Here is a 144,179-nt window from a genome sequence, read left to right on the forward strand (position 1 = left end):
CCACTGAGTCTGTGGTCCTTTGTTACAACAGCAATAGGAAAGGAACTCAGGAACCAACATGAACATGAACCACAGGCTGCCTGCTGTGCTGGCAGGAAGTCCTTTGACTCTGATCCTGGGGGAGTGTCCTGTCTTCTGGCAGCATCCACAAACTACCTCATGCTAACTTGGCAGCTTGCAGAGGGTTAAATCTTAACCCTGCAGAGTTCTTGATATTTAGTTAATAAAAATGATGCTGTCATCATGGGTATTTTTCCATCTTTTAAATACCCTTCAGTCTTCTAATAAAGCTACTTCTAATTAAGAGACCGTGTAAATAGTTTTCAATCTTCATAATAAATAACTGTGGATTTTATCTGGTTACTTAAATTATGAATAACAATATTCACATTTGTAAAAGTTATTAAAATCAACATTATTTAATGAAAATATCATTTCTTTTCGCACGAACATATATTAACTACAAGAAATGTTCCATGCTTTGTTCTACGATTTACTGTTAGAGCCTTAAAGAATAATATTTTCCTCAAAAGATATTACGGCGAAGGGATTTCTTTTGGTGGAACAGTTCCGGAATCAAAACTGGTGCATGGCTCAGGCCACTGGGAACATAGAGATGATAGAAATTAGGAGGCATTATAAACACAGAATCATTTTTAAAGGAATTAAAAAAACTGGATGTGTGAAAACAAAGAATCAGAGAATATTCTGGTGAAATAAATGTATTTATCAGCTTAAGCAAGACACGGGGTGAATAAATCTAAAATGAAAAAACCACCCACAGATTAGCAGCGAGTCATGCATGCAGTGTCAATGATCAAAACCAAGTTGTTTCCAAACCAGTGTGCAGGCTTGATGCCTTCATGAATCAAATCTGTGTGGCACCAGGCCACCTCGAATACATGTTGATGAGGTATACATAAGCCCTTCACCATCCCAAATCAAAGCCCACACACAAGCCACAAGACCATCACCTACACATTTGCAAAACACACAGCATGGTGAATAGCACTTTTCTTGTTAAGTAGCCGATGGCAGGGAACTGTGAGCAGACAGAGATACAGGGACACAGAGGCACCTCCCCTCACTCAGCTGATAAACTCCCGTGCATTCCTGGGGACAGGATTGTCATAAAATGCACCATGGATTGATCCTCCTCCTAGGAAAGGAACCGTAGGGCTGTCCTTAGGTGTGAGCAAGGTTGGGTGGAGGATCTCAGAAGAGTTGTTTCACCACAACCAATAGAATTGTAGGCCACCGTGACCACGAAAGACAAGTCCCCTGCCATCCCGGTAGGCACTTGGGCTCCTGACAAAAGCTGGGCTCAGTGAAGGGTTGAGTAGAAGGCACAGACCTGAGGGGTGCCCCAGCAATAGGCAGGAGGTAGGGCCTGGTTTATACTGCTCTGGGTGTATCCCAGCCTCATCTGAATACGAAATCAGAAATTTGCAAAACAGCAGAGCTGGGGTGTATCATCTACTCTAGACTCCTCACCTTACAGTTAAAATGGTAACAACCCTGACAGGCAAAGCAACGTGCTAAAGGCAGAGCGTGGAAGTGGCAGCGCCAGATGAAACGCAGCTTGCAACCCCCGTTCAAGGCCGCTGACACTGAGGACGGGGCCAAGGTTTCCAACGAGGAGAATAAGACAGTGTAAATACTTTGTTCCCCTCAAAACCCCAAATGTTTATAAAAGGCACAAAAACTCACCTTAACTAGCTCTCTTCTGAGGGGGCTCTCTTCTGCTTCTTCGTTTTTCTGTCTGTCTCCATTTCCCTCTCTCAGACACAGACACATACAGTTTTGTGAAAGGGGACTTCCTGCCATACAAAGACAGACTTCACATCTTCAGAAAGATACCTGACAAAGCACGTTTCTCAGTTCAAGTCTTTGTGTGAGTTCTGGGCAACTGGTTTATTTTCTAGAACAATCGGTAGTTACAAAAACAGGAGATCATCTTCCCCAAAGGAAGAGTTCTGGTCCGTGTTGATGAAGTTGGGGATGTCACATTTCATGAGTCTGTTCGGCTCCTCCTCTGGCCACCTGCTGCATCTGATGACTTCCTGTAGCCGAATATCACTGTAAAGGGCTATGGTAGGGATACCATGTTTGGCCTTGTCCAAGTGGTCCACTTCATTGATGTAGCAGTGACAGAGGGGCCTAGATTCGTCATTGCGCTGCCAGAGAACACCTTGGGCAGCAGCAGTCTTCCAAGGTCTGACACAAAGCTGTTCAGTCTGAATCTCTTCTCGGGAGACTCTGCATTGCTATAAAGAAAACCAAAATAAAATATCGTTCACACTGTAGATCGGTGACCTGAAGAGTCGTAGTTTTTGCCATCTACTGAGAGCAAATCCCTGCACAGAGCATGCTGACAAGCACTGGAAGTGAAAGACATCTCTTCTGAACACATACAATTAAACCCAAGGCAAAAGTCTCAAGTGAGGGCCCTTGGACCATCCTGAGAAGACATCGCTCCCTGAGAATCCTCAATATTGGTGCCTCGGACACCAGTGTTTCTCAGTGGGACACTCAGATCTCATCATCAGAATTAGTTAAAGTGCTTCTTAAAGTGCAGTATTCTGGGGTGCACACCCTCAGAGTCTCCAGAGGTAGCGACTGGTAGTCTGTATTTTCATAGCCACCAGGATCATTAAACATGCTCACGTTTAGCACCGCGGTCTACATCGGGTCACCTGAGCATTGACAATGCTGTCTCACGGGGTGGGGGGGTGCCATGTGTGTCAGGGTGCTGTCCTACCCACGTGTCTACCCTGATTCTCAGAACTGACAGTGCTGCCCCATTGGGCACGAAATACCACCATTTCACAATGCATACGCAGGGCGCCCGACTGACAGATACAATCAGTGATGGGAGAGGGGACAAAACTCAGGTTCCTGATCCCTTGTTTCACTTACTGTGGGACGAGTGATCAATTCAAGCGTAATAAATCAGTGAAAGAGTGAATAACATGACTCTCGTTAGTCCCACGAGTGCCTGGAAGAGCAAGCCTGGGCACTCTGAGGACCATAACAGCCCATCTACTTAATTGTCATCCTCCACAGATCTATGTAAAGGTTACTTCCACCCAGGCAGTGACTCCAGAAGGGCAAGAATCATGTATGAACACACTCTCAAATCCAGAACAGAACCTGACAACAATTAGGCTCTGGAGTCTGTGTTTAGCGAGTGTGGAATCTCAGTGATTCCAGCTCTTACACCTTGCCTTCCCATCCCACCACACACGATATGGCCCTTATGTCCAGTTCTCCCGGGGCTGGGGCCACGGAACCCATTTATAGGACTGGAAGAATCTGATCATTTAAACCATCCCCCAGATTATCATCAAGAGTCACCTGCATTTCAGGGATCAGTAATCCCAGAAGCTTTGCAGTTCAGGCAGCTGAGGGATTTTTATATCAGCTCTGTCTTCTACTGTGACTGCCTGGGTGATATCAGACAAGGAATTCTGAAAAGCCAGAACTTTTCCTTTCAGGAATAATCAAATTAACAAATCTCGTTGACCACTCAACAAATGTGATGTGAAGATCAATGATTTACACAGGAGTACAACATTCACTAGGTCGTGGATTTAGAATCAGAGAAAAATCATTTGAGAAAGATTGACAGAATGTAGCTTTAATGCGAATTTAAGTATTCTTACCTTTCAGTAAATCATCTTCCCCTACTTATCACTTCACCCATATTTAAAAGATGTTTGAGAACAGGGATGAGTGTGCCAGCAATCTGTGACCCAATAACTTAAAATGTCACCTAGGAAAAAGAGGGGAGTAACACATTTTTAAAAAGCATGGTGAGGATTGCGGGGCCACCGCCAACTCCAGACTAAGAAGCTCTGAGTAATAGCTTTCCTGCCTGCCTGGGGCATCAGCTGATGTGAAAATCCACCCAGAAAACTCACTGTCCAGCAGCTCTTCCGTAACACAGGCTACACATTCTCAGAATTAAGAATTGCGTCCAGTAACCACTTCGCTGAAGAATAAAGACAAAGGAGAACAAGAGAGTTCTGCCCCTCCCCAGGGGAAAGCCCAGACCTTGGGCTGCATGCACTGAGCCCACCTCCCAGGAGAAGAATAAACTGGAGAAGGGAGTTCTGTGAAACTGGGGCAGCAAAGGTTGAGATGGGAACAAATTGACCAGCTGGCCAGGGACAGCCCCCTCCGTCGCTGCCTTGGCGGCTGCCTCAACCCTGTCAGCCCATCCTGACCACCTCCGGTGGCTAAGCTGTCAGGGAAACTGCTTTGCGACCTGGGGCAACAGAGGCTGCCCTCAGGCCAAGCTGCGGAAGAGATGGGTGCTAAACCACCAGCTCCCAAGCGGCAGGCTCCATACCTCCGCCAACACCCTGATGACCCCGCACCCTACAGCAACCCCGGGGAAATATGACCCGGAGAAGTGTGACCTGGGAATGAGGGGCAGCAGAGGCCGCCCCCACGTCAGGCCTCCAGAGAGATGGGAGCTTATCCTCCAGCTCGCCAGGGGCAGCCCCCTGTCCTCTCCACCCCCTGATCTCACCGCGCCCACCTCCCAGGAGCAACCAGACCGGGTGTGGGGTGTCAGGCGAATCTTGCGCGGGAGAGGCCGTCCCCAGGTCAGGTCATGGGAGAGGAGAAGAAGTGGCCCCATTAGGCGGGGCAGCCGGCCATCGCAACTGCCTCTGCCCCTTGACCGCATCGGGCCCGTCTCCCAGGAGCAAGCTGACCTGGAGACGGGCATCCGGCTTCTTGGGTAGCAGAGGACGCCCCCAGGATTGGCCGCGGGGAAGAGGAGAGCAAATTGATAGGCTCCGCGCTGCAGGTTTTCTACCCCCGCCGTCGCCACCCACGCACCTTAAAGGCACCGCCCAGGGCGCCCCTCCCCCAGCAGTCTGAGTAGGACAGGTGTGTCTGGTGATCTGGGGCAGGAGAGGCCACTCCCACACCAGGCCATCAGGGAGAAGGGAGCCAATCCACCAGCTCCCCAAGGCAGCCCCTACCCCCGCAGCAGCCACCACTCTTGCCCCTGACTTCAAAGTGGCCTCCTCTAGGGAGCAGGCTGACCTGGAGATGGACGTCCGGCGAACTTGGGACAACAGGGACCGACCCCAGGGCAAACCATGGGGGGAAGTGGGAGCAAATGGACAAGCTCCATGGGAAAACCTGCCGCTGCTGCCAACCCCCCAACCTACCAAGTCCAACTCCCGGGGTCAAGCTGACTAGGATACACGCGTCTCGTAACCCAGGGCAACAGCGACCGCCCCCAGGACAAGCCGCGGGGAAGATGGGAACAAATGGGCCCACTCCCCCGCTGCAGGCCCCCGACAACCGCCACCCCTGCACCCTGACTACCCTGCCTCCCGCCCCCAGCAGGCAAAGTGGGACAGGGGTGTCCCGGGACCTGGCGCAGCAGAGGCCGCCTTCAGGCCACGCAGTGCAGACAGGGAGCTAATCCACAAGCTCCTCCGGGGCAGCCTCCCTATGCCCTCAGCCACCACCTTACCGGCCCCCTGACCGCACTGCACCCATCTCCCTGGAGCAAGCTCACCTGGAGTCGGACCTCAGGCAAATCTCCGGCGGCAGAGGTCGCCCCCAGGCCAGGCCGCGGGGGAGAGAAGAAATGGAGCAGCTCCCTGGAACACATCCCCTCCCCCTGCCGCCGTCGCCCCCGCCTCCCAGGAGCAAGCTCACCTGGAGACCCGCGTCCGTCCTCTAGGGCAGCAGAAGCCGCCCCTGGCTCCGCCGCCGGGGAGAGCGGAGCGAACTGACCGGCTTCCCCGCGGCAGCCTCCCTCCCCCCGTGGGCCCCGCAGCTTAACGACACCGCCTCCGCTCCCCACTCAGCAAGCTGAGTGGGAAAGGCGTGTCCGGCGACCTGGGGCAGCAGACGCCGTTCCCAGGCCCGGCAGCCGGGACAAGGCAGCTATTCCACCAGTTCGCCAGGGGCAGCCCCGCTCCGCCCCTCTGCCGCTGCCGCCGCCCCCTGACCTAACCGCCCCACCTCCCAGGAGCAAGCTTACCTGGAGTCCAAAATCTGGCGAATCTCTGGCGGCCAAGCCCCACCCCAGGACAGGGTGCAGGGAAGAGAAGAAATCGACCGGCTTGCCCGGGCAGCCTCCCAACCGCCACTGCCGCCGCCGCCGCCGCTGCCGCCCCAAAGCATTGTACTAGCCTCCCAGGGTCAGGCTGACTGCAAGGATGTGCACTTGCCTTCTAATCCTGGCCACGTTCCTGAGCACCTCCCTGCATCCCTACACTCCCTGCACCTCTGCACCCCTGCTACTCTCTGCAATTCTGCATCCCTCCACTCCCGCATCCCCTGAACTGCCTGCGCCCTCCACAGCCCCTGCACGACTGTCATCAGTTACCTTTGCACTGCCTACACTCCTGCACACCTGCATGTCCCACACACCACCTCTTGGGCCTTTGGCAGCTGTTAGACCAATGCACAGGGACTCACTCTTTGTCAGTATATGATTCATCAGTGGACGTCAGGGGTTGCCTGCAGGAAGGTACATGTTCCCGGTCACTAGCCTGGGCCACTTGGGTGATCTCTGTGAGGTCACCAAGGTCGGCCTCAGACACGCTGTTTTCTGGGAAGAGAGGAGTTGAAACCGGTCTTGAGGGCAGAGCTGTGCTCACCAGGCCGTCCACGATTCATGTTTTACACAGGGCTTCGGAGAAGTGAAATGGATCCGGCCAAGTAAGACCGGCCTGCTGTGCGCCCACCTCAGTCCTGGGCTCTGAGTCAGACCGACTGGCTCCCACCCTCAGGGCCCAGTTTGGGCACCTGAATGGTCCCTTTGAGGCATCCCATCAGTTCTCAGGAAGATGTCTGTCTGCTTCCACCCCATGGCCCTCCCTCCTACTGTGCTGGCCTCAGGAAGGTTCCTTATTTGGGGAAGAAGGCAGCCCACCCCCTACCCCACCCCTCACCGTGCTCTCACCCAGGCTGGTGCTCTCTCTGCCCATCAGAGTCTGGGAAGCCATCCCTCTTCAGTTATGTCCCTTCTGAGATGGACTTGCTTCCACTCAATTCTAGGCGAGAATGCACCATGGAATGAACTGGGTAAGAGAACCAAAATAAAAAACTTCTTCTGTGAGGTTGTCTGTTTATCTACTGGAGATGGGCTGTGTGTAGTTTGCTACAGCTATTGGTGTGAGAGGCTAAAACAGCCTGCGTGTCCTTGTTTACATCTCCCCGCTGTCTTTGGATTTTCCCTAGACACTCCTGAGACATTTACTTCTTTTAGTTTTATTCCTGTTATTACACAGGGGCCCTACTGTCATGGAGGTAAGATGTTGGAGGAGTGGGACAGAGCAGGGTGTCTGCAGTCCTGTGATTAGTTCTCATTGAGCCTGTGCCCTGAGCTGTGACCTCCACAAGTGTGTCTCTTTCCCCCACCTCAATTTGGGTGAGACAGAAGGGATTTCCCTTCTCCCAGGTTGGTTAGGCTCTGGTAAAATAATTTTTCATTAAAAAAACAAACAAAAAACAACTACCCCCAATGAAACAGAATGTTCTGTGTGTATTTCAATAGAGTTATTTTCTCCTTTCCAGGCAGGAAGCATGAGGAATTTTCCTCTGACCTTCATTCTGAGAACAGGACACGTTCTTGGAGGTAAAATGCATGGAAAAGAGCAGGGGGCCCATCTGACTGGCCCCCTGGAGTTGTCACACTCAGATTTCCCCACGCTGAGCCTCCCGCTGGCCTCAGGGACCTATTAAATCTGACTGCCCCCAGGGTACTTACAAAAGACGGTTCTGCCCTGGGAGCTGTGACTTTCTAAGTCTGCCCGGCTGCCTCTCTGGGTTGGGAGAAGCTTTCCCCTCAGTTTTCTTGTGGATCTAAGAAGAGCAGTGGGTTTTCAGCTCCCTCAGCTCTGGTATTTTAAGGACAGAAGGAGCAACTTCTGAGCTCCTCACAAGCTGGACTAGAGTCTGCGAGCCTCCAATCCTCTGCCTCCATGCAGACAATCAGTGGCTGTGGTTCTAGCCGAATTTCTGAAGATGTGGATTTAAACACACACATCCCTGCCCCCACAGGAGCACACAGTCCCATAAATCCCTACAACATCCACTGGTAACTACGGAGCTGATGAGGACATGGGTTTCGGGGCTGCAGGGGCCTGACTGCACGACTTGCTCCGTGGCCTATTAACGTGGTTGCTCTGGGCCTTGTCCCAAGTGGCTTGCTTACTATACCTGGTACATGGGAAATATAAAATAAGTACTAGAACCTCCAATTTTTCTCCCTCTTGGGCCTTCCAACCTAAAAATTAATAAGTGAACTCAGACGGCATAGTCACCACAATGAGGTCAGACCACCCTGGCTCCCCTGAGTGACCGGCACTGACTTGCACCTTAACTCGGAACAGTAGGGGACCCGCCTTCCTCTAACTGGGCCTCTCCCCACACCAGGCACGCCCTTAGCTGAGCCGGGGCCAACTCCCCCACTGAGGTGTGTGCTGGTGGCTTCAGTGTGACCTGGCCCTGCAGGGACATGAACCTGCATTGAGGTGGAGGGTCAGGAGGAGGGGGTCCCTGCTGGGGCAGCAGGGGGCCCGGTGACACCCTGCCCAGCCTGCTGCCTAGGGCTCCCCAACATCTCCTACGGCCCCCGGGTCGGCTCTGGTCTAGGCAACTACATGCAACCTCCCAGTATCTTTTCATTAAGTCCCTTTTTGCTTTTATCAGACAGAGGTTGCTTCTGTTGCTTGTTAAGTGAAAAAGTGCATCAGGAAACCAGACTATTTCTAAGATCAGTAAAATACCAACTTCGGTCAGCTCGCTGGGCAGACCATGCAGCACAAATTCCCGCACAGGGCTGTGTAAATGCCTTATGTGAAGGGTCCTCATCATCTGTCTTCAGAGATACAGAAGTTGGTGCTTCAGGTAAAACCTCATGGAGGGATTGAGGAATCCAAAGCTGGTTGGTTTCAGAGACTAACTAGTCGGACCAGACCCCTGAGCTGTGGTCAGAAGCCTGGCTCAATGTCACGCAGACTCAGCGCCCTAAGTGTCTGGTGGGGCTGGTGCTGTTCCCTTCACAAGCTCTCATTGGGGAGTCACTGCAGCCCCTTACACTCAGCAGGGAATCCAGCCCTCTTAGCCCCCACCCTGAGTGTTCCATGACACAAATCTCAGGAATGTTTAATTTTCATCTTTGTTTAGGAGGATGAAGGTGGGGCAAGGGGAGACATAAATTCACACTTAGTGACACCAAGTCACAGCCAGTACCTCCTCCTCGGAGAGCTATGTGCTCCCACAGTGGTGGCTGGGTGGCTGGGCAGAGCCCCTGCACTGGTCACAGAGGGACACTCTCCTCTGGCTGCAACTGATTGGATGGACAACAAATCCAGAGGGGACAGAGCATCTTTCCCGGGAATTTGGAACTGACACACAGAAATTAATTTCACTCATCTGGGGATTGGGAAGAGGGTGGGAATCAAATGAAACCAGAGCAGGAGAGAATGTTACAAGTGAAAGAGAGAGAGACAGAGAGACTGAGCTTGTGAGAGTAAATAGTGGGAAGGAAGGAAAACAATCCGGACAGAGGAATTCTAGCTCCTGGTTGTCTAGTGTGTCGCAGCCCATCAACGAACCTGGGGGATGGTTAACATCATTCCAGTTTTGCAGATTAGGAAACACATTAGGTGCCACTGACCCCCCACTTCCCACTGCCTGAAGGCACCATGATCCTCACAGGGACCCTGCTGTGCTGACAGCCCAGCACCCTGATCAAAGGGCCCTGGCGGGAGTGGGAACCCCTCTGAGTGTGGAGAGTTCCCTACATCGAGATGCCATGCATCAGCAGGTTCCCGCTCACTCCAGGTTAACATCACCCCAGCTGTACAGTCTCCCAAACCGCTTCCCTCCCTGCCAGGCACCTCCGTTCTTACCACTGAGTGTACTGCAGGAATTCAGGCACAGGGATGCCCAAAGCAACACAAGCCCACGGGCTGTACAAACAGCACACTCCCAGCCCCACCAGGGCTCCATGGGGATAGTAGGTGTCCTCACCTTTCATGTATCTAAGGCAATCTTTTTCTTCAGCTGAAGGCTATAGAGAAAAATAAAAGGTCCAAAACATCATTCAGTGAGGAATTCCTCCAAGGACCTGACTCCAGGGTCTATAATCAGTTGTGCTGGTCGCTCCTACCCCCGGACTTTGGGTGAGGTGGATTAGTGATCAGCACAATCGCCGGTAGCCCAGCTCCTGGCCTTGGCTGCCCAGAGGGGTCTGGGGGAATGGGTAAGGCCAGGGCACTCAGGAAGAGCACAGAGGCCCTGCCCTCACACCTCCGCACTTGTTAACCTTTCCCCAAATCTCAAGGCATCGGACAGAGTGCAGCCACCACAATAATGAGATGCTCTCATCTCTTCACTCACTCCTGTCGGTTCACTTATGTGCTGAGCATCCACTGGGTCACAGGACATGACACACAGGATGTCCGATGGAACAGGCTTGGTAATTGCCCCTGGATCCTGTTCAATGTGATGGAAGAATGATCACTCATAAACGGTTTCTCAAAAGAATACATAGACAGAAGACAAACTACAGAGTGAATCAAATTTTAAAATATAAATGAAGATCCCCCAGTCTCCCCGCCTAAGGTTAACAGCATAAAGAAAATAGACCTTGCCTTTGATCACCAAGGAAGTGGTCACCCCCTCTCAGGGGGAAAGGAGAGTTATTCTTTGAGCAGGATACAGAAGTGCTCCATCAGATTGGACCAGGACCTCTGCATTCATTCAGCAAATCTGTGTAAGCTCCTAATACATTTGGGAATCTAGTAACTAGACCCGTTCTCAAGGCTCTTGGGCTTTATTATTCAACAAAATAGACACGACTCCCCATCACTGGGGGCTCAGAGTTTTAGCAGAGGAAACAGGCAGCATGTTGGGGGTAGCAAGAGCTTGGGGAAAAATACGAGTGATATGAGCAAACTCAGGTGATGGCGGTGGGGTGCGAGGCAGACAGGAGGGAACAAGGCAATCCTGGCAGATCTCACGGAGTAATGAACTTGAAGCAGCATAGATCTGGAGGAAGAAGGAAGAGCCGGAGCCAGAGGCCCCCAGACTGAGGGGGAGAGTGTGGGCGGAGAGGCAGAGCACGCCGGGTCCTGGAAGACTTTGGGACGACTTTGGATCCTAATGAAATGGTGACCCTTTTAGTGAATTTTGATGGGATGGGTGATGTCCAATTTATGCTTTTGTTTTGGTTTTTTTTGGTGGGGAGGGTAATTTATTTATTTTCGTGAAGGTGCTGTGGTTTGAACCCAGGATCTCATGCATGCTAAGCATGCGCTCTATCACTGAGCTACACCCACCCCCTCAATGTATGCTTTTATAGGCTCCCTCTGACTCTGTGTGGATGAGATTGTAGAAAAGCAAAGATGGAAGAAGGAGGCTATTTGGTGTCCAAGAAGTGGCTGAAGGTGGCTCCTAGGAGGGTGGAGAACAGGGAGTAGGTTGTTAATGAAGACAAAGTAGCCATAATTTTCTAACAAGATGGATTTGCTGTGTGTGTGTGTGTGTGTGTTTAAGAGAAAGAGAGAGAAAGAACATGGTTCCAACATCTGGACCTGGAAAATGGGATGGATGTCCTCTCCATCCACAGGGGATAGGACAAGATGGGGTTGAGCAGGTGGAAAGGGGCTAGAATCAGCTCAGTTCTTCAATGTCATGGTTAAGGAGCCTATAAGATATTGCTACCAAAATTCCTAATAGGTAGAGGAGTCTGGGTTTTTTTTTTCTTTCTTTTTAACTTTAAAAAATATAATTTAAATGTATTAATTTTATTATGTGAATGAATTTGGAATTTTATTTCATGCCAAGTTATATGTTAAAATAGCCAAATGGAAAATATATCAGAAAAGGGGAGAAATGAGGGTTTTCACATAAACTGACTGTCCATAACATAGGTAAAATTTCAATAAAACCAGTCTTCAATGCAAAAACCTCATCTTGGTGCTATATAAAATTAAATGAAAAAGGACTATGTTGATGTATCATTATTTCATGTTACATAATAGCTCCAAACAAACACACTGTTTAACTATGGGGCTTGTAGAAATACTATTCACTTTATTAATATAAATACAGAAATGCAGAAAGGTTCTAAGGTAGAATGAGCGTCTTAGTGGAAATAATAGAGATCTGAGCATTTTACATGATATGTATGGACTGATTCAAAATTTGGAAAAGTAATTTACACAGTAGAACACATGTATGAATGTGAAAGCAAGATGAATGAAAGAAAAAGATTATGAGTATCAGGGAGAGAGTTCCAAATGGAAAAGACCAATCAGGGAGTTTTGGACATATCGAGAAATTGAGGGCATGTCAATTTCCAATTCTGGTTACTTCCACCAAAGGTATCGCAGGACCTAACTCCGGGACACATTCGCATTAAATGTTTGGAAAAAAGAGGAGACTTTGGCAAAAGACCAGCCAGTGGGTCGAAAGCAGAGTGATGGGCTGGAGGCCAAGTAAGGCAGAAATACGGGGGAGGAGTGATGGAAGAGCTGGGTCAAATGCTGCCAAAGGGCCACGCATGATGAAGACTAACAACTGACCACTATATTTAGCAACGTGGGGTCACTGATGGCATTGACAAAGCAGTTTCCATAGAGCAAGGGATCAGGGGAACAGCCAGAGTGGGTGCAAAATTGGATGGCTCAAGAGAATATGCAGACATTGAATTTAAACTACTCATTAAAGATTTGCTGCAAAGACATGGGGTGGCAATTGGTGGGGGCGAATTAGGGTCAAGGAGTGCTGTTCGTTTCTTTTAAGAGGATGGACTTTTATATACTGATAGGAGACAACTAGCAGAAGAACAAAATAGACGAGGTAGTGACAGAGAGGATGGATGTGGGAGTGACAGCCCGGAGAAGATTGGATGGGTGGCCCCCATGGCGACTTTTGGATGATCTGGCTTTCGATGTCACCTGTAATAAGAGGTGGGGCAGCGAGAGTGTGGTCACAGACATCAGAAGGCGAGAGGATGTGCTGGGAGTTGCTGGTGAAAGTTCTCTTCTGTTGGCTTCAGTTTGCTTGGTCAAAGTAGAAAAGTAAACTTACCAGCTGAGGAACGAGGAGGAAGAGCTACTAGAGTCAGGAGCAGGAGTTACGAAAGAGCCTTCAGGGACAATGGGACAGTGAAAAGAGCAGGGGGAGACGGGGGGAGTGTGCTCTCAGAAAGTTACATTTTATCTTTGAGGTCCCCAAGTGTTGGATGTGTGATTGCCCTTCCTGCTGTCTACAAAATAAAAATTGAATATGGTTCAGGGAAAATGCTATTTCATTCTAAGAGGCTGCCTGTTTCTCAGGAATGGTCATCTTAAACTGTAAACATTACAAAAATGTTGAAAAGAAGAACTTGTGTACCCAATGACCCACTATTTTCTATAAATTTGGTTGCTATTTAGTTCCCCTATCAATAACCGCAGAACCGATACTGCCTAGGATGGAGATACATCAATGCTTATGTGGAAATTAAATCTGTAACTTTTTCCTAAATTCCATGGCTTCCTTAACATCCCATTCCCCTTGGAATTTAGGGGTGTCTGGTATAAGAAACGAGAAACAGTTTAAGAAAATCCCGGCTAAGAATTACACAGCACAACCTCAGCTCAGAAGTATACAGCAGTAAAAAATGTTTAGAAGCAAAACTCCGTAACTACTCTTAAAGAATTTTGTAAACCTGGGTCTGCCCAGATGTTTGCAAACTGGAAAGGTACTCCAATCACTTGACCGGTATGGGAACCAGAGGCTGGTCAGCCTTTTCTGTAAAAACCAGAGAGTAAATATTTTCAGTTTTGCAGATCATTTTGTTGTAACCATGCAGGTCTGTAATAAGAAAATGAAGAGCACTGGGAGACAGGAAACAAATGGGCATGCCCACACTCTCCCTTCCACTCAGGGCAGCTTCTCTGTGGTGGGGAGCTTTGCCACAATGACTTGTTTCTTTGTTTCCATTGGTTTCTTTGTTTCCAACTTACTGCTCAAGCTCAGAACTTCAAGTGAGCCTGGTCCTTCAGCATCCATGCAGAGAGAAGGCTGAGCGGGAGTGGGGACCCCACCTGACAGAGAAGAGAGATGGCTTGTCACCATGACATGAGACAATCACACCTTCCGGGGAGAAAGGGAACAAAGATAAGGGAGGGGAAGAGCAGTGGGACCCCTGGGTCACCTGCCAGGCTTGCTCTCCCTCCACGGCCACCCTGGGGGCCTGGGTGGTGTTGGAACTCAGCTACAGTGATTAGGCTGAGGGGACTCAGGATAATGGACCCTCTGTCTCCACACCGGGTTCCAAGCTCAGCCCCTCTAACTCTACGCTCTAAGTTTCTGGAACTCACCTGGAATAATACATGATCAGGCCAGACCCAGAGCCCAAACACGACAAGGGTCACGTGGGGTTGTAACCCCGTGCTCAGTGGTTGGGCTGTCTTTGCAAATCTGCAGAAATCCCTGTTCTGCCTCATTCCTGGGAGAAACCCCACATCTCCTCCTACTCTGTCTGCTCTACTCTTGAGGCTATTGTCCGGGAGGGATGCAGAGTCCTTGAACCCGGCCCTCCAAACGTACATAAGCAGCCTGTTCAATAAAACAAATTATGCACTTTTCCACATTTGCTAGTTTTTTGATTCCAGAAAGGCTGCGGGACTCTTTCTCACTGTCTCCTGTGCCCCCACCACTTGGTGGTCCTCTCCTCATGGAAACACGATTTCCCACAACTGCACCCTGCCTACAAGCTTGTCAGAGGGGAGTGACCCACAAAGACACAGGTGTTTGTGAGGATCCTGTTCCCCAGCAGAAAGCCTACTCTTGGAGCCACGGACAGGGTTCTGGCCTCCTGAGCCGCTCAACTCTAATTGAAAGCCTAAACTGGGGACCCCGAACATTGCTGAATGACTTCCTTAGTCACCTTGGCCGGAGGGTCCTGATTTTTCGTTCCAGGAATGGATGTAGTGCAGCCTCCATTTTCAGGGCTGACATTCATGGTGGATCTAGCTTCCCCAACTGCACCCCAGGAAGGAGAGGCCCTTCCATCCCACTGGTTAGAAACCCATCCCAGGGGAGTTCCGAAGCACCGCATCACTATCAGGTCCAGCATCCCTACAGAGTGGCCCCTCCCCCTGATTGAGCCCCTTCCCTGGGCCTTCCCTGCCCTGGCATGACAACACCCCAGGTGGTGCTGTGGGAGGCAGGGAGTGCAGTGACGTGTGGGGGGAGCAGAGCCCCTTGCTCTGGAGTGAGGGTTCTTGGGGAGACCACAGAGCAAGGCACACACCACCCCCACCCTATAACCCAAACTCTTAGCCCAGCCAACACAGAGGCCGCTCTGCGATCTCTCACCGTGTCTCTCCTCTGAGACTGCACCCAATCCGGCATCTGGCACCCCAGCCCTACCTCCCCCCTTATGACAGATGCCTTCTTCATGGAAACTGCCTAGCAACGCGTATTCAAGGCCGGCAGCGGGCCTGGCAGATCTGCATTTCAGGTGCCCCTACCTGGCCAGCCGTGCGTGCCTGGGCTCAGTCCTCTGTCTTGCCCACCGGCAGCCTGGGTCCACGTCCGGTGCAAGGGGAGGCCGCGGAGCCCAGGCTAATCCCCACACACAGACAGGTGAGGGTGCCCCCGCCCCGCTGCCCCGCTGCCCCGCTGCCCGGCTGCCTGGCTGCCCCTTGCCCCGCCCACTGGTGGCAGCACCGCCCCAGCCCCCGGCCGGCGCCACCTGCAGGTGAGGATGTCCGCGCGGCCCCGCCCTCCCCGGCCCCGCTCAGCTGTCCCATAAGCCTCCCCCCACCCCCGTGCTGGCCGTGAACTGGCTCCCATTGGCTCCGCAAGTTCTGCCCTCGCACGTCTAGCCTCGGGAGAATGCACGACGCAAGCGCTAGGGGAGGGCCCTGCGGCGTTGCCATGGTTACAGGCGCCGCTCTCCTCACGGGCCACAGTGCGCTTCTGGGGCGGGGAGCGGGCTCCGGAAGTGTGTAGCTGCCTGGGACCATGGCGGTGCTTGCTGCTGGGGTTGGCGGCTTGCTTGGCCGGGGGACTAGTTCTGACTTGGTCAGTAGGCGGCGGACATCCTGTCTGGGGCGGCGTCCCACAGAAGGTAAACGTACGTCCGCGCCGTCAGAGTGGCCGGTGGACGTGAACTGTGGTGGGACCGGGGTTGGGGTGGTGGCCTGGGAGGGCTATGGTGCCCGGGAGCGTTTTGGGGCGGGGCGGGGCAGGGCTTGGGCACAGCCTCAAGCTTTCCTCCCCCTTAGGCCCTGGGGCTGGGGCCGCGAGTCTGGGTCTCCCTTGGTGGCCGTGGCCTCCCAGAACCCCCGGGGAACGGCAGGCGGAGAACCCATCTTAGATGAAGCGGGGCCTTACCCGGGTTTTGAAGAGCCCCAGAATCAGATGTTGGAATGGGGTGGTTTATCAGCCTTGTTTATCTGCAGGGAAATTTCAGTTCATTCCAGATATTGGTTCCCTCAATCAACCTCAGGAATAAGACAAAAGGGTCAGTGCCGATAAGCAGTTATCTAGGGCTTAACTCAAAATAAACTATGCGGGGTGTAGGGATGGTAGATGGGACCCTCTCTCTTGAAGTTAGTAGTCTTATGGGATTAGAGGCCCTGGCTGAGGATTACATCCTCATCTGCAGTAATGAAGGTTGTGAGAAACACACAGAGAAGGGAGGGGTGTGGTGGCGGTAACTCATTACAGAATCCAGGACCCTTGCCTGGCTCTAGTGTAGAAGAGTCTCACCTAGGATAGGGCAGCAGTTATCAAAGTGTATCCAAGGTCCCTGAGGTGCAGGACCATTTTCATAGAAACGCTGGGATGTCACCTGCCTTTTGCACACTCTTGCTCTCCCGAGTCCCTGTGGGGTTTTCCAGGGAAAACTTGGCCTGTGATATCTAAAAACGGAATGCAGAGGCAGATAGGAGAATGCAGCTCTCACCAGTCCAAAAGAGATTTGCAGAAATTAAAATCACTGCTATTCTTCTCACTAATGAGTTTTGTTTTGAAAAATACAATTATATTTTGTTTGAGTATTAATGGTAACATACAGCAGATTGTTAATATTTTTAAGTGAATTCATGCACTTTTTCTAACTTCTTATTCAACTTCTAACACAGGAAATATTGATAGATTTAACTCACAGAAATAGCAGACTTTTGGGATTCTCAGTAATTGTTAAGAGTGTATAGGGTTCTGTAGAACAAGAATTTTGAGAGCCCCTGGAGAACGGGTGCTCAGGTGATAGTCAGGTGCTTAGTGGTGTTAGACGGACGCCAAGATGTCTTCCGCAACTGCTCCCAGACTTGAAGTAATTGGCCACATGGAAATGGGCGGGCAGTGCCTCCACTTCACAAACCAGAAGCTGCTGAATGTGTGTGGAGTCTAGGCCATGGGCTGTGCAGGGATTCCCATTGTATCTGTTCTATCTAAGCCGGGATTCCTATGAAGAGGCCTGGCCCTGAAGACCCGCTCTCCTTTGCTCCCTGCCAGGTACCTTCTGTGTGACTTCAACCTTCCAGAGGGCTTCAGCCTCCGTAGGAACATCTGCATCCACATTGCCTTCCTCCTGAAGACCCTGCTGAAGATGGAGGAGCCGGTACTGGGGCCACCTCTACCACTGGCAGAGCCCTAACATCAACCAGGTCTGGATTCCCTGGTCCGACTCCTTTGACCTCCCAAGTCTCAACAGAAACATCCCTGACATTGAGTATGAGCAGTTCATTGCAGGTGAGGCGGTGGTCATTTAACTGGGGCCAGGTGGTCGTTGTTCTGGTTCCGATCTGAACATCGGGCCATCTTACTTTGGGCTTGTCAGTCTGCTTAGGGGCCTTACTCATATTTCCCACACTGCAGGTGAATTTGGTTTTTCCATAGTTTTTTCGGGAAATCAATTTGAAGTGTATGAGCTCTATGTCCCCTCACCTCTGAAAACCCTGGACTCCTGGTGAGATGGAGCGGTGACAAGGAGGCCACTGCCACAGACCTTGTCCCAGAAGGACTCGCTCCCTGTGCACTCAGGGCTGTTCTTACCTGTAGGAAAACACGATGTGTGTGTAGCATGGGCCACGTGCTGGAGAAGGTATGTAACTGCCCATCCAGTATAATTTGGTCCTGCTCAAGCTACACATTTTAAGTTTTGTAAGAGGGTAGACTTCAAGATTTTCTTTGAATAAAGGTATTTAAAGCTTATCAATTTTTTTAAATTGAAATGTGGTTGATTTACAATGTTTTGTTAGTTTCAGATATACAGCTGTTTTGTTAGTTTCAGGTATACAGCATAGTGATTCAGTTGTACATATATATAGTCTATTCTTTTTCAGGTTCTTTTCCATTATAGGTTGCAAGATACTGAATATTGTTCCCTGTGTTCTGCAGTGAATCCTTGTCGTTTGTCTGTTTTACATATACTAATTTGTATCTGTTAATCCCAAACTCCTGTTTGCTTTATAAGTCTGTGAGTCTGTTTTTGTTTTATAAATAGGTTCATTTGTATCATTTTTTAAAATACCACATATAAATGATATCATATGATACTTGTCTTTGTCTGACTTATTTCACTTTATGAGATAATCTCTAGTTCCCTCCAAGTTGCTGTAAATGGCCTTATTTCCTTCTTTGTTATGACTGAGTAATATTCTGTTATATCTAAATACCACATCTTTATCCAGTCATCTGTCAGTGGACGTTTAGGTTGCTTCTATGTCTTGGCCATTTTAAACAGTGCTCCTGTGAACATTGAGGTGCAGGTATCTTTTGGAATTAAGGTCCCCTCTGTATATATACCCAGGAGTGGAATTGCTGGATTAGGTGATAAGTTTTTTTTTTTTTTTTTGTCTTTTGAGGAATCTCCCTACTGTTTTCCACAGTGGCTGCACCAAACTACATTCCCACCAACAATGTAGGAGGGTTTCCTTTTCCCACACCTCTCCAGCATTTATGGTTTGTGGACTTTTGAATGATGGCCATTCTGACTGGTGTGAGATGATAACATTGCAGTTTTGAGCTGCATTTCTCTGATAATTGAGCGAAATTGAGCATTTTTTTATATGCCTATTGGCCATTTGTGTGTCTTTGCGGGGGGCCACTCATGACCTGAGGGCTGCCGAGCACAGAAACTGGGCCTAAACTCCCAGAGTGCGGGGTGCCAGGCTCTGAGGTTGGGACTGCCGAGCACAGAAACTGGGCCTAAACTCCCAGAGTGCAGGGCGTCAGGCTCTAAGGCTGACTGAGCAAAGACAATCTCTGTCCCGCCACCCCTTTGTTAGAAAAACAGCAGGTGCATTTGGAGTCGGAAAAACATCTTGATGCCATTGAGTTATTAAGAACAGGGGCTTCTGGAAAGAGAGATACAGGTCACACAAGTTAGTGATCTTAGTAACAATCACCTGAGTTACCAATACACAAGTTACATAAGTTAGTGATCTTAGTGACAATCACCTGAGTTACCAATACACAAATCACGATGTTAGCCTAGAGGAACAATAACAGTAATCAATGATGTTAGCTCTTGGGGAACGGTTAGTCTTGATTGATGAGAAATATAAACAATAATGGTGTATGTAACTATGCACAAGTTACTGATTTTAGTACACATTGTTAAGAGATCATAAAAACAATACCGTTACCTACGATACTGTTGCCTATGGGTTAAAAGCATATAAATCAACTGCTGGAAATAAACACGAGGTCCACTCTTGACCTAGCGTCTTGCGGGCTAGAGTGAGACCCTCTCCCCCACCTTTTAGTCTTGTCTTCCTTTTAGTCTTGTCTTTCTTTTCTCAGTCCTGCAGCACAGATTTCTGGACCTGATCGATTGTCGGCTGGCTCCGACATGTCTTCATTGGAGAATTGCTTGTTTAGTTGTTCTGCCCATTTTTGGATTTGGTTGTTTATTTTTTTTTTAAGTTGTATGAACTATTTATATAGTCTAGAAATTAAGCCATAGTCAGTCTCATCTTTTGCAAATATTTTCTCCCATTCCATAGGTTGTCTTTTTGTTTTACTTATGGTTTCTAATGCTGTGCAAAAGTTTATAAGTTTAATTAGGTCTCATTTATTTATTTTGGCTTTTATATCTGTTGCTTGGGTTGCTTAGATTGCCCTAGGAAATCATTGCTGAGATGTATGTCATATAATGTTTTGCCTATGTTTTCTTGTGAGAAGTTTATAGTGGCTTGTCTAATATTTAAGTCTTTAAGCCATTTTGAGTTTGTTTCTTTTTGGTTTTTTTGTGACTATATTGCATGCTTTTGACTTGTGGTTACCTTATTCTTCAAATATATCAACATATTACTATATCTATTTCTTTTAGACTGATAATCACGTAGGCTCCAACACATCCTAAGAATAACGAAGAAAAAAAAAGAAAGAAAAAAATCTATATTTTCTTGCTCACCTCTCCCATTCCCTCCTTTTTTTATTTTGATGTCCTTTTTCATTTTTACATCTTTATGTTTATTCTCTTGTAACTCGTTATTGCATTTCCAACTATGGTTGTCCTGTTTCTATAGCATCCTGCTTCCTTTCTGCTTAGAATAGAACTTTTAATGTCTCTGTTAGGTTCAATATTGCTTAGTTATCTCACCTCCCCCCTCCCCCCCAGGCCTCTGAATACTCAGTCCAGGAATGCTAAACCATTCTAGCCTTCATCTGTTCTGGGAAAGCAATCTTCAGAGTGGAAAAAGACATTTAAAAATAATATTCTGTGAGTTGCCTTCTACCCTTGCCCAGAGATGAGAAACATCTGAAGGTGGAGGAAAAAAGTTGGAGGTGGGGAACACAGTCTTTTCTCCTTTTGCTACTGAAGAAATGATTGCTTTTGTAATTAGTGATGATGCCCATTAAATTGGTGAGATTGAGATTCCACAGCTTCAGCAACTGTGAATAACCAGCTGGGAAAAGCTTTCCCTGCAGTGGGAAAGGCAGCCCCTCTAAGCACCTGTTATTCTGTATTCTTCCTGCCTCCACACGGTTTCGCTAGGCACCGTGCAGGACGATGCAGTTACCCAAGGTGGAGGACGGGGAGACCCCTGCTGTGTGGCGAGCCACAGGAGCCCACACTTGAAGGACAAAATGTAGAGTAGTGGGGCAGTCATAGGAACAGATGATGGTTGAGACCCAGGATAGTGTCCTGGAATCCAGCAGCCAAGGCTGGTAGGAAAGATGGGGTCCTGGGGCATGGGCAGCCCTTGAGGAATCTGAAGAATAGATAGGAACCAAGAGACTGGATTCGTGTGGGGGTACAGCGCCCCTTGGAGGCCGTGGGGCAGCTCAGCGAGCCCAGTGGGAGCAGGCACTTCCCCAAAGCTGGGTTGACAGGTCTCAACGAACTCACTTGTGACCGAAAGGCACTGAGTCATTTTTAACTTTTTGTCCCTCTTCCTGGAAAAGAAACTGCTGCCTGTTAAATAGCCTGTGTCGAAAATGAGAATTAAAGACATGAAGCAAGATTGCCTCAAATGTCATCCATTGTGTAGATGTTAATAAGGCTCAAATGCAAACTTGAATAGATGGAATGAATCATTCATCAGAGGATTTTAAAACCCTTTAAAATAAAAATTCTTGCTGCCTTTGTTCTTCATTTCAGGGTTCACTTGGTGATAATAGTAGTAACCAAAGCAACATCAAACCCTTACAGAACTCTGTCCTGCTGTTCCAGGAACGCTGTGTTCACGAAAATCCAATGAGGAGGCACCACTATGAGTTCCACTTTAAAGATAAGGACATTCATTAATCACACGGCTAATAAATGGCAGAGCTGGGACTTGAACCCAAGCTGTCTAGCCCCAGAGCCCCCTCTCAGCCCCTTCACTGCAGCTCATCACTTGGCATGCCCGACACAAGCCAGCATTTAAGAGCAGCGTGACCTTGGCCAAAGCTGCTTCACCGCTTGGTCTCTGTTTCCTCGTCTGTAGAATGGGGGTGTGGGCAGTGAACTCTGTGAGCTCAGTGGTCACTTCCTCCAGCTCTGCTATTATTCTGCTTTGAGTTAGTTCGTTAAGTATCTGAGCCCCTACATGGCCCAAACATGGGCTGGCCCTTTGCTAGGCCATGGGTTACGGAGAAAAGTGAGATCAGCCTGCTTCTCCGAGGAGCCAGTGTCCCTCCACGGGAAGCAGCTGCGAGGCCCAGGTTCCCTCGCTGGCAGTCAGGGGCTGGGCAGGAAAGTCTGATAAGAGAAGATGGAGGCAGAGCCCCTCCAGGAACAGTTGTGGCCACACAGCTCTCAGTAGTGAGAGCCTATGTGAAGGCTGCTGAGAGGGGAGTCCTCATAAGGCCAGTAGTCCCCCAAACTAAGCCCTCAGGACAAAGATCCAGCCAAACCTTCAGTGTCACCATAGAGCCAGTCCATCCTCATCACTGTGCCTCTGTGCTCCTTTGTCCTGGGGCCTCTCTTCCCCCTACACCCAGAAGACTTTCCTCCCTCTCTTCTCTGAGTGTCCCCTCACTTCACCCGTGGTCCCTGCTTCCTGGGTAACCATCTCTGGAATTGACACTTTGCCCCCCACACACCCCCGTTTGATCAGGAGCCTGGGTTGACCTCCTTGTGCTCACTTTCCACCTTCAGATCATTGCTCCTCCTCTCTTGGGAGCTCCTGGAAAACCCAGATCCTTTCCTAGAAGTGCCTGCCACCCTGGTCTCCCTGCTCATCTGCCTCAGTAAGGAGCACCTGGACCACCAGCTCTGTATTGCCTCACCTCATACCAGCAAGACTTCAAAGTTGATTCTCCCTCCACCACCCAGTATGGTCATTTTAGGGTCGTCTTCTCCGTCAGCCTGAGCCAGCCACCCCCCCATTCACCCTAACCCCAGGCTCATACCCGGGCTTGTCTCCTTCCAGGGTCAAGCCTCTCTCCTTGAAATGCCCATTTCTAGCCGTCCGGCTGCTTCTCCACCAGCCTCCCTGGCCCTCTTTCACCCTCACTGGGACATCAAGCGCTGACTCCTCTGCTATCCTGCCTGTCCACGTTCCTCTTACTTCCACTTCCCCACCTTTCAGCTCTGCATCCACAGTCAGCCCTCTCTTTACGACAAACAAAACCCCCTTGACCCTTGATCTTTTCAGTTCCTCACCAGGACGACTTCCATCTCGGTTCACCCAGCTCTATTTGTTCTGAGCCTGCAGGCAACAGGCTCTCCCAGCACAGATTTCTAAGACTACAAATCAATGCCCACCATGTTGCCACTGCCAGGCAGTCCTCCAGGATTTCTCTAGTGAGCACATTTCCCCGCTTATCACTCAGTCGTGTCAACATTCTCTGCTCTCTGCACAACTCTAAGCTTCCCTCTGTCTCTTCCCTGACTCCCAGCAGATGGCCTTGCCTCCTTCTTCAGAGAGAATGACATGTCACTGGAAAGGAACTCGCTCACCTGCAGCAAATCTGCTCACCTCACCTTTTATCTGTCCCTCTCCCACCTGGACTCTAGCTGTAGTTGTTCTTAATTTAGTGAGTTTAGTTGACATATATATACACAGTTAAAAGCATAGCACACTATAGGCTACCTTCTACGGCTTACTTTTTTAATTTAACATAGAGTGTGTGATTCATTCATTTCATTGCATGTACCTGCAGTTCATTTGTTTTAACTGATCTTAAGTATTGTGTGTGTGAAAATAACACAAGAGAATGGTAAGCCAGGATTCAGGATGCTGGTTACTTCCTGTGAGAGTAGGCCAAGTGCATGATAGGGAAAGAGGACACAGTATGTCACTGTCAATATTCCTGTTATGATGCTGGGTGATATGTTCATAGCTGTGTCTTATAATACTAATTTTAATACATAAATACTTCTGACAGTCACCTACGATGAGAATGTTTCATGAACCAAGACATACAATGGATAATATTACATCATTATTGTTATGTAATCTTGTTATATTATACATTAATCATAATCTTACATTATTTGTTATGGGTTATATGTTATATAGGTGCATGAATTATATATTACGTATATAAACACCTACATATGTATTATATACTATCTGCTAATAAATAAACAGAACATAATATGCTAGTATATCTTCTATTATGTATAATTTAATAAATAATATCATACTATATCCTGTTATATGACATGGCACATAATCTTTAATAAAATAAGAAATCTGTCAATATATATTGGTAATTAATAAAATTTTTTAAAAAAGCCCACAGCTTTTAACGCCGACACCGCTCCAGCTTTCACTGTCTTTTCTCTTCCCTTTCATGGTCGTGGTCCTCACGGTGCTATCCGTTCCCCCTTTCATCTCCTTATCCTGAACCTTCCTCCTCCTCCCTCCGCATGCTGGCTTCTGCCCCGTGGTCCCTCTAGTCACCAGAGGCCTCTGGGGCACTGATTTGCAGGCACGGTCTCAGGCCCCAGCTCACCTGGGTGTTCGCCGCCTCTGCTACCGCTGGTGGGGGCGGGGCAGGGGGCAAAGTGCACCTCTTGTCCTGGAAGAGAACACAGCACAGACTCAGTGACCAGCAGCAGGTGTGGCCCGGACCTGCAGGACTTGGGGGAGAGCCAGACTGTCTTCATCCAGAACGGGGGCACTTGGAGTGTGAAGAAACCCAGTCCTCACTGCCCCTGAAGAGAGGAAAACACCCTCAGGTGAGTTAAAGTGCTTATGACATAGGTCTGTTGGCTGGAAAGGACAAACGGGCCCCTAAGAGGAGGTTAGGTGATGTTCCAGGCCCCACGAAAGCCCTAAGGGCTGGCTGGGAAGCAGGCTGGACGCTCCACTGGACCCAGTGTCCCCTCGGGGGTGGGGCCTTCCGGAACAAGCAGAAAGCCCTCGGTCTCTGGGGGGAACGCGGCAGTGTGGGAGCATCCCTGCAGCGAGTCAAGTGAATTCAGGGCCTGTGGGATCCGTTTGTATGGCCACATCGAGCCTCAGCAGAAGCCACAGCAGGTGTGGATTTCTGTCTCTCCAGCTGTCATCTTCGTGTCTGAGTGCCAGGCTTCAGACCCGATCCCCTGGGGTGCTAGGACAGTTATAGACAGAGGCGGCTCGGGGAGGCCCCAAGAGGGCTGTACTGGCCTTCCTACCGACACGATTACACGAAGATCAAACAATCCATCGATGGGAAGAAAATAAGAACCATGATCACATCTGGACCCCAAGCTTAGATGTGGTATATGGGTGACATTTATCAACAATCCAGTGAGGTTCTGGCCAGGGCAGCAAGCCAGGAGTGACACTGAGGAGCATCATTGTGCAGAGGCTGGACTGGGGATCTGCAGGCTCCTCCCAGGAGAAGCCTCAGTGTTTGGGAGGTGGCTAACATGCCTCCTTCGTGTCACCAGCAAGTGGTGCCACCTGCAGAAAATCAGCTGTAATCCTGGGATGGATCAGCCCTGAGTGATATGATAAAAGCTCCTACAAGAGGGGGCGCCTGATGGACAGTGAACCAACCAACAGGCTGATGAGATTCCCAGCTGTGTTTATCGTGCTTTCGTAGCCAAGAATGAGGAGAGAGTTGAATGGCTCACCATGAATATTTTAACAACTTGAGATGGTTCCATGTCTCACTGCATTTAAGTGTCACCTGGAGGAATTCAGGCAGTGTTTAGACCCAAGGGAGGCTAACGGCCTCTTGGTTCCTCATCAACCTGGCATGCCCACCAGCCCTCTATGGCCAGACCTTGGCAAGTCCCTTCCCTTGTTAGAACAAAACCTTTCCCACGCACGCCTGTGGTAAGCTTTTGTTTTTTTAATTAATGGGAATGAAGATATTTTACAGCCTCCTCAGACCTTTCCTTAGGGCTTCTTGCCTTAGACCACGGCAATGGGGCCCGCTGCCCTCAGTCCTGCACTGCAGACGGTACCCCTGGCCCTGACACTTCCTCTGGCCACGCCCTCCATTGGGTGGAGTCAGCAGGGCCAAGGGGACATGGTTATTGGCTCCTTTCCGTGCTCTAGAAACCCAGGACCACAAATGCCCTGCCTCAGCAGCCCCTGATCCATTTCTATTGCCTGCACCGGCTCTCCCCGGAATTCAGATTCCCAGGATTCACAGAGAGGCCAAAGGGCAGCTGTTTGCATGGAGGTTATAGGCAGAGCCGGAAGTGAATTCTGAGCGTCCCCCTGTGCACATCCAAGGCCCCTTATGGCAAGGGATGGACACAGCATTGGGAAGAAAAGAGTCAGGCTAGTGATCAGAGTCTTGGAATCAGCTCTCCCCACACACTCACTTTCTTTGCAGGACTCCCCTGAGTCTGGGAATTCTAATTTTGAACCTGGCCTTCCCCCTGATAATGAATGTATATTTGTAAAGGTAGGACTTTAACCTACTGCACTTAATATGTTTAGATATATAGGATGTGAGCTCCCAGGTATGCTCTGGAACTGCACTTCCAAAGGTCCAGAGCATTTATGTTGGCTCTACTGGGACTGTAAGTGGCAAAGACCGTCTCCAGAGAGGAGGGGCTCCTGCTTCACGCTCTGAAGCCAGGATCTACTGAGAGGATAAAACAATGGACACTGAGACCCTCAATTGTAAATAGATTTAGAATAAAGCCAAAGGTGTGTATGACGTGTGTGCGCACACAAGCACCTGGGGAATTGTGTTGTACATGACTCTGAGTGTGTATGTGTCTGTGAGTGCATGCCCCTGGTGATGTATGTGGTAGTGTGTATCCTATGTGTGTGTGTGCGCCTGAGGACGTGTGTGGTTGTGTGTATGCTATGTGTGTGTGTGGTACATGAGTCCATGTACGTGTGTGTGTATAGGGAAGTATGTGGAGCAAAGCCAGTGTGTCTGCACGTGTGTTTGTGTGTATGTGCATGCATTAGTTTTAACAGTAGAAGCTGTCTTTTAGAATTCTGAAGTAGTAAAATTTGTATGATGTATTTCGCTGTATAATTCAAAATTAAAAAATCTTCAGTCACCAGAAATTTATTAACCCCCGATTCTGATTTTTTTTCCATATTGATATGTCTTCATTTTACTGATGAGGAAACTTAGCTTAGAGATGTTAACTGACTCAACCAAGGGGATGGAGCCCGAGCGCCTAGGGCCAGGACGCAGTCCAAGCCACGCTGCTCCAGAGGCCTGGGGCCCTGCTCACGATTACACGTGGCCTCTTGGCAGGGGAACAGATTCTGATGGGCTGTGGCCAGCGTGCAGGCTGTCCAAGCCGGGGACTCGGGAAGCCAGGTGGAGAGTACCAGACAGCAGACAAGAGTGAAGCCCTGCTCAAAAGTCAGAGAGGTTCCTAGGTCTTGGATGAGGAAGGAGGCTCACTGCTCAGCCTTGATCCCTTTGCTAGTGGCCAAAAGGGACCAAGGCATACGAGAGCACTTCTGAGAGCTGCCTGCCAAAACCTGGAAAAGGACTGCTCAGGACTGGCTCTGCAGTAGGAGCAGAGGAAGGAAATGTAGCCTCTTGGTGGACATTCTTGGTGATGGCAGTAGGAGGCCTAGCAGCCTTGTTATGGGGGTGGCAGGACAGGGTCCTAGTGGATAATCGTTTTCACGTGTCTTAAAAATCATTGTTTCATATATTGTATCCATTTTGTGGTTTATTTTAGGATGGTACATATGGTCTCTTTTACTCCATATTAGCTGGATTGATTAATTTTTTTATTGATAATTTTCTCTTCAATGATTTGGAAGGTATATTGCCTTTTAATGAAAATTTTCTCTAAACTTTTATAAATTATCTCTAAGTTCATAACTTTATATGTAATTGGACCAGTATTCCTTTAACACTATCAAAAATGAAATAATCTATTAGATCCTGTACCACAATAACGATAAATTTAGCATATTTTACCTCTCTGCTGTTCCAGATTGTGTGTGTGTGCGTGTGTGTGTGTGTGTAGGTCCCCCAGTTACTACTATTTGACAGTTGCTTTCAGTTTGTTATATTAACAATGAAAATATAGGTATAAACTTCTTGGATTTCATTGCTCACAACCACAATTTAATACCATGTCTTTCCCACTATTGACTTATTTACTTATCAGGATTTTCAAATCAACTGGACACATGATTCATTAAGTTTTTTCGAGTGCTGGACTTGGAACACTTTCATGTATATATGCAGATTTATATTCTCCTCAACAACTCTCAGCGTGTTGTTGATGGCCCAAGACTTGTTTTAAAATATGGCATTGTTTTTCATCACCAAAAAAACAAAAAAGTTTTCTTGATTTAAAGTCCTGTCTTTTTATGACTGGCTAGACTTGTCAGCTGGATAGAGATTTCCTTAACCTTCCTCCTTCTTTTCGCCATAACTCGTATTCATTGAGATGCATGTTTTTACCATTTCTCAGATGGGCTTCCACTTTGACTTCTGCTTTAAACCATCACCCCACTCTTTTTCTCCATGCTTATTCCTGAAAAAGTGAGCTCTCTATTGGATTAAAGTTGATTCCCGTCAGAGATGTGTGGCTCCCTGTCCAAAGGTCCAAATGAAGAGAAAAGGAAAGATTCCTGTTTCTGGTGGTTACATTTTGTCAGCTTAGAGATCTAGTTATCCGTGTTCCTGCGGTGGAATATGCAATATCTTGGCTCAGAGTTTCCTTTCTCTGGCTTACTATTGGAGCCGTATTAGCTGGAGTCACGGCGCTGTGGCCGTTGTCAGGATCCCGGGGCTGAGGCAGCCCCTCTCCACCCTTGTTGTTTTCATCTTGCAAACTGGGTCCCAGCTATGTGAACCCTGCACATGGTGGCCAGGATCGCCCCCCATGTGACGTGTCTCCAGTTCCTCGGCGTCCCTCACTGCTATCAGCTAGCTCCAGTAAGTGCATGAGCTGGCTTCCACTGCGGTCCTTCCTCCTTCCTCTCCAGGCACTCCTTCCCTTCCCACTAGTTGTCCTTATACCTTCTGTCCTGCGCTACAAAACTGAAGGAATTCCTCAGCGTTTCCAGCAGGTAGATGGCGCTCTCCTATGTTTGGACTCCAGTGTTTGCAGTGGAAAATTAGGAGGAGGAAAGGAAGAGCTTGGGGGTTCTCCGTATCTAGGGGCTCCCTATCCAGCAGATTCAACTAACAGTGGTTTGAAAATATTCATGGAAAAACAGAAAGTTTCAAAAAGCAACACTTGAATTTGCCATACAATGACAACAACTTACATAGCATAGCATTCATGTTGTATTAGATACCGTGAGTACTCTAGAGATGATTTAAAGTACACAGGAGGACACAGCAAAAGAGAATGTGACAACGAATGTACGTGTATATTCATGTATAACTGAAAAATTGTGTTCTAAGCTGGAATTTGATGCAACATTGTAAAATGACTATAACTAAATAAATGTTTGTGTGTATATATATATACACACAAATATATATAAATTATATGGGAGAGTGCGCATAAGTTCCATGCAAGTCCTATGCCATTTTATACAAGAGGCGTCAGCATCCATAGATGTTGACGTCAGGGGGGAGTCCTGGAACCAGTGCCCCATGGTTACCAAGGGATGACTGGAAGTCCAGGCTCCTTATCTCAGCCTGTCAGGTCCCCACGTTGTCTGAATCCTACCTGTACCACACTTCCCTTGTCACTCTCCCCCAACCCTGGCAGACTGCCCTCTGATTCTTGAACAGGCCACACTCACTGCGCTTCATGTCTGGCCCCTAGAAATACCCATTACTTTCTGAGCATGGCTCTGCTTTCACAAAATGGGCTGCATTTTCACTTGAGAAGACAGTGTGGAATTTCCTTTAAAAGCTGTAAATAGACAACTCATGATCCAGCCTTCCCACTCCCGGGCATATGTCAGAAGAAAACTCTAATTCAAAAAGTCACATGTACCTCAATGCTCACAGAAGCACTATTTATAATAGCCAGGACATGGCAACAACCCAAGTGTCCATTGACAGCTGACTGGATAAAGATATAGTAGTATATGTATACACAGGAATACTACTCAGCCATTAAAAAGAACAAAATAATGCCATTTGCAGCAACATGGATGGACGTACAGATAGTCATTCTAAGTGAAGAAAGCCAGAAAAATGCCATATGATATCACTTATATGTGGAATCTAAAAAAAGACACTAATGAACTTAACTACAAAAGAGAAACAGACCCACAGCATACAGAAACAAACTTACGGTTACCAGGAAGAGAAGGGGATGAGAAGGGATAAATATGGGAATTGGAAAAGTGTCCCTCTTGGGGAGTTATTGAAATGTTAGCTATCTTGATTGTGGTGATGGTTTTCTGGTTGTAGACATCTATCAAATTGATCAAATAGGACATGTGAAATATGTGTAATTTACTATACAGGAATCATACCACAATAAAGGTGCCTGTAAAATAAAAAAAAAAATGTTTGGCGGCATTGTGTCCTACGTATTTATGTGTCTTTAGTGAGTGCGTCTTCAAGTTTCCGGTCTGCCATATTTTCTGAACCAGAAGTGCCCTGCTTCCCTTTTCTTTGATAAAAATGTCAGTGGGTGGCATTTATTCCCGTTGTTTCAACTTCTCTCTGTCTACTGATTATCTATCAAATCTTTTCCAGCAAGGACATTTCATTTCAGTCCCAGAAATATACTTATAATTGACAAGTAGACATTCCCACTTGATTCGTCCATAAAAATCTCAAGCTCTGTATGTTTGGATTTACACTCGCTCAGAACTAGGTTTACTTTTTCAAACAATGGCATCAGTATCCCATCTGTTTTCCGTGACATACATCTGGGAGTTTTCCTTTACTTTTCCACTCCCTCACCCCCGTCAGTACTACAATTCTATTCCTTAATGTCCCCCAAATAAGTACCCGCCCCTCGCTCCCCACTGCATTAATTCCCACCCTTTGCTAGTCTCCCCAGTGCTGTTCTTTAGAGTGAACAATCCACTTTTCTCACTTTTAATGACTAATCTGTGTCACTCTCCTCCTTAAAACTCCAAAGAATTCCCCGCGGCGTATGTGAGGAAGTCCACGCTCCCTGATTTAACGTCACACCTTCTCATCACCTAGTTGCTGCTTTTTTTCAGCCTCAGCTTCCGGTAGTTCCCCACAGCCAATAGCCTCACTGACCTTCCTTCCCTAAGTGCAAAGTGCTCTTAGACACGACCAGACCTCTGCACTAGACACGCAAGCTGCCGAGATTCCCGTGCCCAGCACGCACTCTCCTGGTCTAGGGATTTGCTGGAATCCTTCAGATGTCAGTGCTGAAGGCATTTTCTCTCTGACACCTTCGCTACCTTCTAGAACCCTGCCCCAGGCAGTGCAAGAGCCCCTCTGAACATATAGTATATATGATGCCAAGTGACTCTTAGCACATTGTTTTGAAAACCTATTTAAATTTCTCTCTTCCACGACACACTGTGATCTCCTTGAGGGATGGGGGTCTGTGTGGTATTTGTCTAGACAGCTAATGTCTGGCACAGACCCCGGGCCATCGGAAACAGTCTGCTGACTCATCAAGAAGAATTGTCATCTTTGCAACGTATGAAAGACTACATGATCTCTGATCTTACACCATCCGTCAAGGGTCAAAATAATTTCACATAGAGCTACACAGGCAAGATATGTGTTTTCTTTTCCTCTTTGTGAGCCCGAGATCATAGGCATCCTGTAACGGAGGTGTCACTCAAAGCTGTCTGTCCCCTAGGCTTTCACGCCCAGCTTCAACATATTTTTTAGAAGTTGTAGGGATACATGTACATCACCCCGTCTTAGAGTAAACGGTGCTTCAGCCTGACCAAGTGTAATGTCCATATAAAAATCAGAAATCTTCCAAACTGAAGCCTGAGGAAACATTTCCCTTCTCTCCTTCCATTCTGTCTGCCATCTGCATCCCACATCCCCACTGCTCATCTGCGTCAGGCCACGTTCTATCTAGAAACATTTCCGGTGGGACACTTGGATAAGAACTAATTACAGCAGTAATGAAACTGGTTCCATGAACGTAGGCTCTGCACAACAAGGATGCTTTGACTGGAGGCCTCAGCCGCGGCCTGCAGGGTCTGTTCACGTTTTCTGCCTGGCTTCCCTGCAGATGTTGTGCAGAAAATCAAGCTTGCAGTTAAAGTCATAGAAGGTCCAAGAAATCCAGAAAAATAGAGTGAGATTCATCTCCTTGGGAATATTTTTGAAAACCATCCACCAATAAGAAGAAGAGATTTATGAGGTTCGTTTCGGAGTAGATGATGTCCAACTGCAGGTGGGTCAGTTTTGTCATTGTTGCTCGCTAGTTGGCTTTCTGCTGCTTCTAACACGCCGCTTTTAAGAGAAGTGGCCTGAGTCGGCCCTCAGAGCAGAAAGGTGAGCTGGGCCTGGAGACAGCCAAGCTCCTCTGCTGTGTAGTGACCCGCTGAGAAGGAAGGGTTGGCCCAGGGCTTCCTCTGACTCTCTCCCTCAGTTATAAACTCTATGAAGGGAAAATGGAACAAAAATCTTAATTCAATATGGTATTGTCAAAGTATAAAAATAATTGTCTTTGGAGGGGATGGTATATTTCAAGGGGTAGAGTACGTGCTGGATTCAATTTGCGGTACCTCAATGTAAAAAAAAAAAATAAGAAAAAGTCTTTAAAAAAAGAAAAATAACAAAGAAGAAAAGAGATCGCAAACAACCCCAGTTAAAAAATAAAAAAAAGTCTTTTAAAAATAGTAGTCAGCAAGGTCTTTTGCTAGATTAGGAGTTTGGGATTAACAGGTACACACTACTATGTATAAAATAAATAACCAACTCTCAGGTCCTTAATAAATTATTTCAACCTGAATCCTTTTTCTTTTTTCCCCTAAGCAACCCGTGGAAGCCTCTGAAATTCTCAACTTATAAAATAATTCATTTAAAGGTGGTTTGAAAGTTACTGGTTAAAACAGTTATTTGTGGTTCCATGAATATAGGTCTAGTAAGAAAGACAGTCAGTAAACTAGTAAGCAAATAAATATATGATGTAGTGCCAGGTACTAATAATGCCACAAAGAAACATAAAGCATATTAGGAGAGAAAATGTTTGAATAGGAAATATGTGCGTGCTATTTTAAATAATGTGGTCAGATAAGTCCTCTCTGAGGGTAAATAATTTGAACAAAGTCCTGAATAAAGCAAAAGAATAAGCCACGTAGGTAACAGACAAGAAAAGCCTCCCAGGCTGGAAGAAGTGTAAGTACGAGACTTGGAGTTAGAAACACAGCTGTCCTGGTGGGGACCATCGGGGCGGTGAAGATGGGCTGGAGCAGAATGGTGAGAGCTGAGGCTGCAGAGATCGGTGAGGGCCCGGATCACATAGGGCCTTGGTAGGGACTCTGGATATCCTTCTGAATACAATGGAAAATCACGAAAGTATTTTGCAAAGTGGAACAACTTGATCTGATTCATACTTTAATAAGACCGTTGTGGGTAACGTATGGGGAATAAGCAATGGAAGCAGGGCAAGGTAAGCTGATGGGAAGCCAGTGGGAAGAGTGCTGCTGACCTGGAGAGAGACAACGAGGTTGAGCTGGGATGATGGCGGGAGACGGGCTGAAAGGGGGACACGATTTAACAGTAACGGTCACAGGCCTTAATGCTCGAGTTTGACACAGGCACAGAGTGGTACGGGGTGATGGGTATGTGATACTTGGGGATGAGCCACAGTTTTTGTGCAGAGACCTGACAGGAGAATAAAGTGGGGATGTTGACGTCGGTAAGAAAGGTTGGTGGGTTTTGAATTCCCCCTTGAGTCGCGTCTCTGTATCTCTGTAGATGACGTCAGCAGAGCAGGGATGGGTGTTCCTACTTCTGCAGAAAATTGCGTGTCCTCCTCATCGACTAATTCGAGAGGCCGACCTGCCCATCCAATTGCAACATCTTGAATCTGCTTCTTTCTATCCAGGAGGAGATTTCCAACTAAGATGCCAATCAAAAATTCCTGTGTCCAGAGTTAGAGCTGTGTGCCTTGGGGAGGATCTCAGAGACGCCTCCACAGAGGCTCGGTGTGCTCTCTCTCCCTCAGAGCACACAGCTACCTTCAGTCCGCTGGGTCTCAGCAGAGAAGATTTCACACAGAGCCCCTCTCAGGCCCTGGGGACCAACCACCCGCTTGGCCGAGCTCTGAAAATGAGCACGAGTTCCGGCAAAGGGCCTTCTCCAGGGGGCCATCTGGCAGATTACATGAGGACAGTGTACAAAAGAGTGGGAGGGTTGATGGTATAAATGCATTTTAATTTTTGCTCCGAAACTGATTCTGTCCTTCCGTTTTGTTAAGCAAGTGTTCTTGGGCCAGACATGATTCTACTTTTTTCTTTCTATTTGATCATCCAAGAGGTTTAGATAGGGGATTTGTTTTAGGGTAAGAATCTTTAAATAAAACCTTGCAAATAGCGTCTTGTTAGGCATTTTGACAAGTGAATTCTCCAGGCAGTATTGAACCCCCTTGTTCCTCCAGGGGGTCTCAAAAGGTATACATGTTGCAATTCTGACCCAAAACCAATGAGCCTTTTCTTTTTTTAAGAACTTCACCATGGACAAAAGATGTCACTAAAGAAGGTGAGAAAAGAGCAGGTCCCCATAATCCAGAGTCCCTCCCAAAGAGCCGACAGAAGTAAAGAGGAGATGAATGAGAGAAACGTTTTATTTATACACACGCAAGAGCCAACGAGAAAAGTACCTACCATGTTAAATGGTGAAAGTTAAAGGCTTTTTTATCAACCTAACTTAATAGGGAAAAGGGAAAGGAGAGAATTGGCTTCCATGACAGGTTTTCTTCTACATCTTTTGAATCTCAGTTATCTTCAGCTTAAAGAGGTTTTGTATTAAACGTGGGTTCCATCTGACTTACCATTACTCGAACTTTGTTGTTCTTTTTTAAGATTCACTCATGTATTCTGACCCCCTGGATTTTCCACGTGAATTTTAGATTGATTTTCAATTCCTGCAAAACACCACCTGGGATTTGGGTAGGCATTCTTTGAATCATCAGATCTATTCGTGGACTATTGTCATCTTAGTAGAATGAAGCCTTCTGCTCCATGAATATGGGACTATTCTCTTTGAATGTAGGTCTTAATTTCTCTCAACAAACTCTCTCATCTATTGTAGTCTTCAGTGTCCAAGTCGGGTACTTCTTGCTCACCTCTATTTGATGCTGATTCAGAAGAGACACGACCTCCTGGAGAACCTCTGCTTCCACTGAGCTGACATGGAACTGAGTCCTGAGAAGGCTTTAAATTCTTTTAAAAATAGGATTAATGTACTTTAATTACTCCATAGTTGAGTAATGAATGGGTCACATTAGCATAGGATTTTAATCCTTTTAGAATTAGTAGAGTAATACAGACACATTACAAAAAATTGAAATATTGCCTAAAAGAGAAGAGATTTGTAATTCCCATCCACAGCGGTGACTGTCATGAATGATTTGGTGCTTATGTCTCAGTCTCTGTGTCTCTCAGTATGTCTCTCTCCATCTCTGTCTCTCACACACTCACAATCAGATAAATTTCCATCTATATTGATTTCACACATATGTGGTCGTGCAGATGGGACCCTGGATGCAGAGAGTGGGTCTGCATACTTCGACCCTGAGGCTTCCCTTGACATTGGGTTGAGATCAGGCACCCACTTTTCCAACTGCACAGCATTCATTCATCCACATGAACCGGAATGAATGGACCCCATCCCCTCTCCATCAATATTAGTGTTGCTTTAATTCCAACTGTTTCAACCAGTGCTGTGATGAACACCCTTGAAAAGGCATCTTTGAATAGGTGTGTAAGGATTTTAATGGGATGAACTGTAAGTTTCAGATCTTCTGGGGAAGAGATGCATCTGTGGCCCTTTGATGCGTCCTGCACCCTGTTCTTCTGAAGAGGAGCGTCCCTTCACTCTTCACTCCAGGGGATCTGCTGGAGCCTCTGCCTGCTTACATTGTCACCAGGGCTGGTTGTCACCTGACTAAAGACCCGCCAGTGTGATGGTGACCGGTGCTGTCTCTGCAGTGTTTCCGTCTGCCTCTGTTCTCACCTGAGAGGTCAAGCATCTCTAACACACACTGGCCACCTGCATTGCCTCTCATTGGAACTGCCCATGCCTGTACTGTTTCTGTTTAGAACACTTGGTTTCGAAAGGATTTTGGACTAAAGGGATGGGCAAAATTTCTCCAACCTTGGGTTTTGAGGAATGCATTTTCCAGGTTGTGGTTTGTCTTTCAAGCAATTTTTCTGGGCTTTTACTAATTTTTTTGATTCGTTTGGTTTTGATTTTGCCACAGAAAGAGCTAAGCATCTCCCTTGTGTCTTCTGGCTGTGGTGTCACAGGGGGAACAGCAGTGTCTACCCTGAGATTATGCACAGAGTTACTAAAAGGGCTTCATTTTGTGCATCACATCTTTAATCCCCCTGGATATCCCCTGAAAATAATAAAAATGCTGTTTCAAGTGAAAACAAACAAAAATCCTCAGCCCCAGCTTAAAACATGTGGGCAGGGAGGAAAAAACCCTTTTTTAAAGTTTCATTGGCAGGGAACAACCAGTAGAGGTAAAGACACGCAAAGAGAAAGAGGACTTGGGGTTGCCAGGGGCTGGGTGAGGAGGGAGGGGAGTGCGTGCTCTGGATCCAAGGTTTCACCTTGAGGAAAGAAATAGTGTGAAACTAGATGGTAGTGATGGTCGCACAACATTGTGAATGCCTCTAATGCTCCTGAATTGCACAATTTAATAGGGGAAATGTCTATATTTTATTACATGAAACTCTAAAAAGAAAAATAAAGGATGTCATAAATGATGTGAAACAAGCAAAGGAAACTAAAGAAAGTGAAACAAAAACATCTCCAGCGGAAGGGACGTCAAGTTTGGGGGGGGACTGATGATGGGATTTTGGAGAACATTTTGGAGAAGAAGGTGTGGGTGGGTGCAGAGGGGTCTCTGCCCAAGGGGGTGGTGATGCCTGAACTGGTTCTCCATTGCCCAGCAGTCCAGCTGCAGATGCAGGTTCAGGAGGAGCTGCAGGAGTGGCAGGAGGGAGCTCGGGGTCTCCGGCTGGATCCAGTTCGTCCCATTTTTGGTCTCTGACATCTTCCCCTGCCCCTGCCTCCACTGTAACTATTGGATGTGGAGAGAGTTTTAAGTCTTGTGGAAGACCTCATGCTGTGAGAGAGGAAAATTTTACGCACCTGCCTCCCTTTCCATGTGCCTCTTCAAGGACAGAAACCTTCCCAGACAGCTCCCACCCAGAAAGTGCCCACAGGATGTGTTCTGTGACTGAATTTTTCCAGACAGGTGTTCTGAGGCCATTCTTTTCTCTGGTCCCAACAGTAGCCTCTAGGGACACCTCCCTGTGTGGCCCAGCCCTCGCCCCTCCCTCACCTACACACATACACCAGCCCTGCATTTCTGATCTTTGGTCTCTGCTTCGGGGGCTCCTGGACCTCCACGTGACTTGCAGCGAGGTGGGCACGGTGCTCCAGGTCAGACCCGGGTGTGCTGAGCTACCCGTCAGCCCCAGGTAGGTCCCTGGGAGAGTCCTGGGTGATGTCTGGGTCGGAGGCCTGCCCCACTGATTTGTGGGCCATGGTGGTGGGGACCCCTCCATATCCAGACCCAGCAGGAGTCTGCGCTGGCCCTCAGAAGAGTGACACACCAGCCCTTCACTTGGGGAGGGGGCATTGGTGTTCTTATTCATCAGCTTCTGTACAATATGTGGTATCTGACTCTGCAATGATAGTGACCAGCAGCTGACCCAGCATGGAAGTCTCAGAGTCCTTCCCGGCCAGGAACACTCCTGATTCTGTAGACTCTACCCTCTGCTGCTAGATCAGACCGGATCTTTGTTCAGCTCAGACATCCGGGAGGGAAAATACATACCCAGAGAGCATGGGCTCCACCTCGGGCAGCAGGACCCTTCCCCGGCTCTCCACATCCCAGCCAGCCAGCTTTTTCCTCGGCTGTCTATGCGACCGGGCCCCCCAGGCCTCTGTCCTGCTCTTTCTTGAGGCAGATACCCATCCCCAACATGACTGCTCCACCTCCACCAGCCAGGAAGGGGCCGTGTGGCTACCTGGGTGGGATCTGAGTGGTGGCCCAGCCTGGGCAGGACTGCCCTGGGACTCCCTGTGTTACCTTTGGGTCTCTCTTGCCAAAAGGCCAGAGGCGCCTTGGGTGAGACCTGACCCAGTGCCGGCAGCGTTGGTAGAACCCCTCGCTGCGGGCTTTCCGGGGCTGCGGCCTCGGGATATTGGGATGCAGCAGAACATGCCTCTGTCTCCAACCAGGTGAGCTGAGTAGGGACTTCTCTACAGAGTGGGTGCCTGGCGACTTCAGTTCCAAGTTCTGTTGGGCTTTATTGCCAGGGAAGTGAGGTCACTTCCTGGGGTCCACTTATCCAAGCTTCCTCCTGACACAAAGCTCCTCAAGGGCCTTTCTGGGCTGCCAATCTCTCATTTCTCACTCCATGCCATGTCCACACACAGTGACACCAACTCAGCCCCCCCCCATAGCCCTGGGGAAGCCTGGATGCAAAGAGTGACGCAGCTCAGCAGACACAGCTGGGTTCAGACCTGGCTCCCCCTACTCAGCAGTGTTATCATCCTGGACAAGCCACGTGCCTCTCAGGGTCTCCCCAATCCCCCATCGGCACAGTGGGGATCATTCTGGCCCCTGCTTCCTAGAGAACCCATCATGTCTCTAGACCTAGAAACAACTATTGCATGTGTCACCCCCACGGGCTGGCATCAAAGGGAGATAGTGCACAGACTCAGCAAAGGAAGGACCCCACAGAGGGCTGGCGGAGTGCAAAGCACACCCCACACAGGCCAGGGTCTGCCCTGGGGTCTGGAGAAAGTCGCTTTCCTTGCTGCTTGCTTCCCCGCTCCCAGTCGTGAGACTGAAATTAAATACAACTCTGACATCGTCCGCTCTGGCATACAACCTCCTAGGTCATTCTGTCATGTTGACATACAGGCCCAGTGTCCCATCTCGGCCTCTGTGGTGGGCTACCCCACAATGGCTTCCTATTTTTTTGCCTTCTGTTCCCACACCCTTGTGGGATCCCCACACCCTCCCCTGGAGGGTGGATGGGACTTTGGTTCTGACACATAGACTGACTTGTGAAAATGTATGTGAGTTCCACTCATTACCAGCTCCAGTGTTCCTTCTCTCTGTCACTTTCTCTCAGTGCCTCTCTCTCTGACTTGTCTCTCTCTCTGTTTCTCTGTCTCTCCCTGCTTCTCTGTGTTTCAGTCTGTCTGTCTCTTTTCCTGTATGTATGTGTGTATATATTTATGTTTATATGTGTGTATTTATGTGTGTGTATTGTTCGGGTCCAGGGAAGGTCACTTCTGAAAATCCCTTGATGACATATTGATTATTTTGAATTCATGTTACTGAAGAAACATTATCTTTGAAAATTGTGCAAGCACTTCGGTGGGATCTTCTCTAAGGCTCAGCACTGCTAGGGAAGGGATGCACCTGTGGCACTTTGATGTATCCTGCAACTTGTTCTGCCGCAGAGGAGCGTCCATTTGCTCTTCCTTCCAGGGTACCTCCTGGGGCCTCTGCCTGCTCACGTTGTCACCAGGGCTGGTTGTCACAGGGCTAAAGACCTGCCAGGGTGATGGTGGCCAATGCTGGCTCTGCAGTCTGTCTGTCTGCCTGTGCCCTCACCTGAGAGGTCGAGCATCTCTAGCACAAACCGGCCACCTGCACTGCCTCTCGTTGGAACTGACTCTGTGTGTTTTGTTTCTTTTCAGAACACTGGGCTTCAAGAGCTTTTTGGACCACAGGGATGTGAAGCTTTTTTCCGACCTTGGGTCATGAGGAAAGGTTTTTCCAGGCTGTGGTTTGTCTTTCCAGCTGTCTTTCTTGGCCTTTGTTTTCTGCTTTTGTTTGGTTTTATTTTGCCACAAGAAGAGCTAAGCATCTCCCTTCTGGCTCTGGTTTCACACTTAGAACATCAGTGCCTACCCCGAGATTATGCAGAGTTACTAAAAGGGCTTCATTTGGTACGTCTCATCTTTAATCCATCTGGATTTTCCTCTCAAAATACAAAAATGCTAATTCACGTGAAAACAAACAAACAAAAAATTCACCCGTCCCTACTTAAGATATGTGGGCAGACAAACCAAAAAAAAGCCACCTTTTATATGATTTCATTGATAGGGAACCTCCAGGATAGGTAAAGACATAGAGAGAGAAAGGGGATTAGGGCTTGTCATGGGCTGGGGGAGGTAGGACGTGGGGTGCGCTTTGTATAAAAGCATTTACTTTGAGGAAGGAAATAGTCTGAAACAACTGGTGTTGGTCTCACAGCACTGTGAATGCAATTAATTCTCCTTAAAATTGCACTATTTAAAATGGGAAAAGTCTAAACTTTATTCTTATATACTTAAAACAAAACTAGAATATAGTATAATAGAAAAGAAAAAAAATCTGACTCCATAGAAGATCTGTCCTTTTGTCTTTAACCCTTTGCCCTCTTTTCTAGGCTTAGTTTTACTAGCTCTGCACCTTTTGTAAAACAATGTTGCCTTTAGCCTTAAATATACAGGAGAGCCTACTTTCAAGGCTCTGATCTTTAAGGATATTAACACTTTTGCACTTATATAAAGACAACAGGTTGTAGAATAGAAAACTACTTTTGTTTTGTTAGAGGATTTACAGAGGCACTATGACCTGGTCTCCGTAAACAGCTGCAAACCAAGATAATGGCGGACTAATATCTTGGAGAACCATCTTCCCCATGTCAACTTCAGGCTCCTTTTCTACTAAAAAGGGGAGGGGCTGTGGTTAGTTGTTGCAAACTTCTTGGTGTAGGAATTCTTTGCTCTTGGAATCCTTTGCAGCTGTCCACGTGGGTCAGATCATGGTGTTTCTGCAAAACCTGCAACAAAACAAACTTTTTCTATTCTGCAACTTGTTCTGTTTATAGGAGTGCAAAATGTTAATATCCTTAAAGCTCAGAGTTTTGAGAATAGGCTCTCCTGTTTATTTCAGGCTAAAGGCAACATTGTCTTACAAAAGGTGCAGAGCTAGCAAGTCTAAGTCAAGAAAACACGGCAGAGGGTTAAAGGAAAAGGAACAGATCCAATATGGAGTCAGATTTGTTCTTCTCTATTACAGTGACTTTTGGTGACAGCTAAGTGGATGATTCCTGGGTGGGTCCTCCACTGTCCCAGGCTGGATTTCAGGCAGGATCCCTGCCAGATTCACCATGATTTTGGACCTAATCTACCGCACAGGAAGTGTCAATTATTGGATTAAAATTACCTTTCAAAATCCCTTCAATTGCCTGTAAACTATACCACAGCAGGGGATGTCTCATTGGCCAGTCAACTGCCAGTCTCCCCTGATGCAAGGGACAAGCGTCGCGGGGAGATCCATGGTGGCCTGGCCAGTGCACCTTCCTACTTTGCTCTAAAGCTTTGGCTTCCTCACTTCGACGCTTTAAAAGCTCCCTTCCCTCTTCCCACTGGCCTGGTGTGAATGAACAAGGTCCCTGCACCCACCTGGGCTGAGTCCAGGCCATGCACACAGCCCCATGCACACAGCCCATCATCTGATGTCTACCCCTGGGATCAAGTGCAAACTCTGAACTCCCCCACCCCAAAGGTCCGCGTGCCCAGTGCCTCCGCCCTAGGGGTCCAGATCACCATCAGTACCATCAATCACCCAAAGCCCAAGGCCAGTGACTGGCAGCCTGGGATCAACCTGACCCATCAGGTAAGTTGAGGCACAGGCTGCGGGGATCAGGGTGCCAAGGAGGGAATTGGAACCACCTTCAGCCCAGCCTGCCTCACCCTGTAGCCTCAGACATTAACTATGAAGTTGCACACTAGGCTGGATCCCCCACTGGTGGCAGTAGTCATCATTACTGGAGCACGGATTTCCCCACCCCAACCACAGGATGAGGGATGAGTGAGTGAACTCAGGGTAGGGGTGCACTCAGAGTGAAGGGGATCCCATGGTGTGGGGGTACAGGTTGAGAGGTGTGGGGCCCGATCAGAGTGGAAATGACCTGACCAAGAGGTGAGGGGGACAATTTCAGGATGTTGGGAGTCCTGTGCTGAGGCATGAGGGGTAAGCTTGTGGGTGTAGGGGCCATAGATTAGGACCTAGCAGGATGGAGTGTCAGGGCAGGGACCTTGGTGTGAGGAGAAGGAGCCCTGTCTTCAAGGTCTGGTGGGAGACTGGGCCTGGCCAGGGGTGGGAGGGTAGTAACAGGGAGGGGAAGTTGAGCAGGGGAAGTGGGGCTGGCGTGGTGTGGCCTGGCCCAAAGCAGTCGTGGTTCAAGTTCAGTGCCAGGACCCAGTCGGTGGCTGGGTGAAGGCTCTGGGGATGGAGACCCGGCGGGACGAGCAGGAGGGGACCCACCTGGCTCCTCCCGGCCCCAGTGGCCAGGGCCGGTAAAGCAGTTTGCGCTGCGGAAGGGAGGAGGAGGGGCGCGCACACCCAGACGGGCAGACGCGCGGACGCCAGAACCCGCCCAGAACGCGTGGAAGCTGGCGGCAGCCGGTTGCTCCTGGATCAGCTCCTGGAAGAGGAACACGGCCTGGGGTCTGGGCCGCCGCTTACCCTCGACTCTGCTGCCGCTGCCGGGCAGTCAAGGGGGCGCTGGTGGGGGCGCGCTGCTCGGGGAGCCGGCGGGTGACGCCTGGGCTGTGCAGCTGAGGAGGAGCCCAGGGAGGGGTGCGGAGGTGAGGTCCCGGCCGCGCGTCCCGTTAGGACACTGAGGCGGGTCCTAGCCGCTGCTGTGGTTCATGGCAACCCCGGTATTAGTAGTTCCTGAACCCCGCGTTTTTGCCGCCTCTTATACCCGGGTTTAGGAGAGCAGGTACAGCCCCGGGAGGTGGGAGGGCGCCGGACGGTTCCAGAGCATCTCCAACTGGCCCTCAGACGATGGCCTGCTCCTGGGAGGCGAGTACGGTGCGGTCGCGGGGCCTCGGATGGAATGGGGGCTGCCCCATGAGAGCCCCTGGATTTGCTCCCATCTTACACGCGGCCTGACCTTGGGGTGGCCTCTAAAGACCCGGGTTCGTGGGACTCAGGTTACAGGTCAGTCTGCTCCTGGGAGGTGGGCTCCGTGTGATCAGTGTGCTGGGATGGCTGCAGCAGCAGCGGGAAATGGTCGCAACCCCCGCGCTCTCACAGGGCAGCCCCAATCCCGCCATCGCAGCTGCCGCCTTTCCCTGAGAGCACAGCACCCGCCTTCCAGGAGCAGGCTGAACTGCAACCTGAGTTCCACGAACCCGAGGCAGCAGAGGCCAAGCTCAGGCCATGCGCTGGGGAGTTTGAAGCAAATCCACGGGCTCCCATGGGCAGACCCCATAACCCGCCACTGCCTTCGACCACACCGCGCCCTCCTCCCGGGAGCAAGCTGACCTGTGGGCCGTGCGTGGAGCAGCAGAGGCCGAGCCCTTGACAGGCCGTGGGGAAGATGGGGGCAAGTCGACCAGCTTGCTAGGTCGCTGCCCATCTCCCTGCCGCTGCCTCAGGTTCGTGGATCACTTGTTTTCAAGTCAGTGGTTTCCTGAGAGGCAGGCGTGGTGCAGTCAGTTGGCGAGGGCTGCAGGGAGGGGAGCTGCCCCAAGGGGAGCAGGTGGATTTGCTCCCATCTCCCCCAGGGCCAGACCTGGGGACGGCCTCTGCTGCCCCAGGTTTGCAGGACACATGTCATGTCAGCCTGTCCCTGGGAGGAAAGCTCAGTGTACTCGGGGCAGCCTCAGTGGCTGACAAGGGTTTTAGAAGTGGGCTCTAGCCCAGCATAACTAACTCTCCTTTCTTCTCTTGCTTCCTCAGTTGGTGGCTGTATCGGCTTTTTCATTATAGGTTATTGCTAGATAATGAACATAGGTTTCTGTGCTATACAGAAGAAACTTAATTTAAAATCTCTTTTTATATATAGTGGCTAACATTTGTAAATCTCGAACTTCCAAATTTATCCCTTCCTATCCCCTTTCCCTGGTAACCTTAAGATTGTTTACTAAGTCTGCAAGTCTGTTTCTGTTCTGTAGATGAGTTCACAGTGTCTTTTTCTCTCTTTTTTTAGATTGCACATATGAGTAGTATCATTTGGTATTTTTCTGTTTCTGGCTGCTTTCACTTAGAATGACGATCTCTAGCTCCATCCATGTTGCTGCAAATGGTTTTATTTTGTCCTATTCATGGTAGAGTAGTATTCCAGTGTATAAATATGCCACAACTTCTTTATCCAGTCATCTGTTGCTACATTTAACTTGCCTCCATGTCTCGGCTATTGTATACATTGGTGCTGTGAATACTGGTGTGCAGGTATCTTTTCACATTGGAGTTCTTTCCAGTTATATACCCAGATGTGGGATTGCTGGGTCATAGGGTAAGTCTACTTTTAGTTTTTTCAGGAATTTCCATGCTTTCCATAATGACTACACCAAACTAGATTCCCACCAGCAGTGTAAGAGGATACCCTTCCCTCTACAGCCTCTCTAGCATTTATCATTCATGAACTTCTGCGCGATGGCCATTCTGACTGCTGTGAGCTGATACTTCATTATAGTTTTGATTTGAATTTCTCGGTTTATTAGTGATATCGAGCATTTTTTCATGTGCCTATTGGCCAATTGTGTCTTCATTGGAGAAATGCTTGTTTAGGTCTTCTGCCTATTTTAGGATTGAGTTGTTTGTTTTTCTGTTATTAAGTTGTATGAGCTGTTTATATATTCTGAAAATTAAGCCTTTGTTAGTCATATCATTTGCAAATATTTTCTCCCATTCGTAGGTTGTCGTTTCCTTTTGTTATACTTATGGTTGTCTTTGTTGTGAAGAAATTTATGAGTTTAATTACGTCCCTTTTGTTTATTTTTTTTCTCTTATTTCCATTGCCTGGGTAGATTATCCTAGGAGAATGTTGCTAAGATTTATGTCAGATAATGTTTTGCCTATGTTTTCTTTTAGGAGATTTATCATGTCTTGTCCATCTGCATCTTAAGCCTGTACTCTACATCTGTGCTTCAGTTTTGAATTTTGAGCTTATAAGAGAAAACCTACTCTTAGCTCATACGTCAGATTCAACATGTCTAAAGCTGATTTCATAATCTTTATCTTGCAGCGTCTCCATTTATTCAGTGGGATAATCATTCTTCCGGTCTTGAATACACAAAGCTTGGAGTGGTCTTTGATTCATCTTTCTCTCACCACTCCACATTTTGTCAGCTTCTTGAACTGTATGTTTTTGGTTTCAAGTGTCTATTCTGATTGCTGATACTCTGATGAAGAGCTTTCATCCCTGATACATGAATTTTTCCTTCTGCTGAATTCTTGGATATTCTCTCCCCCCCTTTCAGTCAACCTACAGTTTTGGCGCTCCAACATCTAGAGTCAAGTCAAAGACTTAACACAACCAGATCTCAGCCACGTAGTCTCGACTCTTCATCATTTTGGACTTACCTTATGTGTTCCAATCATTATGTAACTTAGCCTCCTAGGGTAACCTGTGCCTTATTAAAAACCAGGAGTCACCAGCCTTTTCCTATCCAGTCCTCAGTTAAAACAGATTAGAATTGCCCTGAGAACTAGTTGGAGCCCCATCCCCTTCACAGAGTCTTCCCTATTTATTCCAAATACTTCTAGCTCCTCTTTGTATTCCTGTACTGTTTATGATCAGTAGCTTGTAATCTTGGCTTTGAGTACTGACTTGGTACCATTCCTGGGTGGTTTCCAATGTGTCTCCTCACTTAGCTGGTAACTGGAGAAGACTCACTTGTTCAGCCTCCTTTATACCCCTCACCCTGCTTAGCATCGGGCAATAACAGGCACCCAGGCAGTGCTTACCTACTTTATTTATTCACAGGGGTGGTGGTGTGGATAATAGCTAATAACTATTAATGCAGTGTTGCAATTAAAAAAGAAAGCCAAGAAAATCCATAAAACTTTATCTCCATGTTCAGTTTAGCGCTTTACCTCAATAGTTTTCTTAAGACTGTGTTTACATTCACATAGTGTTCAGTGCTTGTACAGTTCCCTGAGGCAAGCAGGTGAGATGTCATTATGTTTGACTTTCATGTTACATTTCATATTGGATATATTTGTGCAATGACAAAACCTTCTTTTATAAGTAAACAGCCGGAAGCCCAGAGAGACTAAGAGCCTAACCCAGGGTCACCTGGTTAGTGTTTGGCACAGGTCAGGACTGCGGTTCACATCTTCCAGCTGATCCTCTTCCAGTGCCTTTTCATTCCAGTGCTGGGAAATGTAGCCCCATCAGCCAAACGGCCAAGTCACATTGCTGCCCCTTTACCTGCCAGTGATGGCAGTGCTACGAAAAGTGGCAAAGGAAAGGTCAGAAATAGGAGTGATAAAAGACATGGAAGTGCTGGAAATGGATCCTCAACCTCCTCCTCCCTATTTGAGCGCCTCACAAGTGTCCCAGTCTGACAGTGCTGTTCATTGTTTATAACATAGCCTTAAAATCAGACTGATCTTTTTTAGGACATGCTTTTATCCTGGTCCCTTTCCTGCTAGTAGTCACCGTCATGGGCAGAAACTGCCTGACTGTGCTCTGTTTGTCACGTAGGTGGGAGGAAAAGTGGGAGAGAGAGTGGGTTGAACTGAAGCCAAGCTTTTTACAGCTCTGTTGTTCTAGGACCAGAGTAGTTCTACTCTTGCTTTCATCACCTCTCCACCTCCGAGTCCCAGCCACCCATTCCTGCCTACTTCCCCACATGCCACGTCCTGGGGGAGGACAGAGTGGTGGGCAATGCCCACTCCGCCCTCTGTTCTGGGAGGTGCAGGAGTCTGCTTTAACTTTTGAGCTGTTTTGGTAATTGGGCTTTTCCAGATTTTCTAGACATCTCCTTTCCAGCTCTGAGAAATTGGAGATGTAACTTAACCATACATGGACTATACTAATGTATTCAGTGACATTAGTGTCATGTTGTCTGTAAGGTGTTCTGTGACTGGATAGGAGGTTTTTTATTTCACAGGATGCTTCACATCCAATTCTAAAGGCCTACAGTCTGCAGGTGTAATCCAAGTTCTTACATGTCTGTAAGGTAGACATGAACATTATTTGATAATATGACCATATGTTCATAGATTACGGTTAGTCCACCGGCTCTGTATCTAATGAAAGTTTAAATACCAAACGCTTGAAGAAAATTTGCGGGCCATGTCTTTTTGCCTGTAAGTAGTTGCAAAAACTGAAATCACAACTCTACCACAAGCCACAGTGTTTCCCAGTAGAGAAAGCCCTCTAATTTTACAACCTCTAAGTAATGCAGTGGTTCTTTGAGTGAGATGAGGGATGCCAGTGTATTTTTTGGGACACTAGAGTGGCATGACAAGTATTCTGGGACTGGTTACAGTTGAATCTCTACTTCCTATATCCTGGACTGATTACAGAGGCAATGTTAGTGCGGTAACCATCTTGTGAATACAAGTGTAGCTAGGAAGACAAGAGAGAAAATAGAAGGGATATAAAGTAATGGAGGGACTTCATAGCAGTACAAATTGTGACTTTGACACCACCAGCTGCTGACGTGACCTTGGCAAGAATTTGTGAGAAGTGGTGGGTGTCATTGCAAGCAGGAGATTCCTGCAGCTTTTGGGGTGAACAGGCAAAGGGGAGAGCAGATATGGTGGCTACCCAGGGGCTATTTATGTCCTGAATGTGAAAATGTCTGGTCCACTGTTCAATTTTGCAGCCACAACTTCACATGACTCAGAGCATTATTTCCACCAGAAAACCATAAAAACATAAACAACCTCTGTTTCCCAAATTGTTTGTTCTTGATCTGAGATGATTGTCTTGTGGTGGGAGGTAAGTGGGCGATGGGGCCTATTACATCACCCACTTTCACTAGAAGTCTACCTCGCTGCTTTTCACCCTTCTCCTAGAGGTGCTGTCATTCTGTTACACCTAGGCCTGTAAGACGGGCTTGCCTGAATCCTCACGTGAAGAGGGATGGTTAAGTGCAGTTTTAAAAAATTGCTAGGGTCATGGGGTCCTTTGTTCCTTCCATTGGAAATCACTATTCCAGAGCAAATAGTATGCATCTATACAAGCTATATTGTTTGTAAGATGTTTTCAGATGTTTTGCAGTAGGTTTAAATATTTGCTTGGTGATGGCATCTTGATTGATTGAAGGAGGCAACCCTCACTAGGGGCATTGTGTGCTTTCTGTCTGAGAGTTCCTTTACTGGCAGCAGAGTGTTCGTAGGCAGAGTTAGAAAGTTACCTGATCTGAGAAGCCGAATTTGCCCGCAGCTGGGAATTGGCAGAAGAGTCAGTTATGGAAGGAAATTTTAGGATTATCTGGTAGCAGAGTTCTGGAATCCAAACCCTGGGAAACCTCAGCTTTTGTAGTGTATGGTTTGTAACAATAGGCTATTGGATAATTTTAACACTTGTTATGGGATGTAGAGTTGGGGAAAGACTTAAAAGTGAAAGAACCTTAAAAGAGAATCTCCAAATATTTTAAAGAAGACAGTTCTCAGAATGAGAGCTTTTCTGGAAAAGACTAGCTCTTCACTTCACAGGGGAAGCAGGGAGCAGGTGTAACTGCACTTACGGTAACTTAAAAGGTAAACCCTTCCCTCCAACTTAGCTGTTTCCTGGTGGACGTTCATCTCCCACATCTGTAGTTTTATACATGATGTGTCATTTTCTGGTACTCCCTTCTGATTCTGATTGAGAGATTGACACAAGGTCACATAGCAATTGAAATATTGTGCAAAGGACTTTATTGTTAAAAATGTAGACCTGTGGTAGAGTGCTGCATTTGCAAGTGACTTTCAGTACAGAGAACACTTTAAAGAATGCAGTGTTATTTCTTTTCTTATTCCTTTAAGCCTTTGAATAGAAGGTTTTCTTTGCAGTTTCTGGAGTACATCAGAACAAGCAGGATCTAAAAATAACTTTAAGAAAGCACCAGTATTGACATTGCTTATAGTGTGGTATCTGTCTTAAAGTTAATTCTTTAAAGCAGGAAGTTGTAACTCTCAATTTCTTAAGCAAATATAAACATTCTTGACTCTTAATGACATTCTTTGTGGGGTGAAGCTGATTTTGCTTCCACTCTGAGCATTGAAAGGCCTTCTATGATACTTCTACCAGTCCTCAGTATTTTATTTTCCCTCTGTTGTGAACCTGTTGTTAAACTTGAAGAAGATATAATTATCATTAACTTGCTACATATGTAGATATTCAGTGTTACATAGTCAGAAAGTTTGTGTACATCACACGTATCTACATAATTCCCCCCTTTCCAACTGTGTTCCTGATGAAAGGATGGTGGGAAGTCGCATTATGGGGATATGTCTTACAGTACACTGTGTTTCCCCTGTTCCCTCTACCAGATATGGATGTTCTTTCAACTTTCAGCTTCTAGACTTACAAGCTATTTTTTTTAAGCCAGGTGTATCTCATCCCCCTGCGTGCACACACATGTGTACACACACAGACACACACATTCTGCCATAGGGAGTAGCGTGAACCATCCCATTCTCCCACTCCAGCTCTGGACCCACCCACTGGAGGCAGTGTCTTGCACGAATTCATTTGTAAGTTCCTTTTTAAAACTCGAGTGGTCAGGAAATAGGACTGATATCCACACCTAGTAGGCAGGCCCTCAAGGACAACTACTATGCTTAATGCCAGGTTATCTTAATGTTTGAGTACCTGGGTTTCATGTCTTCCTCTACCACCTGTGTGACCCATGATTCCCACATTTCTGTCTCCTGCTAGACTTTTTCTCTCCAACCCTGGACTCTTACAATCTTCTGCTGATTTGACATCTTCACTTGGAACTCTGTTATCTTAAAACCAACATGTGTAAAAACTGAGCCCTTGGTCCTCCTACCCCCAAAACTGATTCTTTCTGCAGCCTCCCCCATTCAGTTAGTGGAAACTTAATCCTTCCAGCAGCTTGGGTCAAAAAACTTGGAGTTATTCTGACTTTCACTGTCATACCACATGAATTCTGTCAATAGATCTGGTTTAACACTGACTTTAAAACATATCCGGAGCCCAGCCACTTCTCACCATGGCTCCTGCCTCCACTGCTGCTTCCCTGCCCTGAGCCACTGTCCTCTCCTCCTGCACAGCCCTTCGCAGTGGCTCCCCTCCTTTCATCTCTCACCCGTTTTGACTATTCTCACCCGGCAGTCAAGTGAGCCTTGAAAACCTAAGTTAGATTGTGTCGTCCTTCTGCAGTGCCTCCCCATTTCACTCTGGGTAAAAGCCACAGTCCTTACAACGTCCTCCAAGGCCATACAGGACCTGCACTGACCCTTCTCCGCAGCTCCAGCCGTGCCCCCGTTCAGGAACATGTGAGGTGCGCGCTGCCCTTGGTGATGGTTATTCTGTCCACCTGGGACTTCTCACCTCCTAGTCCTAGTTCTAACCTCAGTCCTCAGTGTGGCCTGCTCTGGTATTTAATACAACATCACCCTCATCCCATATCATCCACTCTCTTTACCTTGCCCTTTTTTCATTTTTCCATGGTTTCTCTTTCCTAACGAGCCACCTCCTCTGCTAATCTGTTGTGTGAATTGTCATCTCCACCCCCCACCCCAGCTAGACTCCAACTAAGCTCCGTGAGGACAGGACTTTTGTTTTGTTTATTGATCTATTCCAAGTGCCTAGACTATTCCTGGGTACATAGTAGGCAGTCAAAAATTATTTGCTGAATAAATTAAAAGACTATTTTAAAAATGAATCATCCTTTCAGGAAAGGGTGAGGAAAGGAAGTTGCATGAAGGAAAATGGTGCAGTAAATAATATTTGCCTGTTGTTCTTTGTGTGATATATATATATGTGTTTTAGTCTTAATTTGGTATCCCAGTTTCTTACTTTAATAGCTGTATTAAGGTGTAATTTACAGGCCATAAAATTCACAAATTATAATTGTACAAGTCAGCCATTTTAGCTATATCTTGAGTTGTGCAACTCTAACCTCAAAAAGTCCCCTTTTGTCCGTCCATATGCAGTTCGCCCTCAACTCAGTGGAACCCTGATTTTATTTGTTTTTGGTTTTTGGCAATAACATCTGAAAAGAATAATTTACACAGCAGTACTAATATAGCTTTGCACTTTTAGAAATGACACACTTAAATATGAAATCAGCGGTCATTGCTGAATGTAGGTAGCAGTATCAGACATTGGTGAGAAGAATGGACTGAGTGGACTTGAGTGTCAGACTGGCGGCCGTCTTACCCAGCTCCACCATTTACCAAGTTACCCAAATTATTTTCTGCCTCAAGCACTTTATCTGTTATATGGGGGTAATAATAGTAGCTTACAGAGTTGTTGTGAGGATTAAGCAAACGGGGAAACAAAATTTAGTATATTGGCCAGCTTATGTTATTACCTAAGAAATAGCCTTGCAGGTAGAGAGCAAAATTCAAATCAGTTTCTAAAGTATGTGTAAAATGTGATCCAGTTCCTGCCTGGTTTGTAAACACGTATGCCTACTGCAGAATGTAAAAGCACGCTAATTTCCAACAGAAAAGATCATTTCTCAGCATTTCTTTCAAAGGTAGTTGCAAAATCATTTTTACTAAATTTTCTGTGCCCATCTCTGAAAGATCTTTGACACCAGGGAGGTAATTATCTACTTTTTTGTTAAAATCATGCTGACCATCAGAAAGTGTTCTGAATTATATTTTAGCATTTATGTTGGGAAATAATGTGAGACTTCTTCTAAATTAATGGGGGGAGGGGCATTCATTGTAGCTCTTGTAGCCTGATAAGCCTGCACTAAATTATCATTTTTTAACTATTAATTAAAGTAATTAATTAATTTTTGCAGGGGTTGGTAATTAGGTTTTTATTTATCTTATTTTTAGAAGAAGTATTGGGGATTGAACTCAGGCCCTTGTGCATGCTAAGAATATGATCTTTCAGTTGAGCTATACCGTCACCCCTAAATTATCTTTAATAAGGTCTTTTTCTCTGTTTTGTTGTTTTCTTTTATGTACAGATGCACAAAGCAGGGTCACCGGAAGCCTCTCAATTCCAGAGATAATAATAGTGAAAAATATTGCGCAGTGACAGTGAATCCTCGGCATATGAAGAAAGATTGTAAAGTCCTGAATGAATTAAGAAGGTATTGTTGCATTAACGTACATGTAACCATGGCTCTCTTACCTTTATTTTTCATTTTATAATGAAGATACTCCCCACCCGTCAAGGTTGCTTTGTTTGATATAGGGAATATCTAAAGCCTTTTCTGCAAGTATTTTAAATAAGTAAGAGCAGGTAATTTATCAGAAGTGTGAATGGTGTAATTTGCTCTGTCTAGTATGGTAGCCATCAGGCACTTGTGGCTATTGTGAAATGAGATGTTCTATAAGTGGAAAATACATAATAGATTTTCAAGACTTTGTACAACAAAAATAACGTAAAATATTTATTAATAAGTTTTAAAAGTGTTAATCACACTTTTGAAATGATAGTATATTATATATTTTTGCATAAATATAATTATTACTTGTTCCTTTTTATTTTCTAAATGTGATTACTGGAAAATTGTGATTGCACTATGTTTCTATTGACAGTGCTGGCTTCAAACTTATTGCAAATAGTATGAAAAGAAGACTTTGATTAAAAATTTTGTAATTGAGTAGGTGATTTACATCATATTAGTTTCAGGTGTACAACACAGAGGCTCAATATTTTTATAGATTATATTCCATTTAAAATCACCATAAAATAATGGCTATATTTCCCTGTGCTGTATGATACAGCCCTGTAACCTATCCATTTTATACATAGTACTTTTTACCTGTCAATCCCCTACCCCCTTCCTGCCTCCCCTCTCCTCCTTCTCCCCATTGGTAATCACCAGTCTGTTCTGTGTACCTGTGAGTCTATTTCTGTTTTATTATAGTCATTAATTTGTTTTATTTTTTAGATATACATATAAGTTAATATATAGACTATTTTTTTCTTTCTCTGACTTATTTCACTTAGCATAATATGCTGTAGTTCCATCCATGTTACTGCAAATGGCATTAATATATCTTTTATGGCTGAGCAGTATTCCGTTGTGTGTGTGTGTTCATGTGTATATATGTGTGTGTGTATATATATATATATGTATACATATTTATATAATATACCACAAATTCTTTATCCAATCATCTGTCAGTGAACATTTTGGTTGTTTCAGTGTCTTGGCTATTGTAAATAGTGCTGCTGTGAACATTGGGGTGCATGTGTCTTTTTGAATTATATTTTTCTCCAGACATATACACATGAATGGGATTGCTGCATCACACAGAAGTCTATTTTCAGTTTTTTTATGGAACCTCTATACTGTCCTCCATAGTGGCTGCACCAATTTACATTCCCTCCAACCGAGTAGGAGGGTTCCTTTTTCTCTTAAAAGGTCAAAAATTCTCTACATTTATATACTTTCCTTACAGTTTAGGACACAATTTGGCAAAAGCCAGATAGAATTCAATAGGAGTAAATACAGTATTTTTTTAAATGTCCATGCATTATGGATAGATAGGTAATTGATGAGTTGGTTCCCTAATTTTGTAGATGCAGAAGTTTTTATAGCTTCACAGACATATCAGTCTTGCAGAGAGAAAAATTTCTTTGTATTTTGCTGAACTTGTCTGGGTGGCTTTATCGAATTTGGTCCAGGCCTCCAGAGGTGAATACACATCCAAACCTGAACCATTTGAATGTGTGCAAGATTTTACGAGTCTAGAATGTCAGATCTGGATTATAACTCTGGTAAATGACATCAGTGTGTGGTCTCAAGAAAACTCCATTTGAGTGCAAAACTTTTCATAAGCCAAAAAAGGCTTTGAAATTGTGGCAAAACCAGAGATTTTTGTGTGCCATATATGGCCACAAACCCATGGGGACAACCACAGGCCTTCTGGAGTGCCAAGGGAAATCCATGTGAGGAGTCCAGCACTCACGGGAATCTAACAAGTCCCTGCCAACCAGAGCACCTTCATTGCTACTGTGCTCTTTTGAGCAAATGTCTTTTCATCAGGTTCAAATTGGTTTGTTGTTACTTTTTGCATAAAAAAATCAAACAACTTCTTGTTCACTTGGTGAAAGTAAAAGCTTAACATTTTCTGATTTCTTTTGACAGAGAAAACATGAGCGTATGAATCTAACCTCATCTGTGATTGTCTGCAGCTGGGAGCAACCAGATCAGTGTCAGTCCTTTTTCAGCCATTGGCTGGGAGCCTGCATGATACCTGGAATGATATTTGAAACATGTCACACTAGCCGTGCCTTCTCTGTGGGCTGGGAGGTGAGTCAGTCAGAATCTGCCTTATGGAATGTATATTTCAGATCCAAAGCTAGGAGATCTATTTTAATAGCCAGAGAATGTAGTCATAAATATATCTATTATTGTATTTATGCAAGAATATTTTTAAAGTTTTTTTATTATAAAAATTTACCCCCGAAAATTGAAAATGAAAGAACAGTGGAATTCAAAATCATCTGTACCTTAATTATACATAAAGGATCTTAAAATCCCTTTAAACATTTTTTTGTTCAAATGAAGATATTTTTCCCTTCCAAAAAGGAAAGTTATTATTTCACATAATTTTTGCTTTCTCCTTTTATTATATATTCCATATCAATAAATATAATTCTTTTAAATCCCTTTTAATGGCTGTTTAACACTATATTGAACAGATATGTAAATAGTCCTAGGTTTCAGAAATTTAAAAAATTGTCATTACAATATCACTGCAAAGAATATTTTGGTGTTTCTATTTTTAGTTACTAATTTGGACCAAAAATTAACAAGTTTGCTTTTCTTCACCTAAAACATTGGTTATTTTATGAATGAAGTGTAACGATTTCAAATAACTTTTCAGTAATTTCAAACAAGAAATTATCTTTAAGGCAAATATGTATGATGGTTTGCAAATCAATTTTTATTATATCTTCACTTTTACAAGTGCCACATGTGTGTGTGTTTACACAAGTGCTTTAACTACCAGCAACGTAAGAAAAATCTGTGTACTAAAAGTGTGAAAATAGTTTCCTGGTTTGTGTTTTCATTCTCCCAATATAGGTTTTGGATGACAAGCTTGTATTTGCAAAAGTACACCCCCTGTGGGAGGTGTTCTGTACATACGCTGAGATACTGCACATAATATTGCCACTGAAGCCCAATGATCTGAAAACCCGGTCCTCAGCCTTTGATAACTTCAGCTGTTTTATGAAAGTCCTCCAAGTGGATGAAAGTATCAACAACCGGAACAAGAGCTTTTCATTGCCGTATTTGAGAAGAGCTCCGTGAATGATTTTTATATTCAGGATAGAGATACATTCTTCAATCCAGCCACCAGAAGCCGCATCATAAGTCTAAACCGAGTTTAGTTGCTGTCTTGGGGTGATTTAGAACCTGCTGTTGAATTATCATTGATTTGGTTTGGTTGGTTTGGTTTGGTTTTTAAAAGCTGCCCATAAAAAGGAAAAAAGAGAAAGAAAAGAAATATGCCTACAGATTCCTGTTAGGATAGTAAACAGTGGCTGGTTAGTTACCTTGTATAAACCACACGCTCTCTTAGAATCTTTTTAGGTTACTTCATCCTTTCTCAGATCAAGTATCAAGTAAAGGACACTGTTAAAAAAAAATTCGGGATTAATAGGCTTGTGAGCTCCAGGATCTGCAAGGCAGCTTTCCCTCCCCATGGTGTAAGTCAAATGGCAGAAATGAAATAAAGCACCTCATGTCTCCTCAGGTGTTCACTGGAAAAGGCTAATCTTCTTGACGTTGTTTCTTCCTGGGAAAAATGAATATAATATGTCAGGAGGCGACAAGCTCATTTAAGGCAGGAACCATGTTGTCTTGTTCACTTCTGAATCCCAGGCACCGGGAAGGCTGAGTTTAACGAGTGAATGAATGAACTGTAGTTCCCCCAGAGTTACCATGTGGGACAGTGACGATTAGCAGCTAAAAGCATAGACTCGAGAGGGGAGGGTACAGCTAAAGTGATGGGGTGCATGCTTAGCAACCATAAGGTCCTGGGTTCAGCCCCCAACACCTCCTCTAAAATAGACAAATAACCCTAATTACCTCCCCACCCCCCACCAGAATTACCTTATTATCTCCCCACCACCAAAAAAAAAAAAAAAAAAAAGAGAAGTGGCCAAGAGTGTAGACTCAAGCTGGAACACCTGTGCTGGTTTCTCCCTGTCGACCTTATAAATGTTATTTAGCCTCTGTGTTTATCAAGTTCCTCATCAATAAAATGGGGAAAATTGTAGTACCCACCTTGTAGAGTTGCTATGGGGATTAATGAATCTGTGTCAATGTTAGAACAGCCCTTGCTAATATTAAGTACTATGCATCTGTCAGCTCTTTTCATAATTACTGACAGATGTTATTATCGACCAAAGAAGTATTAGTTCTTTGTAACGGAAATGAATGTTAGACCATTTGATTTATCATTTTCTGTAATTCAGGCTTTTCCCTCTGAAATACCATTTTCTGTCTGTGCACTGGAAAGCCACAGGACTTTCTAAATTTCATCTGTATGGGTTCTTGTCATGATGGCAATACTGCAGAGAGTTGACATTTTTTAGGGACTCCGTCTGAGATGACAGCAACCCCTCAAATTCAGCAGTGCTTCTCTAACTGATAACATCTCACTTGAAATTAAGTGCTTATAATGTAACAGCTTCAGACGCTTAATGATGGCATAAATGTAAGGATGTTATATCTAAGCTCTTTAAATAAATCCTGTCATTGAAATAAAGGAAATACTATATTATAGCGCTCTATGACTTTGTTATCTTTGCTATCCATTCATCTTACTCTAAGACCAAAGAAAGCAAATACTGAGATTGATCGTTACTACTGTGTGGTACACGTATTTGTGGATGAAGACAATACTGAAATGCACTGTTTAAGGTATTAAAATGGACACTAAACAGCTGCTTGATGCACATGCATGAACACAACAGGGAGCTGGGTGCAGGGAGCAGACACTGAGCTTCCTGGATCCGAGACACAGCATAGCAGTCCAGCCAAGCAGCCCACATGTTTCATATTTATGTCCCAGCAAAATAAGCAGTGAGAGTCTTAAATGAACTTTGGGGACACTTGCAAACAGCTGTCATGATTACTAATGTGGGACACCAGGATTCTACAGTGTTTATTTGGCATCTGCGCACAACCAGTTCTTTTCCACTAAAGCCTGTTGTAATTTCTGGTCCCACACCGAGGCTTAGGAATCATCTCATATCGTGTTTGGGAGGGAGATAAGTGGAGTCAGGACCCATGTTAAGGCTGGGTGGGTAATAATCTCGTTCTAGTACAGGAGAAAGGAAAGTAGGTCAGGTGGGAAGGAGAATGACTGGATTTAAATTTTGTTTCTTGAGTAAGCTAAATATATAACATCATGTCAAGTTTCTTTGTTGTTTATATTCCATGTGCTGACACCGAATAACTACTGAATTGTGGGGACAAAAAAGCCTGGGATTTAGAATTGACCCTGCCCCCAACCAGCCAGAGTCCAGCTTCCTCTGGGTGTCCAAGGAGGGGGCTGGACCGTCAGGTGTCCCTGTACTGCAGCAGTTTGGGCACTTGGGTGGCCTAGTTTTTTTGCTGTGGAAGACTGGTCCGGTTGCAGGACTTTAAGCATCTACAAGGGTCTCCCCAGGTACCCACAGTGGCCCCAGGACTGTAACATCCAAGCGTTCCTTTCCACCCATATTTGCAAATGACCCTCAAAAGGTTAGTATTAATCCTGGGTGAGAATCATGAAAAATTATATGGTACCTCCATCCCTTCAGGCAAGTGAGGGCCCCTTATTTACAAATGACCACGAAGTGTTAGCACCACATTTTATCAACAGAACATGTGATCACGTGGTGACAGTGATGCTCACCTGTTTGCTTCTGCTTCCCAGTGCAACTTCAGCCTCCGTCAGAGGACCTCAGCTGCCCCAGCGAACAGGGCCTTCTGTACACGGAATGGGATCCTCCTCGAAGCATAGACAAGAAGCAGTCCTTAGATCTTATCAGGTGAGCTGTTGTGGAGAGCACTCCAGTGGGAAGGGCTCAGGTTTGCACTCATGGCATTTGAGGGTGACAGTCCTCCAAGAGTGTTACCAACCAGGAAGCTCACAGGAGCTCTGAGCTTTGTTGCCCAAGTTTTTACTGGAGGCTTTATAACAAAGACATGATTTATTGGGTCACTACCGACATGGCTAACCCAAATCCTAACTTTAAGTCAAACCTTTCCTTAGCCCTAACCGCTGAGCCCCTTCCTCTCCTGGTGGTCACTCACTTGTCACAAAGCTCAAAGCCCCACTCCTCTAATCACATGGTTGGTGTCTCTGGCTGGCCAGTCCCCATCCTGAGTCATCTCATGAACACAAGCCATCCAAGGTTCCACCATGAATAGCAAAGACACTCCTATCTTGGGAAATTTCAAGGCTTTAGGTGTTGTCTTCCTGGAACTGGGACCAAAGACCTACCAAATTCTTCATTAAACAGGAGTAAATGATAGATTTCACTTAAATTATAAAATAAGAGAGAAATTCTCACTGCTTTGCTGTATCTGCTGTTCGACACCGTTTCACTACACCACGTGACTGTAATGTCGCGCTCAGCATGTGTCTTAGAGCAGCAGTGCCGGCTGCTCCCCGGGAGCTTACGCTGTTTGGGCAAGGCTGCTGGGGAGAGGGAGGCCAACGACAACCGAGCAAACAAAAATAATTGGGCGAATAAGGAAACAATGTCAGATTGAAATGAAGGAAATAACACTGTGTTGAGATGGGAGACTTGGGGGAAAGTGAGTAAAGAAAGCTATATTTGCGTAGGTTACATGTGAGCTGAGATGGTGATAAGGAGGCTGGACTTTGAGGATCTGGGAAAAGTCACCCCAGGAATAGAGGCAGCTTGTCCATTGGCCCCGAGGCACAAATGTGCTCAGCAGGTTTGAGGAGATACTGGAGCCAGCGCTGGTGAGAGGGATGAGACGTGAGGCTTAGAAGAGCATCAGGAGCACGGAAAGGAGTGTACACTCTAAGCGCAGTGAGAAGCAGTCATGGTAGTTTAAGCACTAAAGTAATTTTCTCTCATATTTACAAAGATAATGTGGAGAATGAATGGCAGGGACCCAGGAAGCAGGGAGGCCGAGTAGGAGGCTCTTGGATTGGGCCAGATGAGAGATGGTGGGAGCCAGGGATGAATGTGTTTGGGGAGTGGACCTGACAGGATACAGTTATGGGCTGGCTGTGGATGGTGAGGAGAAGAGGAGGGTCAAGGTAGGCCCAGGACAGCCTGGAGCCAGGTGCCTGATCTTCCTAATCTCAGTGCCCCATGCAGGTGCCCACCTACTTGGGCAAACCTCTTAACCTTCAAAGTGAGGGTTTTAAAACACTGAAGTCTTTTTGTTTGTTTCACATTTTATGGATAAGTTCAAACATTTACAGAAGTAGAGAGAACAGCACAGCCAGCCTGCCTGTATCAGTCACCCAGCTCCAGAATTATAAACTCAGAGTCACTGTTGTTGCATCTTTCATCTCCACCTCCTCCCCTCCCCCACTACGGGATCATTTTGAAGACAATCCTACATAGCTTAACCTTTCATTAGTGAAATGACAAGGTCTCTTTCAAATACAATTGGAATAATCCTTTTTTATTTAGGGTTACAAAGTAATTCCCTGATTGTCACAAAAATACACTCTTAAGTAGTTTTGGGGTTGAAATCGGGATCCAGACTAGATTGAGACATTGCAGCTAGCATATCTCTCAACTGGGTTTGAATAAAAAATTTTCCTGTTTCTCATTTTCCTTGAAATTCCTGAGGGGTATCTCTATTTCCTGTTTAGCTGATTTCATTCCCCCCTGTGGTGTTAGACTTGTTTCTCCATCCTATGTATTTGCTTTAGCTAAGTGATTTGATTCTCCCCTAAAATCTTGATCTGATTGAGGTTCAACTTTGTGCAAGAATACTTGTTATGTGAAGTTTTGTACTCCTGTCATAAGGTACATAATTTCCAGTTGACTCTTTTTTGTGATGACAGCAGCCAATAATGATTGTCACCTGGGGTCATTATTTTATAAGGGATTTTATTTCATGTGTTCATACACTAATTTCCTCCTTCAATTATCAGCAGGATCACAGTCATGAAGAGGCACTTTCTCCTTAACCTGGGTTATCCTGTAGAACACAGTTTTAAAAGAGGATATTTGTACATATCTAAATATTTAAAGTTGATACATTTTTCATTACTTTTTAAATTTTTTTTTCTAATGGAGGTACTGAAGATTGAATCTAGGACCTTATGCATGCTGAGCACACACTCTGCCACTGAGTGTACCCCATCCCCCTTGAGATTCATATTTATATGATATTTTCCTTCTGTTATTTTTGTTTTGTTATGCAGAATTTGATGGCAGGGCAATGGGTTTGAAGGCTCTTTAATCATTCTTTATGGGCTTTGGTGTTTGTGTCTGTGTTTGTAAAGAAAACAATTTTCCCACTATTTTAAGTATGTTTTGCTAAGGAAAATATATTGATCTTTTCCCTGCCCCTGGTCCATGTGTTTCCTTTGTTGCTTCCCACTAGTGGCCCCTTGAGTTCTGTGACAAGACTAGCATGTCATTAATCAAGATTGAAGGAGATCGGAAGAGATTTATTCAAGGAGATGAAATTTGTACACAATGTATTGGAAAGTATTGAGAAAGTTATTCATTAGGGGAAGGTCTGTGGTTGAATTGTTAAGTGCACAGAAATCTAACCTATGAACCACCAAGACAATTATTAACTCCAGGAAAAACAAAGTAGGGAAGAAAAAAGTAAGCCTAGCAGCCAACTTGTTACAGCTGTGGACAGTCTGTACAGAGAGCTAATAATGTAAAGCAAGGCTACTGATCTGATCAAAATTATAATGTAATTGTATCAAAAGGTTGGAAGAATGAAGTTTTGGGTGTGTAGATGAGATGGGGTTTGAAAGAGAGCTTAATCCTCATTTTCCAAAATACAAAGTTAAATTGGTGATACATAAAGCTGAAAAAGTCAGTAGGCTGCGTTACAAGGATATTAGTCAGAGATAGGGAGTAATTATTCCAGGAGTCAGCAGTAGGAGCTGAACGTGGTTGCTTCTTGCCAGAAAATGGGGCGGTTGTTGGGAATTGCTCCTTTTTAGAATTGGTGTTCGAGAACTATTTGACTCTTTAATGAATGTATGGTATAACTTTGATAAAAAGAAATCAAAGATGAATTTTGAAAATTTGATATTAAGAATTGGGGTGTTTTTGACAGAGAGGGATAACAATCAGACAAAATACATTTGAAGGGATCCTCATTATTCCTAGCCTTTCAGCAAGGACTAGGGTGCAGACATCTGTTTAAGGTTCAAAAATTCTGTCTGCCTTCTTACCGACATGTAACCTTTGTAAATAATGAACTCCCCGTCACTGTTAAAATCCAGGCAGAGGCTGCCTGCCCAGGTCTCTAACTGTAGCAGGGTGTGTTTACCATTGGGCAGTTGGAGTAGGCAGCTTCTAACATTCTTTCAGTTTTGAATGTGGCATTTTCAGGATGGAAAGTTGATAAGAATGTATTACAAAAAGCTTAACAAGAAAGGGTCCAAGACATCTCAAACCCATTGCCAGGGTTTTCTCTGCCAGACACCATCCTGAGCCTGCCATCTGTGATCCAGGCCACAAAGCCCAGTCACATGAGAATGAACACACTTTGTCCCTCCTATCTGATTTGGTATCGGGCTCAGCCCTTTTCCACTTGGAATGGTCCATGCCCAGGTCTCTGACGATGGAGCTGGTCTCACAGCAGCCCTGTGAGCGCTGGTCCAGCCCAAGGGGGTTCCTGCGTGAAGTTTCCCAGGACTCCAGGCTGTTCTCAGAGCTGAGTCCCCCCTAGGGGGGGAGCTCCAGACTGAGCCGGAAGCCTCAGAGAGAACTCTGAGCTGAGGAAATCCACAGGTTTTACCCAGCACTGCCGAGTCAGTAATGAGCCAGTTGAGGGAAGTATCAGCAACAGCAAGACACACCTGAGCAGCCGTCTGATCGTTCTGCCTCATTTCTGAACCGTCTGTGTCTGCCTGTCTGTGTCTGTCTCCCTTTCAGGACCAGCCTTGCACCGCTTCATGCCCTGCCTCCTTTCTTCTAATCTTGCCTCCCTGGCCTGTTCCATCTACTCCAGATTAACTGAGAAACATTGAAGAGTTTTTAAAACCTACGAATAACAGACGTGCTGGATACAAAGAATACAGGGCAGTACCATCTTCAGTCACATCCCTCCTGCCCTCTCCCATTCCCACAATGAGTTTTATAAATATTTTGTCAGAGAGACATTGCACTCCCAGTTGTTATCATTATCAGACATTTCCTTATTATCTGCGGTTTACGATGCATTTGCTCCAGGGAAGTTCCCGAGATAAGGCAGGAGCAGATGACTGAGCCAGTTGTTGATGTCCACTTGTGTCAAGCCTGTTAAGAATGAACTTTGTGGGGATTTGTTGAATGTGCCAGACTGTCCAGTGAGTGGTGATGATCCCCTGCATCTGCTTCAGAATCGATCTCGTCCCCTCCTTTGCTCTGTTCTCATTTATCTCTCTTCAGCAGGTGAACCAATTATCTGTACTTCTATAATACATAAAATACTTCTTATTTTACGGTAGAATTTGGGGGATGCTATGAAAACGCATATGTTTTAAGTGTGAATTGAGTCAGAGGTTTAAACTTAAAGCCCCCTTGATATAGAATCAGAAATTAATATCATGGAGGTAGGGTATAGCTCAGTGGTAGAGTGCATGCCTAGCATGCATAAGGTCCCGGGTTCAATCCCCAATGCCTCCATTTAAAAACAAATAAATAAACCTAATTATGCCCCCTCCACAAAAAAAAGAAAAAAGAAATTAACATGAGGATGAAGTTACAGAGAGATTATGTGTGTCTTCTGAAACTGCCTTCTGTCTTTCTGCAGGAAATTCTACAGAGGGAAGGTCGGAATCTACTTTGCTTGGCTGGGCTATTACACTCAGATGCTCCTCCTGGCAGCAGTCGTGCGGGTGACTTGCTTTCTCTATGGATATTTTAATCAAAATAACTGTACCTGGAGGTAACTTCTCTTTATTCCTTGTTACCGTGCTTACTTAACTTAGAATAACATTCTCCAGGAGCATCCATGTTGTTGCAAGTGGCGCTATATTTTCAGTGTTTATGGCCGAGTAGTATTCCATTGTATAAATATATCACTTCTTTAGCCAGTCATCTGTTGATGGACATTTAGGCTGTCTCCATGTCTTTGCTGTTGTAAATAGTGCTGCTATGAACATTGTGGTGCAGGTGTCATCCTGAAGTAGGATTCCTTCAGGATATATGCCCAGGAGTGGGATTCCTGGGTCATATGGCAAGTCTATTCCTAGTCTTTTGAGGAATCTCCACACTGTTTTTCACAGTGGCTGCACCAAACTGCATTTCCACCAGAAGTGTAGGAGTTTCCCCTTTCTCCACAGCCTCTCTAGCATTTGACATTTGTGGGTTTTTGAATGATGGCCATTCTGACTGGTTTGAGGTGATACCTCATTGTAGTTTTGATTTACATTTCTTTGATAATTAGTGATACTGAGCCTTTTTTTCTGTTCCCATTGATCATTTGTATGTCTTCCTTGGAGAATTGCTTGTTTAGGTCTTCTGTCAATTTTTGGATTGGGTTACTTGGTTGTTTCTTATTAAGTCATTTGAGCTGCTTATATATTCTGGAGATCAAACCTTTGTCAGTTTCATTTGCAAAAATGTTCTCCCATACTCTAGGTTGTCTTTTTGTTTTACTTATGGTGTCCTTTGCTGTGCAGGAGCTTGTAAGTTTCTTTGGGTCCCATTTGTTTATTCTTGCTTTTATCTCTATTGCTTGTGTAGACTGCCCTAGGGGAGCATTTCTGACATGTATGTCAGATATTTTGGCTGTATTTTCTTCTACGAGGTTTATTGTATCTTGTCTTATGTTTATCTTGCTGAAGAGACTGTCTTTATTCTATTGTATATTCTTGCCTCCTTTGTCGAAGATTAGTTGACCAAAAGTTTCTGGGTTCATTTCTGGGCGCTCTATTCTGTTCCATTGGTCTATATGTCTGTTTTTGTACAAATACCATGGTGTCTTGATGACTGTAACTCTATAGTATTGTCTGAAGTCTGGGAGAGTTATTCCTCCAGGCTCTTTCTTTTTTTCTTCGTTAATGCTCTGGAAATTCTATGTCTTTATTGGTTCCATATAAATTTTATTGTGATTTGTTCTAGTTCTGTGAAATATGTCCTGGGTAATTTGATAGGGATTGCATTAAATCTGTAGATTGCCTTGGGCAGTGTGACCATTTTAACAATATTGATTCTTGCAATCCAAGAGAATGGGGTACCTTTCCATTTCTTAAATTTTTTTTTAATTTCCTTCACCAATGGTTTATAGTTTTCTGTGTATAATTCTCTAACCTCTGTGGTTAGATTTATTCCTAGATATTTTATTACTTTGGGTGCTATTTTAAAGGGGATTGTTTCTTTACTTCTTTTTCTGTTGATTCATCATTTGTGTAAAGACATGCTACTGATTTTTGAACATTAATCTTGTAACCTGCTACCTTGATAAATCCTTCGATCAGCTCTAGTAGCTTTTGTGTGGACCTTTCAGGGTTTTCTAGATATAGTATCGTGTCATCTGCATATAGTGACACTTTTACCTCTTCTTTTCCAATTTAGACCCCCTTTACTTTTCTTACTTGTCTGATTGCTCTACCCAGGACTTCCATGTCTATGATGAATAGGAGTGGTGATAGTGGGCATCCTTGTCTTGTCCCAGATTTTAGTGAGAAGATTTGGGTTTTTCACCTTTGAGTGCTATGCTGGCTGTAGGTTTGCCATATATAGCTTTTATGATGTTGACTTATGTTCCCTCAATACCCACATTGGTGAGAATTTTTATCATAAGTGGATGTTGAATTTTATCAAAAGCTTTTCTGCATCTTTTGAGATGATCATGTGGTTTTTGTCTTTTTCTTGTTGATGTGAAGTATTACATTGATTGATTTGCATATGTTGAACCACCCTTGGGTCCCTGAGATGAACCCCATTTGAGCATGATATATAATCTTTTTAATGTGCTGTTGGATTCTATTTGCTAGTATCTTGGTAAGGACTTTTTGCATCTCGGTTCATCAGTGATATTGGTCTGTAATTCTCTTCTTTGCTGGTGTTTTTGCCTGGTTTTGGTGTCAGGGTGATGGTGGTTTCATTGAATGAGTTTGGGAATATTACTTCTTTTCAATCTTCTGGAAGAGTTTGAGAAGGACTGGTATGAGTTCTTCTTTGTATGTGTGGTAGAATTACCCGGTGAAGCTGTCCAGTCTGGACTTTTATTTGTAGGAAGGTTTTTTTATTGTTAATTTGATTTCATTCCTAGTGATCGGTTTGTTCAAGTGGTCGGTTTCTTCTTGATTCAGTCTTGGTGGACTGTATGTTTCCAGAAACTTGTCCATCTCCTCTAGGTTATTCATTTTTTTCCATGTAGTTTTTCATGATATTGTCATATGATATTCTGTATTTCTATGTTATTTGTTGTAATTTCTCAATTTTCCTTTCTTATTTTGCAAATTTGTGCTCTCTCTCTTTTCTTCTTTGTGAGTTTGGCCAAAGGTTTGTCGATTTAATTTACTCTTTCAAAAATCTAGCTTTTGGTTTCATTGATTATTTTATTTATTTTTTTTAAACTCTATTTTATTTATTTCCTCCCTGATATTTATTATTTCCTTCCTTCTGCTGACTTTTGGGTGTTTTTGGTCTTCTGTTTCTAGTTCTTTTAGCTGGTGGGTTAGACTGTTTATTTGATATTGTTCTTCTTTTCTGAGGAAGGCCTGTATCGCCCTAATCTTTCCCCTTAGCACTCTTGCTGCGTCCCATAAGTTTTGTGTGGTTGTGTTTTCATTTTCGTCTCAAGGTATTCTTAATTTCAACTTTGATTTCATCATTGACCCATTGATTTTTTAATAGCATGTTGTTTAATCTCTATGCTTTCCTTTATTTCTCCTTTGTTTCTCTGTAGTTGATTTCTGGTTTCAATGGCTTTGTGGTCAATAAAGATGCGTGAGATAATTTCTATCTTCTTAAAATTGTTGAGACTTCTTTTGTGACCAAGTACATGACCAATCTTAGAAAATGTTCCACGTGCACTTGAAAATAATGTATATCCTATTTTGGGGGGTTGTAATGCTCTCAAAATATCCACTAAATCTAATTTTTCTCTTGTATCATTTAATTTCTCTGTTACCTTATTTATTTTCTGTCTGGAAGATCTGTCTAGTGATGTTAATGTGGTGTTAAAATTTCTGACAATGATTGTATTCCCATCAATTTCCCCCTTTATCTCTGTTAGTAGTTGTTTTATGTACTTAGGTGCTCATGTTGGGTGCATATATATTAATGATTATAATATCCTCATCTTGTATTGCTCCTTTAATCATAAAATGTCTTTTTTTTTCTTGAATAGGAGTGGTGATAGTGGGCATCCTTGTCTTGTCCCAGATTTTAGTGGGAAGCTTTTGAGTTTTTCACCGTTGAGAACTATGCTGGCTGTAGGTTTGTCATATATAGCTTTTATTATGTTGAGATACGTTCCCTCTATACCCACTTTGGCGAGAGTTTTTATCATAAATGGGTGTTGAATTTTATCAAATGCTTTTTCTGCATCGATTGAGATGATCGTGTGGTTTTTGTCCTTTCTCTTGTTGATGTGATGTATTACATTGATTGATTTGCGTATGTTGAACCAGCCTTGTGTCCCTGGGATGGACCCCACTTGGTCATGATGAATAATCTTTTTTATGTGTTGTTGGATTCTATTTGCTAAAATTTTGGTGAGGATTTTGGCGTCTATGTTCATCAGTGATATTGGCCTATAATTCTCTTTTTCTGTAGTGTCTTTGCTTGGTTTTGGTATCAGGGTGATGGTGGCTTCATAGAATGAGTTTGGGAGTATTCCCTCCTTTTCAATCATCTGGAAGAGTTTGAGAAGGACTGGTATGAGTTCTTCTTTGTATGTTTGGTAGAATTCCCTGGTGAAGCCATCCGGTCCTGGACTTTTATTTGTAGGGATGTCTTTAATTGCTATTGCTATTTCCTTTCTAGTGATCGGATTATTCAAGTGTTCAGTTTCTTCTTGATTCAGTTTTGGTGGACAATATGTTTCCAGAAACTTGTCCATCTCCTCTAGGTTATCCAGTTTGGTTCCATATAGTTTTTCATAATTTTCTCGTATGATATTCTGTATTTCTATTTTGTTTGTTGTAATTTCTCCATTTTCCTTTCTTATTTTGCTAATTTGTGCTCTCTCTTTTTTTTTCTTTGTGAGTTTGGCCAGAGGTTTGTCTATTTTATTTACTTTTTCAAAAAACCAGCTTTTGGTTTGGTTGATTTTTTTCTATGGTCTTGTTAATCTCTATTGTATTTAATTCCTCTCTGATCTTTATTATTTCCTTCCTTCTGCTGCTTTTTGGGGCTTTTTGTTCTTCTTTTTCTCATTGATTCAGGTGGTGGGTTAACTTGTTTATTTGAGATTGTTCTTCTTTTTTGAGGAAGGCCGGTATCACTATAAACTTCCCTCTTAGCACTGCCTTTGCTGTGTCCCATAGGTTTTGAGTGGTTGTGCTTTCATTATTATTTGTCTCAAGGTATTTTTTAATTTCAGCTTTGATCCATTGTTTTTTCAATAACATATTGCTTAATCTCCATGCTTTTCTTTTTTTCTCCTTTGTTTCTCTGTTATTGATTTCCAGTTTCATGGCATTGTGGTCAGTAAAGATGCTTGAGATAATTTCTATCTTCTTAAATTTGTTGAGGTTTCTTTTGTGTCCAAGTACATGATCGATCCTGGAAAATGTTCCATGTGCACTTGAAAAGAATGTATATTCTATTTTTGGGGGGTGTAATGCTCTGAAAATATCCACCAAATCTAGTTTTTCTATTGTAGTATTTAATTTCTCTGTTGCCTTGTTTATTTTCTGTCTGGAAGATTTGTCTAGTGATGTTAATTCAGTGTTAAAATCTCCAACTATGATTATATTCCCATCAATATCCCCCTTTATCTTTGTTAGTAATTCTTGTATGTACTTTGGTGCTCCTTTATTGGGTGCATATATATTAACGAGTGTCATATCTTCATCTTGTATCACTCCTTTAATCATTATAAAATGTCCCTCTTTATCTTTCTTTATGGCCTTTGTTTAAAAGTCTATTTTGTCCGAAATCAGTAGTGCTGCACCTGCTTTTTCGTCATTTCCATTTTCATGGATTATCCTTTTCCGTCCATTCACTCTCAATCTGTATGTGTCCTTCTCCCTAAAGCATGTCCCTTATATGCAGTGTATTGAAGGTTCTTGATTTATTATCCAGTCTGCCACTCTGTCTTTTGACTGGAGCATTTAGTCCATTAACATTTACAGTAATTAATGATAGATGAGTGTTTATTGCTATTTTGAACTTATTTTTGCAGTTGATTTGGTATTTCTTCTCTGTTCCTTTCTTCTTCCTTTTGTGGTATGGTAATTTTCCTTTGTATTATCTTGGATTGTATTTAGTTTTTGTGACTCACTTGTAAGTTTTTGGCTTGTGGTTACATTTTTTTGTAAGTCTGTTAACCAATTACTCTAACTGTGTGTACTAAACAGATAGAAATGTAATCTCAAACCCATCCTACCGAGAACAAAAAATTTTAAAAAAAAGAAGAAGAAGAAAGAAAAAATACTCTATATTTTCTTGCTTCCCGCTCCCACTCAATGATTTAGATGTCTTCTTTTACAATTTCATCTTTATTCTATTTGTAATTCATGGTAGTTATCACCTTTCCAGTTAGAGTTCTCATTTCTGTAGCATCCTACTTCTTTTCTATTTACAGTAGACCTTTCAATATTTCTTTTAGCATGGGTTTAGTGTTGCTAAAGTCTTTTAGTTTTTGCTTCTCTGTGAAAATCTATATCTCTCCTTCTATTCTAAAGGATAGCCTTGCTGCAGAAAGTATCCTAGGCTGCATCTGTTTTTTCATTCAGAATTTTGAATATATCTTGCCACTCCCTTCTGGCATGTAGTGTTTCTGTAGAGAAATCAGCTGAGAGTTCTCTTGTAACTCACTCTTTGTTTTTGTCTTGCTGCCTTTAGGATCATTTCTTTATCCTTCAGTCTGGCCATTTTGATTATAATATGTCTTGGTGTGGGTCTCTTTATGCTCTTCCTGTTTGGGAACCTCTGAGCCTCCTGTACTTGGGTGTCTGATTCCTTCTTAAGGTTTGGGAAGTTTTCAGTCATGATTTCTTTAAATACCTTTTCCATCCCCTTTGTTCTTTCTTCCCATTCTAGAACCCCTATTTTGCATAGATTGGCATGCTTTATATTATCCCATTGGTTCCTTATATTGTTTTCATTGTTTTGTATTTGTTTTTCTCTCAGCTGTTCTGATTGGGTGCTTTCTGTTGTCCTGTCTTCTAGGTCACTTATTCGTTCCTCTGCATTATCTAGCCTGATTTTTGCAGCCTTTAGATCAGATCTCATTTCAGCCAATGAATTTACCAATTCTAATTGGCTGTTCTTTATAGCTTCTATTTTGTTTTTGACATATTTTATGTCTCTAAACACTATCTCTTTTAGTTCCTTCAGTAATTTGATCACTTCTTTTTTGAAATCTTGATCTAGTAGGCCATCAATGTCTATTTCATTGATCGTACTTTCAGGGGATTTCTCTTGCTCTTTTAATTGGGAGTACTTCCTCTGCTTTTTCATACTGCTCATATATCTCTGGCACTGTGGCTTAAGGAGTATCAGTTATCTATTGTGGTCCTTAAAGGAGTTTATTTATTTATCTATCTAAAGCCTATGTGAAAATATAACTTAAAAACAAAAGAGAGAGAGAGAATTTTAAAGAATGGAGGAAAAGAAGGTTTGAAAACAGTGTATAATCAATAATAGAAGAGCAAGTTGAAGCAGAATAGCAGTCAAGTTGAGATGTCTTTTAAAAGCCTTAATAAAAAGAAGAAAAAAATCAAAACACAAAATTTGAAACCTGTGAATAATCAATAACAGATCAAAACCAAGAGGATTAAAAATGAAATGAGAACTGTAAACATATAGAAATGTTTAAAAAGTAAAGATTAAAAAGGTTATAGAAAATAAAACAGATATAAAAAGATTTAAAAAACAAAGATGTGTTCTCCTAGAGACTGTGCGCTCTTAATGGTTTTATTGAGCGGTCTTTGTGTCTTCACTCTGTTTCATGAACTCAGCTTGCTCTTTTGGCCCCTTCATCTGTGCTACTCACAGTGTCCATCGGCAAGAATATCATGCCCCTCCAACACTGGGTCAGGTGCTGCTCTCCTTCGTGGTGGGCCGGTGGGTCCCTCCCCCTCCAGATGCTGCAGTCAGTGCTGTGCCAGTTGCTCCATAAGTGGACTCAGCTTCAAGAATAACAGCTTTATGGAGATATAATTCACATACCATAAAATGCAGCCTTTGAAAGTGTGTATTAGGGTTTTAAGTACATTTCAGTGCTTTGTAGCCATCACCCCCAAAAGGAACCAGTACCCTTTAGTAAGTCAGTCCCTAACCTTCCTTTCCTTTAGCCCCCAGCAGCCACCACTCTACTTTCTGCCTCTACGGATTTGCCTGTTCTGGGCATTTAATATAAGTAGAACCATAGAGTATGCTGCCTTTTTTGATTGTCGTCTTTCATTTAGTGTGACGTTGTCTAGGCTCATCCATGGTGTAGCATATATCAGTACCCAAATTCCTTTTTGTGTTCAAGTAATATGCCATTGTTATAAATACTCCACATTGCTAATCCATCCATCAGTTGATGATGAATAATTCTGCTATAAATGCTCATGGACAAGTTTTTGTGTGAACACATATATTCAGTTCTCTTGAGGATATATCAAAAAATGGAATTTCTGGGATGTATTCTACTTCTAACATTTTGAGGAATAGCTGAAGTAGTTTTTAAAGGGACTGCACCATTTTATATTTCCAGTACTAATGTATGAGTAGTCCAGTTTCTCCACATCCCCAACACTTTTTATTACCGGGTTTATAGATACATATTTATATATCATATATCATATATATTTGTCATCCTGGTTGGTGTGAAATGGCATGTCATTGTGCTTTGATTTCTATTTCCCTAATGCCTACTGATGTTGAACATCTTTTTATGTGCTTATTTCCCATTCTTATGTCTTCTTTGGAGAAATATCTATTCAAATTCTTTGCCCATTTTAATTGTATTTGTCTTTGTATTGTCACGTTTTAAGTCTTCTTTGTCTATTCTGGATAAAAGTCCCTTATCAGGGAAAATATTGGAAATAATTTCATCCATCCTGTGGATTGTCTTCTTACTTTATTGATGAAGTCCTTTGAAGCACAGAAGATTTTAATTTTACTGAAGTCCAGTTTACTTGATTTTTTTCTTTTGCTGTTTGTGCTTTTGGTGTCATTTATTACAAGTATTTGTAATCCAAAGTCCTGAAGATTTTCTCATTGTTCATTTTCTAAAAGTTTTATAGTTTCAGGTCTGTGATTTATTTTCAGTTAACTTTCATAAATGGTGTTAAGATAAAAGTTCAGTTTTCTTTCTTTCCAGGTGTTTGTGCAGGCGTCCCAGCATCATTTAAGTAAAGATTATTTTTTCCCCTTTGGATTGTCACGGCACCTTTGTCAAAAATTAAATGGCTATGTGTAAGAGTTTGTTTATGGACTCTCAATTCTTTTCTCTCAATCTATTTGTCTGTTGCTTATGCAAGTACCACACTGTATTGATTACAGTTATGTTAGTCAGTTTTGAATTTGGAAACTTCAAAACTTTGTTTTTTTTCAAGATTGTTTTGACTATTCTGGGTATCTTGCATTTCCATATAAGTTTTAGAATCAGCTTGTTCATTTCTGCCAGAAAGCCAGAGTTGCATTGCACCTATAGGTCATTTTGAGGACATTTGCCATCCTAACAATAATAAGGCTTCTGATCCATGAAAACAGAAGAGCTTTCCATTTATTTAAGGTCATTTTTAAATTCTATCAGTAGTATTTTAGTTTTCTATATACAAGTTTCAGACATTTTTCTCAGTATTCCACGTATTTTTGTTAATATTCCTAAGTATTTTATTCTTTTTGATGTTATTGTAAATGAAAATGATTCCTTCATTTTATTTTTAGATTATTCACTGCTGTTGTATAGAAATATAATTACTTTTTTATATATTGATTTGTGTCTTACAATTTTGGTCAGACTGGGTTATTAATTTTAATTGGACATTTTTTCTTTTCTCTCTTTTTTTCCTTTGTGGATTCCTTGTGATTTCAATATATAATATCATGTCATCTGGAATCAAAACAGTTTTATTTCTTTCTTTCAAATCTAGAGGCTTTATTTTCTTTGTCTGGTTGCTTTGACTAGAACCTCTAGTACAATGTTGATTGTGGGAGGAAATAATTCAGTCTTTCAACATTATGTATGATCTTTGCTCCAGGTTTTTCATAGATGTTCTCTGTCAAGTTGAGGAAGTTCTCTTCTATTCCTAGTTTTTATCCATTATTCTATTAATATGGCATATTACATGAATTGACTTTTGTATGTTGAACTGCCTTTGCATACCTGGATACATCCCACTTAATTGTGGTCTATTTTATATGTTACTGGATTGGATTTCCTTGTATTCTGTTTAGGATTTTTGCATTTATATTCATAAGAGATAGTCTTTAGTTTTCTTGTGTTGCCTTTGTCTGGTTTTGGTATCAGTGTGATACTAGTCTTATTGAATGAATTGGGAAGTGTTCCCTCCTCTTTATTTTTAGACGAGTTTGTGAAGCATTGTTTTCTTTATTGGTTTGTTTTTGTTTTTGTTTTTTCTTTAAGTAGTTGATGGAATTCACCAGCAGAGCCATACGGGCCTAGCATTTCCTTGTGGGAATATTTTGGACTGCTATTTCCGTCACTACTTACTGTAGGATTATTTGAGTTTTCTATTTCTCCTTGAATTGGCTTCAGTCATTTATGTCCTTCTAGGAATTTATCCATTTCATCCAGATTATCTCATTTATTGGCTATATAATTATCCATGGTATCCCCTATGTTCCTTGTTATTTTTGTAAGGGCAGTAGTGACATCGTTCCTTTCATTTCTCATTTTAGTAATTTGAATCTTCTGTCTTTTTTTAATACTAGCTAAAAATTTGTCAATTTTGTTGATCTTTTCAAAGAACCAACTTTTCTTTTTGTTGATTTTTCTCTGTTGTTCATCTATTCTCTATTCCATTTATTTCTGCATTTAGTATTTTGATTAGAATGTTTAATTCATTTACATTAATGTAATTTCTTATCAGGTTGAAGTTACATATGCTATCTGCTTTCTATATGTCTTTTTTTTCCCATTCCTCTATTACTACACTTTTTTGTACAAAGTAGGCATTTTCAAGTGTGCCATTTTAATTTGTTGTTTATTTTAACTTTTTCTCCTCCTCCTCCTCCTCTTCCTCCTCCTTACTTCTCCTTCATTGCCCTGGAGATAATAATTAACATCTTGTTTTAAAGCAATCTGGTTCACATGAGTGCCAACTTAATTTCAATGGTACACCAAAACTTTGCTTAGGTATCAGTCTTTTCCCTCCCCCTCCTCATGCTGTCACTGTCATACAAATTACACCTTTATGCATTACAAGTACATCTACACAGTTTCATATGTATTGTTTTATGCAGTTGTCCTTTACATCAAACGGAACAAAACATTTACATGTAATACTCTATTTATACTGTTTTATTTTTTTACTCATGTAGTAGTGCTTTATATTTTTCAGGCGAGTGTCCTTTCGTTTACACCTGCTGGACTATCCTTTGTATTTCTTGTAGGGCAGGCCTGCTAGCAATGGATTCTTTCAGGTTTTTTTTTTGTAGGAGTGTCTTAATTTCTCCTTTAATTTTTTTGAAGGATCATTTTGCTGGCTATAAAATACTTGGTGACAGTCTTTTCCTTTTATCACTTTGACGATACCATCCCAATGCCTTCTGGTCTCCATGGTTTTTGATGAGAAATCAACTGTCTTACTGAGGAGACTTTCTATATGTTCAGCCACTTTTCTCTTTCTGCTGTTAAGGTCCTTCGTTCTTGTCTTTTGACACACTGAGTCTGATGTGCCTATTTTAGATGCCTCTACGTTTATACCACGTGGAGTTTGTTGAGCTGCTGGGATGTACAAATTAATGTGTTCATCAAATTTAGGAAGTTTTCAGCCATTAATTTTTTATATATTCTTTCTGCCCCTTTTTTCCTCTCCTTCCTTCTGGTGTTCCCATTATGTGTGTATTGGTATTGTTGATGGAGTCCCACCTATCTCTGGCACAGAGGTCATTTTTTTTCATTCCTTTTTCTTTCTGTTCCACAGGCTGGATAATCTCACTAGTTTTAAGGTAACTGACTGTTTTTTCGACCAGTTCATATCTACAGAGAAACCTCTTATTGAAGTTTTCATTTTAGTCATTATATTTGTATCTGTAGAATTTCTACTTGGTTTTTAGCATAAATTTTATTTATTGATATTCTCTGTACAATGAGATGTTCACATAATTTAATTCTTTAGGCATGGTTTCTGTTAGCTTTTTGAACATATGTGTAATTGCTTATTTATGTCTTTGTTTAGTAAGTCCAGTGTCTGGGCTTCCTCAGGGAGTTTCTATTGACTTATTTTTCCCCTCTGTTATGGGCAAACTTTTCTGTTTCTTTGTACAACTTGTAATTTTCTGTTGAAAACTGGACATTTAAAATATTACAATGTGGCAGATCTGAAAGCCAGATTTTCCTCATCTCCAGGGTTTATCGTTGATTCCATTGTCGTTGCTGCTGCAGCTATTTATTTACTTTCGTGAACAAATTCTGTAAAGTCTGTATTATTTATCATGCATGGCCATGAGATCAGTGTGTGTGCAGAAAGCCTAGTTGTCATCACTGTAATAATGATTGGATAGTGATTTCTTTCGATGCCTGGAGACAATCGTTTGAGCTGTTTCCAGGTGGCTGTGTGTCCACGTGCTGAGGGATGGCCTCAGCACCGGCAGGCAGTCTGCAGCTCTTCTGTAGCATTTAGTTCTTGCTTATGCAGAACCTCAACTTCAGCCAAAGTTGAAGGCTTAAGATTTTCTCAGATCTTTCCTTTCCATGTGCCACACATTTGTACGGCCTTCTACAATTATCAGAATTTTTTGGAGCTTTTTAACCCTACCTTCACCCCCAGAACGTCTCATTACTCAGTTTTGCCTTCTAAGTTTCCTAGTCAGCATCTAGCTAGCCCCTCCTGGTACCACTGCCTCAGCCAGTTGTAATGTTAAATACTCACTGCTGATTGTTTTCCACACACACTCAGGGGACAGGCTGTTTGCACAGCATGAGTTTGTTATAGGTCACATAGTGACAGGTCTCTAGGGACGGATTTTTTGGGTAACTTTATATCACTTCTGCCCCCACCTTGATTGTGAGACTATTGCTTTTAAAGGCCACCATTTAGGTGAGGATACAGGGATGGGGTAGATCAAGTTACAATGTCACAAATCTTACTATATTTATGGAGATTTAGCTGTTTTATTTTTCTCAAATAAACATTCCCTGGATTGATGGAAGCCTTGATTTAATTTCCAGAGTTCTACATAGGTTAATTTTGACAAATTTTGCCACTGTCATTGCTTCATAGAGGAGTAAGATTTCCAAGAGTTTTACTCAGATATTCTAGAAGTGTATCCCATTTGCATTTGTTTTTAACTGAGTTACTTGCAAGACTAACTAATTCTACACCTCCAGCTCCATTCACATAAGAGTCCATCTTCATGGCTTCTCCTACAGGGAGCTGTGTGCAACCTGTTGTCAGTTTGTTGTTTTTCTTATTAAAGTGTAGGGGTTTTTAAAAATATGCTCTTGAATAGCCCTTTGTCATTTTTACACGTTACAAAACTTCCAGTAGTCTGTGGCTATTTTTTGCCCTCTCTTTTCTTTGCTTTAATGAAGTTCTCACTTTTAATGATTTTCAGTATAGCAGTATGTGGATGCTGATCACACGGGTGGGGCATTTAACTGCTGTCTAAACCTCAGTCTTTGCTCTGATTCACTATCTAGAACATCTGAACACATCTACTGAACCCCGTATACCAAAGGATGCTGACAGCCCTAATTAAAAAATGTTTTTTAAGTAAAGCAAAAAATATTAACTTTCACACTGGAAAAGACAAATCTCAACTTTCCTAGCTGACCTTGCTTTCTGTGATCATTAGCTACATCATGTTTATAGAGCCGACAGGCATATTGTGCTACTGATTTTATTTCATTGGATTTTAGAATGCAGAACACATTTCAGGCCCACTTATACAACCATATGTGTATCTTTAAGGATATATACATATGATAATGTCTTTATTATAAGTACCTTATTTTATTTTAAGTACCAACTGCTGTTAACTTCATTAAGGAAATCTTGGAACTGCAGAACTGAAATTTTTCATACCACCATCATCCCGTAACATCTCTTTTGCACTTAGATGTTGTGTTGCAGAGTATTTTACTTCTCCCTAGAAATGATAAATGTTGAAGGGGAAAAAAAAAACCTCCTCTAATAAATAAGTCCAAATCATTCACTTATCTTAACAATGGCCACCATTTTATTCCACACCAATCCATCTACTCATACTGACTCAGATTCCTCAACACAGACAATCCACCCTTGAAGTCAGGGTCCTCAGCACACGTTCTATCCCCTCCCCATTCCTTGTTGATTCTGACCTACTTTTGTCCAACACATCCTGCCAGGATCTTTGCTGCCTGACTGCAGTTTTTAATTTTTACCTTTGAGTTCCAGGCTGCGCCTAGAAATTTCCAGAGAAACGCCAAACACCTGGCTCATCAGGACGGGTGGGGAGGATTTCAGGAAGCTGTTACCCTAACTCACTTGCAGATAAGTGAGTGGCTGTTGTGAGCATTCCTTCTAGATCTCTGACATGCCAGCTGCATCCACCGCAGCAAAATAACCTAGCTCCTCCAACCACCTCTACCTCCATTCATCTAGCTTTCTGCTTTTAGTGACACTCAGAAGCTGCTGATGGACATTATATTTATATGTATTTTTTTTAATTGAAGTATAGTCAGTTACAATGTGTCAATTTCTGATGCACAGCACAATGTTCCAGTCATTCATATACACATATATATGTATGTATTCCTTTTCATATTCTTTTTCATTAAATGTTATTACAAGATATAAATATAGTTCCCTGTGCTATACAGAAGAAATTTAGTTTTTTTAGCTATTTTTCTATATAGTAGTTAATATTGCAAATCTCAATCTCTGATGGGCATTTTTAAAGCCACATCTGGAACCCTTGCTGCAGAAGATTCTGAGAAATATATTTTCAACCTCACAGCCTTTTGGTTAGGAAGTTGGAATGAAGGCTGAGCTGGCTCACCTAATTTGTCTGCCTAGGTGAGTAAAGGGGTCTGGAGATTCAAGGCCCAATGAAATGTCCCAGCCCTTCAGTAGCAAACTCTGAAAGCAACCAAAATACTCCCATCTACCAGAGCATGACTTGTCCTTAGACACTGCTGGACATAACCACCAATGCTGTCTAAGGCATCGTCTTCATCTGGTGCACACTTTCTTTAGATGTCTAGTATCCTGATTAACAGGACAAGCTGGTTTGGATTCCCAGGGTCACAGGCAGCCTTCTGCCTGACTTTGGTGTATATATGTTCATTGAAGAGTCCTATCTCAGATCAGCTAGAGCTGCCTGGTATGTGGTTTGTCAGAGAATGTGGGTGCAGTGCTCCCCACCAGAGTCCTACCAGTTGTTTTATTGCAGGAAGAGAGAGAGCAAAAGAGACAGAACAGGAAGTTCTTGTCCAGCCTCAAACACAGTCACCCCCGCCAAGGGCCCTTGCTCTGGGACACAAAGAAGTACAGGTCAGCAGCGATGTGGCCTCGGTGTACTCCAAAACATGGTGTGGTTGTACTGGGCTATCTGTGTCTTTCATGGACCCTGCAAAGTTCTCGGCTTTGTGAAATGGGGAACTAGTAACTCCCACCCATGCCTGTAGCTCCCAGGGTTTGTACCCTTACTGGTATTGAGGATTTGCTGGCAACTCATTCTTTTTCACCAGATCATTTCTCGGTTACACGGCAGTCCTGTGACTTCCTTTTCAGAAATGCTCCTTAAGTTCGGGATTTAGTGAAAGATGCCATTTTACCTTGTACGTTCATGTTCAGGGAGGAGGAGGAAAACAGTACAGATCAGAATTGCTGTTTTGCTTTTTGTTGTTGTTGTTTTCATAAGCCGTCTCCTGTTCTCGAATAGACACTGAGCAAATGAATGACTGTTACACTCCCATTTGAAGGATGAGGATACTGACACTCAGGGGGAGGAGGTAAATTTCCTGAGGTCCCAAAGACAAAAAGGGATGAGCACAGAATAAGATCCCTGCAAATTTCTTGGCTGTCATCAGCCTTTAGGTCAGTGACAGAGTGTCGTGTGTAGTAGTAAAGTTGTGGCGTGATTTTAAAAGGGTGCAGTTGTTCTTGTTTTTGTTGATACAATCACACTGTTTTGTCTGGGACTCTGAAAAAGAGAAATGGGTTAGAAAATGTTGGTTTCTCATCCTTGGTCCTTCCTGCCCCTCACAGATAAGGACCCTTCCATCTGTAGCAGGAATAAGACAGCCCCAGCCTTCCCGTCTCATGAGATCAGTACTCATTCATTTCATCCCTGCCCACCTGTATGTGATAAAGCACAGCATGATTTTCATGTCCTGCTTCAATGATTCTTGTGGAATTAGGTGTTTGAAGATAGAAACTCATGAAAGAAAGCTGCCTTTTTTTATATAAAGTGCAGTAATTTTCTTAGCTGAGAAGGAAATTGAGGATTTTCTTCATTGAAATTCAATAGAGATTTCAAGAGTATCTGTATTTCTGATGCATAGATTAAAATGACAATATCTGGAGGGATTACAGAAACACAAGGAAGATACCAAAAGTGTCTTTAAAGAGCTTTTCTAAGACTGGGCTTTTAAAGAGACTGTTAGTTGACAGAGACCCTCTTCTCACCCATAGTCCCTCTCCTTAGGTTGGAAAGGGCCTGCGCTTCCCATGTGTGCATTCCTGGTGCTTCAAGTGAGTTGTAGGTTAGGGCGGTGCACATGGTGCTGCCTTCAGTTTGTCCATCCTAAGTAACCCCTGGCAGTCAAAGGGCGAGTGTGTTGAAACGACATGCATCATTCGCCATGCTCTCCGGGGTGTGTGCTTATCTCAGCTCATCCAGACTCAGGTGATGGCAGAGCAGAGAGTGGTGACAAGAGGTCAGCCATGAGTAGCAGGGAGCACCTGGAGTCAGCAGGGTCCCAAGTTGCTAGGAGTTCCACGTGGAATTCCCAGGACTTCCCACAGTTCATTCATTCAGCTAATACTTCTCCAGCACCTGTGATGTGCTGGTGCATCCTTTGTGAACAGAACCAATTCCCTGTCCTCATGAAGGTGATGTTCTAGTGGACATAAGAAATGATAAATTCAGAAGCAGATCCAGGTCAGGACACATGAGTGCTGTCTACTTTGGAGTGCACAAGGTGAGATCCTTTGGGAAGGAATATATGATACAGGAAAATGTGGGGGAGAGGATGGCCGTATCCCAGGTCTTATTTGGGTCCCTGAGATGCACCTCGTGATGTGTGGGTCCTTGGTTTGCACAGGAACGAATTCAAGAGAGAGCCACAGTTCAGTAAATATAGATTAATTCAGAGAGATATATACTCCACAGACAGAGTGGGCTGTTTCAGAAGGCAAGAGAAAGGCCATGAGGCGTGGGTTTTGGGTGCTCCAGTTTAAAGTAAAAGTAGATATACACTCCACAGACATATTGTGAGCTGTCTCCCTCAGCAGAGAGAGCAGCCATGAGGTGTGGGGTTGTTAGTTTTTATGCACTCAGTATCTTCATATGCTAATAAGTGGGAGGAATATTCCAACTGCTGTGGGAAAGGTATTGGGATTCCCAGAAATTGGGCCACCCCTCACACTTTGACCTTTAATGGTCAGCCTTGAACCTGTCCTGGCACCTGTGGGAGTGCCATTTAGCATCCTGCTGTATTTCGGAGAGTGTTTATTGAAGCTCAAGATCTACTGGGAGTTGACTTTTCCACCGTCTTGGTGCTAATGGCTGTGCCATTCTTTTAATGGTTTTCCCGGCCCCCTTCCCTCCTGTCTGATGAAGGTGCTCTGGACAGATTGCACAATTGCGGAGCAGGGGACAGAGTGGAAAAAACTTCATAAGTGGAAGGTGGAAGGCATTGTTGGCAGTAGAATTCTCAAGTCAATTGTAAAGTAAGGGTCTTCTGTTTGCTGGGGGTACCTGGTGTCACATTAGGGAACTGTGAGCCTTGGGGACATCAGTGAGTGGGTGGCTCACTGTGTACACTGTGTTGCTTCTTAGGCGGCCCGAGGACAGTTGGCTTATAAGTGACCCATTCACTCAAGAAGTGGCCTCTCTAGGGATTTTCTGCATGTGAGGCTATCATGGGTCACATGGGGGACAGGATCGGGCAGTCACATCTTGGTCCACAGTCACCTAGTGCCCTCATGGCTTTCATCCATGGATGCGTCACCTCCCCCTCGATGGGGACAAGGGCACAAGTGGTGGGGCAGCTTCTCAGTGGTGGAGGCATTGCTGTCCAGACACAACACTCAACAGCATGGGCCCCTGGTGTTGGCCACAGTCTTGGCTAAATGAGGCTTTTCGGTAGCTGAGCTCATGAGACGTGGGTGCCATGCTTCGATTCTCACCAAGAGTTTTACTTTTGAAGGTTCTGGTCAGACAGCCACAAATATTCCGTAGCCCATAAACAAAGAACAGTCTCTTTCATTCGGGGAAGTTCACACAAGAGGATAACGGATCACCCGAGCACAGAAGAGGCCAAATCAGTCCTGCCATCAGGGGTCTGACAGACGAACCATCTAAGTTCCTCTTACTAGTTGTTTACTTGGAGAATCTGAGGTATTTGGGTGACCTGCAAGTATCAGGAAATAGTACACCAGGGCTTTGTAGATTTTCTGGTCCGGTGTTAACTCACCCCATTGTAGCTGTCGTGCAAGGAAACAAAACCTGGTGGACAACAGGCCATGGCCTCTGCTCCCTGGTGGGGCCAGGAGATTACAATGATAAGTACGGCTGCAGGGACATCATTTCTATGTTGAGAGGCCAGATGGCCTTACATAGGTCTCATGCTGGATGTCTAAGTTGCAGAGGGAAACTGGATTCCATCCAGCTCTCCAGCCAAGGAGGAAACCAGAAGTTGCCTCCCTGACCAACTGTGAGCTCCTTGCCTCCACTGACAGCAGCATCTATAGCAAAAAGCTGGGCTGCCCCCTGCGTTTCCGTGTAAACATCCGAGTAGCCACAGCAATGGCCTTGTGAGGGTTGGTGTGCCCAAGGAAGCGCTGTGTGGGACGGAGGGAGGAGTGCCGGGGTCAGACACCGGGCGGGCAGGCAGGCAGTGAGGGCATCTGTGCAGCGCAGGCGCCATGGAGCTGAGCCAAAGGAGGCGGGTTTTGGAGCAGGGAGCCTGGGCAGTGCCGTGTTGTTCGTAAGAAAATCCTCGGCTCTGGATCCACGAAGTCATTGGCTTGATTCCTGACCCCAACCCTCATCTTAGGCAAATGTTTGAAGCTTTCTGTGCCTCTGTTTCTTGGTGTCCCAAGTGGGGACAATTGTAGCAATTACCTCTGAGAGTCAGGAGGGCCTTTGTAGATGTCATTTCATTACGCTAACAGCAGCCCACGAGCACGGTGCAAGGTCCCCCAGTTTACACGGGGCAGACGGGTAACCTTTTAATCAGTAATCACGCAGCTAAGAATGGTCAGAACCAGCATTTGAATATGATCCCTGTGTCCAGATAATTTCTATTCTCACTCAGTATTACTGGAAACTAGTAACGTCAGAACAAACACTGCTGGGAATTGGGAGCTTGAAATATGTTTGTCGTCTTCGCTTTTGGGGAGTGTTGAGTTCACGTTCCTCACAGAACTTCCCAGGCTCCCTGCGTCTCCGGCTGCCCCTGGTGGGGTCTGCAGGGATCCGGGCAGCTTCTCCTTGATCTCTACCCCAAGGCTCTCTTCTCTCTGCAGGTTGATTCTCAACCCTGACTGCTCAGTAGAGCTAATGTCTAAAACCAAAAAAAGGCGGGGCGGGTACGGCTCAGTGGTAGAGCACGTGCTTAGCATGCAAGAGGTACTGGGTTCAATTCCCAGTACCTCCATTAAAATAAATAAAGCTAACTACTCCCCACAAAATGAAAGAAGTATTTAAAAAATAATAAACAGTACAAAGTCCCCACTCCAGGCTGGGACGCACTATGTTTTAAAGGCTCCCAGATGCTTCCCATGTGCAGAAGGGTGAGAGCTACCCCTATACACCTCTTCTCGTGAGCTTGTCCACTCACATCCATTAGCCTGTTGAAACAGGAAAACTACTTGGCTCAGCCTAGAACTTTCTCCCGATTTCTAGACTTTTATTTGCCTTCTGCACATCTTTCCTGGAGCCCACAGGCACCCAGCCAGAACTGAATCAGTTGTCTCCTCTCATGACTTGCTCCTCTTCCTACCCTTCTTATTTCTGGGAATGGCACTATAATTTAGGACACTGCCAAAGCCAGAAATCTGCCTGGCATCTTTCACCTCTTCCTGCTCTTCCATCACACCTGTGGCCAATCCGTCCACCTGCTGAAATGTTTCTTCTGTCTCCTCCAGGCGGGGCCTCAGCAGGTCTTCACAAGAACCTACCAATAGATCTCCCTGCCTCTATCTTGTCTCTTTCTAGATCACTTTGCATGTCACCTCTACCTTGGAGGCACACAGATTCCTGTGTGATGTGCACCTGTGATCTCTCCACCTGGTTGCCTCACCTGCCTCCCACACCCTGTGCTCACTTCTAGACTATTTGCAGTTCCTGGAAGGGACCTGGCTCTCTTTGGCCTCCCTCCTTTGAATGTGCAGCTCCCCAGGGAGAAATAGCCTTAACATTATACATTCACCTGATCACTTCTAGGGCATCTCAGAACTCAGCACAGTGGTTCCCTCCTCTGGGAGAGCCTTGGCTACAGTTCCGGCTCTCTGCCCCGAGCACCCTCTGCTGACTGTTATCCAAGCCCTCTTAACACGCCTCCTCAGCCATCATTTCACGATGACTCCTGTGCAACTAGGAGCTCCCGGAAGCAGGGACTGTGTCCTTTTTCTCTTTATTCTCAGAGCATGGTAGGGACTCAGGTATAACGGTGGAGGGAACAGTGGTTATTCTGCAATTTCTCTAGAGTTGGGGCCTAGGGGTAACATTTTGGTTGGAAGAAGGGCTTAGGGGATTTACCCTGAAGCCACATTTTCAATTAACATGTCATGTTGTTTTTGTCTACTATTTGAAGTTACGAGTATTATAACAGAATGACGAATTCTAAAAATTTCTTTATCGAAGATTGTGGAAAATGGCAGTTTTCCATATTTAAGAATATTATTTTAATTTTGTGTGACTGGGGTGGTGGAAAATAGAAATGCAGTTGTTACTAAAGCATTCTTATCCCCTTCCACACCCTCAGGCCCTTCGGACAGAAAAGACAGAGGGATGTGAGGAGAAGATTTTGAGGGTGGACCGTGCAGTGCTTTTAAATTGTGACGGCTACTTGTGCTTTTTTTTTACTTTCTTTTTTAATGGAGGCAATGGGGCTTGAACCCAGGACCTTGTACAAGCTTAGCACGTGCTCTACCACTGAGCTATACCCACCCTTCCCCCCAATATTTGTGTTTTTAGTGGGCATAATGTCCTGGTAGCTGGCACTTTAGCATCAGACACAGTCACTTGCCTCTGACCATCACGTTAATATCTTTCCCCTGAGCTAGACAGCTAGTCTGTTTCCAAAAGTTCAATAAATTATCTACATTTTCTTTTTTCTTAAAAAAAGTTATTAACTCATTTTTCTCTTTAGTATCGCCTATAAATAAAATGTGAATTTATTAACCATTTACCAAAGTGTTAAGTGTAATAAATATTAAGTACAGATTTCTGAAGCATCAGTCATCACTGAAGATCCACAATCTGCTGTTCTCTCTCTCTGTTAGTCACCATACTTCTGGAGTTCTGGAAGCGGCGCCAGGCAGAACTTGAGTACAAATTGGACACGGTTGAGCAGGAAGAACAAGTCCGGCCAGAATAGGAGGTGCGGTGTCCCCATGTGGAGATAGGTGAGATTACCCAGGAAAAGCGGGCGCTGTTTAGATGCACTTTAGTCTGTTTACTTCTGGACTTGTCAGCCTTGGCTGCATGTTGGAATCATCAGGGGACCTTAAAAAATATTGGTGCCTGGATTCCATCACTGCAAATTTGATGGTATTTAGAGGCCTGGGGTGCATTCTGGCATAGGGAAGTTTATAAAGCTCCTCTGGTTATTCTAATGTGTAGCCAAGGTGAAGGAGCACTGCCTGGAATGGTGGACACAGAAGAGACGTGTGGTCCTTCCTTCATAACAGTAAAAAGGGGGAAAAGAAAAAGACTGGTATAAGTGTATAAGAGGCATTGATTTGTATCCTTTCATAACACCAAAAAATAAATGCAAAATATAAATTAGCTGCTATGACATAGATGTAGAAGGAAAGACACATTCGTTTTTATAGTTGACTCCCATTTTTTCACATGTGCCTTCATTATTGCGGCCTCCTTTTCATCATAGACTAGGTGCCCCTTTGTCTTGAACTAAGTCCCGGTCACTGCTCCCCCTTCCAGTTGGGATGTGCACAAAGCAGCATGGCTCTCATCCTAAAGTCAGAGAAAGGGTAAAAGAAGCAGGGAAACATTTGTTGAGGTGCCATCAGTGTTTGAGCAATGTTTGAGCTTGGCATTTTACATAATTGGAAATGTAAATTTATTGCTGCCACTCCTGCTGCAAAATTAAAAAAATAAAACTGTATATCTTTGTATCAACATTCCAGAGCTATGAAAAGATGATTTTTTGAGTCATCTGTAATATTGCTTCTTTCCATCAGCTGAGATAATTTAGAGCTGATGGTGCTTGCAGTCAGCAGCAGCAAGAGAGTAGGTTGTGAGCATGAATAACATTTGGAAAGAAAATGCTTTTATTAGGAGCATCTGAAAATGTCTCCAAATATAGATTTAATAAATTGAATCACAGATCTATAGAATGTTGGCACTGAAAAGGTATGGAGGGAGCAGGTCAAACTCCTCTTTTTATAAATGGAAAAAAATGAGGTTCAGCTACCAGTAGAAAGTGACATTTGTCTTTTACAATGTAATAAGCTTCTAATATCCCCATTATGAATAGTTCCCATTGTTTACAACTGAAGATGGGGGTAAAAGCATATGTTGATGAAAGACTGTACATTCAGAGATGAAAGCTAAAACTTAGACAAAATTTGATATTTATAATGCTTTTGAGTCCTGAAAAACAAAAACGTATCATATTGACAGCATACAAAAAATACTGAAGAAAAGTTTTTTGGTCATTTAAACTGCCAAGTTTAAATTTAAAATTGCCAGCTAATAAGTTTAAATTTTCATTGGAACATGCTTGTTGAAAAATTGAAGATGAAGACTCATTTCACTTGATCGTTCTTCCTTATTTAAAAAATTGCCTATTTTTTTTTTTTTAGTTTTTTATTTGAAGCATTTTACTTTACTTGTGAAAGCATGCTCCATTGTTCAGAGAGGCCAGCATTGTGGTAGTGAGAGCTTGGGAATGAAGTTGCCTAAATTCATATTTGAACACAGCAGCTTACTTCCTGAGTGATCTTTGACAACTTAACTTCTCTGTGCCATAGTTTCCTATAAAATAAGAATAAGAGGGTTGCTTCTTCATGACTGTGGTAAGGATGGGTCGAAGTAATGTACAGAATTTACTTGGAAGACTTCCTGGCACAGAGGAAGGGCCATGTACTTAGTTACAGCTATTTTTATACATTATCTGTTTTTATAATCTAGGTAAATCTTGAGTCTTACTGATTTCATCTCTTAAAAAAATTCTAAATGTAAACTCTAAAATGGAAACTAAAACTTCATAGTTGTAGCTAATTAACACATAAAGCTCAACCAAGAAACACACAGTGGAGACCAGTTAGCTGCAGACCCCTGTGATACTTTCTGTCCTGCACAGACTCTACTACCGTCACTTCTGTAATCAAAGGCAAGCTAAGGAATAGAGCTTTAAAGCTTGGCCTCGTCAGATGCTCAGACCATGGCAGAGAAACAGTTTAATATTCACATGTGCATTTTCAAAAAATAGTATTAAAATGAACACTATACATATTTTGTTGTGTGTTTGACATCGTTAACAGAAAAGAAAAGAAAAAAAAACAGGAAAAAAACCCCATGCATTTACAAATAAGGAGGCTATGGCTGAAAATTATTTTTTTTAATTATGTTTAGGATTTAGTGACCAGTTAGGAGAAAAATCATTTCATTGGTGTAATCCCTTGATTGACTAAACTTGTTTTTTTAATTAGGAAGAAGAGTGTGTTCCATTTACCACCTGGGGAAAGTTTTTACATATAACCATTTGTGAAAGTGCTCTATTTCTGGGTAAGAACCTGCCACAGACTTTTAAAATCTAATGTGAAATGCTGAAAAAACTGAACGTCACAATGGGAACTAAGTAGTCTCATAGAGAAAACTTTATCCAGAGAATATCTGAGCCAACGCAGGGTGCCGCTCTGGAGGTTCCACAGTCTCTTCTTCTCACAGTGCTTCCCCCAATTATTTTCACCTCATTTGTTCAAATCAGATCAGTGGTTTAGGGTTCTCCAGGGTCTGATTAAGAGACCAGATGGAGGCACTAAGATTTCTAAAATTTTCCAAGAGTAATAACCAAGGTAAAATGTCTAAGAATAGCCTAACAAAAGGATAGAAGGAACTATCAAAAAATAAAAGTAAAAAGTACTGAAAGATATAAAAGATGCTTTAATCACATGATTCTAGATTAAAAGATCATATCTCCAAAATATCAGAAGTTATAAAATTCATTTGGGGTTTATTGTGAAAAAAATCATATTAGTAATATAATAATTAATAAGATAATGAGAGTTTTACTAGTTCAAGAATAGCCAGATTAGAAAATAGGACAGGAAGTCCAGAAATGGGCTCTGATATCAATAATAATTTAATATAAGAGATGGAAGGCATTACAAATCAGGGAGATAAATAAAGGTTATTCAGTGAATGGAACACTTGTTAGCTACTTGGGGGGAAAAGAAAAGATTGAAATCTTACAATGAACCATATATTGTGACAAATTCCAGAATCATTTAAAAAGTAACACAATTAAAAAAAACTAGAAATAAATATGGATGAGTATACAACCTCTAGATGAGCAATAAGTTTCAGAGGAAAGTATACAAAGATTTCCATGCATCAGAAGAATCCTAATTTTAAACAAAACACCAGAGGAAGTTATTTGTTTACAAATCCAACAAGGGGCTAATTCCTTCAATACATAGAGAGTTCAGATCACTTCAAAGGTAACATCAAAAAATCTCAGGAGTGTAGAAGGCAGAGAAAGAGAACACACATTCACAAAGGAAAAAATAGATGTCACAATCCAATGGTAATTCACTCAGTGCACATCAAAACGAAATAATTTTCCACCTCTCAAGTGACACAGCTCTGTTTATGAGGATGAAATGCCAGTGATCACCAATCTCATGCCTAGGTTACTGGATATTTTTTGTGAAGTATGTTTGATTTACAATGCTGTGTTAATTTCTGGTGTACTCCTCAAGTCTTCTTAGAAAGCAGTCTGGCAGTTGATATCAAGGGTCAAAAATATTCATATGATTTAATCCACTAACTCAGCTTTGAAAAACTTTTAATCAGGAATTATTTCAAAATGGCAGGGAAAGGTCAGTATGGATGCAAGTCACAGACATAATTTTATATGTGTATATATATATATATATATATATAATCTTAGCCAAAATATTCTTCCAAACCTTCACAATGTAGAATAGTATGCAGCCATGAAAAAGTGTGTCCATGAAAATACTTTGTGACATGTCCAAGTGTTATTCTTAAGATAGACTTGAGAAAAAATAATATAAAAAAAGATTTGCAATATACAATGTACCCTTCTGAAGGAATTATGTCTATAGGTAGAAGCATTTTTCTTATTTTATTTTTTATTCATTTTCAGAGTTGGAGTCTTTTGATTGTAGGTGACAAAATCAATTTCCAATGTGTTTTAACAACAACCAAAAAATGGGGATGCATGTGATTTATTGGTTCCTGTAAATCAAACAACAGTTCTGAGGTCTGGTTTCAGTCAAGGAGAGATACTGTAGCCCAGATGATGTCAAGGACTGGTTTTGTCCTGTCTTTATTCTGTGTCAAAACATGTCTCAGCATACTGCTTCTAGGCACTCAGCATCCCAGATCATCCATCCAAACTAAGAGAGGTTTCTTTTGGTAGTTTCCTGACTTGATAGAGGAAACTTATCATTCACATGGGCACCAGCACGTTTCTCCTCTCATAATAGTGGCTCTTCCTGGGTTATTTTCCAATTCTCCAATCATGTGCGAGGCCAATAAAATGAGGGTTATTATTTGTCTTAAACCAACTGAGATCTACCTCTTGTGCTTCAGAAAGAGTGGGTCAATCGAGTTTAATCACAGGACTGAAAACAAAAGGGAGGTTATTTATCCTAAAGCAAATTCTGGGTCCTCTTCTAAGACTGGGGACAGATCCAGGACAGCAGTTCTGTCCACTACTGAGTACTTTCAAATTTTCTTTAATGAACAAATGTTAAATTTATGATCAGAAAAGATGATAAATAAGAAGAACCTTGAGGAAGGAGAGTGGAAAACTTTCCTGTTTCTTAAGAAATATTGAACCCATTAAGTGCTTGGAAGAAAAATGGAAATGTGTCAAGTTTGTAAAAGTTCTGAAAAGAATTAGAATTGATTTCACAGACCATGTAGGAGACAGTGCTATATAGTTAGTGTGTTTTTGGGCTCTTTGAGTATTTCAGTACTTTCACTTAATAGTTGCTTCATTTGGGGCAAATTGCATCATTTCCACATGGCTCTATTTCCTCATCTGTAATAGAGTTATAATATTACCTTCCCCACAGGGTGATTGTGAGGATTTAGAAAAATAGATGTGTGCTGAAGCAATAGTAAGCATTTAAGGAATCTTAACTATTATGATTACTTAATACATAATTAAAAAATTATTATGCAGACTTTTTAAAAATGAATACTATTTAAATGGCCTATATGTGCCGTACAAGAAAGGAAGGCTTAATATACCTTCTATAATACATTTTTCTCAGCCTTAGCTAATTTTCACATTTAATCACACACACACCAAAAAGTTATTCATTTCACAAGCATGAAGCCTTAATTGTGAAGAAAAGGATGATGAAAGAGAGTAGAGGAGGAAATAAAATATTTTCTCTACAAAATGATGGCTTAAAAACTAAGAGAAACAACTGTTTAATACTTTGGTCACCATATTCATAGCTAAAACTTAGGTAGAGTTTTTTACATGCCTGTGGTTAATATTCCAATTGTTTTCACAATGAGTAAATCATTGACTCATCACAATAGTCCTATAAATTGCTATTATTATCCCCCCATTATATGGGTGAGGAGATTGAAGCCCCTAGGGGTTAAGAAATTTGCATAAGGCCCCACAACTAGCATCGGAGCTGGGATCCAGATGCAGGAGTGTGGCTCCAGGAGGGGCTTGTAAACACTCTTTCTGCTCTTCCCTGCAGGTGCAAGCCAGCCGCCCGCTGTTGCTGTAAATAATATGATGTGGTTCACTTAGTCTTGAAATTCACATTCGTTGTAGCTTTCTCTCTGGGGCAGCCATCAGGAGCAGCCAGGGACACTGAGTACATGCTTCTGGACTATGAGCAAGATGGTAGATGGAAGGAAAACAGTTTAAAAATGGGATCTTTAATGCGCATTCTTCAGTGGCCAGAAAAAATCCTACCTAGTCAGGAACTGAAACCCTATCAGCCACTTGCAATTTATGCTTCAGACACCCCCGTTGTCCTTGGGTTCACACAGTCAGAACTACAGTGGATCAGGGACATGAAACTTGTGCAAATACAGGGAGTAGGAATACCTGCCATTTTAAGATCTCAAGGAGTATGAAAAGCATGTGAAGCTTTCATCAGCAGAGACCTGCTGTCACTTCCAATATTTCCCTCAGGGCATGTCCATAGCCTCACTGGTCCTATTCAGAATGAAGACGACAGCTAGCACTTGCTGACCCCTGAATCAGTGATAGGTTCTCCCTTGAAAGGAAGCATATCCCCTTCATGGGTTACACCTAGTTCATAACCTAAGTAATTCTATAGATGTAGAAGGGATATTTTCATTGGTTCTGCTATCAAAGACTTGTCTCCAAAAGAACATGCCACCAGTTACACCATTTTCACCCATTTAAAGATATACTTAACAGGCTCCCTTCTTTACTGCAGTTTTAGGTTTACAGAAAAATTCACAGAAAGTGGAGTTCCCATATATTCCCTATGCCCTGCACACAGCTTCTCCTGCTGTCAGCATGTTACATTAGTGGATGCCCTCATTCTTTTTGACATCCTACATTCCTCCTCCCCTAAAGTTTAACATGCCTGATATTCACATATCTTGTGGCATTTATGTGCGATTTATATCACTTCTCACGTTTATGTGAGGTTTACAGCACATGCAATTTGTCTGTGTAAGCGTGGATTGGGGCAAGTTTTCTGTGTAAATCTACGATCATTAGTGGGTCTCATGCTGCTGGGTTTTTGGGTTGTCATGTCCTGATGACCATTGCTTCAGTTATTAGGATCACTGTCTTTGGATTTTCAGTGTTCATTGTATTTTCTGCATAACTTTCCAAGAACCTGAATGGAAGAGACCAATCCAGAAGTACCTGACTGTGCAGGTGGGCCATGACCATCACTGCTTCCCTCATCAGGGTTATCATCATCGTGACCCTGAACGCCATATATGAGAATGTGGCAATCATGATGACTGACTCTGGTAAGCTCCTCCTGCAGCTGAGGTCATTTCTACACCAGTTTTAGAACCAAGTCAAAGCAGAGACTATCTTTTAGGCACTTCAATTTCAGTACATTACAGTCTTTAGAAAACTTCAAGTGGAAACGTATTTTCTCTAGCCTATGTGAGAAGTGGATTAGCTCCAGCTTTGCATTAGTAAAAGGTACAAAGGAAGCATTAGAATATCCAAGCTCTGTGTAAACAGGTCAGTGCTTAATAATAATTTCAGTTACCTTAGGTCATGTACCCTATTGTTGAAAGTAAATAGTCTCTGTATTGCAAAAAAGTGGAAGAGGGTTCTGGTTCCAGAGGCAGATTTGCTTGTTCATTATGGAGAGTACAAGTAATCACAGTGTTGTGTGTCTTCCCCCCATGCTGTTCCTGTTAGTGTAGCTCCATTCTCATCAGCTGTGGCTTCTATAATAAATGTTTCTTCTCTCTGGATTGTATCCCAGCCAGTGGCTTAGCGGCCCAAGTTAAGTGCTTCCCACACTCTGCATGTGCCTGGGTGGTCCTCCCAGTGGTCTGCTCAGTGGTCATCTTCTGAAAACACCAAGACCAATTCAAATTCTGAACTAGAAGTTTGACCCGTTTTATGTTCCCCAAATGCTTCTAGCAAGTTGCCCCGTGTTTTGTTTGTTTTCTTCAATAGCCCTACCTTACTGCCGTTCAGGGAGACAAGATAATATCATTTAGAAGGATGTTTAAAGTAGATTTCTTTCAACTTACACCTGACAGAGGACAGTTCTTGCCCATTGGATACTGTTGTGCTTATAAATTTTAAGGAACGGCTGACTTTTTTTTTTTTTTTGCCTTGTGGGATATTGCGTTCATAGTGGGAGAAACTCTTACAATAGTGTGTACACTTAGAATTAACATAGTAGCTGTGTTAAGGAATTCAAAACAGCTTAAATGAAAACAGTGTGAATATATATATATACACACACACATATTTAGCGTGTTAACTCATGTGTCCGTGGCTTTGATTAGGGTCTCAAAGCCGTTCGCAGTTTTGCAGACTTACCTTTTCTTTATTCTAGCTGCAGAGCTCCCAAGGACCAGACTGACTATGAGAACAACCCAGCCATGAAGGTGTTCTTGTTCCAGTTTCTCAACTACTTCTCCTCGTGTTTCTACATCACATTCTTTAAGGGCAGATTTGTGACTTAGCCGGGAGATCTGGTGTATTGGCTGTGAAAATACAGAAATGAAGAAGTGTAAATACAGATTTCTGTTCTGAAAGTCTAACGTGTTTCATGTTTTCCCTTAGTTGCCCAATGAAGAGTGTCTTTACTCTCTGTTCTTTAGATTTTTTTAGGCATAAAATAATGACTTTATTTCATGTTAGAGCTTTCTAAAATTTAAATGAGATTTTCTTTCTAATATTCCAGTGTGACACAGGTGGCTGTCTCCTTGAACTGATGACACAACTGACAATAATCATGGGAGGACAGTCCACCTGGAATAACATACAAGAGGTGTTACTTCCGTGAGTACTCAGTCATGTGATCCTGGGGTGAGAACGGCCCACTCATCCACATCATTTTCCTGCGTGCCCATCTCTAAAACTGGGGAGACTCTCTGCTTATTAAATCTCTCTAGATAAGATGATCCAGCCAACAGTGTAAACGTACCTGCTGTTTAATAATTATGCTTAAATACCTTCCTTTTTATGTTTAACTTAAATCCTCAAATGCTATAGTTTCTGCTTATTAGCCCATCACTGGGGACTGACTGATCAGAGCCCTTTGAGAGATGGCCCTTTTTGGGGCCGTGAACTAAGCTTTCCCACAAGTTCCCACAACTTTCTCCTCCTTTTATACAGGCATTTAAATATCCATAACAGGAATTTGTTGAGTGCCTAGTATGTGCTAGTCACTGTGTTAAATGTTGTACATATACGTGTGTGTGCGTGTGTAAGTGCGTGTACAATTTAATCACCCAAACAATCCTTATTCTTATATTCCTTTTGCAAATGAAGATCCTGTGGCTTAAAGAGGGTAAATGATTTTCCCAAACTCTCATTGCCAATAAGAGACCACTGTGGGACTCATACGTAAGACCCTATCTCTCTGAATCCATGTTCTTCTAAGAACAGAGACTCTATTGGGGTCCTAAGTCGCAGGGTTACATAATGTTTTAAGAGACACTTGTCTAAAATAATAACTACAGAGGTTTTGACTTACTGTTCTCTTCCTAAAAATGAGAAAAGCATGTGTTAGCAAAGGTCACACTGTCCTTTTGATTTTCACATAAGCCCAATCGCACATCAAAGTGGACAGTCCAGTGTTATCTGCAATTTCTGAACATTTCAAGGAGCTCACTGTATTTGCTTCCTGTTGCTGTTGTAACAAGTATCCCCAAACATCATGGTAGTAGGAAGAAGAAAGAAAAAGTCTCCACTAAACAACACAAATTTAACCTCGAAGTGTTCTTGAACGCAGAAGCCTGCTGAAGTCAAAGTATTGGCAGGGCTGTTTCTGAAAGCCTCAGGGGAACCTGCATCTTTGAATTTTCTGGCTTCCAGAGGCCACCTGCATCTCTTGGCCTGTGACCTCTTTTATCTCTCTCAAGATCAGCGTGGTTGAGTGTCTCTGACTCTGTGTCTTCTTGAGTAGGATTCCGGGAGTAAATGAAGAATGACAGTGATGCCGTGATCCAGGCTCCCTCTGGGGTCTCCCCAGCACGTGGATCGGCACCTGGTGAAAAGTAGGTCTCAGTCCGAGCCAGCTGAGTGAGTGAGCGGCTCACAGGCATCGAATGCGTGACATCAGTGAATTAACAGCATTCTTTGTAGGACTCAGAGAATAAGCTGAGAGCCCTGTGGCCTTCCCAGCCTCACATACTATTTTCATATTGGGGTCATTTCTGGGAATGCTATTCTGTACTTGACAAAAGGCTAGTACAATTCCAGGGTTAAGCAAATTTCCCTAGGGAAATTTTATGATAAAATATTTAGAAAAATTGTTAAATGCCCAAAATGACATACCATTGTCCTTTGGTGTTTAGATAATGTATGGCTGTAATTTTCTTACTTTATATGTTTTCTACATTTTCCACCGTGTGTATCCACAACTATATAATAAGAAAAAGCAAATGTTTAAAAGAGAAAATCTCTCTTCTCCAGATATGATTTGGTTAGAGGATGAGTCAGATACATATACTAAGAGAATCTTAAATACATGTGTCCATAATTCACTCTTTAAATTCAGGAACAGGAAACTCAGGAATGAAATAGATTGAGACTCAAAGATACTTGTATTCAAGATTAGCAAGGGGGAGTGTCCTCAACAGAAATGGTCATAATCCATAATGCAGGGATTAGATGTGATAATGAAGGTACAAAAACAACATGAACTAGAAAATGCCACGTGGCAAGCACTGAGGAAAGGGCAATTTACTGTGATTATGCCAATATGTGTGGTCAATTCCCAAGCAAATGATTGTGTAGCCCCTGCTAGATGGAGAAACTTCCAGCCTTGGTTGGAAAGGGGGGCGGATCCACTGTCTGTGTTTTTTAAAATGTCTACAGGTGCTTCTCATGTGCAAATTGATATCCCTGCACGAGGACCATAACCCAACAGAAAACCCAAAATACCGAGGACAATGATGGGTAGACGAAAGCCCAAGCTTTTCTGCCACAGATGAGTGGTTCCACTCAGGAAGAATGAGCAAGAGGCTCAGAGTCTTAGCTAAGGACAAGCAAGTCGAGACTTCTATTATGACCTAATGCCACCGACGGGGGAGGGCAGTTCAGCACAAGAAGGGAGCGCCAGGTGAGTTAACATGGAAGTTTCATCCTGGATCCACACCGTGATGGATTTGGGTCCAGGGGGTAAAGGCCCTGCTTCCCTGGGGCATGGACCGGATTCCACAAGAGGCTGAGACAGGAAGCATGAGGCAGAGAAAAATTCCCCCAGGAGACTCCCGAGTCTGGGTGCCAGGGAGGGTGATGGACGAGCGCGGTCCCAGCACCACCCGCACCGCAGGGTTCCGAGTGGCTGTGGAGCTGCGTGCCCCCGGCCGGACCTCAGACCTGCCTGCAGCGCTCTGGGCTGCGGCCTGGGGAGCGGCTTCAGCAGCAGGCTTGCCCCGTCATTCTCGTAGGTGCTGCAGTGACCCACACACCTGTGGCCACGGTGTTCCCAAGCCAAGTGTCTAATTGACTTCAACCCTATTTACAGGTGACCACAGCCGGTTAGCCTGTGCTGCTCAAAAGAAAGATCCCCCATGGGGTTTTGATGTGTCAGGGGGGTTGCTAATACTTGGCCTGCTTTGAATCGTTTAATCCTGACAGCAGCCTGGGCGATGGAAATTTCATCTCCCAATTTTATTTCAACCTATTTTGTTGAAAGTATAGTTGGTTTACAATATTGTGTTAATTCTTGGTGTACAGCATAGTGATTCACTTATACATACATATATATATATTCATATATATATATATTCCTTGTCATATACTTTTCCACTATAGGCTATTAAAATTTATTGAATGTAGTTCCCTGTGCTATACAGTAGGGCCTTGTTGTTTGAAACAAAAATTACTAAACAAAGTAACAAAATAAGCAGACTAAACCTAGCCATGTATATGATGCAGTTGAGTTTATCTCGGGATTTAAATGTGGTTTAGATCTCCAGGATCCCTTTATCAAGTTATCATAAGTAAAGAGCCTGTGGACCACTTCTCAGAAAAATGTTTTAAAATCATAAGATTTAGAGAAAATAGAAGGAATATAATTATACTGAAAAGCAGATATCAAAATATAAAAATGAGCATTTGTGATACAGTAATATCAGAATTATTGGAAGAACGTGTTGATTAAAAGGATCCAGTGGTGAGTCTGCTAACCGCAACATTCTGCCATAGGAGTGAGTGTAAATCATCTTCTGAGATCTGCAACAATTGCATTTGGAATGTAAATAAAGTTAAATAACAAATAAGCCATGAAGTGTGGATTCAGATTCAGGGGTATCTCGAGTCCATATCCCCACCACTTCCCAGAGCTCCCTGCTCTTCCCCTAATGTTATGGAAAGAGGTGGGGAATGTTTGTGAAGCAAAGGGCATGTTCCATTGCAAAGAAATCTCGTAGCAAACCTTGGAGGATGGCCAGTAAAAGGTTAACGCTGAGATCAGAGGCAGTGGGAAGCCTAGCAGGGACAGCTCTTTACAAGTCACATCATGTACTCTGTGTGTGTCCGTGTGTGTGCATACAGACGTCTATGCATACAGACGTGCATACATACATGTATGATGTATACACCTGCCTTTCGTGTGAAGCCGCCTCACTGTGAAAATTTGAAATCCATCCAAACGTGCATTGCAGTAAGCCGAAGCTCAGCCACACCCTAAGTTGTCTGTTGTTGCTCTGTCTCTTCTGCTGAACTCCACGAATAAGCCATGCGCCAGCTGTTGCTTTCAGGGACAACAGCTCTGTTGGCTACAGGTCCATGCTTTTTTCACTGCCAACTCTGATTTTCTTTCAGGACACATTACCATTTGAAAAGGGGGGAAGCATTCAGTTGGCCCACAAGCCTCTGAGTGAGGAAAAAACATAACCTTAGAGACAGCTCTGTGGGACAGCATCCAGAAGGGGGCAGAGCACTGGGCTGCGAGTCGAGGCTGTGTTTCTTTCAAGCTCTGCACTGAATTTAGGTGGCATGTCACTTCTTTGGCCCTTGATTTGTTCAGCTTATATTAGGGTCTTGGACCTGTTCTGTCCAACATTAGAGTATCACTTTTTTGCTCGGTGTCCCTCCATAGCTCCGCAATTCCTTCAGAAGGAAAAATGTCCACATCCTCACGGCAGCCTCTAAGTCTCCACCCCCAAAACCGCCACTTATTTCCTATTCACTGTGGCCCATGGCCCACATCAGTCTCCATGCTGTCTGCCCAGCGTGAGGGCCTCCAGGCCTGTGATCACTGTTCCCCCTGCCCCTCCTCTGCCCGCCCCTTTGCCTCTGTCTTTGCCTTATTCAAATGTCACTGCCCAAGCCCCACTCCTCCCTACCGCACATTCCTCGCCCTCCTTTATTTTCCTCCGCAGCACTTATCACCAGCTCACAGACCCTGTATTTCTTTCTTTTACCTATTTTCTCTGACGATTTTCAGACTGGAAAGGCCATGGTGGATAATAGCAGAGAAATGGGGGAAAAAAGACAAATGAGGGAAGGCATCTTCTAAAAGCTAAAATGCCCACCTGAAAAGGAGGTAGGAGATAAAGTAGTAGTCATTACAATTTTGGTAAACCCAAGGTACGTAGTCAGGTCTAGTTTTCACAGTATTTGAGGGTAGGGAGGCAGTAATAAAAAGAAATTTATCCTGAAAACAAGAAAATATATTCTTGGGAAGATGATGTGTTCAGCTTGAAATGTCAGTAATACTTTTATGACCTTGGTCTGATAATATCCTGCTTTATAATTTGATCTGTTTGGCGGCTGGGTCATGAATCTAATGCTGCCACAGTTTCGGGAGAAGAACAGACCACCCCACCATGGGAACGGGACAACCATCTGTATCCCATGGGCAAACTGGGGTTATTTTATGAATACCCTGAAATGAGTAAGTCATCAGTGGAGATTTCTGTGTTGTCGGTTATACTAGAGTATGCTTTGGGTCTCAGAAGCATCGGTTACCGAGCCAAACAATGACCTAGCATACCGAAACGGAGCCCGCTTTTCTCCATTAGATGCAATTATGCAGTCAGGCTTTCAAATAGGGTGCCTGTGTGTATCTTTGTCAATATTTATGTTGTAGAAAGCTGAAGATTTACTGCCAAGGAATGAAATGGAATACTCATTCAGATACGTCTCCACCATTGATTCTCAGATCCTTCTGGTGATGTCGTCTAAGGATGAACTCAGAACCGTAACTAGATGAGACTCAGCTCGGGCTGTAGCCCGTGTGGCACAGCTGTTGGCTGATATCCTTCTAAACAGAGTCATGTGAGCCAGCCAGCCTGTGCAGAAAGCCCGCAAGAGCATCCTGTCTCATGGCAGCAAGGTTCACAGGGTCACCCCTTCCACATCTCACACCTGCCTTTCACATTGTTACTTTTTCTTCTGGCCGATGGTTTCTGCCTGGTTCCTTGAGTGACCTCATGGCACATCACTGGCTTCAATTCAGGATGAATTTGCTGTACAGCACAGATATCCTCCTTCTCCAATGTCTTTGTCCATTTCTGTACATTTGCTTGGGCTCTGTTTCTCTTTGGTTGAACTTGGTTTTGAGCTCTCAGTTGCCTTTAAATTGTTGCATCTCAAAATAGATTTCCATAGGAAACGTCATCTTTTCTATTATGCATGGCGCACTTTTATCTACTAGAAGGCTGATGATGTGCATGTTTTGTATCTGAGCCCTTTCAGCTCACCACTGCCTTGAATTAGTTTTATTTATTTTTTTTTTAAGCTTAGGAGACAGGAAAGTATTTTGGTCAATAGGATTTGCATTTATGCATGCGGGTTCATGTCTGCAAAGGCACACCTTTGTGCTTCCTGTTTATAAGTCTCCAGAAAGAGGGAGTTTTCTTTTTCCTAAACTACATTCTATATATAAAATAATTGGTTTTACAAATATGGATTATATATGGGAACACATCTGGTTCCCTCGGTGAGTGAAAGCTCATCATTTGGCATCTTCATTCAGCTATGCTTTGTGGCCTGGTGTCTGATTTGAGTTTCATCTTTGATTGTGTTGTGTTTAGTGACCAGGTTCCATTAAGGGTGCAGCTGCTGTCCCTGGTGTAGAAATTATGTTCGTTTATTCTGCTTATTTTCAAAAGGAATTTAAGCCAATGACCTGTTATTCCAAAATAAGTCATAATTGTAAATATGTCTTATTGGGGCTATTATCAGCATTAATAATAACAACAACATTCTGAGGGCAGCATATCATTTGGTATTTTAACACACATGAAAAAAGCCTTGGAAAAAAGTTATTGTTCTAATTAAGTCAAATGAAGGTCATTGAAAGGAAAAGTTGTACTCTTTTGCGAGAAATTGATAGGACTTTTAGAACTTTATAGTCTCATTAAAATATCAATTAAATAATTCAGCCTAACTCTACCCTACATAACAGGATGGAGTAACAGCTATTCTAGAGAGATTTTTCAGATTTATTCGTTTTCCTATTATCTAAATAATCCCTAACGAATTAGAAAATTCAATCCATTTCTGAGAGTAAGCAGTCTGTTATTCTGTATTCAACGCTGGAGTGAAACTTATTTTGTGTTCTTTTCGTTCATGGGAGATAGAATTTCCAAGTGCTTTTTGAATTATTTTTGTTCCTCTAAAATAAAGTGCCTTTGGTGGTGATGTCCTGACCTCAGTTTCCTCCTCCCAGTTTTCCCCATGATCATTCATGACACCCCACCTGCCTTTTTAGTTATGCCTCTTAGCTGCTGAAGGGGAACAACTTCTGACAGATGACCCTGGAGCCCTCCAACCGTGGTTCGTTAGGCATCACACCCAGCCACCAACACTAGTCTCCTTCGCCTGAAGTACATTTCTCTGCTTTTCTGCCTGGAAGGAATCTTGCCAAGCCTTGGCAGGAAACCCTCCACTTTTTAGAGATTTTCTGCTCTCCTCTCTAGGTATGAATTGCACTTGATTCTTGTCTTAATGGTGCGTGACCGTGTCCATGACTATTGTGCTCCGTGGCTGGACTGATCCTTTCGGAGGCAGTAGTCAGGCTTTTCATCTTCCCGTCCATGTCTGGAGCACCATAGCCTGGACCCTGGTTCTCATACGTGTTTAAGTGACTTGAGCTTGTAGTTTCAACACACTCACATACAACTATTAGATGAGTTGGCGGTAACATCTCCCCCAAGGCCCCCACAAGATTCTATATGGCATATGTTTTTTTCTGAGTGAAATTTCTCTTTTATTTGTTTCAGTGAATTGCCCACTGTCCTTTGAGATTATTAGAGTAACCCTCAGTTGTTAACCACAATAGCTCTCCCCCCACCAGCCAAAGATCCTGCTGTCTGGGAACTCAGACATGGGACATAAGAGAAATAATCTATCCGTCTTAAAATCTGGAAGCCATAAGGTACCGTTTAGTACTTAGAGCACACACAGCACAAACACCAGTCTCTCAAGAATGTGGCGCTGCCTTCCCAGAGGGCGGGTGCCATAAGTGAAATCCAGTGAGTGATGAAGTGAGAGCTCCTTGTCTCTGGAACTTCCTTTTCCACCCTTGCTGTGTTAGCTTGATCTTCTCTTCATATATTACGTTCTCCATTTAATTTGCTGCAGTTAATATCAGTTGTTCTTCAACATCTCCTTGCACCCGCACCCTCCATTTGCTCTCTCTCCAGTGCTGTCCCCCCCCCACGCCTCTCCTGCGCTCTCCAGGACGAGGCCAGTCTGCTCCACGCCCTCACCTCTGTTCTGTCTGCCCACCACCTGCACTGACATTTCCTTAACGCCGCAGAATGAACTTTCCAAAATGGCAGCTGAGTAACTGGGGGGGATTGTAGACCTCTCTTCTCTTTACTGATTCATTCGTTTATCTATCCAACAAACACTGAGAAGCTGCTATGCCAAACACTGTATCAACTGCTGGGGAGACCAAGACAGGTAAGACTTGGTGTCTGCACTCCCCAGGCCAGGCGAGGCATGGTGAGTAGTTGATGGATTGCTAAGCAGGTGAACACAAATTGGACTTCCTAGAGCTGAAAATATTTGAACTGAATCTTGAAAGGTGAAAGGAAGTTAGATCTCTATTTTGTGGTAGAGGGAGTGGACACTTCATGCAGAGAGGTAGAGACATATAAGAGTACACGGCATGAAGCGGCTTGGCCAGACTGAAGAACAACAAGTAGGGTTAGAAAAAGTATCCCAGGTGGGAGTATCTGGTGCACAAGGCCTCTGTCACGATGGGTCTTGTGTGCTTAGACTTGAATGTATCCTTAAAGAAACAGGGATATATTGGAATATATGTAAGCAAGAGAATTGCATAATGATTATGTTGAAGAATAACTGGTTATACTGGCAGCAGAATGGAAGAAACTATTTTGGGGGGAGGCCCATATTTTGGGGGAAATGATATTTCGGGGACCACCCCAGGTAACCCAGGCAACAAGTGGCACACGCCTGCAGAGAGGCCCTCGGCAGAGGGAGAGAGACATGGGCGGCAGAAGTGGTGACTGCTGCAGAGGGGACAGCAGGGCTGGGGCGGCGGGCCGCAGAGCTGCTGAGGTGACTTTCCAGTGACCCATCCGGGGAGCAGATCTGCAGGGGGAGTGTAAGGGGAGGAGCTGGTTTCGAGGAGATGGTTCTGTTTGTAGCATTTTGATTGCGAAGTGTCTATGGGACTTCTGAGGGGTGATGTCCGTTGTTAAGCTGGATTCACCAGTCAGGAGCTCAGAGGAGCTGTGGGTGAGGCCGTGGGGGCAATTCAGTCCTGCCAAGTGGAGGATTTAAGACGAGGCCCTGGGGAAAAGGGCCATGTTCATGGCAAATGGGAGAAGAGAAATCCACCAAGAGAAAGAAGAATAGCAGAGCAGTTGGGAGAAACTAGTTGAGGCAACACAGAGAAGGCTGTAACCTGGCTTAAGGGGGATTTGAACACTGACTAAAAGGAGCATAGTGAGAAAGGGGGGTGTGTGGGGCATAAAAGCAAGGGCTAAAGCCCACTTTTAATTGACAAGACTGGGGAAAAGAAGGAGGAGTACTATAATTAGGTAGACTTTAAAAAACATATCTGTGTGTATCTGTGTGTGTGCATATGTGCACACACACTTTTCTGCCTGGGCATTTAAATTTATTCAAGTAAAACAAATATTAAGGGGGGAAAACATTCCACTGATAGGAAAATATTTGTCCACGGCAAAAGCTAACTGGTAATCAAATAAACAGGAGCTGATAATGCCGACTGGTTTGAAACACGCAGCCACTGGCAGTGCAACTCCTGTCTCAGTGCCGCGGTGAGGGCCGTGGGGGCTGCAGGGCTCTGAGCCCTGGAGGAGTCATCAGCACAGGCACGTCTCCAAGAAACTGGAATTTAAAGGGAAGGAGAAAGTGTAGAACGTATCAGAAAGCAATACAGGGCCGTGAGAGAGGGTTGGGCGAGGGTTAGTTTTGTTTTACAGTGGGCGTTTCTGGCCTTGCTGAGTTGCTAGGCCTCTGCTGTTTTGGTCTTTATTCCAAAAGCTTTTTAGAAAGTTCTTCTCGCTTGAAAATCTGAACAGATTAAATCATGTTGGGTTATTTCTGGTGTTTTATTTTTTAATTAAAAAATTATCTGGAATTTATTTTAATGTCATAAATGAGGACACTGTACCAAGTCTTCCAATGATGTAGCTAATTACTCCAGTACTTGAATCCACTGACTTGAAGTGTCAGTTTTATAATATTACTAAAATCTCATAAATATCCACGTGTATTCTTGAAATGTAATCTATTTCATTCATACTCTCAGTGCACTATTTCTATGCTGTTTCCATGACCATAGATTAATACCTTCTAGAGTTGGTCCTATTTTATCCTTTTCCAGAATGTCCCTAATACTATAAATTCAAACATCCCTCCTCATTATTTTATTTGTATATATGTGTATATTTCTGTAATAAATTTAGGATCACCTTTCAGATTTTTTTCTTAAATCCATTAGGGATTATCAACTAAATTTGCATTCAGATACTAAATTTATTTTGGAGAAAAAATGTTCTATGTCCCCAAAATTTGAGTCTGCCCACTGAAGAGGATGGTGCATTCTACTGTTCATTCAATCATCATTTTTTTTTCTTTCTTCAAGTCATTTATCAGAATCATCTTAATATTTTTCACTAATATATTTCTGAATTGTCTGTGCCTTTTTTGTCATTATAAATGATATCTTTTCTGGGTTTTGAGCTGGGTTGATTGCTAATAAAACTCTTAATTTCTGGCTTCTCTTGAACAAGAAGGAGATCTGAAAGTGTGAGGCCCTATTTCCAATATGGTGACTGTGAGCACTGCGCTTCATTAGGATGTCCACTTGCCAATTTGTCAGTGGCTGCACCCACTCCACACATTTCTGCTACTTACCTGCCCCCTGTAGGCAGATGAGTTCATGTAGGGTTAGGTGGGTTATGGACACATATACTGACATCACTGCTGCCACGCTGCTGACCCTGTGGCATCACTAACTCTGGTTCTTTCTCTGTGACCTCCCTGAATATGACAGCTCCTTTTGGGCTGTGGACCTGCTGCATCTTTCCAGCACTGCTGGCTTTTCTGCAACACACCCCTGCCTCTCAGGTCAGAAGCAAATGTCAGCTCCTCCTACCCATCCAACCCATCCACCGTCTTGGAATTCCTGGTCAGAGTGGTCCCTACCCCTTGACTGAGCAGTAACACTAAAGGAACTATAAATTTGCCTCTCATCCAATGTCTTAATTACATACCTGTGCTAGTTTACTTTAAAGATCTGCCAGTTAGGAGGGGAGGGTCTAAAAGTCTTTTAGATCTCTGGCCTTATCATTTATAACCGCTCCCCCACCACATGGAACAGCTTACTGCAGATCTCTGCTGCCCCGTCTGAAGCAATGCCCTGTAAATTACAGAGAGAAAAGAAATTCTAAGCGACCACCATAACTTTGACTTCCTGTGACCACACAGACCATAGAAATATCAAGATAAAATTCCTGAAGAAGGATATTTTGCTTATGAAGACACTTTTTTTCCTACAAAAAGTGTAGGGTTTTTTTTATTGTGTAACATAATTTAAGTCAATAAACTTTTTAAGAATTTAACACATGTTCTGATTCTTTCCATTGCCCATCAACCATTAGTTCCTCCAATGTCTGAGTCATATAATCTTCAAGGCAGCGCTTTCAATGATTTTTGGTCAATCAACAGTTGTAAGTCAGCCCTGTAATCTTTGGGATCCAATTTTCTCAAGCAATTTACTTCAGGTCTATTACGTATTTGGCGTCAGGGAAGATTGATCTGCCTGGTTCTGAATATCAGACACCCTCTAAATATGCATTAAGTTCAAATCATTTACTCCTAAGCTTATCACACCTTAGAACAGTACTGATCATTGTCGATACCTTTTTTGTAAAGTCCAGACACTTTTCAAGATAAAAGCCTAAAAAAGGAGCCATGTTTGTCTCATGTGAACATTAAAGTCAGAGTACTAAATCAATGTAACTGATCATTTCTCAACTTATGCTTTTAAATTACCAGTTCTATAGTCCCAGAAGCTATCTTTATGTTAAATACTCATCACTTGAGTCTGTTTTAGGTATCCTGTTCCGTCTTGTCTGTATCAAAACTCATACTGAACAATGAGTTCTGGGTTGCAAAAGAGGATTTACTTTTGCACCTGTCTACAAGTTGAAGACACTTTAATTGCATACCTTTTTTGTGACTTGTAATAACTTCATAGACTCTCTGAATGTGTTTCACTCAACTTCCAAGACTCAAGGGAGCCTGGTCACTTGCCTAGTTTCAGTGTATTCCCTCCAACATCCTCTACACATAGCTTTCCCAAAGGTACATTTCTTATTTCTATTTAAATTGTTAGATAAATCCACAATATTCTTTTTCTAATCCTCAATTAAAAATCATCTTCCAAGACTTTAGTATTTCAACACTGAAAGTGAATAATATGCTTCAAGATTCCCAAGTTTATTATCAGCAAATAACTAAAAATAAGATTTTTAAGTACGTTATTCCTACTAAGGGTATATACGTGAAAGAAACAGGTTGTAATGAGTCTTCTTCCCAGAGATTTTACATTTGCTTTTGTTTCGACTCTTTCACTGTTGAACATTATTATTACCATGAATGTCTTATCTCTTTGGGATTTAGTTCACCATTTGCGCCTCTCTCTTTTCAGGAGTAAAGGAATTTATGTTGTCCTTCCATCCATCCACCACTCCATGTTGTGTATCCATTCCTTCAACAGGTATTCAGTTTGGGTTCACCACCTTATCTGTGGCCTCTTTCCAGTGGCCCCTCTGTTGGCTCTGGAGAACAATATATTGCAAATCAGAGTGGGTACGTGGAAACTTGACTACCCAGTATAGACGCATGGTGCCAGAAAAAGCCCAGGACATCACAGCATGGCAGCCCACCATGCAAGGAACAGCAATTCCTGCTGTGGTGGACCAATGTGAGTAGAAAGGCTTCATGGGGTGAAGACCTTGAAGAGTCCAAAAATGCATTGGTGTTGCTTCCTAAGGAATCCAGTGTTGGGTATTGTTTAATATGAGAGGGAGATGCTAACACTATCATTGTTATAAACAACATAGTTGTTGCAACTGTAATTGTTATTATTTTTAATATATTTTCTTTATACTTATAATTTGTGACTTACAAGACCCTTACAGAGGCAGTTGTTAAGAAGTGTGGCCGTTATACTTTTGCTGAAGTGTTAATTCAATAGAAGCATGGTAATAGTATTAATAAGTAATCACTCTTTTGATCCTCACATAACTATAAAGGTTACCCAGCAGTGCTTGTGTAATAGAGATAGAAATCTATCCATTTAAGAGTTTGTAGAACCTAAAATAAGAGCAGTCATTCCACCGTGTTTGACCATATATTCCAGACTATCAGTTTAAAGTAGGAACTACCTGATGAGGCCATATAAACCCTTTGTGCATCACCAATCATTCATTACCTTCCTGGTCCCCTAGGGCAGAGATTCTTCCAGAAGCTGGTCCCATCTCTCCTCCCCACCCCACTCTTGGCCTTTGCTACCCACTGTTGGTCATTAGCTAAGCATCTTCATGTCCTGCATGTGCCAGAGCTGTGAGGGAACAGAACTCAGCTGTTTACAAACTGTAGTGACTATGACCAGTATGAACAGTCTCTCTCCTTCCCTGCCCACACACCCACAGGGCAACAGCGGGCTCGCAACCACAGCGATTCCCATGCCAGCCCATCAGGGAGCCTTCTTCCCTAGAAATGTTCTTACAACCAGGGCTGTTTCCTCCCTTATTTCACTGCCAGTTTCATTCCCAGGTTACAGTCCCCAACAAAAGGCTATCCCAGTTTGAATTTCTTAATCAAGTCACTTTGAAACTGAGTCCCTGGCATTTTCCTATGAGCACTCATAGAAACAGCACAGGACCTGGCAGTGGCTGTGGCCCAGGTTCCTGGGTGAGGGGACTTGCTGGGCCCTTCAGGTTCTGTAGTCTGGCCCGAGCTCAGCTCCCAGCACGGAGTCTTCCCATCTGCATGATTTCGGGCCAGGCTTCAACAGTTCAGAGCTTCATTTTATCACCTGCAGACAGAATAATTTCCTGCTGCATATTTTAAGACTGCGATGTACCACAAAGTGTGCTTAGGGAATTCAGTGAGTCAATGCATGGAAATCACACAACCTGGTCCTCAGGGAATGTTAGTTAACTTCATTATGCACCATCGATAAAATTGGCTGCACAGACTTGACCAGGTATCAAAGCTACAGGCACAAGAATTTGACAATGTGTCACTGTCTGGATCATAGTCACAATTTTACACAGTAAAACAAGCTACCTGGGACCACCCAGCTGCCAGCCAACCCGACTCCCCACCCCAAGAACCCTCAATTTATCTGATTTGCTTGCTACCCCTGCTTTTTGGAGAAAGTTGGCAAATCACACACAGTCAATGACTGCTAGGTTATGTCCATTCCCATTCACTCAATTTGCCCCATTTTCAGTATCCACTGTGCTGCAAAACATAGACTAATATTCAGAAATATGACAGCAAGGTCTTTCCCGTTCCACAGTCAGAGAAGTATGAATCTGTCATGTTTAATATGCCATATGACACTTAGCAAGGCAGGAAAACAGGCTCCTGTCCTTTAAGGAAATTTTTAGCAATGACGTTTGAAACTTAAACTGTTTTTCTTTGACCTTCAGCTAACCAGAAAGTTCAATTGACTCCTAATACCCATTACTCAGGTGTCCTGGTTTGATTGTATTAGGCACTTTTTCCTCATCTCCCCAGCATGACTTTGCTCCATCAGCACAGATGAAGTGTCTCCAAGGCTGCTCCGTGTGTATGGGCGTATGTGTGCATACATGTGCACCCACTGACTGGTGCCACTGATTCATATCCAGGGGTTGTTCTGTCTTATAACTCAAGCATTGCTATATTATATCCTAGAAAACTGCTTTTAGATCATTGATTGAACTATAGACCATCCTCTTGCCCACATTAGGAAGTGACGTCTTCCAAGACACAGGTCCTCTGTGCATGTATATAAGTATAAGTAAGAAGTAAATATGTATGTCATCCCCTCACATATTTAATTTGTGCCTTCCCAATTGAATGTGCAGAGTAAAGGCTAACTTCCCATAACAGGAGAACTTTTAGGAAGAAAGAAGAAGGAATTAGCCACCAGGGAGAAGACAGGACATCAAGCAGAAGTTTGGTATAAAATCATTTATTCTAAAGCTGCTCTGGCTCAATAAATAAGTGGAATTGACTTTGTTGTATCATGCCAGAGCATCTGCTTTTGAAGACCGATTTTAATTGACTTTGATATAAGTGGGAAATTGTGTCAAAACACCATGGGAAATGAAGCACACTGGATCTATCTCTACTCCTGAAGTGTGTCTCAGAGCTGTTCAGTTTTGAGGAAAACTATCTTGTCTGGAGACAATAGAATTATTTTCACTGTTGGAATTTTTGTAGCTTCCAGAATCACATCTGCAGGTGATTCTGTAAAAGTCTAGAGTTGACTTAAATAGCAGGAAATTTTAGCCTATTGAAATCAGGAGAAGTGAAATATTTTTGCCTACTACCACCACCACCACCAGCAGCAGGCAAGCACGTGTACACCCAGAGAGATTTCACATCAGACGGAAAGACAAAGCTGGTTCTGTTGCCGAGGCCAAACTTGTTCTGCTCGCTGCACAACAGTGATAAACATATCAATCAGGAGACAAGGTTTTGGGGCAAGGAGTAGTAACTTTATTCAGAAAGCTGGCAGACCAAGAAGAAGGGGGACTAATGTCCTGGAGAATCATCTTGCCCAAGTCAGAATTCAGGCCACTTTTAAGCTAAAATGGGGAGGGGGTGTGGTTGGCTGTGCAAACTTCTTGCTGCAGGCATTCTTTGTTCTTGCAGTCATCCATGTGGGTCAGGCTGTGGTGTCCCTGTAAACCTCCAACAAAACAAAGGCTATTCTCTATTTTGCAACTTGCCACCCCTGCATAAGTACAGAAGGGCTAACAACCTTAAAGGTCACAGCCCCGAGAATAGGCTTTCCTGTAGGTTTTAGGCTAAAGGCAACGTTGTTTTACAAAAGGGGCGAAGCCAGCATGATTAAGCCTGGAAAACAGGGCACAGTGCTTAAAACTAAAGGTACAGTTCCAATGTGGAGTCAGACTTTTTCTCTATTACAGTTCGAGTTAGGGGAAATTTTGCAGTAGAAAATCTCCTCAGTTATTTTTCTTGATTTGCCTGGGATCTTGTTTGTTGGCTTGTGGTCTCATGTGTCTAAACTGTATGTTCAGATGAATATTATTAAAATCATATGCTGCAGAAAACGTATCCGTTCTGCTTCAAAAATGACTGAAACATTTAGCTTTGTTTATTCCCATAGAATTTGGATTGAATCTATTCTCGACTTTCTTCTTCCATCAAACCAGTATTTTACTGGAGTGTTTAAACCCCAAACTAAAGAATTGTGGAGAAGACCCATGTAATTCATAAGAGCTTTACATCCGAATTTAAGACTGATCCATATATATACTTTTAATCAAGGAACACAATAAATTTGTTAGTCGATCATTCATGGTGTTTTCAACTTTCTCCATGTAATCTTTTGGAAGTTGAGAGAGTTAGACACCTGATCGAACAAAACAGGTGTCATTGCTTGACTCTGTGAATGAAAGAATCCCAGTGTACTTTCCTGCAAGTATATTTTATTAAAAATAATAAAGAATTCTTGCTGTCTAATAAAGCAACAGACAGAAGAACATACTGAGTGTTTAAAATAAATAAGACTATGGGTTAACTTATCTAAAGAAGTCAAGATAGAATAGAGAAAAAGTATGAACTTGAAGGAAAATAGATATTGTGCAATTAATATCCCATTTTTAAGAAGCAAATGATAAAAAAAACCCACAATAATTAATCATTTATCTACAAAGGAGTTATAAAAAGCCAACTTATTTTCATAAGAGTTACATAAACAAAAGGGCTATCTAAATCTACATTATTAGAGACTGAATTATACCAAATAGATCTCCAAGGTTGATTGATTTTCATGATATTTATAATTTTTGAAAATATATCTTACATATAACATATACAAGCAGCCCTTCAGTTATCCACAGTACCCTAGTATACAGTTATTCTTACTATACTTAAAACAAGTAATAGGCAAGGTTCAGGCCCTTGCTTTTGAACTGCCACTGGAATTCTGGATATTCCCTTATGTTAAAGACCAAAAGCAAAGTAACATTTCTACTTTAAAGCAGTTGCTCAAACACTTTAAGGCATTCAATATCTATGTCCAGTTACAAGAAAGAATTAAGTTTTCTGAACCTTAAAAAAAAGAAATCTACTGCTGAAAATGAAATTATGTCATGTATGCTGACCATAACTATAAAAGCTCTGAAGTAACTTTCCCTTTACTCTTTCCCTTCCAACATAGGTCATGATCAACGCTTTCAAATTCCATTTATGCTAGATGAACGAACGCCTCTCCACATGCTCAATTCTGACAGTTGAATGTGTGTGAAAGTCGTCAATCACCTAGCTTGTTGGGAAAACAGTTTCTTTTCAGTGTGAAAATACACGACATACATATATATTGGGAGGTACTAGCTCCAACACGGTTTTACAGAGAAAACTGCATGAACTTGAAACTGACACTAAGAAACATACTGAGAAATCACATTAAGTGTTTCTATGGCTCCTCAATCCCTTTATGCTACATTAACGAACGTGTCTCCACATGCTCAATTCTGAGAGTTGAATGTGCGTGTAATCACTCAATGACATATCTTGTTGGGAACACAGATTCTTTAGAGTGTGGAACTAAACTACATATATATATATGGATAGGTAGTAGCTCCAACAAGGTTATACACTGAAAACTGCATGAACTTCAAACCGGCACTAGGAAACATACTTAGAAATCAGAGTAAGTGTTTCTAATGTTACAAAATCACTTTATGCTACATGAACGAACGCATCTACACAGGTTCAATTCTGAGAGTTGAATGTGTGTGAAAGCCATCAATCAACTAGCTTGTTGGGAACACACAGTTTCTTTTCAATTGGGAACTACACTATATCTATATGGCGAGATACTAGCACCAACCTGCTTTTACAGTGAAAACAGCATGAAATTCAAACCGGACCTAGGAAACATAATGAGAAACTAGAGTAAGTGTTTCTACTACAACCCATTGCCTTCATCCTAGATGAACGAATGCGTATCTCCATGCTCACTTCTGAGAGTTGAATGTGTCCAAAAGCCATCAATCCGTTAGCTTGTAGGGAACACACAGTTTCTTTTGAGTGGGGAACTACACTACAAACATATAGATGGGGAGGTAGTATTTCCAAGTCGACTTCACAGTGAAAACTGCATGAAATTCAAACCAGCACTAGGAAAGAAACTGAGAAACCAGAGTAGTGATTCTACTGCAACCCATTCCCTTAATGCTAGATGAATGAACGTATCACAAAATGCTCTATACTGACACTTAAGTGTGTATGAAAGCCATCAATCACCTAGCTGTTTGGGAAAACACAGTTTCTTTTCAGTTGGGAATTACACTACATAAATATATAAAGCGAGATACTAGCACCAACCTGGTTTTACAGTAAAAACTGCATGAAATTCAAACTGGCATGAGGAAATACACCGAGAAAACATAGTAAGTGTTACTACAGCAACTCATTCCCTTCTTCATAGATGAACGAACGTCTTTCCACAGGCTCAGTTTTGAGAGTTGAATGTGTCTGAAATCAACTATCAATAATCATGTAGAGAACACAGTTTCTTTTGATTGGGGAACTACACTACATACATATATATGGGGAGATACTAGCTCCAAGTTGATTTTAGAGTGAAAACTGCATGAACTTTAAACCGGCACTAGGAATCAGACTGAGAATCCAGAGTAAGTGTTTCTCCTGAAAACCGTTCCCTTTTTGCTAGATGAAACAATGTCTCTCCACATGCTGACTTTTGAGAGATAAATGTGTGTGAAAACCGTCCTTCACCTGCATTGTTGGGAAACCAAAATTTCTTTTCGGTTGGAAACTACACTCCATACATAGATATGGAAAGGTACGAGCTCCAAATCGGTTTTACAGTGAAAACTTCATGAACTTCAAGCCTGCACTGGGAAACAGAATGAGAAACCAGAGTATGTCTTTCTCATGCAACTCATTCCCCTCTTTTGTGCTTGATAAACGAACGTCTCTCCACATACTCATTTCTGAGAGATAAGTGTGTGTGAAGGCCGTCCTTCACGTAACTTGATGAGAACAAAAGTTTCTTTTCAGTTGGGGATTTACACTAAATACATTTGTATATGGAGGGAATAGATACATCTAGGATTTACATACAAAATTGCAAGAATTCAAAACCGGCACTAGGAAACAGACAAAAAACCAGAGAAGGTGTTTCTACTGCAAAATATTCCCTCTGGGCTAGATGAACGAACGTCTCACAACATGCTCATTTCTGAGAGAGATGTGGGTGTGAAAGCCAATATTCAACTTGCTTGCTGGGAACACAAAGTTTCTTTTCAGTTGGATACAACATTCCATACATATATATAGGGAAGTAAAAGCTCCAACTCGATTTTAAATAGAAAACTGCATGAAGTTCATTTCGGCACTAGGAAACAAACTCTGAAACAAGAGTAAGTGTTTCTCCTGCAAACATTCCCTTTCTGCTTGATGAAATTAGGTCTCTCCACATGCCCAGTTCTGAGAGATAAGTGTATGTGAAAGCCGCCCTTCACATAGCTTGTTGGAAACACAAAGATCCTTTTCCGTTGTAATTTTCAGTACATATATATATAACAGGAACTGCTAACTCCAACTTGGTTTTACAGTGAAAATTGCATGAAATTCAAACCGGCATTAAGAAACAGACAGAGAATCCAGAGTAAGTGTTTCCCCTACAACCCATTCCCCTTGTGATGGATGAACCAACGTCTTTCAACATGCTCAGCTCTGAGAGATAAGTGTGTGTGAAAGCTGTCCTTACAAAAGCTTGTTGGGAAAACAAGATTATTTTCAGATGGAAAATGCACTCCATACATTTGTGTGGGGCGGGACTAGATCCAACTTTGTTTCTCAGAGAAAACTGCATGAAATTCAAACCGGCACAAGGATACAGACTGTGAATCCAGAGTAATTGTTAAACTTGCAACACATTCCCTTTGTGCTACATGAAAGAATTTCTCTCCACATGCTCAGTTTGAGAAATAAGTGTGCGTGAAAACGTTTTTTCACATAGCCTGTGGGGAACAAAAATTTTCTCTTCAGTGGGAGACTCCACTACATAATATATACGGGGAGATACTAGCTCCAAAACTCTTTTACACTTAGAAATACAGGAACTTAAATCCGGCACTAGGAAACAGACTGAGAAACCAGAGAATGGGTTAATATTGAAACCCGTTCCATTTTTGCTAGATGAACGAATGTCTCTTCACATGCTAAGGTCTGAGAGATAAGTGTGGGCGAAAGCCTTCCATCAACTAGCTTTTTGGAAACACAAAGTTTCACTTCCATTTGAAATACCTATACATATATATATGGGGAGAAACTAGCTCCAACTCGGATTTACAGTGAAAACGGCAGGAATTTCAAACCTGCACTAGGTAACAGACTGAGAAACCACAGTAAATGTTTCCCCTGTAAAAGTTCCCTTAGTGCTAGATGAACGAACACCTCTACACATGCTAAGTTCTGAGAGATAACTGTGTGTGAAAGCCTTACTTCACCTAGCTTGTTGGGAACACAAAATTTCTTTTAAGTTGCAAACTCCACTGCATACATATATATGGGGAGGTACAAGCTCCAACTCGGTTTTACAATGAAAATTGTACGAATTTCAAACCGGCACTAGGAAACAGACTGACGAAATGGAGTAAGTGTTTCTCCAGCAACCCGTTCTCTTTGTGCTGGATGGATGAACGTCTCCCCACATGCTCAGTTCTTAGAGATAAGTGGGTGTGAAATCCGCCCTTCACCTAGCTTGTTGGGAAACAAAGTTTATTTTCAGTTGCAATCTCCACTGCATACATATATAAGGGTATGTACAATCTCCAAATCGGTGAAAGTGCAGGAACTTCAAACCGGCACTAGGAAACAGACTGAGAAACCACAGTAAGGGTTTCTCCTGCAAACCGTTCCCTTTGTTGTACATGAACGAAAGTCTCTCCACATGCTCAGTTCAGAGAGATAAATGTGTGTGAAAGCCGGCCTTCAGCTAGCTTGTTGGGAAACCAAAGTTTCTTTTCAGTTGCAAATTAGAGTACATATGTATATATATTGGGAGGTTCACGCTCCAACACGGATTTACAGTTAAAAGTGCAGGAACTTCAAACCGGCACTAGGAAACCGACTGAGAAACCGCAGTAAGTGTTTCTCTTGGCCCGTTCCCTTTGGGCTACATGAACGAACGTCTCTCCACATGCTCAGTTCTGAGAGATAAGTGGGTGTGAAAGCCGTCCTTCACCTAGCTGGTTGGTAACACAAAGTTTCTTTTAAGTTGCAAACTCTACTACATACATATATATGGGGAGGTACAAGTTCCACCTCGGGTTTACAGTGAAAAATGCAAGAACTTTAAACCGGCACTAGGAACAGACTGAGAAACCAGAGTAAGAATTTCTCCTGCAAGCCGTTCCCTTTGTGCTAGATGAACGAACGTCTCTGCACATGCTAAGTTATTAGAGTAAACTGTGTGTGAAAGCCGTCCTTCATCTATCTTGTTGGGAATACAAAGTGTGTTTTCTGATTGAATCTCCACTGCTTACATATATAATGGGAGGTACAAGTTCCAACCCATGTTTATATTGAAATCTTCAGGAACTTCTAACCAGCACTGGGAAACAGACTGAGGAAACAGAGTAATTATTTCTGTTGCAAACCTTTACCTTTTTGCTATATGAAAGAACGTCTCTCCACATGCTCAGTTCATAGAGTTAAGAGTGTGTGAAAGCCTTATGTCACCTAGCTTGTTGGGAACACAATTTTTTTTTTTCAGTTGCAAACTCCCCTACATACATGTATATTGGCAGGTTCTAGCTCCAACTCCGTTTTACAGTGAAAAGTGCAGGAACTTCCAACCGGCACTAGGAAACAGCTTGAGAAACCAGAGTAAGTGTTTCTCCTGCCACCTGTTCCCTTTGGGCTAGATGAACAAACGTCTCTTCACATGCTCAGTTCTGAGAGATATTTGTGTTTGAAAGCCGTCCTTCACCTAGCTTGTTGGAAACACAAAGTTTCTTTTCAATTGGAAACTCCACTACATGCATATATATTGGGAGGTAGTAGCTCCCACTCGGTTTTACAGTGACAACTGCCGGAACTTCTATCCGGCACTAGGAAAAGACTGAGAAACCAGTGAAATTGTTTCTCCTGGATCCCTCTCCCTTTGTGCTAGATGAACGAACGTCTCTCCACATGCTCAGTTCTGAGAGATAAGTGTGTGTGGAAGCTGTCCTTCACCTAGCTTGTTGGTAACACAAAGTTTCTTTTCCGTTGGTAACACCGCTACATACATATATATGGGGAGGTACTAGCTCCAACTCGGTTTTACAATGAAAACTGCAGGAATTTCAAACTAGCACCTAGGAAATGTTCTGAGAACCCAGAATAATTGTTTCTCATGCAACCCGTTCCATTTGTGCTACTTGAACGAACGTCTCTCCACATGCTCTTTTCTGGGAGATAAGTATGTGTTAAAGCCTTCCTTCACCTAGCTTGTTGGGACCACGTTTTCTTTCTGTAGGTATCTACACTACATACATATATATGGGGAATTCCTATCTCCAACTCGCCTTTACAGAGAAAACTTCCTGACATTCTAACCGGCTCTAGGAATAGATACTGAGTAACCAGTTTGTTTTTTTCTACTACAATCCATTCCGTTTTTGCTAGATGTACTAACGTCTCACCACATGCTCTCTTCTGAAATATAAATGTTTGTGCAAGCCATCAACTACCTAACTTGTTGGGACCATGTTTGTTTTCAGTGGGTAACTACACTACATTCATATATAATGGTAGGAAATAGCTCCAATTCAGTGTTACATTGAAAACTTCATGAACTTCAGTCTGGCACGAGGAAAACTTACTGAAAATCCAGTACAAGTCTTTCTAGTAGAAACCATTCCATTTATGCTTGATGAACGAACGTCTCTCCATTAGCACAATTCTGAGAGTTAACTGTGTGTGAATGTCTTCAATCAGCTAGCTTGATGGGATCGCACAGTTTCTTATGAGTTGGTAAATTCACTACATTTGTATAAATGTGAAGGTACTTTTTCCAACTCTGATTGACAATGGAAACTGCATGAACTTCAAACCAGCACTAGGAATCATACTGAGAATCCAGTGTAAGTGTTTCTGCTGCAAATCTTTCCCTTTATGCTAGACAAACAATGTCTCTCCACATTCTCAATATTCAGAACTGAATGAGTGTTGAAGCCATCCTTCACCTACATTGTTGGAAATCCAGAGTTTTAGTAAATGGAAACTATGCTCCTTTCATATATATAGGGACTTACTAGCACGGACTCGGTTTTACACTGCCAAATCCGCTTTGGGAAACATGCTGACAACTCACAGAATGTATTTCTGTATATCACTTAACCTTCAATGCTGTATAAAAAACGCCTCTCCACAGGCTTACTTCTGACATCTGAATATGTTTTGGAGACGTCCTTCACCTAACTTGTTGGAACCCTATAGTTTCTTGTATAGGGGAACTACGCTACTTACATATGTAAGGGGGGGGCACTCGCGCCAACTCCGTTTTCCAGATCAAACCGCTTTTACATTGAAACTGTCGTAAGAAGCTTGCTCAGAAATTAGAGAATGTGTGTCTAGAAATCGCTCTGTCTTTTGTGCTGGATGAAAGAACTCCTCTCCACATGCTCAATTTTCAGGAATGTAGGAGTGTGGAAGCCGCCTTTCACCTAGCTTGTTGGAAACCCAGGTTTTCAGTCCAAGGTAAACTTCGCTGCTTTCATATATATGGGGACGTACTAGCACGAACTCAGTTTTTCACTGCAAACCGCTTTTACTTGAAACCGGGTTTAAGAAACATATTGAGAAATCAGAGAATGTGTTTGTACATCTCACTCTGCCTTTTATGTTTACTGTGAAATGCTGGTTTCAAAGAAAAATCACTTTGCTTTGGTAAACTGCTTTGAACCGAGTTCCTGCGCTTTGATATGTAAATTGGGTAGTTCCCATATTCCAGAAACTCTGGTTTTCCAACATGTTAGGAGAAGGATGTCTCCAACACAAATTCAAATGTCGGAAGTGATCTTGTGGAGAGGCATTCTTTCATCCAGCATTGAAGGTTAAGTGACATACGGAAATAGCCACTCTGTATTCTCAGCAGGTTTCCTAATGCCAGTTTCTAAGGAAGAGCATTTTGCTGTGGAAAACCACTTTGGAGCGAGAGCCTCTGCTTATATATGTAAGCAGCGTAGTTTCCCTAGACCAGAAACCCTTGTTTTCGAAGAAGTTATGTGAAGAATGGCTCCAACTCACATTTAGATGTCAGAAGTGAGCATGTTGGAAGGCGTTCCTTCTTCCACCATTGAAGGTTAAGTGACATACTGAAACACTCACTCTGATTTCTTAGCATGTTTCTGAAATCCATTTCAAGTAAAAACATTTTGCAGTGGAAATGCGAGTTGGTGCTAGATCATTCGCATATATATGAAAGCAGCGTTGTTTCCCTAGTCCAAAAACTGTTGGTTCCCAACGAGCTAGGTGAAGGACGGCTTCCGTACATATACAGATTTGAAAATAGAGCATGTGGAGAGGCCTTATTTCACTCAGCATAAAAAGCAGAGTGACATGTAGAAACACATTCTCTGATTTCTCAGCATGTTTGCTAACGCCGGTTTCAAAGTAAAAGTGGTTAGCTGTGGAAAACCGTGTTGAAGCGAGGGCCTGCCCTTAGTCATGTTAGTAGCGTAGTTCCCCTAGACCAGAAACACTGGGTTTACTGCAAGTTAGGTGAAGGACAGTTCCAACACACATTCAGCTGTCAGACGTGAGCATGCGGAGATGCGTTCTTTCATCCAGCATTGAAGGTTAAGTGACATACAGAAACATTTACTCTGATTTCTCAGAATGTTTCGCAAAGCCGGTTTCAAGTAAAAGTGGTTTACATAGGAAAACCGAGTTGGTGCTCGTATGTTGCCATATATATGAAAGCAGCGTAGTTTCCCTAGTCCAGAAATTCTGGGTACCCAACTAGCTTGGTGAAGGACGGCCTTCACATTTATACAGATCTGAAAATAGAGTATGTGGAGTGGCGTTCTTTTATCCAGCATAAAAGGCAGAGTGACATGTAGAAACACATTCTCTGATTTCTCAGCGTGTTTACTAACGCCGGTTTCAAAGTAAAAGCGGTTTGCTTAGGAAAACCACGTTGGAGCGACTGGCTCCGGTTAGATATGTAAGTAGCGTAGTTCCCTGGACCAGAAACTCTGGGTTTCCAACAATTTAGGTGAAGAACAGCTCCAACACACATTCAAATGTCAGAAGTTATCATGTGGAGAGGCGTTCTTTCATCCAGCATTGAAGGTTAAGTGAAATACAAAAACACTTACTCTGATTTCTCAGTATGTTTTTCAGAGCCGGTTGCAAGTAAACGCGGTTTGCAGTCAAAAATCATTTTGGTACTAGTGCATCCCCATAGATATGTATGCAGCATAGTTTTCCTACCCCAGAAACTATGGGTTCCCAATTAGCTAGTTGAAGGACGGCTTCGAAACTTATACATATCTGAAAATTGAGCATGTGGTGTGGAGTTCTTTCACACAGTATAAAAGGTGGAGTGACATATAGAAACACTAACTCTGATTTCTCAGCATGATTCTGAAAGCTGGTTTCAAGTAAATGCTCTTTGGAATGGAAAAGCCACCTGGAGCTTGTGCCTTCACTTATATAAGTAAGTACCGCAATTCCCCGAGGCCAGAAACTCTGGGTTCTCAAAAACCTAGGTGAAGATTGGCTTCCACTCACATATGTTTCCAAAATATAACAAGTGTAGAAGCATTCCTTTATCTCACCTAAACAGCAAGGCTAAATCTCAAGTACTTACCATGATTTCTCTGCATGTTTACTTGAGTAGATTTAAAGCTAAAAGCATTTTTCGCTCATAAACCTAGTTAGAGCTTATTCCTGCTATTATATATATCGGTCGGGCAGTGCCCTAACACCACAATTCTGTGTTTCCAGCAGTGCTGGTGAAGGATGGCTTCTACACACATTCGGTTTTCTCTCCTCCTAACTCTTCTGCTTAGACATCATTGCAGGTTGTGTATTGTGGAAGCCAAGGAAGTTTTTTTCATTTAGGATTAGCGTTGGAGAAAACTGAGACCTGTTTCTGCTTCTTTTCCATGCTAGATTTCGTCTTGGTGCATTTCCAATCCTCAAGGGTGAGTTCCTTTAATCAAGTAATTATTTCAAAAAAAGTGCAGGTTTCCATAGGGCCATTACTTCTTTTATATTCTTGCTTTTTAATACCTCTCTTCCATCTCTTTATCTCCAGGTGTCTTATTTCTATGTCCTTTGGTTTGGGCTGAAGGCTAATCAGCATTAGTGTAGAAATTGTTGCTTGATATTACTGATCTATATTCTTTCCATGGATATTTGATTTATCATTGGATTTTAGGGAAGATAGTTTCTTTAAAAAAATTCTTGTAAGTAACTTGTGGGGGATTCTGATTCTCTTGGTCTAGAATTATAATGCTTAATTTCTGAATAAGTGATAGTTTCATAGAGCTCAAAATTCCAAAGGTTTGAGGGCCACCACTGTCCCGAAGCCTTTCAAACTTTTCTTTGGGGGCACTCAGAACTGAGTGTGTGTGTGTGTGTGTGTGTGTGTGTGTGTGTGTGTGTCATTCTGGACTTAGTTTAGCCTGAAATGAGCAAAGGCAAGTACCTCCCATTTTACACAAACAACAGACGACTTTCACAATTTGATACCTTTTAAAAATATATGAACTGTAATGTTGTAGAATTTTACAAGGTGCAGTGACCTTCAGGGCTGTCAACAATGGAGGCAGAACAGTTGGAGGGACAGCAGGTGCTCGTGCTCAGTGGCTGAAGTCACATAATATCCACGGCCACCTCTGGTTAATCTTATAGAGTTGGTGCTGTCTGCAGGCTTTCAGGGCTGTGCCCCCCTCCCCACCAAACATATATATTAGGAAAAGCGGTGAGCCTCAGTATGAGAAACTATAAAGAATTTGTAGGGGAAATTGAGTTTATTGTTTTTAAAAAGAAAAATTAGCATCCAGGTAGTTTAATTTCAGCTCCTAATAGACTGATGTGTTGACATTCACAAGGATGCGTAAACACATGCAAGATCATGGGGCAGGACCAGAGACTCTGAAGCAGCAATCACCACACACAACTTTCACTGCTGTCCTTGACAGCCTTATGGAATTACTTGATTAAGAAAAGGCCATAGATGTTAAATATCATCGTTTTGAGAAAGCAGTTCTTTTGAAATCTTATATACTAATGTAACTGAATTGGATAAAGAAATGCTAAATGTGTAATAAAGTATCCAAAGAGGTAATGATTACTGAAAACACCACAAATTGAAGAGGATCTAATGATTACTGAAAACACCACAAATTGAAGAGGATCACAGCATTATGTGCATAGTTTAATGATCTGGAAGAATCAGCTCAGCAGTGTATTCAAGACATCTAGAGATGATGTCAAAAGGGGGTGTCCTTGGATAGCTTTTTGTGAATGTTATAGTGAAGTCAGTGTCAGGTACACAAATTGAGTTTAAAAGCAAAAGGTGAAACAGATTTCTTTTCAAAAATCTATTGTGTCTGGTTAGAAATCATCAAATCCATGGGTCAAGGGAAGGAAAAAAAACCTAGTGACCACGTGACTGTTTCAGGAGCTGGTATTAAAATGACAGTTGACAATTGTGTAAATTAGACATGATCTTGATGTCCAACAGACCCAAAGATTTTTAGTCCATGTGCCAAAAATATATCAAGGAATAAATAGTGATCTATGTTTTGTCAGCTCTGTTATCCCCCCTTCAAGACTGCATTGTGATTGGGAAACTAAGAACTTCTATTGCAGGGAGGGGGATTTTCAAAAATGGAGTGTCCCCCGACTGAGAAAATAAAGAAAATTTAGCCGTAAACTGTAGAGACACAGGGAGATCTGTTGAGCCAGATGACACTTGCCTTACTGTCAACTAGTAGGAGGTGCAGCTTTTTGATAACTTGGGTACAACTTTGCTGCCTTTCTCAAGGTATTGCCCACGGCTCTTAAGAAGTGGGGCTAGTGAATTAGCCTCCAAATGCCCTTAGCCATGGACGTTGTCTCGATTGTCCACTTTTAAGCTTTAGCTTAGACAAGTTGCAGTGTCTTGCCAAGTGAGCTACAGACAGTAAGTGCATCTTGAAGCACACGGCTCTTTCCTCCTCACTGCAGCAGAGAACCTCTGCATTGGAGCATCCTGAGATGTCATCGATGGTCATTTTTCATGTTAGGAATCAGTAAGGATGCTATGTCCACATGGATGAGGAGGGTAAGATTTCAGTGTCTAAAGTGGTAATGATGGGTTGACCTTTTCACTTAAAGAGTCTCACATCAACAAATGCGTGTCTGTTCTGGGCCAAGAAGAAACAAGTGTATGAAAAAGAATAGCTTGAAAGGTCAGTGGGACATGTCAGGCATCTTCTTCATGTCTTCAATTTCGGGTATCAAACATGGTTTTCCTATCCTGAGTGATACTGACAATTTGCTGTGCTCTGTGCCTCATGTATACCAAAGGATTTCCTAAATAAAATATCTGGAAATGGTAACATTCTTGATATGTGTTAAACCGGGGGAGATGGAGGAATTAAAATTAGTTCCTAATGTGCATTGATTTTTTTAAAGACATCAATTTTATAGAAACTTTTGAAGAATTAAAGTGACAGAAAATAACAAAGCACCTTTTCCTTCTGGTAAGAAAGGGTTCTGTATTCCTTTATTGATGAATGTAACATAGAATCATTACTAATATTGTTTGTATTGTACTTAGTGCTTACAGAGTGATTCACAGATATTCTCCTATTTCATCTGTGTAATGACCTCTGGAAGATAAAATTTCCTAGTTATGCTTTTTAATGTCTATTTTTAACTCTGTCTAAAAGCAAATTGATTGAGCTCCATTTGCTCAATTTAGAAGTCTGGACTGATTAATTGTGTCAGAACATTCCAGGAGGCAGATGAAAGAAGAGACAGGGGTTCAACACGATGGAAGCTGCTCCTGAAGTGATTTGATCAGCAGTCTTATCCATTTTTCCCAAGGCTGGAAACAAAACACAACCCAAGACAAGGAAAACAGGGAGCCTATGTGACTCCAGCATAGGCATGTAGAGTCACGGCTGTTCTTCCGTGCCTTGGAGAGGAGGATGCTTTGGGTCTCTGTTCAACAAACTTTGTTTTGCTTTATCTCCACAGTGTCTTGTTTAATTGGCATATGCTGAAACTTGATTTACATTTCATAGCATTAAAACAAAAATCAAGAACTCTTTATCATTTATTAACTATTTGGTAAATAGTTTTTGGTGAATATTTAACTTTATTATAAGGTCTTACCATAGCAATGTACAACACCTAGTTTCCCAGATAACAGCAGTGGCTTAAACATGCTAAAATTGTATTTCCCTCTTACATAAAGAAGTCAAGCAATCGGTAGCCCAGGGCTGGTTTGCATGATGGCCCCTGGGTCAGAGTACAAGTTGCCTGTTATCTTCAGCCCATCAACCTGATGGCCCAAAGTGGCTGCCAGAGGGTCAGCCATCAGGTCCACATTCCAGGCAGCGGAGAGGAGGGAAGATAGGTGCCCTCAGTTCCCTTTTGGGATGGTTCTGTAAAGTCTCAGGTAGCTTTCTGCTTTTATCTTGCTTTAGACAGAGGGCTGAGAGACAGCTTGCTATGAGGTAAGCTAAACTCAGGACCAGCCATCTCCCTAGAGGGGAGGGGAGGGAGTGGGCGGGGAGAAACTGATCATCCTGCACGTAGTGTAAGACATCACGATGAGCCGCTGGGGGCCTCTGCAGTCCATCCATTGCTTCGGGCTGCACTGAGCGGCTGGTAACAGTTGAGATTTTCAGGTAGAGCTGCGTGTATGCTGGAACAATTGCTCGGTTAATTTAAACCAGTGGCTACCAGAGCACATTGGAGAACACAGTTGTTCTCACCTTGTAGCCAGTGACCCTCCCGCCAGGTTTCTGTCCTGCTGTTCATTTACACGTTATTTTCCAAGACTTCTGGAGGAAATGTAAGCAGCCTGATGCTCAAATGCTTTTCTGTGTGATTCCCCCCTTGTTCTTTGAAGGAACAGCAAATTGCCTAGAGAAGAGTGGACGAAATTCCAACCCTCCATTTCTTTAAAGCTCTGAGATTTGGTGTTAGGAAATAGAAGAAAATTCCTGAAACATCCTTAAGAAACATTATTTCTTTCAAATGTGATTTGGAACAGCAAAGGACAATATATTGTATAGAACAACTTTTAAGACAACTGAATTGGCAGTATGTTCACATAATCAAACTTCCAACAAGTCTTTGTATTTCTCCTAGAAATTCCGTGGTTCTTGGTGTAAATTATTAATAATTAATATCAGCTTTCTATTCTTTCTCTTCCTGTAGTTGTAGAGTTAACGTGAGAATAGCTTGTTGTGTCATTGAGAAAGCCTCCTGGTCAGACTTCTAGTTAAACAACTTGTGTGTGTTTCGGTGGCAGGTGTGCTAAATAGTAGTTTTCAGGCACTTGGATGCCTATCACACCAGCACTGTGGGAGCCTATTTCTCACCCACGACCTGGTGAGACCCTCCTTTCCTCCGCTGCCTCGCCCAGGACCCCGAATTCTGGTTCTTTCTCACGACCCATTTTCATAAATTTCACCCTGCACCAGCAGAGCAAGTCTTTTTCTCTCAAAGACCAGGATCTTAGTTTTAGGCTTTCTGTTAAAGGGCAGTGTATAAAATCAGGCAAATTTATATGTCTTTTGAGGCCTCAGTATCTCTGCAATTAAGACAAGAACTTGAGTTCCAATACTATTCTTTCCACTTCTGAATTTCTATAACTCCACACAATAGCTTTTTTATTAATTAGCTAAAAGTTTTTCCAGAATATATTTTCCTAAGATTCACAAATATCTACTAATTTATATTTAAAATGCTATATTTAATAAATGGAAAAATTATTCACTTTTAAAAGGTAATTTAAGTCAAAAAATGTTTGATACTGAATGTTTACTATGAGTTCAAGTATGTAAGCTTAATTTATGTGGTACTGTCGATAAACCACACAACGTGAGAGTTGTGGGTTAAGTTTTATCTGGGGCAAAATGAGGACCAGAGCCCAGGTGTCAGCATCTCAGAGAGCTCGGAGGAACTGCTCTGAAGATGAGGGGGAGCTCAGCAGTAAATGAGATTTCAGTGAAGGGGGCGAGCAGTCAAGTATACGTTAAGGCAGAGGCTGCTGCTAGTCGAGGAGCAGGTTCTCTGTTAATGATTTTAGTGCTTTTCTAGATAGAAGGAGATGCAAGAATTTAGGCTCTTAAAATTTCCTGAAAATGTCTAACTATCTGAAGGCTTTTCTGCCCATTTTCCCACAGCACAGAGCGCCCCATTCCTCATCTCCACCCTGAACTACTTTCAGAGGGGGTTGAATGTCAGCAGCTGCAGTGGCTCATGACTTAATCAAATCAGAGGCAGATGACAAGTGCCAATTTTTAGTTGACAATATGTATATATTGTAGGAAAAAATGTTACTTTCCAATCATACCCCTGTTTTACTTTTAGTTAGAGATCAACTGATAACTGTTAGATGACTTAAGTCAGACGAGGGGTGAAGGAGTCGTCTCTTGAGCTGGCCAGTGCTCTGTGTCAGCCTCCTTGATAGCATTCAATTTTCTTTCTGTTCAAACAGCATGCATCAGATTTTATGAAGTTTGGAGCCTGTCCTGAGCACATGGGGTCTGGAGGTGGCCCTGTTCCTGTGGTCTTTTTTTATTCTGTGAATTATGGTGTGAAACTTTATGTGCCCAAGCTTCATCATAATTTCAAACTTTAAGGATTTAAATATGGGAGATGGATGCCAAGTTCTGGGAATAGATTTTAAGGATAACAGCCAGGATTGGTAAAAAGTAGGGGGAATGGATACAGCCTTTAAAAAAGAAAGGTTATTTTACAATTTCTGGCAGATAAATTAAAGTGCTTGTTGGGATTCTATCAGGAATGTTAAATTGGGAGACCTACCTCCCATTTTCATGGAATAAAATAATTGTATTATTTGTTTAGTGACTTCTGTCTAGCAAATAAGTATCCCCTTTGCATATAGTTTTATCGCTTAATCTCTACAAAGAGTCCCAGGAGAACACGTGTCACAGGTGAGGGAACCAAGATCATCCAGGGTAAGTGGCAGGAAGGCAGATGGGCTGGAGGGCTTACCCTCCTTCAGGCTGTGACATAGACACCAAGGTTTATTGACAAGCATGTAGCTGAAGTGGTTTATTTAATGCTTTGCTTCCTTGATGAATTGTATCTCTTGAAATTGTTTATGACTGTCTTATCTTCCCCTCTCTCCTCTGCCTCAGGACTTCTCCTCGTAAGTAGTATGAATTCAGCCTGAACTGATTCAGGAAAATCAGAAAATAAAAAATTAGCCCACACAAATGTCTGCTTAGTCCTTGTAACTCAGTACTTCCTAAAACTCTTAGAGACGCAAGGAAGGTGTGTTACCTGGGGGACTAAGTGCATTTGAAGAGTGAGAAATGTAAGTGTGATCTGGTAAAGGCACAGGCTCTATAGGCAAAGATCCGGGTTTGGATCCTGGCTCCATCAAGTACTCGAAACATGACCACCCAGAGCCTCAGTTTCTTCATGTGTTAAATGGGCTGATGGAGCTCACCTCCAAGCGGTCAGGTCAAAATGAGATGGTATGAGTGACTGTTAGGCAGAATGCTTGGCAAAGTTCTAGTTGCTCTTGCTGCTTTATAATGTCTTCTTAGGTAAATCCGTTGTCCATTGGCTTGCGAATACCTCCTCATTTGATTTAAGAAAAATAGCATGCCTTAAGAATTTTAAAAATAAAGAATGAAGATTTACTGATTAATGCTGAGTGCATTTTTATAGGTCATTTTTTAAATAAAAAACTAGGTGTTCTCTAAAGAGAATTTATTCAGTGTGCCTAGAATATGTTTCAGTTAAAAATGATTTTCCTTTAAATACTTTTCAGAAATTTTCTGTGATATTTTTCTTGAATAGTAGTTGAAGATTTCTGAGGAGGTATTACATGTAGAAAAGTTTATTCTTGTAGCAATTGACACATTAAATAAATGATTCATAACCCTGGACAGCATAAAGCCCTGGCTTTTTTTTTTAATATATATAATTTTGGTGGTTAGTTCTATGACATTTTATTGGGTAGAAGTGTCTCCCATTTCCATTTCACAGGCAGAGAAGATGAGTCATTCGATACTCAGTATACAAGAGCAGCAGAGACTGATTAATTTGGGCAGAAGAGTAAAAGGGTGTGGAGAAAAAAAAAATCCTTGATTCTCAAACTGGACACTTTCTGTGGTGCTGTGCAGCTGAAACGGTTTTGATTTTGCTGCTGGGTTGTCCTAGGTTTCGGCGCATGTGCCTGCAAAGGTCTCTCGGGCAAAGATGCTTATTTAAGAAGGTTGTCATTGTATTTAAGAAGGTTGTCATTGTAAGTGCTCTTAAGAGGATTAAATAAATTCCACAGCAAATAAATGAACATGTTTTGAAGGTTTTTCACTCTCATGTAATTTTCAGAAAACAGATATGATTCACTTGCTAAACCAAACACACAGGTATAATAACGAGCCTGGCTCACATGACTGGGCAGCACGGAGGGATCCTCATCTATTGGCGTGGGTTAAGCTGCAGGAACCCCACCTGAAATTTTAATTACAATTTATTTCCAGCGAGTGTTGCTTCCGCGTTTTTCTCCCCAATGTAAGGAAGCGCCCTCCTTGCCTGGCCATTAGTCTGCAGAGCCCCGCGGCTCACACACTCCCTTGCTCATCAGGAGGCTGATGGAGCCAGTTTGCTTAGACACACTTAGCTACACTCGCAACGGGGATCATCAGTCTCTTCGGTGTGTTGACCTCCACGTGCAGGGGAGAAAATCGACTTTTGCTGCCGACAAATGCTAATTGACCACCACAGTTGTTTCAGAGGGACAGTGATGTTGAAAACTGGTGTTCCTTTCATTTTTATATGTTGGATGCAGACAAACTGCACGGCGACACCCCCACTGTAAGTACACCCACCAGGGAGGGGGTCGGAATTTGGGTCTGCACGTATTCAGATCCTGGCACTGGTCAGCTTTCAGTGTTCTCGCTGGGTTTGGGAGACTGTTTCTGGAGCGATTTCTTTGGCTTCCAATAAATTTGCACAGCCGTCTCCTTCAGTCGAGTTCTGATGGGTTGAGTTGGGAGGGGCATGTGAAATTGGGGCGGGCAGAGAGGTGCGATGAAATCTAGCCATCTGGTTACCTCTCATTTTTTATGGGCCAAAAATGCTTGTCTTCTTTTCTTTTCTCCTCCATCCATCCCTCCAGGTCAGAGAGCCGTCTTCAAGAATTTCTTCCTAAAATGTAAAGTAATGATGAAGGCAGTGTGTTTCTGTGGTTGATTCCATTTGATTTGGGTTCATTGTTAAAGATTTTCTGGTGAGGTTCTTATGAGCTCTTAAAAGCTGGAAGAGCAGCAATACCAAGGGGGGAAAGTCAGAGAAACGTGTCAGCGGCCCCTGTGAGGTCTGGGGGACGAGGGCAGGAGGTGGGGCAGAGGCAGCACCGTGGCCTCCCCTGCAACCCTCAGGGCAACGTGCGCGTGTAAAGTCAGCGTCTCTTGTCACCATGTGTTCTAACAGGACTCCCACAAAAGGAATGCGTGGAGATTTGGGGAGGCCTTACCTTTTACCCTCTTGTCAAACATCTTTAATGCTGACTGTATTTATTCAAGATGACACAGAGATCACCTGCAGAGCTTGAGGGAGCGGTGCTTGCTTCCTGTCTTGCCCGCCCCAGGCTCACTCATCAGACTCCTGATTCTTGCAGGCACTGCAGTGCCCGTGGGGGCAGCTCTGCTCCTGTGGTGGGAGCTCTGCTCCTCGGGGAGCTGGGCACGGGGGTGCTCACATTGGAGCCGGTGGCACCAGCTCTGATCCCTCTCCACGTGTTGAGCCCTTTGTGTAAGTAGTAGAGGTGGGATCCAAAGTCTTCCTGTGTCTACGGAGTTCTCCAGCAAAGCCAACTTGGAGGAAAGAAAGAAAATGCCTATTTCTCCATGACTGTGTCCTAAGGGTTTAAAGTTCTCTGCGGAGCACATGTGAAATCTCATTCAGTAAATACTCTGGCGTCTTGACTCTGACTTGTCATGAATTTGGCATTCTCATAATGTTATTTCTCTTAAAATATGTCTAAGCAATCATTTTAGTGTGATGGTTATGTGTGTGTAAGTGTCCTGAAGAAACTGTTGTGGATGGAAGATTGGGCATCAGTTGTACCAGAAGGGCTGGTGGCCCTGGGGGCTGCCCGAGCTCCGCATCATATGTTACCAGCAGTCTTTCAGATTGCATCTTATTCCAGAGCTCACCGGGGCTCCCATCTCTTACTACGTGTCTTGAGAGAATATTTGTTCAGAGGGGAGGGGACGGGTTGCTTCCAAGTCTGGGTTTTTGGGATCCCTGTCTAAAGGTGGAACTGGCACAAATCCTTTATTCATGGAGTAATGAAGCCCCCCAGTCTCGTGGCTAATTGGGCCTCCCTGTCCTTCTTCATGTGAGGAGCCGGAGGGTTTGGGTTAGGCCCCCAAACCTGTTTTTGGTGAGCTTTCAGCCCTATCACACAACCTGGGTTGTCCCGTTTCAGTCACATGACTTTGATTTTTGCAGGTAGGTGTGACTCCTGGACAGTGCCTGGGACATCCAGGATTCCCCTACAGTAGGGGCACTGAAGAAAGTTCACCCCGTCAGGTGTGTTTGGGGGCATCAAGGACAAGTAGGGACCCACAGACAGCTTTCTGGATGGGTGGCGATCAGGCCCGAGTCTTGGAAGAACAGAGATTCCATTACTGTTTTAACAGTGAAATTGAGGGAGTAATTCTGGAAGGTCTGATGCAAGTGAGATTAAAATTATTATATGGTTTTTATTGTTAGAAGTAGTGGTTTTTAACCCTTAGACCCAGTTCCCCCTATTTACAATAAATATTTTGTAACCTTTCTTTTCTGGTGCCCAGAAGTGAACGTCATAGAAAATGTAACCTAACTATAAATATGATTAACAAATAGGCAGGTGGATGGAAAGATGTGGTACCTAAATTCTTATATTATGGGGTATTTTGTATCCTATGCTAATTAGAAACCTCTCAGGACAAAAGGCACATACAAAGGGAGTCACTTCTAATAAACTATTTTCCAAGACTTACCTAACTGGGAAACAAGTGGCGTCACAATGTTAGAGCACCTCCCAGGCCCCGGGGAAATCTCCTTGTCAGAGTTACACTTGCTGATGGTGTCCCGTGCCATGTGCAAGCAGATGCGGTTCGGAAGCTGCCCGGAGGCGGACTCCGGGGATTCCTTCTCCGTCGCAACTGTGAGGGAGCCTTGCCTTTCCTGACCACAACAACAGAGGTGATTATAAATCTCTAAAAACTGCCATACCAGAGTATTTCACAACCCTCACAAGATATGTTGAATAAAGTAGAAAACTTTAAGTGTCTCCTTTAGGATAGAACTAGGGTATAAAAGAAATAATGAATTAAAAATTCTAGTGCCCGAATAAGTGCTACTTTACACTGGCTGCATTATAAGGTTAGACAACTTCATTATCGCTTTACATACCACATGTTGTAGTTAAATTTTATTTATCTTTTTTTTCCTAAAGGCAAAAATCATTTGTTGAGTTCTTGTGTCAGAGGTGACGAGCAGAGAGCAAGTGCAAAACCAGGAATCGTGATGCTGGTCAGTCTAAGACCATTTCCTTCACTGCCCAGATCATCTTTACTCATTTTACTGCACTTTTTGGAATCACTTTGTCACTTGGAAAAACCCCTGTGTCAGTTGGATTTGTTAGTAAAACAATTCTTTTTCTTACCTAGAACATCAGTGATGTTTTCAAGATGATAAAAAAAATTTGTCCATGGCATTTAAACAGTTGCTTGTTCTCGTAATTCATGGCTCACTGTCTCATATTTGTCACAATTGGAGAACTGTGTTTTCTTTGTGCAAATTCTCATTGCTTTGGTGATGCAGGGACACGTGTCCTTACTGGATGGAGTATGATTGTTGTTGTTTGCATTCTCTCCCTAAATCTGGAGTCCTGTGTTATGTTTCCTGTTAACTTAAAAAATAGGAATGTTGTTATTTGCCTAAATATCTAACCTCACAACAGTGATGCATATCAAATTGGTCCAACTAGGAATTCCAATATTAAATTAGACAGTAATTTCACAACCCACTTTCCCAAAAATTTGGATACATGGTTCAATTATATCAGGGACATTAGCTGTTTTAATTGAATCAATCATTGCTTTCTTCAATAAAATTTTCCATTCCATCTGCTCTTTTGGTTTATTGTTCTTCAGTGTTTCATTTGCTTTCTTTCCCAAAAATATATGATTTTTGGTTTTTGTCATTGAAAATCCTTGCTGGTTTTGCTAACTGATGCTGGAGAGGAAGGCTTGTGACTGTTTTATAGTCACTGGTTTCATGGTTGTATGAGTGCTTAATGCCACCTTGCACAGGTGTGGAGACCTAATGAAGTGTGTACATAAAAGGCTTAGTCTACACTGAGTGCAGGGTTACTCTTCGCAGCCCATGTCATCATTATCATAATTAATCCATTACAATCATCCTCTATTAATCAGTGTTATCCTTCTAACGTCTCCAGGAGAGGAAATGTTGTACTCTAAATGCAAATCTTTGCCAAACTATCAGTCAGTTCAAAACCTTTAAAACTGCTGTAATTGGACTGTGTGCCTGCTATCACTATTTCTGCTCCTCCTGACCCAGGACGCGGTCTCCACGGCTGATGATCCATGAGACACTGGATTCTTGATCCCATGGCCCTGTGTGTTCTGAGACAGCTGGGGACTTCAGCACTGTTTTAGGGGCATTGGGTCCCACCTCTTCATAGCATTGATGAGATGAGATCTGTGGGTTCACACTCATTCTTGAGTGTACGGTGCATTTTTTTTGAACCAAAACAACCCCAGCGTGGCAGCACTGCTTTGACCACGTGCTGGGACAGCGTGTGCTTGTCAGTTCTTGGGTTTAAATTTTCTGTTCTAATTTCTAAAATGGGGTATATTGACAGATACACTCCATGTAAACAGAAGCTCTGTGGGGTTTTCAGCAACTTCTAAGAGCATAAATATTCCTGAAGCAGCTAACCTTCCTCCCAACAAGTGAGGAGCAGGTCGGCAAGTCCTAGGTGCCTGTGGCGGCCAAGATCTGCAGCCCAGGCTGGTCACTGAGAAGCAAGGAGAAAATCATAAAAACCTACTTCCATGCTGTCTTTCACAGATTCTCAGAAATGAACATTTTAATATCTAAAGAGGGTTTTTTTTAAATAAATTTTTTATTTTTTTCCTTTTTCAGTTTTATTAGGTTGAATTATTACAGTTCAACTTCACATAAACATATTGCATGTAAATATATTTATAGAGTATACTGCATTTTGTAGTTTACATATATGTACTAACTTTTGTTTCTAAGAACAGATTAGAACTTAAGATTTTTAAAATTACAGTTACCAGAGGAATAAGGACATCTACAAAAGAATAATAAACAGAATATGGTAATCCCATCACAAAGGACAGTCAGATGTGCTTACATATATTCAAGAAATCAAAATAGTATTTAGTTAATTTGTGGTCTTATTATAATTGCTATTAATTTTAGATTCCCCATAAATGAAGTCATGTGGCATTTCTCTTTCTCTTACCACCCCAATTCACTTAGAATGACAGTCTTCAGGTCCACCCATGTTGCTGCAAATGACATCTTTCATGGCTGAGTAGTATTCCATTGTATATATGTATCACCTCTTCTTTATCCAGTCATGTGCTGATGGACAGTTGTGTTGTTTCTATGTTCCTTGTTCTATGTCCCTTCTGGCAACAATTACAGATTTTAAATATTTTTGAACTTAAAATCCTTCCTGAAGGAGATGTGGTAACTGGAATCAAAAACAGTTACAGCACAGGGTTGTGTGTGATGGGCCCTGGGGGCTTGGTAGAAAGGTTGGCAGAAGGGATTTCAGATTCTGATCAAATGATTCCTCCTCTTGTAGCCCTGCTGACCACCTCTCTCACGGCCTGCCCTACAAGTCTGACCAGTCCCTTCTGTGAATCCTACTGTATTGTGCACAAATTTTGTCCTATTGATATCATCCAGCAGGGACCTTAAGTGAGGCACCCAAGCTCCTGTGTTGGTTTCTTTCATCAACCCTTAACTTCCTTGGGAGCCAGGACTGTCTCATTGCCCCAAGGATCCCTAATGCCTAGAGGGATGCCTGATACAGCTGGTACTTTATGATCACATGGGTCAAATGGAAAAACCTAATCAAAGTTAAGGCCCTCATTATTCATACATGCCTTCTTGAGTACATAGGGTAAAATGACATGTCTTCTTGGATTTGCTGTCAAATACTTCAACAAAGGACAAATAAAAGAACAAAGGTCTGAATAAAGGAAATATGGAAACGTTTGTGAATTCCTTAATCTGGGTGATGGGCTTATTGTACTATACTTACTGATGTATACTTAAGTTAGTTTATAATTTTACTGTAATTAGCGGAATACCAAGTATTGATACGTATAAATTGAAATCCTTAGAACTGACCAAACTTACCCCACACAAAATCCTTAACATCCTAGTAGTCTTATCCCACAAAAACAGGAAAAAACGAAAAGGCAGATCGGTGCATTATTTCCACGTTGTCAAAAGACCAAAGGCCGACACTAAAGAAGTGATTGTAAAAAAGATAAAGAGGCTGAAATCGATGTCCGGAAAACCTAGCTAAGAATCCTAAATGGCCCAACTTAAATAACCTCAGCCCTGCCGCATCAAGAATGGGGCAAATAGCACCTAGTGGATTTTTTTAAATAAATAAACAATGATCCAGTTCCTACCACAGGCAATTATGATAAGACTGAGTATAAGTTCTAAAAACAAATAGTGTACAAATCATAATTTCTACTTGATTCAAACCGTTTCTTCTATAAAATTTGAATCCTTTTATTTTTAAGACAGATTTGTGGCATATGACCTAGTGATAAAATTTTCAACTGGCTTGTATTTAAAAAGTTCACCATAGTGAGAGTTTATTACATCAACTATTCGTTTTTGGGAAACCCATGTGCCTTGTCACTCTCTTTCATAAGATTTCCTGTGGAAAATTCAATCCTTCATTCAGGAAAAGGCTGAGCAATATATCTCATGGAAAACCGTCATAAACTGCAACACAAGAAAATGAAAATGACAGTGAGCAGCCCGTGAAGCCGGCAGACACACACAGCGCACGGCTGTGTTCCCGCCTCGAAACTCTGTAACCAGCAGGGAAAATGTGCATTTCAAGAAATAGACATAAACTATTTTCAGGACCTGAGCACACAATTTCCCTTTCAGGGTTTAGTGGGCTTCCATTTAATTCTATGAGAAATGTTTAAAACAACAGAACAACAGCTGAGATAGGGTTTAAAGTAAATTTTATGTCTTAGTGAAAATAAAGCCAACTGATAGTTATCATTTTTACTTTATTTGATCTCACTCTCTTTACCTCCCCAACCTTCTCCACAAAATGATGGTGAATATCCCCACCTAGGTCAGAAGTATAAGTAGAAAGTACCAATCACATTGAGGTGTGCTTTGTTGTTTTATTTTTCAAACAACCAAGTTTCATTCATATGATTTAATAATTAAGATCAGAAACAAAGTCTACTCAATAAATGGTAGCCAACACATGTCGTCATAGCTGCTCATCAGGTTTGGCCCCACGTTACACACTTTTACATGGACATGTGCCATGTGCTGTCATGGGAAACGGTGAATGGGAACAGGGCCTCTGCTCTCACAGGGCACACAGCCTGGTGGGGGAGGCGGTGTTCAATCATTGCCCTTTTTTTTTAAATGTACTTACAAATTATGGGAAATGCTATTTAAATAGAACAAAATGAGTCAATGAAAGAGAAAAATACAAGGACTGTATTTAGGCTGAGGGAAGACAGGGAACCTCTTTGAAGAGTTGACACTCCACTGAGACCAAAAGGACAACTCCGGGGCTGCAGGTGAAGGGCAGAGACACACTGATAAAGGGCTGATATCCAGAATATACCAAAATTTCTTTAAACTCAACAAGAAGGATGAATAACTTGATTAAAAACTGAGCAAAATGCCTGAACACACACCTCATCAAAGAAGAAATCTAGATGCCAAAGAAGTCAGTGGAAAGATGCTCCACAGCATCTGTCATCAAGGGGATGCCGACTGAAACAGCGTGGTACAACTGCACACCTGTCAGAACTGCCAAAACGCAGAACACTGACAGCACCGAATGCTGGTGACGATGATGAGCGACAGGAATTTTCATACATTGTTGGTGGGAATGTAAAATGGCCCAGATACTTTGGAAGACGCTCTGGCAATTTTTTACAAAACTAAACATACTCCTAACATATGATCCGGCAACTGTGCTCCTTGGTGTTTACTCGACGAAATGGAAACTTATGTCAACACACAAATCTGCATACAGATGTTAATAGCAGCTTTATTCATAATCACCAGAACTCAGAAGCAACTAAGCTCTTCTTCAGTAGGTGAATGGATAAACTGTGGTCTAGGCAGAAAATGGACTATGATTTGGTGCTAAAATGAAATGAGATTTCAAGGCATGGAAAGACACGGAGGAACCTTATATTCATATTACTAAGTGAAAGGAGCCAATCTGGGAAGGTTCTGCAACTGTCTGATTCCAAATGTATGGTGTTCTGGGAAAGGGAAAACCACAGAGACTAAAAGATCAGTAGCTGTCAGAGGCTAGACGGAAGGAGCAATGAATGAGGTGCAGCACGGAGCATTTTAAGGTCACTAAGACAGACGACTCTGTATGATGCTGTGATGGTGGATACATGTCATTGTACATCTATCCAAACCCACAGAGTGCACACCACCAAGTGTAAATCCTAGTGTCATGTATGGGCTCTGGGTGATGATAACGTGTCAGTGTAGGTTCACCCATTGTCAAAAATGCACGCTCAGGTGCAGGTGTCAATTGTGAGGAGGGTGTGGGGACAAACTGCAGTTCATACACCCAATCCAGCCCCAGCCACCGCTGTTAATAAAGCTCTGTGGGTGTGTGGACTGTCCGGCTGCTCTGGTGTCTGAACAGCAGAGCTGAGCAGCTGCACCAGGGACCAGGAGGTTTGCAGACCCTGAAATATTTACTCCCAAACCCTTGACAGAAAAATTCTGCTGAGCTCTGTTCTACAAGAATCAATATTCACCCCGATGAGACAGGACAGCAGGGCCCAAACCAGGCATGGTTAATGGGACTGAAGCAATGTTTTAGTTCCAACACCTTTGCTGAAGTCCTGCAGGTCCAGCGACAGACTGTAGCCAGGAAGCGTTTGTAGGAGGAGTCAGTAGCAGGCCTTCCCTTCAGGCTCCAGGATGCCGGGGGCCGCGCGCTGCACGGGGACCTCCCGCTTGAAGGAGGCGGACTTGCAGTGGAAGCCGATCAACTCGTAGAGCTCGGAGAGGAGGCTGCACTGCTGAATTCTCTCCTCGGAACGCTGAAGCACAGGGAGAAAAGCAACAAGCAACTGAATGAAAAATGTCAGTGAAAAAAGACCCGTAAAAATCTTTTCCCTTAAAACAGAGACCCGATGACACAGGAAGGAAGAGGAAGGCTGACTTCGTGCCCTGACGGGACCGGATGCAGAAACGCAGGGAAGCAGAGCTGTGCAGACGCCCCAGACCCCCTCCGGGCCCCACCTCTCCGCGTTCCGCCTGTCCTTTTACTAGAAATGCCCCTATTCCCTGAAATAGAGGAATCTGCTACCCAAACATGGGACACAGAGAAGGGAAAGAGGAACAGGAAGGGAAAGTAAAGGAACAACAGTTCATCTAGTCCCTAGGGTCTGGGCGGGACTTTCACCAAACACACAACCTCTCAAAGCACAGAGCGCACAGTGAGAGGCTGACAGTGTGACTGCGACTTCTTCTCCTTAAGCACCAGCTACCTGCCAGCACACGCTGCGCCCGTTACTGAATCATTACAATCATCTCAGAAACTATTACTACCCCGGCTCACAGGCAAGGAAATCTGAAACTCGGGGAGGAATTATTATCATCCTGGACAAAGTCCCACAGCCCAGAAGTGTCAGAGCCTCCGGCAGACCCTAGACTAAAATGCTCCTCATCACCACGGGCCCTGAGCCTCAGGCTGAGGCCACGTCAGGTCTGCACGGTCCCAGAGCATGAGTCTGTGGGACAGGGAATGCTCCCACTCGAAGTGCCAGGTCAAGGCCCTCAGGAACTTATGTAATGAAACCAAATCCCCAAACTCATTTCCAACCCACTGCCCAGTCCGGGAGGACTGCTCGGCACATCTGCACTGTCACCTGTGCACAGGCTGAGCAAGGGCCCCAGACAGTGACGTGACGTCCCAGTGGAAGTGGCTCGGAGAGCGCTTCATCACAGGGCAGACTCCCCAGGCTTCCAAAGCTAACTTTCCGTTCCATTTCCAACTGGAAAGGAAGTTTAGACTTGTTTTCCTCTCCAGAAACAAATAGAGTGGTAACATCGGCGGGAAACTCAAGACTGAGGAAGAGTCTCCTGGCCATTTGGAAGGGTAGGCCAGGGAGGGAACAGAGACAGGGATCAGAAAGACCCGTGTTCCAGTCCAAAGTCTGCACGTCACTCGCTTTGACAGTTTCCTTTTTAATACAGGTGATAAAATCTATTTATGATTGTTGGGAAAACTAAATGAAATAACGTATTCCACTAGCATAGGTGTAAAATCCTCCATGAGTGTTCCCGAAATGGACGTGATCGTGGTTAGTTACTGTCTGCCAATTCTTGTGTGCTAAGCTCACATCAGCCAACCAGAGATGTGCCAGAGAAAGCCTCACCACCCAGCAGCCTTCTCCAACTTGGACACTCACAGTGCCCGAAGAGCAAGCAGTGGTGGATGTTTTGGGGCACTCTGGAGGTAGCACTCCAGTGATGACTTTAAAAAGCTGGGGAAAATTTAGGGGACCGTACAGTTCAAATACAGAAAACTCATTCCATGTCTACAAATATTCATCTCTAGCCATGATGATTCAGAGAGTAAATACACATTCAACCGTACATCATTTTCCCACATAAGTGCATCAAAACAATTTGGAAAGAATGTAACTTTCTTCTCTAGATCACACAGCGGGGATTACAAGGTTTGTACTGACAGCCCTACTTGTAAATCACCTGCAAACGTAACTGGGTCCACTATCAGTCATCATCATTCGAATAGAAGGATGGAAAAGGGCAAAGCCAAGCTAATACGCTCAAGTCTTTTGTTTGGTTACGATGTCACAGAGGAGACGGACAGCTCAATAAGGAACCACTCTGCTGTGATCACGGAGCCCGGGGAGCGGGATGGGCGGCAAGATGTATGACGCAGCCGTAGCTGTGCCCGCGCTTCTAGGCAGGTACCCAAAGTCACTTCGACAAGGTATCAAACGTTTATGCCCACGTCCTCATCACCTGACATGTATTAAAGAGAAATGAAAACATATAAAAGGCCAATACCCTTGGTGGGTACATCGTCCAAAGAGCAAAATCACAGTTTGACAACTGGCCACACCGGTTCCCTGGGATTCATTCTGGGAGAACCTTAAAAGCCACTCCTCTGTCCTCAAGAAGTTCTGCCTACTTGTCCTGTCTTTGGCTCAGGGATACAGCACGTTCACGTGGACTTTAATGTCTGCACAGATTTGACTGTCTTTCTCCAGGTTCACTTGTCCATTCTGAAGAGGCCTGAGTTAAGTCCATCTTCCATAAGATCAATTCCCTCCAGTGACAACTCAACGAGCCTGCAATTACAAGCCAACTGAACCGGACTGTCCTTAGCTAAAATTATCACCCACCCTTCACTGCTCTCTTAATCACTTCTCCTGGCTAATTTCAACAGACAAACACCACCCACCACCAAGTTCCCCAACTATGTCAAATAGAAAGAAAGGTCCATAAAAGAGGAGACAACTCCATAGTCACCTCTGAATTTCTAGCATATAGTAATATCAATAAATAAAACTATGATTATGGCTTCTTTCCTTTAAAACATTTCTGGTTATTTAAATGAGACCATGGAAGGGAGGCGTTTGGGTCCAGTATCTTGATCCAGAAGACTCAGGAGGCCTTTTTCGGAATGGCTGTCCAGTGATTCATTCAAAACACAACTTCTCTTTCTGGGAGGAGCTGTGATTTTCTGCCAGGAGTTTGTGGTCACTCTCATGCCATAACAGCTTTAAACGAAATTCTTACTTTGGATATGTTATTTTTCCCCCCCGCTTCCAAAAAAATTGACTTTCCTTACTTCCTTGCCTTGAGGGATGCTTTTATTCTTTTCTTTCTAATTCACCCTTTTATAAAGCAGGATTCTCAGGATGTGCTTGGCCTTACATAAGAACAGCCATTCAACTACCAGTGTGAGAGGCCTCAGGCTCACCTCCTGCCCTCCTGCCAGGGCAACTGAAACTCAGTTCAGGAGCCAACCAGCATCCTAGGGCTTCTAAGCCTCATGTATCTCACAGAAACCCTGCTTTCTGGTTTGTCTTGGCTTCTGAGGATTTCCCCTTAATTTCTTGACTATTAGCCTTGCAGCTTGAAAGATGAGAAAGGAAGGTTTTATTTCTTAATGTGCATTTTAAGGAACTTATGTAATGAAGGTTTTCACGAGTTTCTAGAACACTCCATTGCCGAGACAGAAAACATACTAGATATTTTCTAAATTTAGCTATCATGTGCATCTTTTCTTTGCTTTTATTTACATAACTGCTAACAGACATTCTTTAATTAAAAAATAAAATAAGGCCCCAAATAGGATAGAAAATTTAAGGGGCAAACAAAATTAAAGGGCAAAGACAGAAAAATGATAAGTACTCTACAAAGTTAATAGAGTACATACACTATGGATCCGATCAGCAATTCTCAGTAACAGCTAATTAAAATCTGACCATGAGGTAAAACGTCTCTCCTGTCAGGAGATGACCAACAGAAAATAGAATTAAACCATGAAACTAAAATTCTAAGTCTGGCGAGGTATAGAAGTCTACCAGCTAAATGTGTCTTCTTCTGGAAAAGAGGGAGAATCACCAGCTCTTTTCTGTGGAGCCTGAGCCCACGGGAGGACGGTGAAGTGAGCTCTGTAAGTACCCAATTAGCAAAGTGAGTGATGAATAAAGAGACGTGAGCTTTGATGACAGAGACGATACTACAATTCACTTGTACTGTCAAGTATGAGTTCATGCTCAGTGATCAATACCTCGACGTCCTCAGGGATTGAGATTATAGGAAAATACACAGCCCGGGTCCAGACCTCCTCTGTGATTCTGACACTGCACATCGATGTCTCAAGGGCACCTCCAAATCGACCTGCAAAGAGCTGACTTCACGGTGCTCCTCCAATAGCCGTCCTACCCAGGGCACCTGGGCGGGGGGAAAGGTCTCCCTGCCTCTCCCAGCTCAGGCCCATCACTCACAGATGTGACTGGACCCCTCCTTCAGGGCCCAGATATCCTCAGTCACCGAGTCCCACCACCCAAACCTGACCTACAATGTACTGACTGGCACTCATTCAGCACTGACTCTTTGCTGCGGAACATGCTGCACACTGTGCACAAGTTATCTCACTGGATCTCCACAGCAGTCCTGGGAAGTCGGTACATCACTGCTTCAATTGATTAAATTGTTTCACTTCCTTGAGTGCATCATCCAAAGTGACACGGCTACTGAGCAGCAAACCTGGGACTGAAAATCACTTGAAAACTGAACACTGCTACACCTCACAGCCACCCTACTCTGACTCATCACATCACCTTCTGCCAAGCCTTCTAAATGTTTCTAAGCATTCTACAAGACAAAAGTGATCTACGAGAGCAACCCACTCCCCTACTTAAAATCTGTCAATGATGGTCCACTGCCCTTAGGAGAAAGCCCCACTGGGCCTGAGCACAGCCCAATGGCCCGGCGTCCGCGTTCCCTGTGCAGCCGCGCCTCCTCACCCACCACGCAGCCCTACACGTGCCGTGTCCAGGACAGGGATGCTGACTCTGTACAACCCGGGGCTCGCCTCACTCAAACAATGATCACCCTATTCAATGGTCAACCTCTTCAATGCTGACTCTCAGAAAATTGTTTTCTCAGGATGAATCAACATCTTTTTCCTTACAACTTCAAGTCATTGAAAATGAGCTCCCCTCAAAAGAGAGAAGACTTAATCCTCAGTCTCCTTATCTGTAAAGTGCGAATAACAAAGAAATATGAGAGGTTTTAAGAGAAATAATTTTCATGTGAGGCTGAGGGGCAATTCCCAACATACAGTAAGCAATCAATATGTGCTTACTTAATATTAATAAGAATAGATTCCATTCCAGCAACCTTAAATCAATGCTTTATGGCTTTGTCCAAAAGTCCACCAACAAACTGTTGGGCGAACCGCTTTGAGCAGATCAGCACAAGCGTACTGGGAGAGGTAAACGCTGACTCCATTTACAGCTGCAGCCAACCAGCACTACGGGGCTGGGGCAGTTTGCTCAAACTCTTACATGTTGCTTGAGCATTTAGTTGTAGCTATTGAATAAAGACAGATATTATTTAGTCAAAGCTCATGAAACATAAATCTTCAAAGATTGATGCAAATTAGGTTTCAAGTACAACACACACAATAGAAATTATTTGAAAATTATACTCTTAGCTTCTCCGCACATCAAAAGGGCATGTTCTTAATGTATCTGACTATATACACTGAAAGGATTGTTTAAAAGAAATTAAGATGAACTATCCTGAATAAGCTCTCAGTATCATCTGCACAAATCCCCAACCAAGGGTCTCATTTCTCACGTCCACATAGGTGTTCAGGCAGCTTAACCTAGATCTTGGTTACTTATAACACAGGGATGGGAAAAATTGTGGATAGATTTATGAAGGAAATATAATCCTAGGCTATTTTCTGTGTAGGAATCCTAGAAATAAATTGATATATAAACACACCATTAGGAAGCTCAGCCTTTCCATTTACAACGGCATTAAAAATAAAATGAGAGATACATTTAACAAAATTTTACAAGATTTGTACATTGAAAATTTTGAAGTATCACCAAAAAATATTTAAAAGATCTACATATATGGAAGGCATCCCTTGCTCATGGAATGGTAGACAATATTGTTAAAAATGTTAAGACTCCCCAAAGTGATCTACAAATTTAATGGAATCTCTATCAAAATTCCAGCTGACTTCTTTCCAAAAATTGAAAAACTGATTCCTAAATTCATATGGAAGTGCAAGGGGCCCAGGTCAGCCAAAACAATCTTGAAAAAGAAGAGCAAAGTTGGAGGACTCACACAAAGGTTACTACAAATCTATAGTACTCAAGTCATTATGGTACTGGCATAAGTTTGGATGCATAAATCTATGAGACAATAAAAAATCCAGGGGGAAAACTTACATTTACAGTCAGTTTTCCACAAATGTGCCAACACCACTCCATTGAAAGAATAGTCTTTTCAACAAATGGTGCAGAGACACCTGGGTATCTGCAGGCAAAAGAATGAATCTGGAATCTGGACCCCTGTATTTTATATAACAAATAAATATTAATTCAAAATGGATCACAGAGAGAAACCTAAAAACTAAATGTATAAATTTTCTAAAAGAAGACATAGTGTAAATCTTTGTGGTCCTAGGATAGGCTATGGCTTCCTAGATACAATACCAAGAGCACAAGTGATTAAAAAAAAAAGCAGATAAAATTGACTTCATCAAAATTAAAACCATTTGTTACAAAGGACATCATCAAGAATGTGAAATGAAAGGGGAATGGGGTAGCTCAAGTGATAGAGTGCGTGCTTGGCAAAAATAAAAAAAATAGAATAAATCTAATTACCTCCCCTATAAAGAAATTGCTTAAATGTTTAAAAAAATTAAAGTGAAATGACAGTCTGCAGAATAGGAGAAAAATTTTGAAAAGCATATATCTAGTAAGAGACTAGTATCCAGGATATAAAACAAATGCTTACAACTGACCAATACAAAATAATCGAACCAATTTTTAAATTTGCCAAGGATTTAAATGGATACACAATTGGCCAATAAGTATATGAAAAGATGCTCAGCATCACTAGCGAAATCAAAATCAAAATGAGATCTCATTTTACACTCACCAGGATGGTTATAATCAAAACATGGATAATAACAAGTGTCGGTCAGGAGGCAGAGAAATGGGAACCCTCAATACGCAGCCATTGGAAAGCGACAATGGTGCAGCTTCTTTGGAAAAGCCCAGTGTTTCCTCAAAAGGTTAGAGTTATATGGCTCAGCAATTTCACTCCTACCTATAGAGTCATCACTCAGTATCCTCGGGGGTTTGGTTTCAGGAACACCCCACCCTGGATACCATTATCCAAGGATGTTCGAGTCCCTTTACAATCAGCCATCTGGATCCATGAAGTGGAAACTACAGAAGTGGCGGGCCAACTGCACAGCCAACAGAATGAAAAGATATTCTCACAAAATCTTTCACATCAATATTCATAGCAGTATCATTCAGAGTAGCCAAAGGTTACAAAGAACATCCATCCATCAATGAATGGATAAACAAAATCACCAAGAATAGGCCCACAAACTTTTGGTCATTGAATCTTTGACAAAGGAGTTGAGAACATACAATGGAGTAAAGACAGCCTCTTCAGCAAATGGTGTAGGGAAAACTGGACAGCTGCATGTAAATCAATGAAGTTACACTACTCCCTCACAGCATACACAAATATGAATTCAATATGGCTTAAAGACTTAAACATGTAGACAAGACACTATAAACCTCTTAGAAGTAAACATAGGCAAAACATCTGACATATATCTTAGCAATGTTTTCCTAGAGCAGTCTACTCAAGCAATAGAAACACAAGCAAAAATATACAACTGAGATCTATTTAAACTTACAAGGTTTTGCACAGCTAAGGAAACAGTAAGCAAAACTAAAACAAAACCTATGGAATGGGAGAAAATATTTGAAATAAATGAAACTGACAAGGGCTTAATTCCCAGAATATGTAAACAGGCTTTATACTTAATAAGAAAGAAAAACAAACAATACAATTCAAAAATGGGCAGAAGACCTAAAGAAACATTTCTCCAATGAAGACATACAAATGGCCAACAGGCACATGAAAAAATGCTCAATATCATTATCAGAGAAATGCAAATCAAAACTGCAATCAAGTATCACCTCTCACCGTCAGAATAGCCATCATTCAGAAGTTCACAGACAATAAATTCTGGAGAGGCTGCGGAGAATTGGGAACCATCCTACACTGTGGTGGGGATGCAGTTTGGTGGAGCCATTGTGGAAAACTGTATTGAGGTTCTTCAAAGACAAAAAATTGACCTCCCATATGACCCAGAAATCCCACTCCAGGACACATATCCAAAAGGATCTGTAATTCAAAAAGACACCATTACCCCAATGTTCACAGCAGCACTATTTACAATAGCAAGACATGGAAACAACCTAAATGTCCAGTGACATATGACTGGATAAAGAGGTTGTAGTATATTTGTCCAATAGACTACTATTCACACATAAAATAATAATAAACTAATGCCATTTGCAGCAACATGGATGGACCTGGAAAATGTCATTCTAGGTGAAGTAAGCAAGAAAGAGAAAGAAAATTAACATATGAGATCACTCACATGTGGTATCTAAAAAAAAAATGAAAACAAAAAACAAAGAAACAAAATGATAAACTTAACTACAGAACAGAAACAGACACAGGGACATAGAAACCAAACTATGGTTACCAGAGGGGAGAGGGTGTGGGAAGCAATAAATTGGGAGTTCAAGATTTGCAGATGCTGAGTATGTAGAGAATAAACAGCAAGATTACACTGTATAGCACAGGAGAATATATTTAATATCTTATAGTAACTTATGTTCAAAAAGAATATGAAAATGAATACAGGAATGTTCCTATTTAACTGAAGTATTATGCAGTACACATGAAACTGACACAACATTATAAACTGACTAGACTTCAATGAAAATATTTTTAAAAAGACCAAAAACAGAAAAAAGAAAAAGTATATTATCAAAACAAGAAGAATAAACTACTGATTCAGGCTACAATTTGGATGAAACTTTAAACTTTAAAATAAAATAAGCCAGACATAAAAGGCCAAATAGTGCCCTTTAAGGTGAACTGTATCTAAGCGTTTATTTTACTACTCCTGTAAATTTTCCGTAGGTTTGAAGTCTATCAATACCAAAATAATATGTATTATTCATTAAAATCATAAAACACTTCCTCACAGGAGGGCTTTAATTATTAAAAGCAGAAATGCATGTAAAGATTTGGAACTACACTTTGCATGTCCACAGTCACTGCTGTCACTGCCACTCAGGGTGGTGCCAGCGCTGATGAGAGCTGCCTCCACTCGCTCCCCTGCAGACAGTAGTGAAGACCTGAGCTCTGACAGGCAGGGTTTGCATGAACCTGGGTCAGACACAGCCACGTCCCAGACTCTGAGTTACCCAACTTTCTTATACAAACTGCAACATGTAATGTAAATACGCTAGAGGGATGTATCTTACAACATAGGTAATACAGCCAATGTTTTACAGCAACTATAAATGGAGCATCTATTGTACACCTGAAACTTATATCATATTTTAAATCAGCTGTATATTTATAAAAAATTAAAAATAATTTTAAAATGTTAT

General features: G+C 42.9%; 3 long non-coding RNA genes and 1 pseudogene across 3 annotated transcripts; 3 read left to right on the forward strand and 1 right to left on the reverse strand.

Moving 5' to 3' along the window:
• Window positions 1-15,894: 15,894 nt before the first annotated feature.
• On the forward strand, window positions 15,895-21,691 carry LOC140694666 (uncharacterized). Its single transcript, XR_012070251.1, has 3 exons — window positions 15,895-16,120; window positions 17,512-17,728; window positions 21,608-21,691. It is a non-coding gene; the product is annotated as an uncharacterized lncRNA (long non-coding RNA).
• A 20,682-nt stretch (window positions 21,692-42,373) lies between these two features.
• LOC140694643 (uncharacterized) lies at window positions 42,374-55,195 on the forward strand. Its single transcript, XR_012070226.1, has 4 exons — window positions 42,374-42,585; window positions 51,847-51,972; window positions 53,983-54,147; window positions 54,925-55,195. It is a non-coding gene; the product is annotated as an uncharacterized lncRNA (long non-coding RNA).
• Window positions 55,196-62,814: 7,619 nt separating this feature from the next.
• Window positions 62,815-94,738, forward strand: LOC140694656 (uncharacterized). Its single transcript, XR_012070240.1, has 6 exons — window positions 62,815-62,952; window positions 84,026-84,148; window positions 86,420-86,495; window positions 92,360-92,457; window positions 93,587-93,677; window positions 94,501-94,738. It is a non-coding gene; the product is annotated as an uncharacterized lncRNA (long non-coding RNA).
• A 9,463-nt stretch (window positions 94,739-104,201) lies between these two features.
• On the reverse strand, window positions 104,202-104,309 carry LOC116278642 (small nucleolar RNA SNORA40; annotated as a pseudogene).
• Between the last annotated feature and the right edge of the window lie 39,870 nt (window positions 104,310-144,179).

Source organism: Vicugna pacos, unplaced genomic scaffold, assembly GCF_048564905.1.
Source record: "Vicugna pacos unplaced genomic scaffold, VicPac4 scaffold_77, whole genome shotgun sequence".
Classification (NCBI taxonomy): domain Eukaryota; kingdom Metazoa; phylum Chordata; class Mammalia; order Artiodactyla; family Camelidae; genus Vicugna; species Vicugna pacos.